This window comes from Lissotriton helveticus, chromosome 4_1, assembly GCF_964261635.1.
Source record: "Lissotriton helveticus chromosome 4_1, aLisHel1.1, whole genome shotgun sequence".
NCBI lineage: Eukaryota > Metazoa > Chordata > Amphibia > Caudata > Salamandridae > Lissotriton > Lissotriton helveticus.
The window spans coordinates 1,816,894,136-1,817,038,314 of record NC_136063.1 but is presented as its reverse complement, the minus strand read 5'-3'; the positions used below and the strand labels follow the sequence as shown (position 1 = coordinate 1,817,038,314).

At 44.9% G+C, this 144,179-nt stretch overlaps 1 protein-coding gene across 1 annotated transcript; it reads left to right on the top strand.

The window, feature by feature from the left end:
- The first annotated feature begins 22,647 nt into the window (after positions 1-22,647).
- Positions 22,648-70,659, top strand: APLN (apelin). The gene is made up of 3 exons (XM_078688438.1): positions 22,648-22,866; positions 63,864-64,035; positions 68,643-70,659. The coding sequence occupies exons 1-2, from the start codon at positions 22,800-22,802 to the stop codon at positions 64,028-64,030; spliced, it is 234 nt and encodes a 77-aa protein (XP_078544564.1). The 5' UTR covers positions 22,648-22,799; the 3' UTR covers positions 64,031-64,035; positions 68,643-70,659.
- The last annotated feature ends 73,520 nt before the right edge of the window (positions 70,660-144,179 follow it).

Below are 144,179 nucleotides of genomic sequence, written 5' to 3'. Positions count from 1 at the left end.
ATTAGGTCTCTCACTTGATTTCACCTGAAACATGGCAATTTCTTTCTGAAAATTATCTGTACTGGAAACCTGCACACTATCTTCCACATTACCTTCTTCTTCTGGGTCAATTTCAACATTCTCCTCTTTACTTGCAAAGTAACAAAACTCAATTTCTTCACAAATATTCTTCACATCTACTTCAGAACCATGCAAAAGAGCAGTGCATAATTGTTTAAGCATAATTGCTGGACTCTTAGCATAATACAACATTCTAACTAATTTCCTCACTTTATTATGATGCACTGCTAGCATCCTGAAATGATGAAAAACACTCTGGCATACTCTCCTGGAAAGACAAGCCAGTGAATGACCATGCAAACCTGTCACTTCTCTCACTCTGCAAGGATCTAATTCTTGCAACAACTTCATTTTCTGTTTTAAAGTTTTCTTATTAAATGTCCGTACAAAATCACAAAGCAAATTGATGGAATCCTGTCGCACACTGCAAATACTACTACACTTCCAGGTATACACTGGTCCCTTAGGACGTCTTCCTAAAACCTCATTACCTAACACCTCCTCTGCCTCTGTTGTCACAAGTTTTTCTTTTTCAATTGGACAACCATCTTTCACCTCATAAGCTCGACCATTGGTGTCAACTGCATGCACCAAATCATTATCCTGGAAATAACTCTCCTCATTAAAAAATGCCTCACAACTTGAACTATGCATCCATTCTCCTGAAAAAACTTCACAAAAATTACTACGATTAACTATTCTCTTTCATCTACTATTTGTTTTGAAATCATAAATTGCCTTGTTTAGTTTCCTAATTCTATTGATTATCAAAATAAATAACTTTCGCTTAATTTCGAATGCCTGATCAATAATTTTCTCAACTTTTTTTTTTCTCTTATAAAAAACCACTTTCTGTTCACCTTTCTTAATATTTTTTAACAAATTGCCAATTATCCTGTTGCGGAACATTCGTCTACGAATGTCCCTAAACTGATTTTTCCTTCTACTACCATGCACAGAGTTATCTCCTGCTCTAGCAGTAACATTTTTGATTGGCCTTTCCTTTCCGTTTAAATTGGCTCTCTTTTTCTGGACTAAAACATGTTCTGTAGTAATACTTTTTTTTTTACAAATGTTTCTTAGGAATGATTTCGTTCTCTTACCCGGAGCTTTCTTGGTGACTTGACGAGTTTTTATTGTAGAGGACTGCTGCAAGCATTTAGTAATCTGCTGTCTTTGACGTTTTGTAGCCTTTCGGTTTTGTTGTTTAGATGGCATGTTGTAATTTTGAAATGATCTGCAGTTGAATCTGTGGTAAAATATAATAAAAAATGTTATTAACCACTATTACCAAACAGTAAATCAATAACAGTCATCAAAAAATAACATACTAGTTGTCAATTGTACATACAATAATTTTTAGTGCATTGGCAAATGTAGTAGTCACAAATAGTAGCAAAGAAATAGAATGCTTCTACATTTGACCTTTGCTCTTTTATATGTGAATCTGAACTAATTTTTATCAGCATATTTCCCTATTTTATTAAAGACACTTCACACAAGCTGTTTTTGAAGATTTGTTTAATTTTAAATGAAAAGGTTAACATGTTTACTTTTCATTCCCAGTAACTTTTAAAAATAAATGTTTATAGTTCCATAGGCTCGAGCAGGTCAGCTTCCCACCCTATGTCATACAATTCTGACAAATCGGCATCCTCATCATGATCTTCATCATCCTCAGGATTTAAATCATCCAAGGGATCTACTTCCACTGACGTTTCAATCACAATTTCAATGATAATATCGAGATCAACAGATTGCTCATTATCACTCATGCTTGATGTTGTCGTTATCTTTAAAGAAAGAGAACAACAATGAGATGTTGCAGAGTAAGAGACAAATCTCAGAGACTATAATTGTAAAATTGTTTAACAAGAGTAACATTTTGCAGATATTATTTAACCATGTCCAGCGATGCTGAGGAGATGAGGCCTATGTCCAAGTTTTCAGTGAACAGGACTCATCTCTTCTTAACCTTGGATAAGCCTCACCAACTCTGTGTCCCCTGCTAATACTTAAATGTAAAGGGGCAGATTTATGTTAACTGGCACATCCCCAGAGATGCACCAGTTAACGTGCGCCGCTGCTCTGCCACCCATGATGTGCCGCATTTACAATGCAGAGCACCATTGAGCAAAAACAGCACAGATGCGTCACGCATCTGTTCCACAAAAATGGCGCATTGCACGAATCACGTCGTAAGCGCGACATGTCTACTGCAATGCACAGGGGCAAGCCACACATTGCATGGTGCATCACTCCTTATGCCTGTTTCAAACAGGCGTAAGGATTTGATTCAGCAATGCCATAAATGTGACTCAGTGAAATCTTCTTTAATTTTACTGTGTTAGTTTTACAGGGCTTTCATGCAAATGACTGGCCACCCTACAACAAAACGCTCACATGAAATCTGACGCAGGTTTCATGTGGCACAGGACTTTACAGCATGACACATCTGCCTAGATGCATCAAGTTGTAAATATGTCGCAACATAGCAAATCTTTTGCACCACCGCTGCGTCACAAAAGTGACACACAGCGGCGCAAAAGAGGCACACGGCTATCATAAATCTGTCCCTAACATTTTAAATGATTGATTCAGGATGACGATAAGGTGTGGCCTATCCAGAGGTTTGTTTGAGGTGAGGCCTACTCAGGGTTGCAGATGAAATTTAGGCTTGTTGAAGAGTACAGAGGAGATAATACATGTGCAGGCCTACCAATGAAGTGAGTCATGTCCACTTCACTCTTGAACAAAGGCCAGACCTCTTCTGTGTCCGTGGACAGACCTAAACCTCATCTGCACAATGTGATTCGTAAAGTTAGGAAACACAGGTGATGTAATTGAAAAATGTGGAATTTCTTTTCCTCATTTCACAATCACATCACCTGTGTTTCCTTTGCTTAGGTATCTCATTGTGCAGATGGAGTCTAGCATATCAAAGAGTACACAGAAGTTGAGCACTGTATACAACAATTTTGACATTTACAGAAGATTCAGCTTCTCCATGCCCCCTACACAGTCCTAAATGTTTACAGTTTAAACTGACGGTATCTTGTTGGAGATGAAGTGAGGCCTGTCTTGCAACATGGTGCATCTTTTGCATCACTGCTGCATCGGTTTCATGTGGCACAGGACTTTACAGCATGACACATCTGCCTAGATGCATCAAGTTGTAAATATGTCGCAACATAGCAAATCTTTTGCACCGCCGCTGCGTCACAAAAGTGACGCACAGTGGCGCAAAAGAGGCACAAGGCTATCATAAATCTGTCCCTAACATTTTAAATGATTGATTCAGGATGACGATAAGGTGTGGCCTATCCAGAGGTTTGTTTGAGGTGAGGCCTACTCAGGGTTGCAGATGAAATTTAGGCTTGTTGAAGAGTACAGAGGAGATAATACATGTGCAGGCCTACCAATGAAGTGAGTCATGTCCACTTCACTCTTGAACAAAGGCCAGACCTCTTCTGTGTCCGTGGACAGGCCTAAACCTCATCTGCACAATGTGATTCGTAAAGTTAGGAAACATAGGTGATGTAATTGAAAAATGTGGAATTTCTTTTCCTCATTTCACAATCACATCACCGGTGTTTCCTTTGCTTAGGTATCTCATTGTGCAGATGGAGTCTAGCATATCAAAGAGTACACAGAAGTTGAGCACTGTATACAACAATTTTGACATTTACAGAAGATTCAGCTTCTCCATGTCCACTACACACTCCTAAATGTTTACAGTTTAAACTGACGGTATCTTGTTGGAGATGAAGTGAGGCCTGTCTTGCAACATGGTGCATCTTTTGCATCACTGCTGCATCGGTTTCATGTGGCACAGGACTTTACAGAATGACACATCTGCCTAGATGCATCAAGTTGTAAATATGTCGCAACATAGCAAATCTTTTGCACCGCCGCTGCGTCACAAAAGTGACGCACCGTGGCGCACAAGAGGCACACGGCTATCATAAATCTGTCTCTAACATTTTAAATGATTGATTCAGGATGACGATAAGGTGTGGCCTATCCAGAGGTTTGTTTGAGGTGAGGCCTACTCAGGGTTGCAGATGAAATTTAGGCTTGTTGAAGAGTACAGAGGAGATAATACATGTTCAGGCCTACCAATGAAGTGAGTCATGTCCACTTCACTCTTGAACAAAGGCCAGACCTCTTCTGTGTCCGTGGACAGGTCTAAACCTCATCTGCACAATGTGATTCGTAAAGTTAGGAAACACAGGTGATGTAATTGAAAAATGTGGAATTTCTTTTCCTCATTTCACAATCACATCACCTGTGTTTCCTTTGCTTAGGTATCTCATTGTGCAGATGGAGTCTAGCATATCAAAGAGTACACAGAAGTTGAGTACTGTATACAACAATTTTGACATTTACAGAAGATTCAGCTTCTCCATGCCCCCTACACAGTCCTAAATGTTTATAGTTTAAACTGACGGTATCTTGTTGGAGATGAAGTGAGGCCTCTCTTGCAACATGGTGCATCTTTTGCATCACTGCTGCGTCGGTTTCATGTGGCACAGGACTTTACAGCATGACACATCTGCATAGATGCATCAAGTTGTAAATATGTCGCAACATAGCAAATCTTTTGCACCACCGCTACGTCACAAAAGTGACGCACAGTGGCGCAAAAGAGGCACACGGCTATCATAAATCTGTCCCTAACATTTTAAATGATTGATTCAGGATGACGATAAGGTGTGGCCTATCCAGAGGTTTGTTTGAGGTGAGGCCTACTCAGGGTTGCAGATGAAATTTAGGCTTGTTGAAGAGTACAGAGGAGATAATACATGTGCAGGCCTACCAATGAAGTGAGTCATGTCCACTTCACTCTTGAACAAAGGCCAGACCTCTTCTGTGTCCGTGGACAGGCCTAAACCTCATCTGCACAATGTGATTCGCAAAGTTAGGAAACACAGGTGATGTAATTGAAAAATGTGGAATTTCTTTTCCTCATTTCACAATCACATCACCTGTGTTTCCTTTGCTTAGGTATCTCATTGTGCAGATGGAGTCTAGCATATCAAAGAGTACACAGAAGTTGAGCACTGTATACAACAATTTTGACATTTACAGAAGATTCAGCTTCTCCATGCCCCCTACACAGTCCTAAATGTTTACAGTTTAAACTGACGGTATCTTGTTGGAGATGAAGTGAGGCCTGTCTTGCAACATGGTGCATCTTTTGCATCACTGCTGCATCGGTTTCATGTGGCACAGGACTTTACAGCATGACACATCTGCCTAGATGCATCAAGTTGTAAATATGTCGCAACATAGCAAATCTTTTGCACCGCCGCTGCGTCACAAAAGTGACGCACAGTGGCGCAAAAGAGGCACACAGCCATCATAAATCTGCCCCTAACATTTTAAATGATTTATTCAGGATGACGATAAGGTGTGGCCTATCCAGAGGTTTGTTTGAGGTGAGGCCTACTCAGGGTTGCAGATTAAATTTAGGCTTGTTGAAGAGTACAGAGGAGATAATACATGTGCATGCCTACCAATGAAGTGAGTCATGTCCACTTCACTCTTGAACAAAGGCCAGACCTCTTCTGTGTCCCTGGACAGATCTAAACCTCAACTGCACAATGTGATTCATAATGTTAGGAAACACAGGTGATGTAATTGAAAAATGTTGAATTTATTTTCCTCATTTCAGAATCACATAACCTGTGTTTCCTTTGCTTAGGTATCTCATTGTGCAGATGGAAACTAACATATCAAAGACTACGCAGAAGTTGAGCACTGTATGCAACAATTTTGACATTTACAGAAGATTCAGCTTCTCCATGCCCCCTACACAGTCCTAAATGTTTACAGTTTAAACTGCCGGTATCTTGTTGGAGATGAAGTGAGGCCTCTCTTGCAACATGGTGCATCTTTTGCATCACTGCTGCGTCGGTTTCATGTGGCACAGGACTTTACAGCATGACACATCTGCATAGATGCATCAAGTTGTAAATATGTCGCAACATAGCAAATCTTTTGCACCACCGCTACGTCACAAAAGTGACGCACAGTGGCGCAAAAGAGGCACACGGCTATCATAAATCTGTCCCTAACATTTTAAATGATTGATTCAGGATGACGATAAGGTGTGGCCTATCCAGAGGTTTGTTTGAGGTGAGGCCTACTCAGGGTTGCAGATGAAATTTAGGCTTGTTGAAGAGTACAGAGGAGATAATACATGTGCAGGCCTACCAATGAAGTGAGTCATGTCCACTTCACTCTTGAACAAAGGCCAGACCTCTTCTGTGTCCGTGGACAGGCCTAAACCTCATCTGCACAATGTGATTCGTAAAGTTAGGAAACACAGGTGATGTAATTGAAAAATGTGGAATTTCTTTTCCTCATTTCACAATCACATCACCTGTGTTTCCTTTGCTTAGGTATCTCATTGTGCAGATGGAGTCTAGCATATCAAAGAGTACACAGAAGTTGAGCACTGTATACAACAATTTTGACATTTACAGAAGATTCAGCTTCTCCATGCCCCCTACACAGTCCTAAATGTTTACAGTTTAAACTGACGGTATCTTGTTGGAGATGAAGTGAGGCCTGTCTTGCAACATGGTGCATCTTTTGCATCACTGCTGCATCAGTTTCATGTGGCACAGGACTTTACAGCATGACACATCTGCCTAGATGCATCAAGTTGTAAATATGTCGCAACATAGCAAATCTTTTGCACCGCCGCTGCGTCACAAAAGTGACGCACAGTGGCGCAAAAGAGGCACAAGGCTATCATAAATCTGTCCCTAACATTTTAAATGATTGATTCAGGATGACGATAAGGTGTGGCCTATCCAGAGGTTTGTTTGAGGTGAGGCCTACTCAGGGTTGCAGATGAAATTTAGGCTTGTTGAAGAGTACAGAGGAGATAATACATGTGCAGGCCTACCAATGAAGTGAGTCATGTCCACTTCACTCTTGAACAAAGGCCAGACCTCTTCTGTGTCCGTGGACAGGCCTAAACCTCATCTGCACAATGTTATTTGTAAAGTTAGGAAACACAGGTGATGTAATTGAAAAATGTGGAATTTCTTTTCCTCATTTCACAATCACATCACCTGTGTTTCCTTTGCTTAGGTATCTCATTGTGCAGATGGAGTCTAGCATATCAAAGAGTACACAGAAGTTGAGCACTGTATACAACAATTTTGACATTTACAGAAGATTCAGCTTCTCCATGCCCCCTACACACTCCTAAATGTTTACAGTTTAAACTGACGGTATCTTGTTGGAGATGAAGTGAGGCCTGTCTTGCAACATGGTGCATCTTTTGCATCACTGCTGCATCGGTTTCATGTGGCACAGGACTTTACAGCATGACACATCTGCCTAGATGCATCAAGTTGTAAATATGTCGCAACATAGCAAATCTTTTGCACCGCCGCTGCGTCACAAAAGTGACGCACCGTGGCGCACAAGAGGGACACGGCTATCATAAATCTGTCCCTAACATTTTAAATGATTGATTCAGGATGACTATAAGGTGTGGCCTATCCAGAGGTTTGTTTGAGGTGAGGCCTACTCAGGGTTGCAGATGAAATTTAGGCTTGTTGAAGAGTACAGAGGAGATAATACATGTTCAGGCCTACCAATGAAGTGAGTCATGTCCACTTCACTCTTGAACAAAGGCCAGACCTCGTCTGTGTCCGTGGACAGGTCTAAACCTCATCTGCACAATGTGATTCGTAAAGTTAGGAAACACAGGTGATGTAATTGAAAAATGTGGAATTTCTTTTCCTCATTTCACAATCACATCACCTGTGTTTCCTTTGCTTAGGTATCTCATTGTGCAGATGGAGTCTAGCATATCAAAGAGTACACAGAAGTTGAGCACTGTATACAACAATTTTGACATTTACAGAAGATTCAGCTTCTCCATGCCCCCTACACAGTCCTAAATGTTTACAGTTTAAACTGACGGTATCTTGTTGGAGATGAAGTGAGGCCTCTCTTGCAACATGGTGCATCTTTTGCATCACTGCTGCGTCGGTTTCATGTGGCACAGGACTTTACAGCATGACACATCTGCATAGATGCATCAAGTTGTAAATATGTCACAACATAGCAAATCTTTTGCACCACCGCTACGTCACAAAAGTGACGCACAGTGGCGCAAAAGAGGCACACGGCTATCATAAATCTGTCCCTAACATTTTAAATGATTGATTCAGGATGACGATAAGGTGTGGCCTATCCAGAGGTTTGTTTGAGGTGAGGCCTACTCAGGGTTGCAGATGAAATTTAGGCTTGTTGAAGAGTACAGAGGAGATAATACATGTGCAGGCCTACCAATGAAGTGAGTCATGTCCACTTCACTCTTGAACAAAGGCCAGACCTCTTCTGTGTCCGTGGACAGGCCTAAACCTCATCTGCACAATGTGATTCGTAAAGTTAGGAAACACAGGTGATGTAATTGAAAAATGTGGAATTTCTTTTCCTCATTTCACAATCACATCACCTGTGTTTCCTTTGCTTAGGTATCTCATTGTGCAGATGGAGTCTAGCATATCAAAGAGTACACAGAAGTTGAGCACTGTATACAACAATTTTGACATTTACAGAAGATTCAGCTTCTCCATGCCCCCTACACAGTCCTAAATGTTTACAGTTTAAACTGACGGTATCTTGTTGGAGATGAAGTGAGGCCTGTCTTGCAACATGGTGCATCTTTTGCATCACTGCTGCATCGGTTTCATGTGGCACAGGACTTTACAGCATGACACATCTGCCTAGATGCATCAAGTTGTAAATATGTCGCAACATAGCAAATCTTTTGCACCGCCGCTACGTCACAAAAGTGACGCACAGTGGCGCAAAAGAGGCACACGGCCATCATAAATCTGCCCCTAACATTTTAAATGATTTATTCAGGATGACGATAAGGTGTGGCCTATCCAGAGGTTTGTTTGAGGTGAGGCCTACTCAGGGTTGCAGATTAAATTTAGGCTTGTTGAAGAGTACAGAGGAGATAATACATGTGCAGGCCTACCAATGAAGTGAGTCATGTCCACTTCACTCTTGAACAAAGGCCAGACCTCTTCTGTGTCCCTGGACAGATCTAAACCTCAACTGCACAATGTGATTCATAATGTTAGGAAACACAGGTGATGTAATTGAAAAATGTTGAATTTATTTTCCTCATTTCAGAATCACATAATCTGTGTTTCCTTTGCTTAGGTATCTCATTGTGCAGATGGAAACTAACATATCAAAGACTACGCAGAAGTTGAGCACTGTATGCAACAATTTTGACATTTACAGAAGATTCAGCTTCTCCATGCCCCCTACACAGTCCTAAATGTTTACAGTTTAAACTGACGGTATCTTGTTGGAGATGAAGTGAGGCCTGTCTTGCAACATGGTGTATCTTTTGCATCACTGCTGCATCACAAAAGTGACGCCACAGCGGCACAAAAGAGGCGCACGGCCATCATAAATCTGCCCCTAACATTTTAAATGATTTATTCAGGATGATGATAAGGTGTGGCCTATCCAGAGGTTTGTTTGAGGTGCGGCCTACTCAGGGTTGCAGATGAAATTTAGGCTTGTTGAAGAGTACAGAGGAGATAATACATGTGCAGGCCTACCAATGAAGTGAGTCATGTCCACTTCACTCTTGAACAAAGGCCAGACCTCTTCTGTGTCCCTGGACAGGCCTAAACCTCAACTGCACAATGTGATTCATAATGTTAGGAAACACAGGTGATGTAATTGAAAAATATGGAATTTATTTTCCTCATTTCAGAATCACATAACCTGTGTTTCCTCAGCTTAGTTATCTCATTGAGCAGATTTAGTCTAGCATATCCAAGAGTACGCAGAGGATGAGGACTGTATCCAACAGAGCAATGTACATTACTCACCTCCTTTGACACTTACAGAAGCCTCAGTTTAATATTTCTCAGTTCAATATTTATTTAAAGAAGCACACAAAATATGACCTTCTCATAAATGTGAAAAGCGTTTTTTTTTTTTTTAAAGCGATTTTCTGGTCATAATTTAAAAACACAACACAGGTCCTATGTAGAAGCACATCCTATCAGTACTTAAATTAGCCAAGCACACATGGGGGCGTATTTACAAGGACCTTACACCACAGGGAAATAACTTAAATTAAAATGGGGAAAATAACATCAAAGGGACTCAAAGGCCTTTTAAATATGCCCCAAGCAGCCTATGAAACTCTAGCAGTACATATCAAGAAACTTAAATGACTTCAATAAACGTTTTTAAACACATCAAGTAAAGCAGTTATTCAACTACATTCATGGGGAAGTGACTTAAAATGCCCTAACACACATGAAAGCGTATTTTGAAGGCCCTTAAACCATTTGTGCATCACTTTTAACATGGCTATGTAACTCAAAGAAACAAAATCTAAATTTGCCAAGTACACATGGGGGCATATTTACAAGGACCTTGCACCACGGGGAAATGTCTTAAATTAAAATGGGAAAAATAATATCAAAGGGACTCAAAGGCCTTGTAAATATGCCCCAAGCAACCTATGAAACTCTAGCAGTACATATCAAGAAACTTAAATGACTTCAATAAACGTTTTTAAACACATCAAGTAAAGCATTTATTCAACTACATTCATGGGGAAGTGACTTAAAATGCCCTAACACACATGAAAGCGTATTTTGAAGGCCCTTAAACCATTTTTGCATCACTTTTAACATGGCTATGTAACTCAAAGAAACAAAATCTAAATTTGCCAAGCACACATGGGGGCGTATTTACAAGGACCTTGCACCACGGGAAATGTCTTAAATTAAAATGGGAAAAATAATATCAAAGGGACTCAAAGGCCTTGTAAATATGCCCCAAGCAACCTATGAAACAAAGCAACATTTTAAATACACAACTTTCTTCATAATTTTCTCCCTAAAGCATACTATTCTCTATCTAAATTAAATGAATCTTTTCTCACCTTAGCAAATATTTTTTGAGTTTCAAAACAGTCTCAGACACACACCAATTTGTCTTCAGCAGAGCAAAAGGTATGCACTCCAGAGGCTGCAAACAACAATGGCACAGAAATGCTGTAATTCATTACACATATCTCTCATGTCACCCAATCAAAACTCTTCCCTCACTTTTTTCAAATCAACACCCTTCCCCCTTCTGCCCTTTCTGCCTTTTTTCCATAGCAACCACCTCCTGAAAGACCTCTTGTGTTTGCAAGTTCACACAACAATGTTTCAATTGAACTCTGAACTCTCAGTACACCTGCGTATCCAGTGCAATCTTTCATAAAACGATTTTTTCTTGACCATTCAAATTACATCTTTCAAAGAACTCATCCATGCACCCTAACTTTCTGTTTTCAGCAATCAAAATCCACCAATCACTGCTACTTATTAATTACCACAGAAACTCCACAGTTTTTTTCATTACATACTCCTACTGTTCCAACTGCCATTTAATTACCACACTTCATCTGACTGCAGCAGAACCTCCTCTCACCATGTTTTCTGTGTGGATTGTTGGACATAGTTATATCCACTGGGCTCAAAGGTATGCTGATAACAGAAATTTACACAACCTCAATTTACAAAATGTGGAAATCAACGGGATTGGCCACAGAGGATTAAGATGTCACCAATTGATACCATTGGTGAAAACCTTTTTGCATTTGCCAAAACCTGACCTGTTAATTGTGCACTGTGGAGGAAATGACTTGGGCACTTTGACTGGGGTAGGTCTGGAAATGCTTTTAAAAGACACCTTTGACCAATTGATGGCACTTTTTCCTCAAACTGCCTTGGTATATTCAAATATATGCCAAAGACAGAAATGGAGGTGGTCCAACCAATTTTGTCGACAAATTGAGAAATCGAGGAAGCATGTAAATAAGTCTGTTTCAGCTTACATGAGAGACCATGGAATGGGCTCCATCTACAACAATAACTTGCGTTACTACATGCCAGATATCTACAGAGGAGATGGAGTTCACTTCTTAGATGAGGGGAACAGAATTTTCATCCTGAATTTAAGACTATGTATTGGTACCTACTTGTAGGTACCTAAATCAGCCACAGGACCCAAAAGCTCTTTTCAGAGCTACCCTACATCTGATCACTCACAATTATTATTTTACTCTAACTTTTTTCACTAATTTTCACCAAAGTACGCTCACCGGAGCGCTACCAGTACGCGCACCGGACGCTAACCGTGCAAAAATTTGGAAACAAATTGTTTTTTTTCGCACATATGGGCCTCCTCAGCCACCCTCAGAAAACCTAGGGGGTCAGGATACGTCTACCGTGCCCCCTTCTACCCATTCTCAACATTATTTGCCCTCCATCTTGTATCTCAAATCTACCGAAACACAAAATGGAGGACTCCCGTAACGCTGCCGGTTCGCGTACCGGGGCGCGCACCGGGAAGCGCTCGCTCAAAAAAGGTGGGAAAGTAATATACAGAAAAACCACTGGAGACACTTTCACCAAATATAGATTAGCTCATACTACATACCAATCCCTACCATTTTCACAAATTTGGTTGGAATTCCATTTAGCCATTTAGCCGGTAGACCTCTCTAAATACCCTGAGGTAAATTACTTCACAAAACACATCTGAAGTGTTGGAATTGACAACCAATTAAAATGTTACTTTCATTTTCTACTTTTTTTACCTGACATTTGATTGGTTATGTACCTGAATATATATAAAGAAAGAGAGAGAAACACAGCCATTTTGACTACTACTTCCTGAACTACATTGCAAGATCATTTTCACTGACAACTTAAACTTGTTTTTAAAAGGTAAGATGTTATTTTATAAATTTGAAAAAATTTTCAGATAGTTATATACTATCCCTCTGTAAGAGTTAGACATTGAGAAAGGCTTGTTTATTATAATTATGGATTGATTTAGGTTTCTGTGGTATAATTATGAATTTACTTAGGCTTTTTCACAGGCACTTTTTAATAGTACTACTTCACGCCTGAAAAGTACCTGTCTGAACTTAAACCCAACAGTGCCCTATCTCTACTGATATATTTATTTTTTATGCAAATTTCAGCACAAAAATGGAAGGAGAACAGAACGTTTCCTTTGAAATTGTCCTAGAGATGAACAATGAGGAAATCATTGAACCCATTGACTTGGAATTCATGGATGAATCACGAGACCATGAACTTCTACAATGTGTAGAATCTGTGGATTTCTTACTTCAATATGAGGACGGTCAAATGTGGGAAGTTATGTTCAGTCAAAAAGAAGACATATCAGACAGTCAAATGTTAGACGTTCTATTAAATTTTGAAAAAGAATCAGAAAAATAAATTTATATTTAATAATCAAAAATTGTTCGAATCTTTAATCATTTTTATATCTAATTCATAAACTAGTACCAAATTGATTATAATGTAAAGTGAGACTTATAGTATACTGTGCAACTTTATATTATCCCCAATGTGTATTTAACATCTCTTTATCATCTCCTGCCTCCATATTGTTTCTGCTCTCCTGACACACTATGGTATGAATTCCATATTCCACAATTACGAACAATCAAAAAACATACAATATTTAAAAAGTCTATCATTCTTTTTTCCTTATATTACGCTCCCCGGACCGCTTCCCGGTGCGCGTACCGGGCGCTCCCCACGCAAAAAAACCAATTTTTTTTTTCTTTTCCCCCGCAGGGCCCTTTTAAAGCCTCCACATCAAACCTAGGGGGTCAGGGAGGATCTGCTATGCCCCCTTATGGTCATTTACCCCTTTGTTTTGGCCTCCTTTTGTCTCTCGATCCTACCGAGAGACAAGATGGCGGCCACTCCGGACTGTTTAGAATGTTGACAGACACCGGAGAGCCAATCAGCTTCGCTTCGCGAAGTTCCGTTACGCGGCAAGTACGCGAACCGGGGCGCTGCCCGGAGCGCGCTTACAGATATATATATTTTTTTGAACGTTAATTTCTCAAAATCCACTGGAACACATATATTGAGACCTAGCAAAGGCACATCGGGCTACCAGTCCCTACAATTTTGCCAAGTTTCGTGAAAATCCATTCAGCCGTTCGAGCTAAAAGTGAGGCCAACCGCCCTATGGAAAATTGCATGGGAAAAACGTGTTTTGGGACCCCCCTTTTTTCTCGGCCCCCCCTTGAAGAAACCCCCCCCAAATTTTCAGGGGGTGCTCAGAAACAAAATGTTCCATTGTCCTGAACATTTCAGCCAATTCCGTCCTCAAACGCCAAAGTTATTCGACATAGAATTTTCAAAAATCCCATAGAGAAAAAATCCTAACTATATATACCTACTGGCGACCGCCAGTAGGTAATATATATATACCCGTACACCCAGTCCAACACCACGAGCTCCCAATCAGCTTGGAGCTCAAACACGGTAAGGAAAGAGGAGGCGACCCAGATTGCAGTGAGCAATTTAGAAGTTTATTTCGTGAAGCTCGCCCGCCAGCTCGCCCGCCAGCATAACGTTTCGGCCTGCCCATATATATATATGAGGATTCATCAATCAGGATCTATAAAGTGCAGCTAATCTCCCGTTATTGTATCCAGGTGCTTGGAGGTCCCGGAGGCTCATTCAAACAGCCGGGTTTTGAGGGTCATTAGGAATTCCGGAAGTGAGGTGATGGGCCGGAGTTGCATTGGGGAGTCTTTTACAGGTCTTTTCTGCGATGTGAAAGAAGGAGCATCCTCTTGTTCTGCTTCAGAAGATTCAGGGAGTGAGTATTGGCAAGAGAAACAGAGGTGGAGATTGGTTTTCTCAATGGTGGGTGGAAGTTCAGATGGTGGCTAATGTAGGTGGGTCCTTGGTTGTGTAGAGCCTTATGTACATGGGTCAGCAGCTTGAAGTGGCATCTCTTCTATATGGAAACCAGTTGAGTTGCCTGAGGTGGGGTGTGATGTGGGTTCATCTGGGAAGGTCGAGTAGGAGTCTGGCTGCGACGTTCTGTTTACTATGAAGTCTCTGTAGGAGGTGTGCGGCTATTTATATATATATATCACATTAGTTTAAAAATTAGAGCGTTCTGATTGGCCGAGGGGGATTTTTTTCACTGGGGTCATCTCAGTCCTGTGGGAGTGAGACGGCCAGTGGGAGAAAGAACTATAATTGGCTGGTTGCAGCAAAAAAAATGTGCTGCAGCCATTACAGGTATCCAGGGACTTTGTCCTCAGTCCTGAAATATTGAAACAAAATATATAAGGGGGCAGGTAGCCCTTGTAGGGTGAGAGGCACTCTGGAATCCCGCTGATGTCAAAATTGAAAACAATTTGGTTTTTTCCACTATCTCAGGGGACTGCCAAGGAATTACAGAAAAAAATTGGCGGCTGCCACTGCTTTTTTTTTAATAACATGACTCCAGGATGGGCCATGGCCCGAGTGTCAATATATAAAATTGTTTGGGGAGGGGGCCGTGCATGGGGGCTCCAATTACTGAGCACTACAGCGCACTACATACCCGTGAGGGTCTCAAGGTGCTAGTGGCGGAGCTGCTACTGTTCAAAGAGCCAGATCTTGAGAAGTTTTCTTAAGATCAGAAAATCTTCGATCTGCCATAGGCGGATGGGGAGGGTGTTCCATGTCTTGGCAGCGAGGTGGGAGAATGATCTGAAGCCGGGGGTCACTATTCGGATGCGGGGAATGGTGGCGAGGGCACCGTCTGCAGAGCGGAGCTGGCGGGTGGGGGTGTAGAGGCTGAGTCGGCTGTTAAGGTATGTTGGTCCGGTGTTGTTGAGTGCCTTGTGTGCAGAGGCGTTCTGGATGCTTTGGAGCCATCTCAAGAGTTTGGCCCAGGCTTCTGCGTAGAGGGAGTTCCTGTAGTCCAGTCTACTGCTGACGAGGGCCTGGGTGACCATCCTTGTTGTTTTGGTGGGGATCCACTTGAAGATCCTGCGGAGCATGCGGAGGGTGTTGAAGCAGGAGGAGGAGACTGCGTTGACCTGCTTCGTCATGGAGAGGGTAGAGTCGAGGCTGACCCCTAGGTTGCGTGCGTGGTCGGTGGGTGTTGGCGGTGTCCCTAGTGCCATCGGCCACCAGGAGTCAGCTGTTCCTCATCCAGTCGGTGACGGCCTTCATTCCTTCATGGAGGTTGGTTTTAGTGGTGTGGGGGTCCTTGGTGAAGGAGAGGATCAGCTGGGTGTCGTCGGCGTAGGAGACGATGTTGAGGTTGTGCCGTCGTGCGACGTAGGCGAGCAGTGCCATGTAGACGTTGAACAGTGTTGGACTGAGGGGTGAGCCTTGGGGTACGCCGCAGATGATCTCAGTGTCTTCGGAGCGGAAGGGGAAGAGGTGAACGCTCTGTGTTCTGCCGGAGAGGAAGGAGGATGTCCAGTCAAGGGCTTTCTCTTGGATTCCAGCGTCGTAGAGGTGTGTTCGTAGTGTGCGGTGACAGACCATGTTGAAGGCGACTGACAGGTGCAGGAGGAAGAGGGCGGCGGTTTCTCTGTTGTCTAGCAGGGTCCTGATGTCATCGGTGGCAGCGATGAGGGCAGTTTCGCTGCTGTGGTTGCTGCGGACACCGGACTGGGACGGGTCCAAGATGCTGTTCTCCTTGAGGAAGCAGGTCAGTTATTTGTTGACAGCCGTTTCGATGACCTTCACATGGAACGGGAGCAGGGAGATGGCCGGAAGTTCTTGAGGTCCTTGAGGTCCGCCTTGGGTTTCTAGAGTAAGGCGTTGATCTCTGTGTTCTTCCAGCTCTCTGGGAAGGTGGCTGTCTCGAAGGAGATGTTGATGGTTTTCCAGAGATGGGGTGCGATAGTGCTGCTGGCTTTGTTGAAGATGTGGTGTGGGCAATGGTCTGTTGGGGATCCTGAGTGGACGGTGTTCATGATCTTGATGGCGTCATCGTTGTTGATGTTAGTCGAGGAGAGTAGGCGGTTGGTGTGGGTGGTGTATGTGAGAGCGGGGATCTCAGTGGTTGTCGGGAAGGTCACAGTGCCGAAGCTGTCGTGGATGCCTGCGATCTTGTGATGGAAGAAGGTGGCCAGCGAGTGGCACAGGTCTTGTGAGGGTGAGATGTTGTTGGTGTTGGAGCTAGGGTTGGAGAGTTCCTTCACAATGCTGAAGAGATCTTTGCTGTTGTGTGTGTTGCTGTCTAGCCAGGTTTTTGAAGGAGGTTCTTTTGGCAGATCTGATGAGGTGGTGGTGTCTGCGAGTCGCGTTCTTGTGGGCTGTGTAGCTTTCCTGTGTTCGCGGGTCCAGTTTTTTTCGAGTTTTCAGCAGGTTTGCTTGGAGGCCTGGAGGTCTTCAGTGAACCAGCTGGCTTTCTTGCTGCTGTGGGTGTTGAAGGGCTTCTTGAGCGTGGCGAGGGTGTTGGCGCAGTCGTTAAGCCACTGTCTGAGGTTGAGAGCGGCAGTGTCAGGGTCGGTTGGGTCTGTGGGTGGGTTCCGGGCGAGGGTGGTGGAGAGCTGGTCTTCGGTGACTTTGCTGCAGCAGCGGCGCGGCATCTGTTGGGGGCGGTGGTGCGTGGTGGGTCTCCAGAAGGTGAAGTGGATGCAGTGATGGTCAGTCCAGTGGAGTTCGGTGGTGCGGTTGAAGGAGACATGGGAGATTGCTGAGAAGATGGGATCAAGCGTGTGGCCGCTGGAGTGGGTGGGTGTTGTGATGAGTTGTCTGAGTCCGAGGTTGGCGAGGTTGTCGATCAGGGTGGAGGAGTTGGGGTCGTTGTTGTTCTTGAGGTGGAAGTTCAGGTTGCCGAGGAGGATGTAGTCCGTGGAGGCGAGGGCATGTGTGCTGACGAAGTCGGTGATGGAGACGCTGAACTGTGGTCGGGGTCCGGGGGTCTGTAGATGAGGGTTCCTCTGAGGGTGGTGTTGGGGTGAGTGTGAATCTGGAAGTGCAGGTGTTCGGCGGTGCTGACAGTGTTGGCGATGTTCCTCGAGATCTTCAGAGTGTTCCTGTGGACGATGGCAATTCCTCCTCCTACTCCGTTGGTGCGGTCTTTGCAGGTGATCTTGTAGCATTCCGGGATGGCTATGGCGATGCTGGGTGCTGAGGAGGGGTTCAGCCAGGTCTCCGTCAGGAAGGTGACATCTGGGGCATTGGAGTAGAGTAGGTCCCAGAGTTCGACGGTGTGTTTGCGGGCGGAGCGGTGTTGAGCAGGATGCATCTGAGGTAGTTGGGTTCTTTGGTAGGTGGTTTGGTGGGAGGGATGCTGCTGAAGCTGCAGTCCCGGGAGGAGAAGGGACCATGGGTGCGTTTCTGGTGGCTAGGCAGCAGGTGCGTGATCGTCCGGCATTGTGTGCGTGGAGGGTGCTGGGGTCGTAGTGGATGCGGGTGTCGTGGCTCTTGCGGGGGCCAGGGGTCCTAGCGCTGGGCGCGGTCCAGGCACGGACGGGCGCAGATTGGCTTGCCTGCGCACCAGCAGCGCGGTCGCGCAGTGGCCGCCATATATGGGGAGGTGGGAGGGAGGAGCAGCTGGGAGGCGGGAGCGGGGAGGCCAATGGATGACGAGGGGGAGGGGACGCAGCGGAGGGAACCGGGAATGGGAAGAAGCGGCAAGGGGAAAACAGAAGGCAAAGGGGGAAATAGTGGGGGACAAAAACAATGCTACAATCACAGAGCAACAAAACCGGGCACAGTACAGTGACAGAGAGGCAAACACAGCACAATTATCACAAACTGAAAAAACGAGCAGCGCCTACGGCGGACTTTGAACCCAGTCAAAGTGGCAGCAGCTGGGCTGGGGGCACTGTCGCAGAGAGGTGGAGCTGCCGGTGTGAGGTGCGACCTGCCTGGCGGCAGGGTCAAGGGTCGCTTCTCACTGCCACGCAGCGGCCGCCATATGAGGGGAGGTGGGAGGGAGGAGCAGCTGGGAGGCGGGAGTAGGGAGGCCCATGGACGATGAGAGGGGTGGGGCCACAGGGGATGCAGAGGTGGGAACTCGGAATGGGAAGAAGCTGCGAGGGGAAAACAGAAGGCAAAGGGGGAAACAATGGGGACAAAAAAACACTACAATCACAGAGCAACAAAACCGGGCACAGTACAGTGACAGAGAGGCGAGGCAAACACAGCACAATTATCACAAACTAAAAGAGAGGCAAACACAGCACAATTATCACAAACTGAAACAAGCATTGGCATTGCCAATAGGTCTCGCTTGTGGGACCTTATAAGCACATCTTCCACCTCATTATTTTGCAGCCTAGGCACATGTTCCAATGCCGCCCAGCGAGTGGCGCTGTTTCCTCACATCAATCAATCAATCAATCAGGAGTTTGTTAAAGCGCGACTACTCACCCGTAAGGGTCTCAAGGCGCTAGGGGTGGGGGGGGAATTGGGGGGGTGCAGGTTCCATTCCATCAAGGAGGGGGTCTGTCGAAGAGCCAGGTTTTGAGGTTTCTTGCGAAGATGGGGAGCGATGTTGTCTGTCTGAGGTGGAGCGGAAGGGCGTTCCATGCCTTGGCCGCGAGGAAGGAGAAGGAGCGGCCTCCCGATCTGGTCTTTCTGGTGCGGGGGACCACAGCGTAGGAAAGCTGGGCTGATCGTAGGGTCCTTTGGGGTGCGTGGAATTTGAGTCGGCTGTTCAGGTATGCTGGTCCGGTTCCGTGGAGGGCCTTGTGTGCGTGGGTGAGCATCTTAAAGGTGATTCTCGCCTCCACGGGGAGCCAGTGGAGTGTGCGCAGGTGCTGGGAGATGTGGCAGTGTTTTGGCAGGTTGAGGACCAGTCTTGCGGCGGCGTTCTGGATGTTCTGTAGCTTGCGGATGAGGTTTTTGTTTATTCCGGCGTAGAGTGCGTTGCCGTAGTCGAGTCTGCTGGTGACCAGGGCGTGAGTGACTGTCTTTCGGTGTTCGAGGGGGATCCATTTGAAGGTCTTACGAAGGAGGCGGAGGATGTGGAAGCAGGAAGATGAGACAGAGTTGATCTGGCGGTCCATTTTGAGCTCGGAGTCCAGGATGATTCCCAGGTTGCGTGCGTGGTCTGTGGGGGTTGGCGGGTTTCCGAGGGTGGTGGGCCACCAGGTGTCACTCCAGGCGTCGGGGTTTGGGCCCATGATGAGTACTTCTGTTTTGTTGGTGTTTAGTTGTAGGCAGCTGTTTTTCATCCATTTGGCGACGGCTTCCATGCCTTCTCGAAAGTTGCGTCTGGCGGTGTTGGGCTCGTTGGATAGGGAGAGGATGAGCTGAGTGTCGTCTGCATATGACACGATGTTGAGTCCGTAGGTTCTGACGATGGGGGCAAGTGGAGCCATGTAGACGTTGAAGAGCGTCGGGCTGAGGGAGGAGCCCTGGGGGACTCCGCAGGTGATAGGTGTGGGGTCCGAGAGGAAAGGGGGGAGTCTGACCCGCTGCGTCCTGCTGGAGAGGAAGGAGCAGATCCAGTCGAGGGCCTTGTCCTGGATTCCTGCATCGTAGAGTCTGCGTATTAGGGTGCGGTGGGAGACTGTGTCGAACGCCGCTGATAGGTCGAGGAGGATGAGGGCTACTGTTTCTCCTTTGTCCAGTAAGGTGCGGATGTCGTCTGTTGCGGCGAGGAGGGAGGTTTCCGTACTGTGGTTTTTTCTGAAGTCGGATTGGGAGGAGTCGAGGATGTTGTGCTCTTCAATGAATGTGGCGAGTTGGCTGTTGATGGCTTTCTCGATGACTTTCGCTGGGAACGGGAGCAGGGAGATGGGTCTGTAGTTTTTGAGGTCGGTGGGGTCCGCTGAGGGTTTCTTTAGGAGGGGGTTGACCTCGGCGTGTTTCCAGTCGTCGGGGAATGAGGCGGTCGCCAGGGAGCGGTTGATGGTTTGGCGGAGCATGGGTGCGATGGTGTTGGCGGCTCTGTTGAAGATGTGGTGGGGGCAGGGGTCCGTGGGGGCCCCTGAGTGGATTGACTTCATTGTCTTCAGTGTGTCTTCGGTGGTGAGGGCTGTCCAGTCATCAATCGCTGGTTTCCGGGTGTCGGGGGTGGTTGGTGAGGGTTCAGTGTGTTGGTTGTCTTCGTCGAAGTTGTCGTAGATGCTCTTGATTTTGTGGTGGAAAAAGATGCTGAGTTCACATGAGGTAAAGAAGGAAGAGAAATGCACGGCCGTGAAAGTGGCTCTCGGGGGCGCATTCCTTTGAAGTGTCGGGTCTGATGCAATTATGCGAGGCAGGCTGGTTAGGAAGCAAATGGCAAGGGAGGGAGGCTGAAGCTTTGATGTGGGGAGTCACAAGTGAAGTGAATAATTAGGGGAGGAGAACTGGCAGGCTGATAGGCAGAAGGCTCAGGCAAGCTCCTGCACGAAGGAGCTTGCTGTCACGTGATTCACGTGAACTTAAAGAAAACTGCAGCGGAAGAAGCCCTTGGTTTCACGAGGATTTTGGCTACTTGAATTCTCGCTCCGCTCGATGCGCTTGCGCGCATCGATAGGTCGCGAGACCTAAAAATGAGCAGGGCCTACGGCGGGCTTTGAACCCAGGCACAGCGGCAGCAGCTGGGCTGGGGGCACTGGTGCAGACAGGTGGAGCTGTGCGGTGTTGGGAGCGACCTGCCTGGAGGCAGCATTTTAGCCCCAGGGACCCCAACCCCGGGGCCCACCATGTAAGATCAAGTGGAGGGTGCCCTTTCCACCCCTGCCTCCTCCGCCCCCGGACTTCGTAAGACCCTAAGGACCCCATCGCCAGGGGCCGACAAATGTTTTAGGAATTAATGCTAGGAAATTACCACCACAGAAAATTCTAAATCAGACACTATTTTTGTATCCAGCAGCCGTAAGAACTTGCAGTGATAATATCTGGTTGTATGTTTTGATCTGGTAGTGTGGACGAATGGAAAATGGAATATAATCACAGATTGTATGATTTCAGTGAATTACTTTGTCTTATCCATATATTAGCTGTATTGCATGCCAATGTTGGTGGCACTTTCAAAAAGTAAAACCCTCGAGTTAAGCGTTATATAAAAAAATGTATTGATCAACAATCATGAGTAACAAACCTGCATCTTTTCTATGTATCACATAAGCGATTCATCACTTATATAATCACAGTGTGTGTGAACTGTGCCTACAGGTAAGCGGCGAGGACTTTATAGCCCATTGCATGACAGCGCCAACCCCTGGCCGAAGTGTTAAGCTGCCCCACAAGATGAGGGTATGATGGCAATGAAAGTGTTGCACCAGTCTCCACACAGTACATCGGAGAGCAGCGGGGACTCTCAGACACGTGATATTAAAATGGAAAGACCTAGAGCTATAAATGAACAGCAATTTACGATCCTATCTATGATTTGGCAAAAGAAGACATCAGGAAAAACCTGTGTTGTTCTCAAATGTTTTTCTACAGATGTTGAGGAAATAAGACAAGAAACTGGTTAATGTCGGGGTTTCTTTTTCCCTCTCAAAATAAGTTTCCTGTGCAGGGACCCAAGTAGCTGGAAACCCTCTGGCGTGGATCCAAGCTGCATTGTAATGTGAGTGTTTGTCAAAGCCAAATGCTTTTGTTGCACTAACTCCCCCATTCGCCCGTTCAATTCATGGTGCGGGCGCTACGGGGGAGAGAGGGGGTGGGGGAGGTCCCCGGTGCCACCGCTCCACTGACCACATGACCAACTGGGCTCTCATCCAAAGCAGCCGGCTACAATACAAAACGCAGCCCCCATAGTGAGTGAGAGCATTCAGCGCAGCTCAGCCTGGCACAGCAGAGCCCCCACCGCCGGAGCCCGCCTTCCTTCTCCAGACTGAGAGGCTGCAGCGTGGATTCTGCTCACACAGAGCGCCGCTCTCTTCTGCCGCTGCCAGGCTCCCTCCCAGCCCAGGGGCACCAGACATGAATCTCAGCGTGTGGACCTTGGCGCTGCTCCTGCTCTTCCTCACCTTGACGTCGGTCAGCGGAGGTGAGTCTGCCATTGGTGCACAGCCTGGCGTAAGCGTGAGGGCCAGGGTGGCGTCCCGCGAGGCTGATGGCCTCGCGGAGGGGGGCTTACTTTAATTGCTCGCCTAGGGGTTATTATTCCCAGGGCTAATGATTAATAGCCAGGGTTGAATGGCCAGTCAAGTTTGTGCACTTTGACATTACGTTTTCTGTCGGAGTTTGAAAAACTGCACGTGTGTTTTTGAAGTTTGCAGCTTTGTCTGCGCGTGTTTCTATTTTAAATGTAAAGAATTGTACTTGATAGGCGAGCGATACTTAGTGCTTAATATACGATGGTACATCAAGGATGGCTCTATCAATTATGACAAGTTAGGAACATGTCTCGGGCAGGAGCATAATTGCATTTTAAATATAAATATGTAACACCGTAGGTTAGCAGTGTTCACTTCTGACTGGTATGCTCGTATGCTTTGGTTTGCTTGGCTGTACCTACACTCTTTGCCCTGGACGCATTTATAGTAGCCCACAATCAAGGGAAAATGCGAATTTCCGGCATTGTATTATCATGGCGATATTTTATTGTGTTTGGAAGAAAATATTTATTTTTCGGATAAAAAAAAGTATGGCAGTTGTTAACAATATACGTTGTCTAAGATCACACAAGTAAGTCGAGTAGGAAAAAAGAGATTAGAGTGCATGCCACATGGTTTTTACTAGTACATAGTTCAAAACCTCAACCTCCCCTCCTCCCTGGAGGGACTGTGATGGGGACTGGGTTTCTCAGTAAAAGGGCAGTGGTTGCAAGCTTTACATGTTCCCAGAAATGGAAGAGTGCAGAAGTACGGAGTTATTGAACGGTTGCCTTCCAGCTGCTTTCAGTGCTGAGAGTGTGTGTGCACTGTGCAGTCACGCTAGTGAGCCCTGATGGGAGTAGTTTGCATCAAATGATACTGAGCCTTAGGGAATGAGTGAAGGTGTTAATGTGGCGCCCTTAGTTAGCTTTTCGCTGAATATTAAAAATAACCCTGGGCGCAGGTCTGTGCAGGCTGCACGGAGTGTTGTCACCAGCCGAGGGGCCGTACCGTAGCTGCCTGCTCTGTGGCATCCCCACGTGTGTGCATAGCTGAGCACACACTGGTTCTGGCGTGTGTTCCATCTGTCTGCATGGCTTTGGCATGTGCGCACTTGTTGCTGAAGACTTATCTCCGACCCCTGCCTGCTGCTGTGCTTCAAAGGCCGGAGCCGAACACAGAGGGGTTGGGATGGCACCCTTGGACGTTACCTGCTTCTGTAACATGGTGGCCTCACCCCCTTCCTTCGCACACCTGGAAAGCTGGGGTCTCGCGGGGTGCGGGTGCCTGCATGTAACCGGCACAGAACAGACAGTCGTGTTTAACAAAACATCCTCCCCACATTCATTCAAATAGATGTGGAGTGAGGGCTTTGGGGGAGGGGCGCGCCACAGAGGTTGTGTCCACCTGGAGTCACCTGGCGGTGACGCCATTATTCCACAGGCTCACCCCCCTGTTGGCTGCGGTCTGAAGATCCGCCTAAGGCGGCCCCCGGGGAGGAAGAGCTCTTTGCTAACGAGGCTCCGAGCATCCTGACATCCTGCGAGGCTCGCCACCTCGCCCGCGAATGGGCTCCGTCTCAGCTCTGTTGCCAGGTCCCTCTCGCCCGAACCTGTTTCCAAGAGCCGCCTGCCAAGGGAAGGGGCAGGGCGTGATCGAGCCGCTTTATTTTCTGTCTGGCATTCGGCATGCCACTCTCGTGCCAGCCTGCCTCCTCGAAGGTCGAGGGCAGCGGAAGGCCGTGTTTCAACGGAGCTGACGAGACAGGGAGGGCGAAGGGACAGGGCGCAGAGACAAGGAGAAGCTGTAGAAAAGGGAAAAGGTGAGGGGGAGCGAAGTGGCCTTACAAGATATGTACACAAGGAGGGAGAAAGAGGAGAGTGAGGCGTGAGTAAAGAGGAGAGTGAGGCGTGAGTAAGAGGAGAATGAGGCGTGAGTAGAGGTTGCACAGACAGACAGACAGACAGGCAGGCAGGCAGGCAGGCAGATAACGCACCAGCCCAGCCTTTAGTGGTTATTGCATCTCAGTCGTATGCATGTTGTGCACGTGGGCTTCGCCATGCAGTGCTGACAGGAAGTGGGAATGCTTGTCAAGTGTTTGTCATGCGGTGCAACGAGCTGCATTTTGTATTACTATTCATTCTCTTAAAGTATCAGCGCGACAGAATGAAAGCGGTGGAAGTAAGAGGGCAGTGTTTCTGGGCAGTCCCCATTAAAGAGCAGCACACTGCGATGCCCCCGGTTTATATATCTGCGTGTTCCTCAGAAGGAGTTCCATGCGCTGTGCGTGCAATGCCTTTTACTGGGCCAACATAAATTATACAGCGGTACATTAGCTTTCAATGCCGCGCAAGGCTCGTATAAAGATGCCTCGCAGGAACGCATGGGGCCTCCAGTTTCTAGCAGGGTGGAAGCTACGCCCACCTGCCCGCAGAGAGGCAGGGTGCAGGCAGCAGCAGGGCAGGCGTGCAGGCAGGTTCGAGCTCAGGAGCTCCAGCCAGGGGTACCCGACCTGCCACAGGGCTACATACAACAGGCAGCTGCCTGAAGGAGGCAGTTTGTCATGTGCAACAGACCCAGGTCTTGGGTAAGTGGGGGCACATTAGGTTCTGCCTCTCTTGTCTTTGTGACACACAAGTTGAACTCCACTTGCATGAGCCCCATGTCTCCATGCGTTTCCAATGTGCATGCAACATAGAGCAGTCCGCAGGCCCAACATACAAAGACATGCCCGATTCGTGCAGTGTTGGGCCCATATGGAGAGACAGCTCCCCATATGCATTAAACAGAGACACTTATAAAGAGCAAACGTTCCTTTCAACAATCACTATGTGTGATTTATTTGTCCTAAATCAATGTCATTGTATTACTCCCACAGCAGTTGGAGCTGAGCCAGCAGTCAATAGCTCTTGGTCCCCCAGCCAGTGTTCAGAAAAACCACCAAACCATGGTGTAGTCAGAGGCCCGAACACATCCATGTAACTGGAATACCTACAATCCTATCAGTGTGTTCTTTTTGAGTCCATAGCGCTAAAAGCTGCCACTGAATCCATCAAGGAAAGCACAAAATGCAAGACTATAGGGCTAATCTTCAAAAGCATATTCAGCAAATACTTACAAATCTGCACAAGATACCTCTCAACTCATCCATTCAGGTCCTCACCACGTGAAACACCGACAACCCTGAAATTAAAACCTCAGCCCGCTGTAAATCGTTCACCCTAGCAATACACTAAATCCCAGAACATAGGAGCGCACATCACAACACCTGCAGTCCAGAACAGCCTGCAAACACACATCTTCTTCAACGCATCCCTATGGAAATAGCTCAAGCTGCCTACTTGTTCATCACCACACGCCCCAACTTCCACCCCCTCCATTGGAACAGTACCCAACCATGCAGCAATACAGGATTTTGTTGATATCATGTCACACAACTATGCTAAGGAATGTTTCCACACAAATCTAAAAGCGTAGACTAAGCAAACATTCCCTGCACATCCCAATTATATGACGAATACACTATGCTTAAAAATGGGGGAACAGCGTTTACAACGCAACTTTTACAACAAAGTACCTTTACGACGCAACCATTACAACGCAACTTTTACAATAACTTGCGCTGGGGGGCGCTCCAGGATAGGGAATAGTTTTAATTTACAATCCAACACCTTCCCTACTATCCACGGGGACTGGAGTTGGAATAGTAAATTAAACTATTCACTATCCAGCGCCCCCAACGCCAGTCGTTGTAACGACTTGCGTTGTAAAACTTGCGTCGTAAAGGCATGCGTTGTAAAAGCATACTTTGTAACGACGTACATCCTTAAAAATGACCCATCTCCATGTGAGTTTGCTAGTTTCACATCTGCCATGCTAGCGTAAGAGATACAGAGCTGAGAGCTGTGCTTGATTTGAGCAGGTGGTTCTACATGTTGCGCATCAGAACTGGGACTTTGGCCCAGAGTATGAGAGCAGCAGCAAATGGAGAAAGAAGACAAACAAGGGAGAAAGGAAAAAGAGTGATAAAGGGTGGCATCGGTTCTGACAAAGAATTTGCAAATGTGAGATAAATAAACAGAAAGTGTAAGGTGGTGGAAGAAAGATGCTTGAGGTGGAATGAAAACTAAGTAGACTTAGTATTTGGCAACGCTGCATTCAGTAGTTCCAGCGTCGGCTTCTATGAAACACTTTGGGTTTCTGCAGTTACTAGAAAAGAATATGGTAGAAGGACTCAGGGGGTGGATATTTGGAAGATGTACCACTGGGAAGCCACTGGTTGCACTAGGACATTATCACTCGAATACAAGACTTGCAGTGCAAAAGATGCATTTCATGTCATCACTCATCTGTCCAGGATGGTCTAACATCTTTAGAACGCATCAATTTGAACAGAGAAAATACACAGTGCGCTTGCTAACTGAATCCTATGAGATGCCAACACGTTGAGCGATATTTGTGATGTATGAAGGGGTTGGGAGTTTGTGATGTCTGTGGAAAGTTCGCTTCCCACCTTTATTTGCATGTTGTCCTGGTTCAGGTAAGCCTGTTCGTCTTATATTGATGAAGCAAGGTTTAAACATCCCAGATTATCAATAACATACATGTGTTAGGGCAATAAAAAGCTCTGGTTCTTTGAACCTTGCTTGATATAGGCTGGCATGGCAAGGTGACACTTTACAGATATTTTTAGCCTTTAATGCAAGTTTTCAGTCAAAGCCGAGCCATTATTTGCAGCTTTAGAAAGAACAACACAAGCACAAAAAATAAGGTGCCCAAATGGCCAAGCTGCTTCCAAAGAGGCATCCTGAAGCGTCTGCATGTCCACGGTACAAATGTGTCAAACAAAAGCTAAGAGAGTGTTCACCCAGGGTTGAAAGGGTTAATGAAAAGCAGACTTTTGCAAAGCAATGTAAAGAAGGCTCCATAGAATCCGGGCTCTGTGATTCCTGTGTGATAATCTATAGACACCTCTCACGCAGATGGGGGATGAAAGGCAGAGCGTGTGTGCCTTGAAGCCAAATGACTGCAGTGGAGCCAGACCGCTGCAGGTGCTCAGGCGGGAGAGGGGCAGGGCCGTGCCATTCAGTGGGCATGAGGGGAGCTCCTGCCTACCCTCATGCCGCCACTGCCCTGCTTCAGAGTAGAGTTTGTTGCCCCGCCCCTTCCTTTTGAGCTATAATCAAAGAAGGTGTGATAACAATTTAGTGCACTGCTCTTGATTAATGTGTCTGTCTAGGCAATCTGTCTTCTTTACAGCAGACTTCACCCTCTGTTCATACAGTTCACCTAATGTAAACAATCTCAAATCATCTTAAACCCTCCTCAATGCCAGCTGCTCTATTGGCCTCCACGCAGCTTTGAACTCTATGAAATCATACACATGCATAAAATGTTAATGAGAATTTCGGTCCTCATTGGGTAGAAAGCTCTAGTTTCAATTCTGTTCTTAAATTCTTTGCTGTACCGGACTTATTGTTTGAGTATCGCAGACTCCCTTGTTGGGGATGTCTCACAACATTTCAGGGCAATGATCTCAAAGCCAACCCTAGAACCCCAGGCTCGATTGCACAATGATCCTGTGGCACATAAAGGGGACAGTTGATTGACTTTTTACTTACATTGGTGTCTGCTGAGCAGCTGTTCTTGATGGCAGCAAACAAACTCCTTCTTTACTAAGAAATCCCACATTGTCAACTGAGACAGGTCTCCAAAAGTTCAATACAGCCCAAAACCTATCCTTGAAATACCTTCTCCAACCATGAACCTAATTAATAATTAAGAAAGTGTGTTATTGATGTCGATAGGATATGTAGGAAAATATAACGTCTGTCTTTGATCTCCAACTAACTGATCAAACTTGTGAAGTGTAGGCAACATGGGACTATTACACAGACTTTTTGCCCTAGCAATAAAAGCATTGGTGCACAAACAAGTAATCTTCATGAATCAATAATGAGACCTTGAATAACGGAATCGGGACCTGTGGATATTCATGCCAACAGATAGATCTATGTACAGTGGAACAGCCGCGTGCACATCATATTTTGTGTGGTGCAGGGTTAGATGGTAAAAAGGGGGTTTGGCAAGTGAGAGCGACCCTAGTAGACAGGCCTCCCGGCCTTTTCCTTCATAGGAATAATCCACCTGCCAAATATTCTGCCTCATAAACAAATGGGAATCATTTTTCATTGCTATATCCCCTTTCAGCTCTCTGTTCACTGCTCTCCAGCCAGGTTTGGGCTCCACAGATGCCATTTGACACATTGCTACATTTTGCACAAATATGGGATTCAGGCCAGGGCCATTCATTTTCTGGGAGGGACATGCCAGGTGTAAGAAACACTAACAGTTCTTGGCTGTGCAACTAGATTGAGGCTTTCCATCTGTAATACTCTCATTTGTATTCCTAGGTATGCTGTGTGGTGTGTTTTACTTCATTGTATCAATGTAAGTGCTGCTTCGACGCTCATGACGAGCCCAGCTCGTCATGGAGTTTCATTTGATTTCAATGGAAATTACATGGAAGCACTGCAAGTAGCTTAGCATCCAAGTGGTTAATAGCCTCTTTAAAGCATACCCCTATTACGTCATTTCTCATATTCCTCTGGTTTCTTCAAACTCATTTGTCCCTTTGGAAATCTATGGGCAAGGATTTGACTAGATCATACCCAGTGAAGAATAAAGACAGTTTAGTTGGGGACCAATCACCAGTCCATGCATCATCTCATAAGGAAGAAAGTTAACCCTGGCTTGGTATTGATTAACTCTTTGTTTTGAGGATTACCGGCTTTCACTGGCACATTCCCTGAACCCTCCAATGTCTGCGTCAGAAGCCATGACGACCAGTGCAAAATGCGTGGGGGAGGTTTTGAAATCACTTTGTAATTAACTGTGAGTGTTTGACAACTGTTCAGATTTCTTCACTCTCTCTGCCTACCAGGGCTGTTCTGCTCCTCACGTTCCTGAAAACCTCTGAATGGTTGAACCAGGACTGGTTCTATATCAACAGGTAACACTGGTGTAGGGTGGAGCTGTTTCAGTGACCCTTTACTGTTATGATCTGTGGTTTAAGGGTCGTTAAGCCCCTGTCTTAACAATATGCAACATACGAAAGATCTTGCAACAGCACCTCCCATCCACCCTCTTCTCCACAACAAATAAACAACAACCATTATCAATTCCACTATCCAGAGATAACCATTACGTTCTAAAGAGTTTCCATCAAGTCACAGTTATTGTATCCTACACAATCTCTTTTCGATATGGCTGTCCTATTCCTTGGGCTCTCAAAACAGTTCAATAGTTTGCAAGTGGTCACCATATTCACTGCTTTGCAATCACCATAGCTCGCCTCACAACTGCCCCGCCCTTGAGATTTATCGTTGAAGCGCTATATTACAAATGATTCTATTTGGTTGCGTCTCTGACAGGGCTGTCCACAAATCAAGGCTACCTCCTCACGGATGATGCTATACTGCACTACAATTTACAAAACAATCTTCTAATTGAATTCTCCAACATCTATGAAAACATTCCTGGAAAAGGACATCACTTGTAACTCAAGGGTTTCTACTTTCATACACTTTCCAAACAAACATCCACGAGATAACTGTTTCCCAGCTGACCCATCAGGTTCACAACTCACTTCTTCCACCAATCCTAAGTCAGGGGGCTCCTCACTCTTCTTCCTGTGCTGTTGGGACTGAGGTGGCCCAAACATGACTCACCGATAATCCTCCAAAACTACCCTCCATTGGACATATTTCAGTGCTGCACCATGCTGTCATGCTTCCAGCCTAACATACAACTGGTACCAATGCCACTCTGTGTACCAATGCCACTCTGGGTACCAATACCACTCTGTTTGTGAATGTGAAACTGCAAAGTGTGCCAGGTCTGGCGCTTAGTGGACTAATGAGTCCACTGTAGGGGCCTGTGTTTGACGGTTGTATGTCAATACAACGCGGTGTTTACACCGCACTACTATTACAACGCTGGTTTTACAACGCAAGCCGTTACCACGACTTGCGCTGTAGGGTGCTGGACTTAGGAATAGTAAGATTTACTATTCCAACACCAGCCTACGTACAGTAGGGAAGGTGTTGGAATAGTAAATCTACTATTCCTTAGCCTAGAGCGCCCTCCAGCGCAAGTCGTGGTAACGACTTGTGTTGTAAAGCCATCGTTGTAATGGTAGTGCGGTGTAAACAATCAATCAATCAGGTCATTTGTAGAGCGCACTACTCACCCGTAAGGTCTCAAGGCGCTGGGAGGGGGGGGGTGCCGCTACTGCTCGAACAGCCAGGTCTTGAGCTTCTTCCTGAAGGAGAGGTGGTCTTGGGTCAGGCGCAGATTGGTTGGAAGTGAGTTCCAGGTCTTGGCGGCCAGGTAGGAGAATGATCTTCCTCCTGTTGTCGCTCTTCGGATGCGGGGGACGGCGGCGAGGGCGTGGTTGGTTGATCTGAGGAGGCGCTTGGGAGTGTAGAAGTTGATCCGGTTGTTGAGGTAGCTCGGGCCTTGGTCGTGTAGGGCTTTGTGCGCGTGGGTGAGGAGCCGGAAGGTGATTCTCTTGTTGACCGGGAGCCAGTGCAGATCTCTCAGGTGTCCGGAGATGTGGCTGCGTCGGGGGATGTCGAGGATGAGTCTCGCCGAGGCGTTCTGGATCCGCTGGAGTCTCTTCTGGAGTTTGGCGGTGGTTCCGGCGTAGAGGGCGTTGCCGTAGTCCAGTCGGCTGGTGACGAGGGCTTGGGTGACCGTCTTCCTCGTCTCGGTGGGGATCCACCGGAAGATCTTACGTAGCATGCGCAGGATGTTGAAGCATGACGAGGAGACGGCGTTGACTTGTCTGGTCATGGAGAGGGAGGAGTCCAGGATGAAGCCCAGGTTGCGTGCATGGTCCGTCGGTTTGGGTGCGGTGCCCAGGGCGGGGGGCCACCAGGAGTCGTCCCAGGCGGAGGGCGTGGAGCCCAGGATGAGGACCTCCGTCTTGTCTGAGTTCAGTTTCAGGCGGCTGGTCGTCATCCATTCGGCTACGTCTCTCATCCCTTCGTGCAGGTTGGCTCTGGCGGTGTCGGGGTCGTTGGTCAGGGAGAGGATCAGCTGGGTGTCGTCAGCGTAGGAGATGATGTTGAGGTTGTGTTGGCGTGCGATGGTCGCGAGGGGGCTCATGTAGACGTTGAAGAGGGTGGGGCTCAGTGAGGATCCTTGAGGGACGCCGCAGATGACTTTGGTGGCCTCTGACTTGTACGGTGGTAGGCGGACTCTTTGTGTTCTTCCGTCGAGGAAGGAGGTGATCCATTCCAGTGCCTTCTCCTGGATTCCGATGTTGCTGAGGCGCTGTACTAGGGTGCGGTGGCAGACCGTGTCGAAAGCCGCGGAGAGGTCCAGGAGGATGAGGGCCGCTGTTTCTCCGTTGTCCATCAGGGTTCGAAGGTCGTCGGTGGCGGCGATGAGGGCGGTCTCGGTGCTGTGGTTCGCTCGGAAGCCGGACTGTGAGGGGTCGAGGGATCCATTCGTCTCGAGGAAGGCGGCCAGCTGTTTGTTGACGGTCTTCTCGATTACTTTGGCCGGGAACGGGAGGAGCGAGATGGGACGGTAGTTCTTGAGGTCGGTGGGGTTTGCTGTTGGTTTCTTGAGGAGAGCGCTGAGTTCGGCGTGCTTCCAGCTCTCAGGGAAGGTGGCGGAGTCGAAGGAGGTGTTGATGATGTCCCGCAGGTGGGGTGCGAGGACAGCGTCGGCCTTGTTGAAGATGTGGTGAGGGCAGGGGTCAGTCGGAGATCCGGAATGGATGGAGTTCATGGTGCGGATGGTGTCTTCGGTGCTGATCGGGGTCCAGGTGCGGAGGGTGGTGGTGGGTGGCGTCGTTGCGGTTGTGGCTTGCGTTGGTTGGTTGTTGAAGCTGTTGTGTATGTCCGTGATCTTGTTGTGGAAGTAGGACGCGAGGGAGTTGCAGAGGTCTTGCGATGGGGTGATGTCGTTGTTTCCGGCGCTGGGGTTGGAGAGCTCTTTCACGATGTTGAAGAGTTCCTTGCAGTTGTGTGCGTTGTTGTCCAGCCGGTCCTTGTATGCATTTTTCTTGGTGGCGCGGATCAGTTGGTGGTGTTTCCGGGTGGCGAGCTTGAGGGTGGTCATGTTGTCCGTCGTTGGTTCCCTTCTCCAGGCTTTCTCGAGGGCTCGACAGTTCTTCTTGGAGCTCTTGAGTTCGTCGGTGAACCATGGTGTTTTTCTGCTGCAGGATCTGCTGGGTGGGGTTCTCAGAGGGGCGAGTTCGTCCGCGCAGTCGTTGATCCATTTCGTGAGGTTGTCGGCGGCCTGGCTGGGGTTCGCTGAGTTGGCGGGAGGGTGCTGGCTCAGGGAGACGGTGAGCTGGTCGGCTGTGATCTTGTTCCAGCTTCTTCGAGCAACCTGTTGCTGGAGGTGGTGGATCGTCGTTCTTCTGAAGGTGAAGTGGACGCAGCTGTGGTCCGTCCAGTGGAGTCCTGTTGCGTGGCTGAAGGTGACGTCTTTGCTGGATGAGAAGACGGCGTCGAGAGTGTGTCCGGCGAGGTGGGTGGGGGTGGTCACCAGTTGCTTGAGTCCGAGGTTGTCGAGGTTGTCGAGCAGGGTGATGGTGTTGCGGTCGTTGTTGTTCTCCAGGTGGAAGTTGAGGTCCCCCAGGAGGATGTAGTCGGCGGAGGGGAGAGCGTGCGGGCTGACGAAGTCGGCGATGTCCTCGCTGAATCGTGTGCGTGGTCCCGGGGGTCGGTAGATCAGGGTGCCTCTGAGGGTGGTCTTCGGGTTGGTGTGGATCTGGAAGTGCAGGTGTTCGGCGGTGGTGAGGGTGTCATCGGTGTTGGTAGTGATGCGGATGGTGTCTCTGTGGATGATGGCGATGCCTCCTCCGGTCTGGTTGTCTCGGTCCCTCCGGACGATCTTGTAGCCTTCTGGGATGGCGATGGCGATGTCTGGGGCTGAGGAGGCGTTCATCCAGGTCTCGGTGATGAAGGCAACGTCGGGGGCGGTGGTGTCGAGCAGGTTCCAGAGTTCTACGGCGTGTCTGTGGACGGAGCGGGTGTTGAGCAGGATACACTTGAGGTGGGTGCTGCTGGAGTTCGGCTTGGCGGGTGCAGGGAAGGTCCGGATGCAGGTGAACTTGCAGGCGTGGCAGCTGAAAGGTCCGTGGGTGTGCTTCGGGGCGGCTCGGTGACATCCTGGGATGTGGCCGGTGTTGAGTGCGATGAGGTCGGCGGCGCTGTAGGTTCGTCGGGTCGGCTTCCGTCGGTGGGGGCCAGGGGTCCTGGCCCTGGGCGCGGTCCAGGCGCGGACGGGCGCAGACGGGCTTACCTTTGGCGCGCCTTCGGCGCACAATCGGCGCGCCCGCTGCGCGTGACCGCTGCGCGTTCGCACGGTCGCCATTTAAGGCCAAGTGCGCGGGTGGGCGGAGCAGCTGGGAGGCGGGAGCGGGGAGGGAAACAGAAGAGAAAAGGGGCGGGGCTCAAGGCGGTGGCGGGAAGCGGGGGCAAAGCGCGACGATAAACGGCAATTAACAAGCACAAATCTAAGTGAAAACAGGGGAAAAAGACAGCGACACACGATCTGGGGAAAACAAGCACAAATTCAGGCAAAAAGCGGGTGAAAAATACAGTGACACACGATCTGGGGAAGAAATAAAAACAAGCACAAATTCAGGCAAAACAAGCACAATTACAGGCAAAAACGGGGGAAACACCACGGAGATCGCTCAGGGCGGCAGCGAGGCCGGCGCTGAGACAGAGGCAGGCACTGGGGGCACACGCAGCAGCTGGTGGCCGTGCGGCGCGGGGGTGTCCCACAAGTGGGTCACACTCACCTGTGTCGCACGGTCGCCATTTAAGGCCAAGTGCGCGGGTGGGCGGAGCAGCTGGGAGGCGGGAGCGGGGAGGGAAACAGAAGAGAAAAGGGGCGGGGCTCAAGGCGGTGGCGGGAAGCGGGGGCAAAGCGCGACGATAAACGGCAATTAACAAGCACAAATCTAAGTGAAAACAGGGGAAAAAGACAGCGACACACGATCTGGGGAAAACAAGCACAAATTCAGGCAAAAAGCGGGTGAAAAATACAGCGTCGTAATGGATGTTCCCCGTGTTTGACCTCATGGTCACAGGTTCTAATGCTTCTGAGATCTATAAAATGAGTACTGTTGACTTGGGCAAAAATAAACATCTGTTATTCAGTGCCAAGATGCCCACAGGTGAACGTGCACTTTACAAATACACTTTATGTTCTTTGGAGATTTAGTTAGACCAGGAGGGTTTTGTAAAGCGGAAGAGCTACCAAGGATCAAAACTTCAAGATCTACAAGGAGAATCCTCTTCCCGAAACAAAAGTAAGCACCAGTCACGCAAGAACTGTAACCTGCACGCAGACTGCAATCTGGGATACAAATGTACAGATCATGAAGCTGTATTTTCCAGGCTACATTTGCACAAAAGAAGGAGAGCTCTTGTCTGTGGATTTCCTAATAGAATAAGTCTCTCGTGTTCTGAGCTGACATGGTGCTGGTGGGGATTCAGAGCTGGGTGTGCTGTTACACATATGGCAAGCAGACATTATGTTTCTGGAGTGCTTATTTTGGCAGCAATTATGCGCACTTGGGCCAGTGTTGCAGCCAATTAAAATGCAGCCAATTGAGGCCGCATAGTTTTCTAAACATTGTCACACATGTTGCGGCTGGCATCTTGTGTTGTTTGCTTTTGAAGACAATAGTAATCCTCATTCAGAGCGAGACTCTTTTCTTAGCCTTTTTTTCTTTAAGCCCCATACATTAACACCACATATTGGAATGATAATCTAAATCACTATTGATGTATATGTGTTCAAACAGCCTGTGGCTTATGCAGTGACCACAACAGCATAAATATCAGTAAAATGTTCGGCTGTTACATGTCTCTGATGCATGAAACTACATTTGACTATTTCCTCCCACAGTTTCATATTTAGTAAATGATCCTTGCCTTTTCTAGATTGGAATTTTAAGAGTGATTGATGGAAACAAAGCTCATATATTACTCAGTGCAAAGGACTGGCCATAAAATGTAGGAAGGGGCTGCGGCTTTGTTGTGATGAGCTCCCAGCAGTATGAATCCTTTCATGCAGAAGACAAGTGAAGAGGTCCCAGCTCTGCTCTTCCTAAAAGCAGGATGCTTTAAAGCCTCCCCAAGTGACCTCAAGTGACTGAGCATCCTATAATATATCCATGTGTTTTGTCTCTGACAGAGGGCCGTGGTTCTCTCCCTTTACCCCTAGCTGTTTAAACTGCTGTTAGGAGGAAGAACTTCCGTAGATCACAAGACTTCATAAACTTCTAGAAAGCATCTCCTGCAGTGCCTCGCTTTCAGGTCAATGCACAGTGTCAGGGAGACATGCATGATAGTAAATTATCCCACTCTCTCTCTGAAACCTTTCAACATGACGCCTTCAGGTTTCATCCCTTGTTCACGCTTGTCCAAATATAAATCATTGCCTCATAACCGAGCTTTGTCCTTGTGTGGACCTGTAGAGAGGGCTTGTGCTGTTTTGAAGAACTTCATACTACTTTTCGGCCCAGGCAAACACCATTGCTTTTGTTTGACAACTAGAAGTGTTGCCGGTGGCAAAGAGGAGATTGCGGTTCTATTTAATTATGTCATAAATCAATTGTGGTAAGGAAAAGTCCAGGCTCTCTTTCTTCAGTGGCCCTCCACTCCTTGGTGCTCCAATGGTCATCTCCTTCTGCAGATCTGTCTATGTACCCGACTGGATCTGATGCCCTTGGTTTCAAAGGATTTTAGGTATCAAACAGTTGTCTGTCCATTTGGAGGCCGCAGCTTCATCTTATTTATACTTCTGTGTGGTGGTTTAGCAGAAAGTTCGATGTCAAAAAGCTGTGCAGATTACATTACACAGAAGTGCAAGCAAACGTCCAATTTGTGGAATTGTGCAAATCTTGTAAATACTCCAAAACACATTCAATGTCATACAGAGATGTGTGTGCTTAAATAAGAAACTTTCTCTTAAGCATATTTGCAGAAGAGTTAGCAGAGTTCTATGGATGGTCTCACACTAAGTCAATGCAAACCTTTTTCACAGAAGGATGTGATGTCATTGCAGGTTCACACAGTCCCAATGCTAACACTGTCAATATGATGCCAGGGATAGTACAGCCACGCCCACCACACAGATGCTGCTGCTGTCAACCTCAATTTGGGCTCCACACATCTGGCATATGAATAGATCCAATATATGAAAGTGTCGAACTTCAAAAAGTGGGACAAATCAATACTTAGAAACTCTGAAATCTTTTTAAATCGCTTGCAACAGACCTACGATTACATTTTGAGGTTTGAAACGTTAAAAGGTGGCATTCATCCCTGCACTACCTGGTGTAGTGCAGACTTTTGATTATGCCGGATGCGGTGGCCTCACACCTACTCTACACTAATTAGCAGTGCTGTTGTGCAACCGTGTCTAATACATTTGTCCCCTCTCTGAAACTATATGATTACACTTTTTGAATCACGGATTTGTGCAAATCCTTGTGAATCAGGCCAGCCGTACATATGGTTGGATGCTTTTAAAGTATATGTTGACAAGTGGCAATTGATGGCCTCGTTGTACTCAACTTTCATCTTAGAAAGATCGATGATCAGTCCAATGTCTCTGAAGTATTTCAAGTACCTCACTGATTATATACAGAGTCCAGATTCGACCTTATACACATGAACTGTGGTAATTGATGTACTGTGCATTAACATATATCGTTGCTTATTGACAATTGTACTGTGTACTTTGAACCATGCAGACATCACATTTCACTGTTTAATAATAATGCTCCTTGTTGTAGTAGATTGAACTGACTCCGCTGGACTCTCCACTCTGAAACATGGCTACCAAATCCTTTCCACCACATTATAAACATTTACCTAAACATAGTAATTCTGACCTTCCTGGCTATGGTTCTGGCTAATATTGGTTATGAAGGATGCACATACAAAAAATGGCTTCAGTATAATAAGGGACCGTGTAGTTTTGGCCTAACTGGGGTAACTCTCTATTTTTTGAGTTCAGTAGAATAAGCCCTTTACATTGTGACGTAGCCATTCATGCCTCATATAGATCGTTTTTTCTTAGTCCATAGTAGTGGGTTTGTTGCCCTGCCAGGTCCCAGTACATTTCAGCCTCACTTATACACCCTCATGCAAGCCTTTCCCTGGAACCAACTGACACTCTCCACCTGTACCAACAGAAGTGGGTACAAAGCCCACCCATGCTAGCTGGGTGCCCCGCTGCTAAATCCCTCCATACTGATAATCTGCTTCCCCCCTTTTCGTAGCACATGAGCAATCATGTTATGACATGTGTGTAAATGCCAGACGGGCAAGTTCTGTAAAATAATCAATGATATTTTGCATCACAGTGAGCATGTGAAACGTTGAAATTGATTCAATGTAGTTACATACATGGTGGTGTAAATGATTAGCTGTGCACATCTTATACTTCTATTGGTACTCGCTAGTAGCTTCCCCCTAGCCGAGATTTGTCAATCCAACCAGATTTTAATAAGTGGCTTAAAGTAATCTCAGGGTGCTGCATTTATTATCATAAAAACTGGACTACATGTACCATAATGCATAGGAAAACAAACCAACAGGATAGGCTACTGATACCGCCGTGCATACCTTTGATATCAGCCTCGCACAAAATCATGATTTGTAGGTGTGTCTTAGTGTGTACTATAAAGAAATTTAAGGTGAGCATTTAGTGAGTTATGAATGGGCGGCTATATGTGTATACAAACCATGCAGACTGGCAGGGAGGCCTTGCTGATATGATATGTGTGTATGTGCACACGTGAACATGCTGCAGGAGAGGCACAAAGATCAGGGACACTTGTCTGTGAACTCCAAGAACCCGGAAGTGGCAGGGATAAAAGGAGCATGGTCATTGTTGACATTTGTTTACAGGAATTTGATGCAGTGTCTTTCCTTCCCCTACAGCACCAACAGAGCTCTTTTCATTCTGATAACAAATCCCATCCTGTTAGGACAACTCAAAGTGGAACACAGCTAAACAACAAGAGATAGCAGTGCCTCTCCAGCAGGTCAGGGGTCGGTCAGGGACACAGAAGAGGCCTGCCCTGCACACCCCAATGTGTGGCAGCACATACGGGTGCAAACTACATTTCTGACACACTTGTCACACTGTAAACAAGTCCCTGCAGTATACGGGGTTGTGTTAATTGTTTTTTCTCCATGTACACTTTATACATCATAAAAGCGACCAAGAATTGAGATTCTTTCTTTCCACGTCGCGAGTCATCCCGATGAAATGCAAAACATAGACTATACTAGGCAGTAATTTACAGTAGAGTTACACAGCTGTTTCCTTCTATGTCTGATTTAAAGTCGACACTCAGAAAACTGCGTTTATTTGCAAGCAGACCAGGGCCAGGTTAGTGGTACACAATAAGGTATGAATTTCGAACCTCCTGCTATTTTGTGTTAATCCCATCTTTAGCGGGGCTGTGCCCTCCCTGGTCACTCATCTCCTCATCTAGAGTCCACAGCCAAATGAAACAAGCATTGGAAATGCAATAGGTCTCGCAGCATTAGAGTTAGTGCTTTTAGAATTGTTTATGGGTTTTTTTGTAAATCTTTAGCATTTTTGTTTCCTGTAGCCAATGCTAAAGAATTAAAAAAAAAAAAACCATAAACATTTCTAAAAGCTCGAACTCAAATGCTCCGAGACCTATTCCACTGTGTGAGGGTGAGGGGTTGAGGGTGAGTGAGGGTGAGTGAGGGTGGGTGAGGGTGAGTGAGGGTGAGGGGTTGAGGGTGAGTGAGAGTGAGGGTGAGGGTGAGTGAGGGTGAGTAAGGGTGAGGGTGAGGGTGAGTGAGGGTGAGTGTGAGTGAGGGTGAGTGAGGGTGAGTGAGGGTGAGGGTGAGTGAGGGTGAGGGGTTGATGTTGAGGGTGAGGGGTTGAGGGTGAGTGAGGGTGAGTGAGGGGTTGAGGGTGAGTGAGGGTGAGGGTGAGTGAGGGTGAGGGGTTGAGGGTGAGTGAGGGGTTGAGGGTGAGTGAGGGTGAGGGTGAGGGGTTGAGGGTGAGTGAGGGTGAGGGGTTGAGGGTGAGTGAGGGTGAGGGTGAGTGAGGGTGAGTGAGGGTGATGGGTTGAGGGTGAGTGAGGGTGAGTGAGGGTGAGTGAGGGTGAGGGTGAGTGAGGGTGAGTGAGGGTGAGTGAGGGTGAGGGGTTGAGGGTGAGTGAGGGTGAGGGTGAGTGAGGGTGAGGGTGAGTGAGGGGTTGAGGGTGAGTGAGGGGTTGAGGGTGAGTGAGGGTGAGGGTGAGTGAGGGTGAGGGGTTGAGGGTGAGTGAGGGACCGCAAAGCTATGGGGGGCAGAAATACCACAGGAGGGGGCTATAGCATAAATACCACTGGGAGTTGATAGAGCGGGAAAACGGCCAGAGATTTGCAGGGCAGAGAGAGCACCACAGCGAGACAGCAAGGTGCGAACTGTGTGAGATATTGTGACCGGCGCACGGTGGGGCATTCCCAGGGTAGAAACGCACTGGGACAGTGGCAGGACAGAGAACCCGTGCGAAGCTGGAATGGCAAGAAGATCTCTGGGGTTGGTATGGGTTGAGTACCACTAAGGCTGGTAGGAGGGGTGTACCACGTGAGACTGGGGAGTGTGAAATAGGAGCAGCTTTGTGAAAAACGCCGGAGGGTGGTCCGTGGAGAATTTGGAGATTATTGAAAGCATGGCGGCGCCCCCAGATATTCTTGTTCTGCGTACAGTGTTGTGGACGCGCAAATAGCCGGAAATCCGTGAATTGCTCACGGCAGCAGCGGCGGTGTTGCAGGACTCCTGCATGGTGCTTGCCAGAACTTGGATAACTTCAGAGAATACGGATAAAGTACATTTCAATGCACGCAGGAGACTCCAGGAAAAGGTGCAAGGCGCACCGAAAATGGAACTGCCTGACAGGATGCAGATTTAGAAGGTCGCGTGCCAAATGCAAATAATTAAGACAGTGTTTGGCCTGTTCTTGTAGTCCTTCTTTAGTTTCCGTGGCTCGCATGCTGGCTGGTCGGCGGCTGCCCCGGAGCATGCTGGGATCGACATGGATGCCTTCGATCTGTTCCGAAAGCTCGGAGCCGGGGCTAAGTTTGACGTGCGACGCTTCAGTGGGGATGCGGAGCGGTTCAAGGTGAGGTCTGCTACGGTTAGGAGCGGAGCTAGAAGTTGGTATATGAATTTTCACTGGCAGTTTTCCGGTAGAGAACTTGGATTGTTTTGAAGGTCTACTCAGTGCACACAGGCGTGCACATCAATTATGTGGCACTGAGTGTGTGAGGGTGCAGTGTGTGTGAGGGTGTAGTATGTGTGAGGGTGCAGGGTGTGTGAGGGTGCAGAGTGTGTGGGCGTAGTGTGTGAGGCCTAAAGTAATTTGAGGCTGCAGTGTGTGTGTGGGCTAAAGTAGTGAGAGGGCGCAGTGTGTGTGTGGCCTAAAGTAGTGTGAGGGCGCAGTGTGTGTGGCCTAAAGTAGTGTGTGGGCTCAGTGTGTGTGTCATAAAGTAGTGTGAGGACGAGTGAGGACGAGTTCCAAGCCTGGTAGAGGAATGTTGGCTCGGTCATATTCCACAGGAGGCGCCCCAGCCAGGCTGGTGGTATGACACCAGCAGATGCAATATTTAGCAATCAGACAGTGTCAGAGAGGAAACGGACAGTCTGGCTGCGAGCAGAAGGCGTCAGAGGCATGGAGTGGGAAATCAACACTGGAGGAGACAGAAGCCCGTGAAGAAAGCACACATGAGATGGAGGAGCAGAAATCCGGAGGAAGAAAGCTTGAGAAAGTTGAAGGATGGAAGGATAGGGAGAAAGATGCAGATAAAGTCAGTGAGGAAGGAAAAAATGGGGAGAACGGAATGGACCTAGAGCAAGAAATACGGAGTTAAAAGGCATAGAGGAGGCTGAGAGCACGTGGCTAACTGAGAACATCTAAGCGGCCGAAAGGGGATAAAGGAGGTGCGAGTGCACGCCGAGGTGAAGGACTGTGCTAGAAGGGAGGGGGAAATGCCAATAGCAGAGGAGCCTGCAGGCTGTTTAAGGCAGATGGTGTCTGCGCGCAAAGTACTGGGCGAGAAGGGAGGGGGAAATTCCAGCAGCAGAGGAGCCTGCAGGCTGTTTACGGGAAATTGCATGAAAAGGGTGGTTCATAACATTCAGAAATCCGGAGGAAGAAAGCTTGAGAAAGTTGAAGGATGGAAGGATAGGGAGAAAGATGCAGATAAAGTCAGTGAGGAAGGAAAAAATGGGGAGAACGGAATGGACCTAGAGCAAGAAATACGGAGTTAAAAGGCATAGAGGAGGCTGAGAGCACGTGGCTAACTGAGAACATCTAAGCGGCCGAAAGGGGATAAAGGAGGTGCGAGTGCACGCCGAGGTGAAGGACTGTGCTAGAAGGGAGGGGGAAATGCCAATAGCAGAGGAGCCTGCAGGCTGTTTAAGGCAGATGGTGTCTGCGCGCAAAGTACTGGGCGAGAAGGGAGGGGGAAATTCCAGCAGCAGAGGAGCCTGCAGGCTGTTTACGGGAAATTGCATGAAAAGGGTGGTTCATAACATTCACATTAGAAGAACCACACCAGTCAGCAGAGTAAGACCATCTGCAGCGTCTAAAGACAGGAGTGTAGCCAGCAGCATCAGAGATCAGTTGCACTACTTAGTTGCGTTATGTATTTTAAACATGCACAATTTATATTGGTATGTATGTTAAACGTACACACACTTTAATTTCTTTTACAGCATGACTGCTCATGTGGCTCCACATGGCGCCATCCTTAAAAGTTACCGAACAGTGCGATGGTCGTTAGATGAGTGCCATGCTGAAAGCAAAATGTTTTTAAAAGTTACTGACAGTGCGGTGGCCTTGATATGGGTGCTAAGAGGGGCGGCTTGAGAAACAAGGCAGAGCGCACCATATGGAGAGGGAGGGGGGTGGCAGTGGGAGGGTGATTGATGGGCGGGGCAGTGCTGGGGAAGCCTTTGATGTGGCCTGGCGGCCGTGGAAGCCGGGCCTTTGAAGTGAAGCTAAGCTTCACTTCGAAGGTGTCGGAGGAATGCGGGCGGCTGTGCACGCGCTTTTAAGCTCAATGCGCATGCGCATTGAGCTTAAAAGTCACGGGCACTGCAAGGAATCGCCACGATTCCTTGCAGTGTGGATAAAGAGTGGATGAGCCCCTATAGGCTCGCTTGCTCCATGCGCATGCGCATCGACAGGCGAGACCTAAAAACTCCCTTTTACTAACAGCATTTGCATTGTGCATTCTGCATGTGTTTGCAGTCAATTTACTGATTGAACCAGCAATGGAGAATAACTGGTCTTTGCATCAATTTTACATGCACTTTCCCTGCACTATTTTTTTTTTTCTTATTGGTGCCACTTTTTAAGAAGGGGTGATAAGGGACAATGCAGATCTCCAAATAGTGCTTTTTGTGCTCAAGTACTAAAACAGGCACAAAGACTCTTATTGTGCATTTTGCCGCTAGTGTGAGAGCCCAACAGTGGCCCTCATTGTCTGCATCTTTAGCTCTAACCAGTAACAGCCCAAGCTTGATTGTCATCCCTCTAACCAATATACAGCCAATATAAAGGCATCCTTACTTAGGGAAATTATATGCTGCATGAATATAAGCAGTTTGAAATAACATGCATGAGATCCCTTAAATAAGCAGTGAAGGACATTGTGTCATTCTCATAACTTAGCTGTGTAAAATTTAAAAAAAGGAGTAGCTGTATTGACTCCCTTGTGTCCCGAGGTATAACACACCTTCCCCTGCCTGCATTTTGCTATGGTAGCAACTTTTGATATAATTAGGACTGACTCCACACATATGCCAGTGCTTGCCGAAAGCTTTCCACTGTCTGTCAGTCACTTGCCAATGTCGATTTAATGCATGGCTTAAAGTAATCTTGGAGTGCTGCATTTAGTTATTATCATAAATACTGGACTGCATGTACCAGAATGCATAGGAAACTAAAAAGATAAGACGAAAGACTCACAACCAACAAATGCCAATTTGATCTCATTGGGTGCTTGCGATATTATTGTACCATGTGGGATGTCTGACAAAAAGTAATATCTCTTCCATCTGCCAAACTTGCAATTCCCCCACTTTCTTCGGGAAAGCACTAGGGGCATATTACCAACAACTAGCGATAATTATCGCTAGGTTGGCTTAGCGGCAATAATTTTATCGCCGTGTAGCGACAATTTTTATTGCTTAGGAGCCTTGATATTATCAAGGTTTATCTCCTAACCGATAAAAATCGGCTGAAATGCATGAATATCGCTGAAAAGTCAGCGATATTCAGGCATTACCGTGCAAATGCTCTTAGCCATGTTATCCACCTCCCATTGGATAACATGGCTAAGAACTGCTCAGGGCAGGTGTTAGCTTTTGGAGATATTCGCGCTTAGCGCGAATATCTCCAAAAGTTGGTAATAGGAGATAGCGATATTAGCGACTGTTTCCAGTCGCTAACATGTTGGCACGCCCACTTTGCATGTCATTAGTGATAAATTTCTCTGATATGCAAAGCGGGGCCCAAGATGGTCGCTATCTCCTACTAGCTGTCGCTAACTGGTGTTAGCGACAGCTAGATAATAGGGAGATAATTTTATCTCCGCTTTCTTGGCTTTAAAGCCAAAAAAGCAGAGATAAATCCCTTGATAATATACCCCTAGATTTCCAATGGCAGAGTTTCTGTTGGCTCAACTGGCAGACACCTCTAATTGATGACCCATCTGCCTTAGGGCTATTGGTCAACGTATTGCAGTCGTCCAATCATATATTTTTCCTGTTTGCAAACACGAGGCTACGTTTGGCGGTCCTGAATAGGAAGCTAAAGAATTTACCTACATAGACTGGCAGACAATTTACATCACTACAGGGCCATTTATCCTTGTTTTTTAATAACAAACTTCCAGCTTGGAAGTTTGTTTTTGAAAAACAAAATACTTTGCTGAATGGGCGCTCTAAGCATGATGCGGTATCTGCAAAGTATCTGCAAAGCTTCCTTGCCTTCAGCTGAAGAGATCTCTAAATGAGGTGGGCAGCCTTTTCCAAGAGGAGTCGAGGGCATCCCTCTGCTGACCTGGAGGACCAGCAGTCTCTCCGCCATAGTCTAAATAAGCTACAAAGTCCCTTCGGCGAGACATTATACTCTGCCTAGGCCACAGGAAGTGGTGAACAGCAGGTTTTAAGCACTCCTTAGACTCTGAGGAGGTCTTCTTTGAGCCTAAGGATGTACCACACCCTATCCTAACTCAAGGAATGCAATGTGAAATGATACCTTTACAAAAGTATACCTTATCTAAACTCACAATTCATATAACAAAATGAGTTCAAGATACTGGAGAGAAATTTTTTTACAAAACGTCAATTGAGGGTAAGTTAAATGGACAAATAATGTGATATTTTGTGTAAAAAACAATTTTTCACTTCCTTACGAAGCCTTTGTCACCAATAAGAAACACCTTTCCTGACAGCAAAAATGCAAGAGAAACATATATGCAGAAGCAGATTTGCCCAAGACTAATTTGGCGCAGGCATCCTTAAATCCAACAGATCACTTCCCCAAAGCTTTGCCCAAGTTGCACATGGCATCCGTACCTAGGAGGGCACAGTGAGCGATGCTGAACAAACCAAGTTGGCCTTTTATTGACCACCACTTCCATAAAATAGTCCGGGCTCCCTAAATACCCCTTAATTATAGCCTGTTAAAATGAAGCCAGCCGCAGCTCCTGACTTTATGACTTTACTTCACATCGCTGTAAAACGCGGCTTTTCAGTTACTTTTAAGTTTCCAAAGTGACAGATGTCACAAAAGAAAAGATTGTGTGTGTTCATTAGGTTCTCCTTCCTTCAGTTGGGTGTTTTGTTACAACAATGGTCCTGCAGAAGGTGCTTTATGACATTCTTTGTCCTTGGGCACTGCATGCCTTAGCCCCCAGGGTAGCCAGGCGCTGAACACTCGTTGTTAAGTGCTGATAACAGAACCTTTGCACAGGGAGTCCTGAAATGGGCCTGGCTACTTATATTTAATAGAAAGACTTGATTTATTAGGAGTCAATCAAACCCCTAGGAGTGTGAGATTACATAGTGTTGATGCCGGCTATATAAATTCACTAATCCACACACATGAATTTTTTATATTCTATGGAAACATGTGGATTCATAGCAAGTGGTCTGAGCACTTTGGTCGGGGCCAGAAAGCATTTGACACCTTGAGGTAGAACATGTGCACAGCACCAGTGCTCAGGGCACCTGACATCTCCAAAGAGTTCTTCATGCAGACAGATGCATCAGAGCATGGCATTGGGGCTGTTCTCTCACAGCTGAACGAGAAGGGCTTCGACCAACCTGTGGCCTTCATCAGCAGGAAGCTCCTTCCCCAGGAACAGAGGTGGAGTGCAATAGAAAGGGAAGCCGTTGCAGTTGTACCTGGCCACCGAAGAAGGTGAGGCCATACATATATTGGGACTCACTTCTGGGTTTAAATAGATCACAAACCCCTCAGATGGCTAATGCAGATGAGGGATGGTACTCCCAAACTCTTGAGGTGGTCCATCTCCCTACAGGAGATTTTCAAGAGAGCATGTAATAGTTTATTTTACATGCCCTGGACATAATGTTGGCTGTGATTGCAGCAGCTTTAAATGTCGAACATAAATAGAATCACCTCGACTTACGTCACATGAAAGACATATAATTCAGAAAGTATGTGAAAGAACGATTCATATGTCATGCCCTGGGAAGAGAGCTCTGTTCAACCAGGGGGGCTTCAAGATGATATGAGACAGCGTACACCAAAGGGAGAATTATCGCAAACAATCTCCTTAGAGGTCCAGGTGCACGTGAGACACTTCCCCTGGGAGGTAGTCAGAGGCCTCTGGGTAAGATCATGTAAGCCATCAAGCAGTCAGGAAGATGGTTTGGGAGAGCAGGCCTTCTCCAGGTGGGAGAGCGTCATTAGCGCAATAACAGTTATTTATTAACTCTAGTAGCCTAGAGGCTTTCTGAACCAGACTCAAAACAAAAATACTGTACCTTTAAAGACCTAGGTGACCCCTCTGAGGGGCACAGAGTATTGTCATGGAACTCACAAAGTAACAATCATGCTTGTTTGTTTGTTTTTGGCACCTGTTTTCAGAGAAGGATGTTTTTTTCTATCAAGTTACCTACTTGCTAATCTTCTTGGTAATGAGCATTTCCTCCTCCAGGGTGAAAAGATCAGGTGTGAATAAAAGATACATTGCTTGTCCAGTACCAAGTTATTTAATGTAGAGGTGCAACACAGGCCCCTTCGGGTATCAGAGGACCGCCCCCACCTCCCAGGAGACTCCATCTCGACACAAAACCTCTCTGTAGGCGTTGTCAAGTCAAGAGCAGTTTTAAATATGATATTTCTACTTTTATACTTATTGATTTGAGTCAAGGTGGTGTGTTGGCATTTGGCTGGAATGTGGCTGCTGAAATTTTGCAGTAAATCGCCCTGGGCAGTGGAGGGTGTGTGTGTGCGTGTGTGTGTGTTTGGGGGGAGGGGGCGATGGGCGGAGGGGGTTGAGGGGAGGGCAGCCTGTGTACATTTTTGTCAAATCTGGAAGCGCAGTTACATCAGGTTCCGCAATACAATAGCAACGAGAAAGAGAATGGGCTGCTCTCTGAGAGGCAGAGGTGATAATAAACGAAGAAAAGCTCAGTCGAAACCAATCTTTTTTTAAACGACAATGAACTTCGAACCTGTAGAGTCCTAGCATGAACACGGTCTAGTGTTCAAGAGTGTTTGTATTACACTTTACACCCACCCACCACAGACGTCATGGTGTCACATGACGCTGGCAATAAAAGGGGCCGAGCGCACGTGCTCGTGGCCATTCCCACTACCCCTAACTGGTGTCTGTGTCCACATCATTGCTGCTATATACCATGCGGGCCTAGTGCCCTTCTCAACCCCTACAATGGCGACGAGGCCGGTAGTGCAGCCCATGCGTGCCACTACCCACAGCCAATATACAAGAAAAAGGGGAAGAGAGCTGCCCGCCTAGAGGGCATCCCCTGCAGCAGGGCGCAGCGTGCCGAGAAGCCGGTGGGCACGTCGGAGCCCCGCAGCGACCGGGAGCCCCACAGCAAGCCGACCGGAGCCCACCCGCGTCGACCGCCACCAACGAGTGCCACCAAGCAACAGCGGACCGCCCAGAGCCCACCTGCGACGGCCGCGAGGCTGAAAACCCCACCGGAGAGGTGCACGGGCCGGGCGGAGCCCACCCGCCGCGACCGCGACGGAGCATCTGGCCCGCCGGCCGAAGGTGAGCCCCAGGGGCGAAGTGCCCGCCATAAACTATGCCACTGATAAGCAGGACCGGCGGAGCCCACCCGCGGCCTGCCCGAGTCGTTCCCTGCCCCCGCCGCGTGTGTGCTTAGAAGCGGTGGGGCACAGAGACTAATGGCGGCGTGAGGAAGTGCGGCCGGACCCGCAACGACCGTCAACAACGAGGGGGAGGGAGCGGAGTAGCTAACCGCCTCCCGACCCCCCTCGCAACATGATCCGGGCCAGTGGCCCGCCAGTAGCGCCCCCCCCCCCAAAGGAAGACTCTGCAGCGCCAGCGGAGCCCACCCGCGGCCCGCCGGTGGCTCCCCAACAAAGACACTACAAGCCGTGCCAGCGGAGCCCACCCACAGCCGGCGGTACCCCCGACAAAGGACACGCACTGCAGAACCAACGGAGCCCACCCACGGCCTACAACAAGCAAGGCAGGTCTCCGCCGCGCAGCGTGTGCATAGTGAAGCTGCTGCGGCGGGAGACCAGAAAGTGGAGCCTGCAGGGCCGGATCATTACCGGCATTTAAATAGACAGAGCCGGCGGAGCTCACCCGCGGCCTGCCTCAAGTGCCCCCGCCCAGCGAGGAGTGAAGGGGGCGACGCGCTTCCCCTGCCTGTGGGGAACACCACCATTTCTCCTCCCCCGCCCGCGTGAGGACTGCCAGAGGCTGCCGCGAGCGGGGAGGGGGGAGAAGTCTGAAGCGCCTGCATGCGGCCAGGAGCCGCCGAGTCCATATGTGCCCTCACAGCGACAGGAAATGAAAGTGCCGGTGCACCCGGCACGAACCCCCCCCCCTTGGTGCAGATCACTTTAAGCACAACAGTGCCTTACACCGCAAACCTGCCCCAAAGAAAAGTGTGCAGAACACCTTAAACACAGCAGTGCATTCCACAGGAAATCTGCCCCAAAGAAAAGTGTGCAAAAGGAAAGAGACTCACTGTGCATCAGCAGCAGCTCCAGCCCCACGTTTGCACTGAGGGATGGACGATAGAGTGCAAGGACAGGGAAGAAGGTATTTAGCAAAGGAAGCTGCTGCCAAAGTGAAGTATACCGCCATCTAGTGGCCAGAGAGGAAAAGGGCACCTGCATCAATAGGCAAGACAACAAGCACTGCACACTACAAGTCCATTCCGCAAGAGCAAGGGGTAACAGACTAAGACTAAACAACGCCCCTAAGGAGAATTTACGACTGCGCAGCGAGTAAGGGCGCAACCATGCAGAAGACACCCACAAACACCAGCAAGGAGTCGGCAGCAGCCACTTCCAACGCGACGTGGGAAGAGGCACCAATGCCTCACTAGGCATCCAAGCACTCACAGGACGTCTGGAGGAAACGACTGCCAAGCGCTGGAAGAACGTCCAGGGAAAAGACTGCCGCGATCAAAGGACGGAGAGAGCAGCGATGCCTTGTGGCCACAGGCGCTCACCGCAGCATCAACTACTCCCGCCAACGGTCCAAAGCATCAAGTACCTGACAACAGCCAAGGCAGCAAGTACCCAACGTCACGCAACAGGCGTCCCAGAACCCTGAACAGTGCGCAAACAAAGCGCCACGTGGCGACGCACAGCCACCGCAAGCGAAAGAAGAGCGCAGGCAGCGCCATCGCGCAGAACAATCTTCGCGGACGACCCCACGACATGGCGCCTCCAAGGAGCCGATCCGCAAAACGATCGCCCATCAAGTGCCGACCCGCGACAGATCCATGGCGCCTCCCAGGAGCCGATCCGCAGAATGATCGCCCATCAAGTGCTGACCCACAACGGGTCCCTAGGAACTGTTGTAGCGCAAAGTCCGACAGGACGACCGAAAGCAACCTGCTAGGCATCGGCAGAAGTGGACCACCAACCGGTCCAGGACGTTCAACCATGAAAAGGTCTACGGACGTGGACCCCCGAACGTCACCAACAAGCATCAAGAAAGAAAGCATCCAGAAAAGAAGGTTCGCGACACCAACTCTGGCTGCTGAGGAAGAAGGAGAAAGTGTCCCCGACGGGGACAAGACCAGGGGTACACATGCAGAGTGCGCGCACTGCATGGAGGACCCAGGTCAGGAGAGAAGACACAAGATCGGTCCAAGTGATGTCGTGATGCAGGAGGAAGAAAAGGAGAGATCTGAGTGGCACGTCTGCCACTGCGAAAAGGAAGAAAGAAAAGAAGAGATCTGAGTGGCACGTCTGCCACTGCGAAAAGGAAGGAAGAAAAGGAGAGATCCGAGTGGCACGTCTGCCACCGTGAAAAGGAAGGAAGTATATCCATGTGGCCTGTTGCCACAGTTAAGAGTAGAAGGAGAAGTCAGTGCGAAGCAACGTCCCCACAGGGAACCAACTAAGGAAAGAGAGAGGAGTGCAGGAAGACCACTCACACTCCCGAAGAGAAGGGAGGCGACAAGTGCCAGGACAACGGTGCGAGGAACACGAGGCCGGAAGAACACCAGTGGCAAAGAAGACCAGCTGACAGACGATGTTTCCGCACACCCAAGATCTGCGGAGAGGAGCACGCGAGACCGTTTGTGACATCCACCTTTGGGGTCACACAGGACACTGGACACATGCCAGCCGTGGTGACTCAGGGGCAGAGGCCTCCGGGACGCAGTCCCCGCGACGAGAGACGGTCCTCCGACGCCCATCCGAAAGGTCCGGGGAGGGCGAAGACATCGCAAGCAAAGACAGAAACCAACAGCTACCTTGGGACGAGGCTGCGGAATCTGAGGTGAGGCACATGGTCTGCTACATACCCCCACTGACGGCGGCGCAGGAGCAACCTGATGTGGCACATCCAGCCCAGCGCAAATCCGAGAAAGAGGACCTCAAGGATATCCCGTGGCAGGGGAACACCGACGAGAGGGGTCATCCTAGTGAGAGGGATGCCTTGCAACGGATCTGCCTTTTGCCAAGTAGGACACAGACTACAAGTGAAGCTAAGGCCGAGACCGGAAATCGTGCATCATTCCCCGGCGAACGACAAGAACTCTAACTGCACCCGTCGCCATGGAAGTGAGCAAAAGAAGGACTGTGAGGACAATCTTGTCGCAGAGTCGTCGATAGACTGGTTCCATCGAGCACCCCCAAACCGGTGCCACTGTGAACTGACGTTCCCCGCAGCAGATTGAACATTATCTGTGATGCCAAGCAGCGGCGGATAAAAGGACTCAGCGGAAGTTGAATACTTTACTGCATCCTGATACAGTTTGTTTTCCCACAGGTTGATTTCTGTATGTGGGTTTTTGCGATTAAAAAATGGGAGGGATGTAGAGTCCTAGCAATGAACACGGTCTAGTGTTCAAGAGTGTTTGTATTACACTTTACACCCACCCACCACAGACGTCATGGTGTCACATGACTCTGGCAATAAAAGGGGCAGAGCGCACGTGCTCGTGGCCATTCCCACTACCCCTAACTGGTGTCTGTGTCCACATCATTGCTGCTATATACCATGCGGGCCTAGTGCCCTTCCCAACCCCTACAGAACCCACCAGCCGTGACAGCCCGAAAGCACCCGGAGGTGAGCGGCAGCGGGGCCAATGGCGCTTCCCTCCGTCGCTGGTAAAGCCCTGCGGTCCCCACAAAGGAGCCCGTGCTGCAGGCGGTAAAAGCCTCTTCGGGGTTCTGACAGGAGCCAGAAGCGCCCCCATTCTGACGCATGCTCCGTGCTGTCAGCGGATGCCCGCCGTGGCATTGTACAGGCCCGCTCGGAACAGCTGGGGAACCATTATCATGCGCACAATTCACGTCACTTAGAGCGCGCGCCGCTACGCAGCGGCTTCCTGCAGAGATGGCTGCAGTTAAACCTTACGTACACGGCCCAATTAAGTGTCAGTTTGACACTGAGCAGCCAATAGTTACCTTTGGGCGCCGGATGAGCAGCTTCCTATTTGCTCGACCCTGTGGGCTTCCTATAATTCAAGGAAAAACTGGGGTCTTTTCTTCTCTAAATAGTTTCTCTCACTAATTCCAGTTGCTCTTCTCCGCGCTCATCTTATCGTCATGTGTCACCTTACTCACTGCCTTCCTGCATAGATGGCGTTCTCTGTAACACCTTATTTTCTCTTTTTGAGGATAATCTTTGTCCTTTAGCTGATTGGGGACCCCTGAAGGGTCGGAGGACTCCTGAAAGGTTGGAGGGCCCCTGAAAGGTTGGGGCCCCCTGCGCCACAGGGGCTGCAGGGTCATGTGTTACACCCTTGTGTAATATGCTTTGCTGCTCCCAACGCTAGTATTCGCCATGAAGCATTGAATAAATAAAAACATATGCTTCCTCCTAACAAGAAGGTAACGCTATGTGATGAAAACTGTGATGTGGGCATCTTTGCCAATACCCTGGGGCACTACCAAGACATTTAAAATATCCCTCACTTTGAACCAACCCTCTGATGGTACAAAGCATGCAATGCAAGTAAGTCTGAACCTCCATAGAAGAGCTCCCTTGTCACTTCCACCGAAGCATCTATCCATCATCATTTCACCCTTCTTCTACCTGCTGATACTCACTATTCGGTTATCCATTCATTCTTTCATCCATCATTGAAACTTTCACCAGTCAATCCATCTATTAAACATTCCATCCATCTAGCTATCCTTTCACACATCCATCATCCATACATCCATCCAGCCATCCATTATTTGACTTACACATCCATCAATAAAGCCTTTCAACCATCAATTGTTCCTTTTGTCCAGCAATTCATCCTTCCACCATCCGTTCAACCTCTCAGACTTCCATGTACTATGCATCCATCCATTCATCCGCTCATATTTCTATTTACTATGCCATCCGTTCACCCACACATCATCCATCCTCTCAGACTTCCATTTACTTTGCATCCATCCATCCACTCATATTTCTATTTACTATGCCATCCGTTCACCCACACATCATCCATCCTCTCAGACTTCCATTTAGACAGCCATCCATCTCAGATTTCCATTTACTCTGCCATCCTTTCATGTGTGTGTGTAGTTGAGCTTATATAGCGCACAGCTACCCGCAGTGGGTTTCCCGGCGCTTGCTTAGGGAACCCTTCCTGGTATTCCCCTGTGAGATAGCAGGGTATCCACAAGGTGAAAGTCAGGCATCCCACCACGAGGGGCCGTTGTGGAGATTAAGCAAGCTATTGCCCAGAGTCGCAGAGTGTGAACCCGTGAGTCGAGAAGGCACCGGGGCGAGAATTATCAAGTCCGTGGAATTTTTAGCCCAAGACCCCGCCGAGGCGGGGAATTGAACCCTGGTCCAGGACCGATCTCAGCTTCCGGGTCTGCTGCCTCTAACCCCTGAGCCACACTTCTCCACTTTTCATCCGCCGATCTACACATACTTCCAGTCACTCATCCACCCACACAGCCACCCATCCTCTCACTCACTCAACCACACAATTTTCCACCTACTCAGCCACCCATCTTTTCACCCGCTTATCCATTCATCCTTTCACGCATCAATCCTTTCACACACACATTCATCAAATCCATCCATTCACACCCATCCTTTCACCAGCCCATCCCTCCCTTTACCCACTCATCCACCCTTTCACTCGCTCATCCACCCTTTCACTCGCTCATCCACCCTTTTACTCGCTCATCCAGCCTTTTACTCGCTCATCCAGGCTTTCAGCCACCCATACTTTTACCCACTCATCTTTTGACCCTCTATTGCATCCACTCGTTCATCTTTCTCTCCTTTTTCTAGAAACACACATTTCTTTCTTGCTTTTAGTTAACTATGAAACCTCCTCTGCCAAGTTTCAGGTAAGAGGCCCATAAAAAACCACCCAGCTGTAGCTGCAAAAGCAGGGGTGTTTGCTACGCCCATGATGTGGAGTCTGTCTCAGAGACCACGAGGGGTTAATTTCTTATGTATATAGCTCAACAGAAATATTACAAGATATCCATCAACAATCTGGATAGCTCCTCCCTTCCAGGGGCAGCTGGAACTCTATGGGGAGGTGGGTGTTTGACTAGTGATTCCTGATTACAATAAGGGCCTGCTTAGAAACCAGGAAACATTAAGAAAATCAGAAATACCTCATTCGATTACCCGGGTTAGTCCTCATTTCACACAGTATTTCTTCTAGAGATTTCACTACACACCCGTGCTGTTCCCATGGGACGGAGCCAGTAACCTCTGAGCAGGTATATCTACACAAAATAAAGATTGTGAGATAAAGGTGACAAATCCCCCAGGTTTCAGCTTGTTTCCGCGAGACAGAATGCACTGGTCTCTCTGATGGAACGCAGATTGAATTCCGCACTGGAGCCAGCTTTGAACACAGAGCCTGCACAAGGCCATGAACATTTTGAACTAGACACCTCAGCCGATTGTAAGCCAGGGGTGTCAGGCGCCCAGGAATTTCTGAATGTCGAGCATTACTTGTTGTTGTTCTACTTGTAAAAGTATCCCAAAGCCATCCAAATTAGACATGTTCAAGAATTCGGCACGCTTGGTGCTGTTCATTGTTTGGAGGGGTTAGTGGGTTTCTTCATTCAGCTTAATCTGGGGTGTGTTCTACTGGATATTGCCCCCTAGAAAACTGACCTAGAAGACCATTGTGGACGTAATATTGAGAGACAAACGTTAGGAGGCAAATACATCCAGAGAATCCTAGATTTACTATTTCTAACTCCACATCTACAAATTTCTGTAGGTTACATAAATTTGGACTCAGGTAGAGAAAGTCTATACTATCTTACTTATCGGTATTTTAGTTTCTATATTTCGCCCTAGCTATTCTGAGCCATCAATATTCTAGTTTTCATCTTCAGGGTGCACACCATGGTAAACGTTTGATACAAAAAAAAGCTTTTGTAAGAGAAGTATTTTGCAAAACGTTCTTCCACTAAAAGTGAGTGATTTGCTTAGTTGTTCTCCAGTTAACTTACATTTACCAGAAGTTTCCTCTCGCTGTTGGCTGTTTGTTCTTTTTAACTCTGCAAAGTTTGTAAAGTTTAGGAAGATTGCAAAGTTTTTAAAACAAGCTTTGCATGGTTGCAGTGCCAAATGATTCCATTTGCATGCCCCGAATCCACATACCCAATGTTCTGATGTAACTTACTAGGTTACTGATGCTACAATTTACACAATTTTCAAGTCAAACACATTTCTCTGATGGGCAGCTGACGGTCTCCTTCGGGAGATGTCCATGGGGCTTTCTGTGGGCCTTCATTGCCCAACTCAAAGTTCAAGAACAGAAACACTTCTGTTTTCAGTGACCCTGAAGCAAAGCTTCTCGTGCACACTATTATTCAGACTCAGAAGTGGCATTGTAACATCACAGGCCTCCCCAATCTAGGAATACTTTGAGTCCCCGCCCCAGAGATTCCACCAGGCATCACCCGGGGAAATGTGTTGGGGAACAGAGTGTGAACTTTGTAAACTAGCTGTAAGATTGATTGGAATCAGGACCGTAGTTTTATATTGAGACTCACTGGATGAAATACTTAATGAATGTCTCTGCATACCTCCTGGCTGCACAGGGAAAATGGGCAGTTATAATGAAATGAGCAATGAGGTGAAACATGCCGTGCTAGACCAGCATTAGTATGAAATAGCAGCACGCGCCTGAAAAATAAGGAGAAGCGCGTTAGGCCTGCTATTGGGGATTCGAGGCGCTACATGAAGAGTGACACAAAATAATGCAAGATCCATGCTCCCCAGTTCTCCTCCCCTGTCGAGACCAGCTGCACGTAGGCGAAGTAGCAGGAGTCCAGATGTGCGAGTGCTGCTCACATCTGTCCCCTGTGCGGGGGGCGGCGAAGTTCGCAAGAGTCCGAGCGCACCGCGCTGTAAATCAAGCCCCTTCCTGCCTTCCTTTCCCACCAGGAGCATGAGATGTGGACTCAGCTGACAGTCGGAAGCTCGGTCGGTAAACGCACATCCCTTCTTCCCAAACACAAGCCCAGCTGTTTAGGAAGATAAAATGAGGAGCCCCGCCCTGCCGTAATGGCATGACCCTGGTAGAGTAGATACAGAGAGCGTAGCACCCTGCCCAGCACCGCCGAGTGCTTTGTCACGGACATTGGGGGAAGCATACACGCAAACATGGGGTAATGAAGAGGTCAGTATTGCAGACTTTATGTTGTGTCGTGTGTGGAGGTTTTCTCCCCCGCCCCTGTCCTAGGTCCGGGCAGTGTCCGAGGGGCTTACCTCTGCTCGTGTCTCTTCATACAAATGCTAATTGGTCATTTTTTCACACTGGAGGGGATTAATTAAAGCACAATGCGCCCTAAGCCTACAGTGGCCGGCGCCCAGAACTGCTGACATTTCTCGAGAGATTAGCCCATATTTCCCCTCCTTAACCTCATTCCTGCCGCAAAGTGAGGTTTATGTCTGGGACACGCAAGTTAGGCAAAACCATTACTCTGGAAAACTGCAATCGTATGAACTAACTATGCTGCATCACTGGACATTTTTGTGTAAAAATGGAGAATGGAAACGATTTTCTCTCCTAGTAATAATATTAGTCATATACCTTCATACTCGAGTATTTGACCTCAGATAGAAAGAAAGATGAGTTAGTCTATCCCAATGCAGTCTCGTTCCCTGCACAAACGGATACCAACAGGGCCACTTAACATACGGAGCTCTTCTACTTTCCATGGTCCGTTACTTTTGAACAGACAGCGGTAAAGAGAGAAACAGAGTGGGCGCACAAGTGTAGGTGGTGTGAAAACAGTGAATGCAACAGTAAAAGTGAACCAGGTAAATGGGTCAGGCAGCAGGGGCATACTCACTGCAGGATATATCACACTCTGGAGAGGAGAGATGTCAAAGCAGCTGGCAATATAGATTTATGGAAAGGAGGTCCATGTTTAAGTGGACTAATGCAATAGACGCCTGTGTGCTGCCTTGTTGGAAACATAGGCTTGTAGCTGGTCCATGCATGTATGTAACACCTCAGATCCTACGTTTTGAGCACATTGAGTGACATAGGGAAACTATTGCTATGAAGAGGATGAAATAGTGCACAATTACTTGGTTCCAGGAGGGGGTATGTAAGAGAAAGAAACCAGTGTAGAGGCAGGAAGTGCCTGTTCAGTTTCACGAAACCTGCCCGCACATTGCAAGGAGCTGAGGAACATTTTCCCTGCATGGCCTAAGACAGAAACCAGCAGGCAACAATAAAGCCGCAGCGAGACTCGTCACAGGCTCAAAAAAACACTCGCATATCTCCCCGGACTTTAAATCACTGAACTGGCTACCTTTTGAAGCCAGAATACAACTAAAAATCGCATGCATGACGCACAAGGCTGTGCACCTGAATTCACCCGCCTACCTCACTCAAAAGCTGACAATTTCGGGTGGCTCCTGAACTACTAGAAGCACAAACAATCTTTTGCTGAAACCTCAAAGATTTCGGAAGGAAAAAACTTATAAACGCTCCTTTTCAGGAATGGCACGCAGGATCTGGAACTCTCTCCCTCCTGAAACAAGGCTCATCTCCTCCAACACAATCTTTAAGAAAGAAGTTAAAGCGATCCTCATGGCAAAATACACATGATCTACTATTCCGTATCACTCATGAATCTGCTCTGTAAGTCCTGCCCGACCCGTGGTCTACTGTACCACCCGTATTATCGAATTACTTAACTGTACACGTTCACTCTTTGTATTTGGTTATAATGTTTGATGCACCTGGTTGATTATGTGTATTGTTATATTGCTGACGCACCTGGTTGACTTTGCACACTTTACCCTCTCCACCTCAACGATCCCTACTTCCCTACTACTATCGCACCTGTGGGACTATACATCCTGCACACACCCACCTCAACTTTGCCCACCTTCAAACTCTAAGTATTCTAAACACGCTTAAGCAAGTATATGCTCCTTATTATTGTACTTTATACTATTGACGCAATTGTTTGTCTATACACAGTGTACCGACACTACCTCACCTGTGACCTACCTCATGTCATTTGACCTACCTATGTAACTAGCACCTTGTACCTAACTACCTCATATATTACTTTGTATATACGCTTTATTACCTTGTATTTTTATCCCCATGCCCTTGTAAAGCGCTCTGATATCTGCAAAGATCTTGTTCGCGCTATATAAAACTTTCAAAATAAAATAAATAAATAAATAAAGCATGGAAAGGTAGCAGACTTGCCAGCAAATATCCAGATAGTAACTTGTCTCGTGGCACACATAGGAGGTACCAAGGATCTCATTCCAGACATCTATCACTCCATCCATACAGCTTCTCTTTCCACCCCTTAGCTCCTGCAAATTGGGATGCATGCCAGTGCAGAGCATGTTGGGTCAGATGAGCACAGGTGCAGCATTGCTTTAGACGAGGCTGGGACTATCCCAGCATTGAGCGAGCAGGAGCGGTGTCTCCCACCCTTTGGGTCCTTGGTTATCCACTCCATCACACCCCATCTTCCTCTTTATTTTCTGCTGTTGTGCTTTCTTATTTCACACTGTCCAAAGAACGATGGAAAGGTCTGATCTACCTTAAATATGAAAAAAATAGGTTTGCTAGCTTCTCGCAGGAACCTTCCGACACATCCTGTTGACTCTACACTGGCCTCTTCATGTACTATATCCATCTCCATGCACTAGGTAGCTCTATGCAACGTCATCTTCACTGTCATAACCAATTACTCCCATAGAGTCTCATCATCTAACTTTGAAGCGCCAAAAAGTGATACTCCAATCCACTTCCAAATGACTAATTTCACTGATTTCAGAAATTTGAAAGGAAAAGGGGATCTGAATGGGTATGTTTCTGATTACACCCAGTCGCGTACTGTCCCTTTAAATTATGCACATTTCTGCAGGGAAAGGCCAGCGGTATCGCTGTGCATTAACTGGCAGTACTCTATAGATGCCCAACAGATTGCTGCTCATTAAACTACACTGAAAATAATGTCAACAGATTGATTGCTTCTTATTAAGCTACATTGAAAATAGTACCAGCAGATGGCCAATTATTAAACTAAACTTGAAATAATTAACCCTGTTTGATCTATATCTTGAATCTCTTGGCAAGATTTTAAGAAATCTGGACTCCGTTATCATCAATATGTGGTTGATACCAAAATCTACCTGAAGATGTCATCCCCTGAAGACATCTGTCATCTCTGCTCCAACCTTGAATAGGATCAGAAATGAATGTCTATCTACCATTTCAAACTTAATCCAATGAAAACTAAATTTCTATTAAACTCCCCCCAAGCCTGTAACTGCACTATCCAAGAGTGCCTTCTCTCCCCTGAACTGGAATCTGGCGACTGTGGAGAATGCCAAATTATTTGGCTTTATCCTTAGTAACAATCTGGACCTTCGGGGCAATTCTCAGCTACGTTCAAAAGCACAGGCCGCCATCTAAGACTACTCTGTGGCCTCAGGCAGTTCATTCATGAGCATGATTTGAAACCTGTGCTCCAGGCACTGGCTCTTTTCAGGATTGATAATAGTAACTCACTCCTCTCTGGTGTCCGTACGCCTATCTAGCTCCTCTGAGAGCAGTGCTGCACGCTGCTGCACGTGTTGTGATAGGTCACAGGAAATTCAACCACTTCGCTCCTATTCTCTGCTCTCTGCATGGCTACCCATTGATACAAGAGCCCAATTTAAGAATCCACACATTGCTCATAATTCCTCCACGACTCCACTATCTCCTACCTTGCTGGAAGTTGAACAACTGTCAAGCGCAACAAGGATTAGAAACGCTGAGGGGCATATTATCAAGGACCGGTGATAAAATTATCGCTGTTTTATCGGCAGGAAACTGCAGATAAAACGGCGATAATGGGCTTGATAATACGCCCTTGTTAATTCCCATAGAAGCCCAGGTTAACATCAGAACATGGGCTTCTATGGGAATTAACAAGGGCGTATTATCAAGCCCATTATCGCCGTTTTATCGGCAGTTTCCTGCCGATATAACGGCGATAATTTTAACACCGGTCCTTGATAATATACCCCTGAGCCCCTCCCCAAACCTTTCTGACTTCTAGGCAAGAATGCTGCACACGGCAGGCTTTCTCAAGTAGTGCAGCAAGGTTTGGGAACACCCTCCCATCAGGCCTTTGCACAACCCCTTGTCTGCTCACATTCATGAGGGAACTTAAAATCCTCCTATGTGGGAGACACTGTGGCTAAAGTAAGGATTGTTGCCCATCTCCAATGTTGACTTGACCGATCTGTCCTATTACGAAATATTTGTTCTCTCTGTTCTCGTGTTTTTTACCTGCTGATTTACCGAGATGGTTAGCTAAATACTTCTTATCTTGTGATATCCCTGATTGTATGACCCGTTTGTTCATTATTTTCCTTTTGCTAATTTTTTCTTTTTATGTTTGATAACCACAACGTACCTCATGCTGTCTTGTGAAGCTCTCTCATGCCCTTGGGCCAAGCCCGTGCTGTATAAAATATGCAATAAATAGAAACAAACTAGAAGCACAAGTAATTAAAATCTAATACTGCGCTATGGGGAAGGTGAGAAAGAGAGGAAGGAACACTTGTGTGTGCGGGAAGCAATTGTACAGTCCAATGGTTCCTGTTAGGAAAGTAGTTCGGAAATCTGGCAATCATTGTGGGCTCTTAACCATCCCATTCTTTTTTGTTTTTCCTGATTACAGCGCACAAATATTATAAGGCTCTCCAAGACACACTGGACTCGCATCGCACCATCAAATACTACTGTGCCTTTATAGACTGGTGTTTTACAGCTCACACTTAGGAGCAGGGCCACCGGAATTATGAGCCACGGGAGGGCCAAATTATGTGGCAGGGTTGAGTAAATTATTAAATTGTTAACAATGCCTGGGCATTAGTCGCACCTCATCAGTACCACTTTAACACCCAACTATAATAATAAGGTACAGAAAGGTGACCAATCGACCTTTGCAAATGGTCTTCCACTGCATGGCAACAAGTGTCAAGTCAATGCATTCTTAGTAACTGTTGAACTGTTAAAGCTAGAAACACGTTTTTTGTTAAAATTTGCAGGTTATGCAGCAGATGTTGGATTATGTGGCAAATGTAGCAAATCTATAATCAAGTGAAAATCGTCACGGCTGCACAATCGCATAACTCCAGTGGCCCATCTCAGGAAGCAGACCTTTGTGTGTAATGCAATAGAGAGAACAGCCTTCAGATACTTGTAAAATAATCCTTGCATAATGGCTCATTGTGTGCCAAAGTTATTAACTGAGGTTGTGCCTTTCTACGAATGGGGGAGCTCTTTACCCTACTGGCTGACGAGGGAGGTATCAGCTAATGGGACGCATTGCATGCAAGGCTCTGACAGACGGGGTGATAGAACTACTTCAGTGTTCATTATCCAGAGACCGCAGCCAATGGAGTTATGCAGCAAGGAATAACTACATGAAGAGGCAGGGTTGACTAAAGAAAATTAAATTAGGCAGAATAATATGGCAACATTCTGTGGCAGAATTATTCCGCTAATTTGAAATTTTAACTCAAATTAACCCTGGCTGGGCAAAAGTTTCACCTCAACAGGACTAGTTTAACAGTGCACTACATCAACCACCAACAAAATGGTGATCAATTAATTGTCGCAAACTGTATGACATAGCGGGGCACAACTTTAGTGCTTTTTTTCTAGTAGCCTGTGATGCATTGGTTCTACCAGCAAACTTCTTCTTTGTTGAAATCGATAATTATATACAACAGATGATTGATTTTGTGGCTTGTGTGGTAAATTCCATTTTACATGGAAAACGCCACACCTGCAGAGTAGCCGAATGCCAGTGGACCTTACTGCTGGGCATGACATTATTATTAGTATTGGTATGGGCGTGAGATGTGATCTGATAGCTCATCAATAAACTGGAGTCCAGTGGATAACCTTGACCTTCCTCGAGGTCCTATCCCACACTGCGATCCGCTGTGCCATCCCTGCAAGGTGGTCTAGATTTCAACTTGCACGACAAGCAGCACTGACACGTGTCATGATAATTTAATGATGTTAAAGAAGGTGTCACTTAATACTCACTAATAACTGAGAAATGGTCACTTGCCCAATCTCTAGAAGGATATCTGGTTGGCCACAGTGTGGCTGTTGCATCTGTCGAGGACTGGAGGGGCTAAACTTTGTGTTACTATCTCATCCCTGTGGAATGCACGAGCAGGCTTGTCTTTCACTGCAGGCAGAGCTGGAAAAGAACCGGGCAGGAGCCAGGGAGACAGGAGGCAACTCTGCTTGGCAGCGATGGGGAGAAATTGAGATGTTACTGGGTCACATCTGCTGTTTCAACATTCCGCCAAATGCCTTGTGGGTTCATGCACCCGTCAATTATTTAATATGAGCGAGGGAAAGGGAGTCGTATTGCCTCACGGGAGCATCAGACTTGCCGTAGCTATTCTTTAGGCCTGTTTACAGCATGTGTAAGTGAAAGTTAATGCGGATATTGCTGGCCGATATCCCCCATCCGGGTATTTCTGAAGTATATTGAGATGCAGAAATCGCAGGATGGACCAACCTTCCATTTTGCTTATGTGAAAATTGTCATGTTAAGTGACTTGCTATTTGGTTTGTGAATAAAGAGCTAGAGACGCTGCTTGTACTTGAGTTTCAAAGCAAGGATGTGTATGATGGCAACAAAAATGCTAGTCATTGACTAATAGCAAATGCTTTCTTTGCTGGCCTTGCAGAGGTGCGGAAGTGAAGATGGCCGTACCTGGACCTAAGGGGTAGTTAAATAAGAGGACTTAGGCACTGGCCTCGAAAATGATGATTACAATTCAGTTGTCAGCAGCCTGCATTCTTTGTACAATAAAGAAAAAATAAGCACAAAAGAATGCAGTTTATTGTGTATATGACAGGTAGTCTAAAGTCATCAAGCAACCAACAGAGAAGAAAAGTTCAAAGTTGAGTGTTGGTGAAAGATGACCAGAAACCGCAAATGAGGTGTATCTTATGGTGATTAGATCTGACATCCTGAGAGTGGAACTCATTAGGATGATAATACAAAGGGGATTAAAAAGTATTAGTTTTAGTACATTTGGAATATGTTCTGGATATCTCTAAATAATTTTATTGGAAATATGAAACACTATGAGTTTGGAGGTTCAGTGAAGTAAAACATCTGCTGCGAGATCTGTATGTGACCACAGGTTTAGAGGTTTGAATCCTGGTGGATCAACCCAATCTTACATTCTTCTGAGGTTTATAAAATGACTGCCATTGAGTTGTGTAACAGTATCTATCTGGTACCTGTCAAAAGCATCAAAATACCCACTGGGGCGAAAGTGCACTGTACAACTATATTATGTTACGTGAGGTGTAAATCTCAGATAGATCAGGCACCTTTTAATATGCTTCAGAGGAAATATGAGAGCAATGCAAATGTTGTTGAAAATTCAACATTAGCAAAGCCAGGCCCAATCTTTGATTTTCGGCTTTACCCTCAGTATTTTCATGAATGCACTTTGGCAAACGTTGAGGTTATGAGCCTATGTTCAGGTGCTGAAAAACACACAATATGGACAGAATGAATATATTTTTGTGGGGGTCACATATTTCAAAACCTTTCAAACAGAATGTTGGAGAAGTAGACCTCCTTGTCTCTTTGCACTAACACAGACTGTTCTATCCACAGCTCCACTGGCGGAAGCCTCCAATGGAAAGGAGCCAGAGGAAGATAATATTAGAAACCTGGTAAACCCAAAGGGAGTGCGAAATGGAATGCCACACCGGCAGGGAAACTGGAGGAAGTATCGTCGACAAAGACCACGCCTCTCCCACAAAGGGCCAATGCCTTTCTAATGCAGGTACTGCTTATACAATTTTTTAAACACCTCATCTGTTTCGTCATCCTTATAATTCACGATACCTAGCACCCCTCCTCGTCTCCAATGCTCTTTTCCCAAATCTAGAGCATCCCCTCAATGGTAGTTATGTATTTGTAGCTCTATAAGTATTTTTCCCATCTCACCAAAATGCGAATAGGAAAAAGCATATGGTATATTTTCCACATCTTTAGCAAGTCACAAACAATTGAGAAACATTCTATATATATATATATATATATATATATGGACGTATTTATTATTGTCTATTTTTAAACAGAACATACACTGACAAGGTTAGGCCAATAACGCCACAGCAGTGCCATTCCTAACCACATCATTAGCAGGTAAATTAAACAAAGGATCACAAAGATAATATTTTCAGCAATTGTACCTTCTTGATGTAGTCATAAGAAGAGAATGGCACCGAATATGAGAAAAGGCTGTGGAAATGTTTGTGAATATTCACAAAGTTATCATTTTGAAGTTATTCATCACTTTTGAAATGCTTCTTCTCATAAGAACTGCGTTGTAACATCTCTTTCCTCGCCCCCAGCTAAAGTTTACCATGCAGGAAAACCTGCACTTCTGGCAGATTTTGCCCATTGTAAACTCAATCAATCTGCAGAGATTATTGTGCAAATCATGATCTGATATTTCGGAAGCATATGCAAATTTGGCAGGATAACTTTAACTTACAAGCATAAAAAATTGTAAACAGTCTCCTCCAGTTGCATTTTGTTTAAAATAGAACTGTTTCATAGGCTACATCTTGGACCACCTGCTCAGAATTTGGTATGAAGCAGAGTTGAAATACTGTTCATTCATGTAGAAGTAAGATATGATAAATCGCCTCTTAACAGTGGTTCCGCTCCTTAAAAAAGCAGTGCACTCAAGATCTTTAAACAAAGGAAAGCAGGCCAGTCCCACAGAGAACAATAAAGAAGAACTGAGCACATAAGGTGACAGGCCCAAAGGGACAAAGAGGTAGGCTTTCCCATCAATCCTCAACACAGCTTTGAATCAGGTTATGAGAACCATGTGCTACTGTTCACCATGTCGAAGTAACCGCCATGCCCATGTGTGCAATAAGGTAATGGAGTGTTCCCCTATGACAGGAGCTCTAGTGAAGAAACCTATGTGTTGACTAGTTTTCGGCAGGCCTTGATGTCCGGAAAAGTGCACAAGTTGCATGAAGGCAAAAAGCAAAGAAAAAAAGAGACTTCGGATATCTCTCTAAATGGTAGACAAGAAAGAGGCTTCAGATATCTCCTTAGAGCACACACAGGGAACCACATGAGGGCAGAACATATCTATATGAAAGACCCTGTTTTTTCCCCCCGGTTTTAGGGAGGTTGCCAGGAGAACAATATTGTGGGAGGGTAGTATACAATATTGACAACTCTAGATTGTTAGGAACCATACCCCTTGGGATCTTAAACTCAAGGCAAAAGGATGCAGCACACGGGTACGCCCCGGCCTTGTTTTATGTTCTTGTCTGTGTGCTTTTGTGGAATGGCCGTAGCACCTGTTGATTAAAAGTAACACTATCTTCTTCAAGTCTTTATAAGGATCTTCATTCTACATGCTATTTTGTTTGTGAAACATATCCATTTCATTACTCCATATCTAACTGTAAAAGTTAATATATGCTATTAAATAAAAGCAAAATCTCTCTGCAAAAATCCAATTTCCTAAAACAGAACGCATTTTTTGCTGTTTATGGATTCAATGTCTGGTGTACAAAAGGATGGAATGCTGAACAATGCAAACAGTCACAAAGATCTGGGTTTAATCCATCGCTCTTTTGCTCACCACACCACCCAAGTTTGGACCCACCATATGCAAATCAGCCTTCATGGTAACAGCCCAGAACAAATTGCCGAGCCATGTCCTCTCTGGACATGAAACAAGCATCCTGACACCGGTCTCGGGGCATCACCCCACATCAGCCATGCTAGCTTGAATCCAGTGGCGCAGTGAGAACGGGACCCATGTCTGGGCACACCATTCCCACTTTGGGAGACAAAAGCAAAAGGAACAAATGATGGACGGGATGCTGAATAATGCAAACATTCACCGCCAGTCACAAAGATCTAGCTTTAATCCATCATTCTTTTGCTCACCCCATCCCCCCAGTTTGGACACAGACTTTTATCAATGTCTGATGAATACTCAAAGAAGACTATCCAGGAAATAATTAATGAAGTCAGTTTATGGATTCATCCCTGCAATGCAACAGAATATATCCTTTTTGAGAAAGAGTGCAGGATTCTCCTAGTCTTATCATAGAGGAGCATGCACTTCCCTTATCCACATGAGACTTTCTTCTCTGTTCACTATCAACTGAATGTCCCAGAAGCAGGGAGGGAAGACTCCTTCCATGCTGTCACTTTTGCTCCTGCGGGTGCTTTGTGAAGTGTTGGTATGTTGAGGTGCATTACAGAAGCCAATCGGAGGGTGCAGCTATTAACTCATTTGATTAGTATATGTGTAGGTATTCAGTTTCTCCTCGGTGAACAGCTCTGTGTCTTCCTATAGAGTGCATCGGTAGCCTGTGAAGAGCGAGGAGAGTCTTGGAGAAGTAATCTCCTGCGTTCAGATGATGCAAAGGTCTGGTTATGGACCTTGAACTCAGTGGAGTCTCTTAATTGGAATTTCAGATGCCAAAACAGTGCCTATTTAAATAGTTTAGGTCGTACAGTACCCTGGAAACTGTATCTTCAACTATTTGTGGGAAAGGCAAATAAGGGGGACACTTGTATTAAACCTTAGAATCAAAAATATGCTTTGATAGGATAGTTGATTTTGGGTTTGAGTGATAAATTTGAGTTTAACTATAACAGATTATTTTAAAAAGGAGTTAATTTGGATGAAGGCTAAGTAACCAAGTTAGTTGTGAAATAGTCAGCTCTGCATTAACTAGGAGAATTAGTTCTGTCTTCTTCACTTTTGAGCATGAGTTGGTTGTATAACACTGAGCACTCTAACTCTTAACTTTCTTCATGCGGATGGAGTCCTTGAGAGGATTTGTATTTATTCTGAGAGTGCATTCCATGTAATCCACGTAATTACAGAGGATAGCACAAATGACTGGACACCTTTTGATGTGTGTTGATGAAGAAGGGTATTAGTGTAGAGCTGTATGGAATTCAACAAGACAGCTTGCTGCATTCGATTGGACACATTGTTGTAAGACCTTTAGAGATCTTTTTGACAGGAGCAAGGATGTTCAGCCGCGGGACCGATTGTAGATTCCAGTGCTTTGAGGAAGTCAATTAGGATGGAGTTTTGTTTCCAGAGGAAATTAGTTAATGTTGGTCGTTTTGAGTGATCTGTGGGATAACCTTAACAGGGATAGACATTATAGTGCATTAGTAATATATTAGCGATCCATTGTTCAAATGAGTTAAGGTTTTGAGAAAGGGATGCCTTCTAGAGACTCTATCTGGATCACCTACTCCTCACCTAAGACTGATAATGGCATACCAATACATTTGCAAGAATTCCTAATCATCAGGAGTTGTTCTATTTTAGGTACTATTGAATAAGCCGATGCTGGAGATAATTGGTCCCGGGCATCACGCCAGCTGAGAACGAATATTGATTTGAACTGGTTGCACATCAGATTGAAATAGAATGTCTATCTCCTGTTGGTATCTGTTGGCCTAAGTACTACACTGCTTTTCGGGCATCCATATCTTGACATCCGAGAGAGGTTCCACTTGGACATGCAAATTAATCTGGGAGAAAAGCTACGCTGATAGAAGCTTCCTTGATGTGCAGCGCTATAGGACTTTGGAAAAAAATAAGTGACTATGGTGCTGTGGATGTTTTAATAGCATGGTAGCCCCAGGGCCAAGGATGCACCAACAGCATGAAGGTAGTGAGAGGATGGCTCTATAGGTTATGCACAATATTAATCCACTTGTTTCAACGATATCAGCCTATATGAACTCTAACAGTGACATAAAGGACTGGTCTAATGGTAGTAGGCAGGTCTCATCAAGCAGTGATAAGGAGCGACATAATTCTCTAGTAAAGACTTCAGGATTAGTAACCATCTAGATACATAGAACCGTGGTTACTACCTTGGTATCCCAGGTGGCATCATAGATAACTCAGGGTTCACTTTGTGCATCATCTGTTGTTGATAATGTGATTGAAGGCACTTTGGCAAAAGCAACTGCATTCTGGAAGATGTTCTTTCTAATGTGTGGTTTTCCTAGACAGACATATAATTTAGATTGATTATGTGGACGTCTCACTTTAGCTCATTAATGCGGAAAGGTTTTTTAGGACATCTACAGGGCATGCATTGCTCTTGTCATGTTTAATCAACCTAAACTAAATTTGAACTTTAGATGATCAAGTTTCCTTAGCTAAACCATACTCTTAATCTTAGTGAAGTAGCGAGACCGAGTTCTGCTATAATGAAACCTTACCTTTGCTCTTTGTTTCTTATATATTCACGCAATGCTTGTTGTTAAATACCAGCATGACTTTTCTAAACTTTGTTGAGATTTATTTAGATTTTATATTAATTGCAATGCACAGTACTAATGACATGCTTCTCCTCTTGTCTTCAGCTGCCCTGCAACAGAAGATATCCCAGTCATCTCCTGTGTCTGCTTGTCTGTATTGGAGCAGTGAGGAATCTTTGACTAGCTAAGAGAAATCGTAATTGCCTTGTACCAGCCGCTGATGAATCTTCTCTACAAGATATATACCAGACTTTTCTTCAAAGACCTTCCTCTGTCGTCATGAATTAAAGGACTGTTGCACCTTTTACAGTCGCTTTGATGGAGACAGTTTTGACTCTATGTGGACCTATGTGGACGAGCAACAAGTTCATTGTTTCCATGATTCTTTTTGGTTCACTTCTTGAAACGTCTGCTGGGAAAAGTTACTGCACTTTGTTCTTCTGTCAAGAACCCTGTCTAACTTATACTTCCTCTCGCCATCCCCTCATAACCTGCAAGTGTGGCAGGGCATTATATTGTATATAGTTCAATATTACCTAGAGGTTTCTTAGAGTATATGTAAGTACCATATCGGTGTGATTGATAAATGTACTCACCTGGGATGTCAATGAGGTGAGCTATTATCCATTTCTCAAATAATGTCCTCAAGACAACCCAGAAACTTTGCTATTCATCTGTTGGAGAATAGGTCCATAATGTCATATTTCTCTAAAGGTTTCTGCAGATCTGTTGGGGAAAATAGGAACTCCTAAATGATGATGATGAAATGTGTAATCTTGTATGTGTATGTATGTAGCAGACCTTCAACTAAGCAATCCATGCCTCCTTCTCCAAGAACAAACCCTTGATTGCATCAGTGAGGGAAAGAAGAACCGAGAGAGCATGATGATGTTTCCATTTTCTAAAATCACAAAGGAAGAGGTAAAACGTCAGAGCCATTCTCCATCTTGACCAAAAGGAGTTCTCATTTCCAAATCTACTGTATTATTTATACTGTTAGACATAAGCACAAAGCAGTTACAGTAGCTGCAGCAACAGTTGTCCAATTTCCCTGCAGAACTGTCCTTTATTTACTGGACAATATTGGAGACTGATAGTGGGAATCCTGAGCTTTAGATCTTCACACATGGGACAAAGTCATGCGAATTTTGTTAATGCTCAGCTTATGAGATTTTAATGAAGTATGGTGCTGTTTTCTTTATGAAAATAGAAAAATTGTTCCAAGGCAATAATGAGTGTAAAGTAGCCATCTTGCTTCTCCAAATATTCAGCAGCCATCTGGTAATTTCATATTGCAGATTGATGGCGTGCTCGTGTTGCGTGCCTGTGTATTCTGTACTGTGATACAATGGACTTGTGCAGTACCATGAAATATGTCATGAAGTGTGATGTTGCAAACAAAATAAAAGGAACAGTATTACATGGGAGGCAGGACATCCTCATGAGAGCAGTAGGAATACTCTCTATTAAATCCAACACATAGCACTTGACTATTAATGCCAGATGAACCGAGTGAACTGCACCCACTCTTAAAAAATAACAATGACATCTGTGCTGTGGTGTTAATCCAATAAAAAGCCTGCACATGTTCCATTTACTGCAGGCAGGGAAACAATTCCAACGTTGCACCAAACATGAAACTGCAGGGCCAGAAGTTGTGGCATGGAATTGGAAAGTTGGGAGGGGGCAGTGGTCTGTTAGTTGCCACACAACAGTATACTATAATACCCTACCTCAGAAATGAGGTTCAGTTCCTCACAGTCTGTACTCAAACTCTCATGTCCAGTTGGAGACCGAAACCCAAAGAGAGGACAACATGACTGAAACTATCCCAGTATCCGAGGACCTTTTCTGTTGTGCTCCTGCCCTACAGGAAAATGGTGATCTCCAGTTAGGTTCTGTTGGCTGTCCTGTGTGATTCAGTATTAATGAGTGGATACTTTTGAAAAGCACTTTAAGTCAAACGGAGGAATATACCTCCTCAGACATGTAACCTTCAAAATTCGAACCCTTAAAAGATATGTACAGCATTGTTATGACCTCCAACCGCACTCGTCCCCTTGATCGAACCATTGCATTATGTATGTATATACACTTGAAAATAAAATTATTTTTGTTAAAATTTTTAGCTCAATTTTATTTATTTTGGAGGGTTAACACCCCAAGGATTTGTAATCTTTAACCTTGTTTAGATAACTTGCTGTAACTATGGGAACGGCCTTCTGTTGCCTTTAATTCCCAACTGATAAAGTGAATGATTATGTCTTACCAGTTACATGAGATCAACAACCTGGTCCTCTTCTGGAGGGTTACAGGTGGGGCGGTACAGCGAGTTACAAAGCAAACATGGGTGGTAATCCTGCAACCTGCAGAGCGGTCCCTCTCAAGGATGAAAAAGGAATGAAAATACAGTTGAATATCTCTGTTATGTGATAGCTCATATAAAGAGCTTTTAGAAGAACTTCTCTCTTGTTTCCAAATAAACTGAAATTGTATTATCATATTTTGCTTGATTTTATGAAGATGTGGCATTCAGTGATGTTTTGTAGATGTTAATGTGTAGGTATTGTGGCCAATATGTTTACGGCCTTTAATATGAAGTCATAAATGCGCATGGGAACTTTGAAGACATTTTTCCCCATTGGTTTACAAGATGGCAGGGCTTTATAGCTGATATAGATATTCATGCAGAACAAATGCTCATTGGTGCTACAACTATAGAAGACCGGCACAGTTAATGTTGCCCAGGAATCAGCAAAATAGTTAAATCCTTTGGGGCGAACTCCTCAATACCACAACAACATGAAGAAACATTGGACTCTAATACCAGTATTCATTCTGGACTGATCAATTGCTCCAGGACCTGATTCTGCAACCAAGGAAGAGGTGGGAAAAGGGACGAGTTGGGGGGAGACTGCAGCCAAAATCAGACCAACCTGCAAACACCTCATCCACAAATAAAGAAGCACCTGAGGTTACCAGAAGCAGATATCCCAAGCAGAGCAGGCATGTTTGCTTTCGAGCCCATAAGTCTAGTACACATGCAGGTCCACAGCACCTCACTATGGAGTCACGTAATATTGCCCTTTTGTTCATCTGGATAAACAGGCATGAGATGAGGGGCAACTTAAAATAGATACCCCAGAAAGAAACAAAAGGGTTTGATTGCACTCAGTGAGCAGTGCAGGTTTAAAACTGTTCACAGGTCATAGTTGTTCCTTGGTATATCATATGTGGGAGACTTTGCGTCACCATCTAGCAATGCAGCAGTCTCATTTTATGCAAACGTGCTGTGATACCAACAAATGTGACAAGTGTGTGAACACAAAAAGATCAATCGATGGACAGAATGTTGAACAATGTCAAACATTCACCTGTGGCTCGCTTCCCAGCTACCGGAATGGGACATACAAGACCACCAGTAAAGCTCAGAGCAGTTCCAGAGGGAGTATATCCAGTCATGGGATTGTACAAGTTTGTCAACACTCGGTGGCTGTTTGTAAAACCAAAAGACTCTCAGCCCCACATTATGAGTGGCCCATAAATTCCGATAGGCCCAGTAATAACAGTAACTGGGCTGACCAGAATTACAAGAGTTTTTTTTTCACACAGAGAATTTTTTTGCTGAAATGTGTAATGTCCGTTATTTTTCTGTCCCTGTAATTCCTAGAATCTCCAGTAGCAGTACTTCCGGGGTCAGAAAATAATAGCCATCAATCCATGATACTCATGATCGGGGTCACGGAGTGCATTATATTCCTCAGAACGGTCATTGCAGGGAGCATATGTCCATTGCCTACCACAGAGGGTTTGATTAGCTTAGTCAGCGGGCGAATCCTAGCTGGAGGCAGGGCCGGCTTTAGGGCGGTAAGAATGGTACGGCTGCCCAGGGCACTGATCTGGAGGGGGAACCCTGACCTCAGGGGAGGAGCTGTGTTTAGCAATAACTTACAATTTAAAAGCACCTGCTGCAGAGTTCCTTGGGCATTCAGCTTTCAGGCATAAAGATATCAAGATAACTCTTGTGAATAATGTTCCGGCTAGAGAGAACGATTGGAGTTTTGTCTAGTGGCAGTTTTGACATAAAGTAGCGCAGATGCCTGCTGCAAAGAACAGATCTGTATTTTATGTGGCGTGCTGAGTGGATTCGTAAAGTCTGCCTTTACAAGTGCTTTAAAACCAATTAAATGTTTGGGAGAGAGGCGCTATGGAGAGATGAGGGGCACTTTTGCAGGGTGATAGTGAGGGAATCCGAAGAGGTCATGGTGGGTGCCAAAAAAAGATTGTTGCCCCAGCGCTAAACCGGGCCCTGATTGGAGGGACTGGACAGTGGCACCCCTGAAGGGTACGGAACCAGAAGATCACTGTCAAAATAATGTCTGATATAAATATTGTGCCCTAAATATTGTTTACAAAAATATCACCCAACCGGAGATAATGACTGAAAATCTACACGCGATGGAATGATATTTTTGTAAACAAAATATAGGACGCTATGGGGCATATGTACAAGCCCCTATCGCCATGGGAACGTTCCCATGGTGATAGGGGCCTTGTCTTATGTACAAGGCAGCGTCAAGCCACTTAACGTGGTTAACGCTGCCTTGTACATAAGGTACCCTTTCAGCTATTTTTAGCGTGAAAAGGGGAATGCAGTGGGTGTTGTGGTGGGTGTTCCACCTCAACACCCATTTTATTTGACGCTGTCCCCTATGTACATTGGTGGCATACATAGGAGGCAGCGCCAAAATTAAGACCAGGAAAACCCTGGTCTTAAGTTGGCAAAACATGGAGAAATACATTATTTCTCCTCGTTTTTGCTTTTTGCATGTGTGCTGCCTTGTGCAGCACACATGGAAAAAGCAAAATGCCATGGTTTGTTTATGTTCAGGAAGGTGCCCCTTCCTGTACATAAACAAACCTTTTTAAAAAATGCCATTTTGTAACTTTCAAGTGTGCTCCATGAAGCACAACACATGAAAGTTACAAAATGGCATGTTATGATTGTTTATGTGCAGGAAGGGACACCTTCCTACACATAAATAATCCTCCCCTGCACACAGACACCCTTGCACTCTGGTGCAAGGGTGCCTGCGCTGGCGCTAAGTTGTTCAACTTAGGGCCATCGCCGGGGGAATTGCAAGGCTACACCACATTCTTGTAAATATTGTGCAGCCTTACATTTCCGAATTGGCATAGTGTGTCGTTAAGCCAGGAGGCTAACGACATGCTCTATTGTACATATCCCCCTATGTATATGTCAAAATGATATTTATTGCATCAATATTCTGACATACAACTTCACCAATGAGCTTCAATTCTTGGTTGGGCCCAGGTATACCCAGCACATCACACACAGTGAGATCTGGAATTTAAGGAGCTTAGGGGCATATTACCAAGGGTGGCGATAGACAATTATCGCTGGTTTAGCGGCCGTTTTCGGCCCCTAAGCGGCGATAATTCTATTGCTCTATTAGCAAGCTGTCGCTAACTGATGTTAACGACAGCTTTTAGGCGATATCGTTGTAAAAAATATCGACTTTACTAAAAACAATGTTTAATTACATTAATATAAAAAATTAATTACTAAAATATAATTAACAATACTTAAAATAACTTTTAATAATTAAATATTTAATGAAAGTAAAAAAAAATATATTTTTAATCATATTTCTTAAAACATATATATATAGTAACAACATTTAATTAAATAATAGGCAATATTGTATATGTACCCCAAAAACCCAAAACTGACCCTGAACCCTAAAAATACCCCTTTACCCAAAAACTGAAAACTGACCCTGAACCCTAAAAATACCCCTTTACCCAAAAACTAAAAACTGACCCTGAACCCTAAAAATACCCCTTTACCCAAAAACTGAAAACTGACCCTGAACCCTAAAAATACCCCTTTACCCAAAAACTGAAAACTGACCCTGAACCCTAAAAATACCCCTTTACCAAAAAACTGAAAACTGACCCTGAACCCTAAAAATACCCCTTTCATTTAACATAATTAGCAATTAATCAATTAAATAAAATTAATTACCAATTACATTTTAATTAATTAACAAACATTTTTTAATTAACAATTAATTAAATATTACTACCAATTATTAAATTAACATGTTTAATTAATTATAATTAAATTACTTCCCACCCTATTCCCCTATAAACCCACAACCCGCTAGAGAAAATACATTATTTTAATTGACATAATTAGCAATTAATCAATTAAATAAAATTAATTACCAATTAAATTTTAAATAATTAACATATATTATTTAATTACCAATTAATTAATTATTACTACCAATTAATAAATTTACATATTTAATTAATTATAATTAAATTACTTCCCACCCTATTCCCCTATAAACCCACAACCCGCTACAGAATTAAATTACACAATAATTAAAAAAATAATTAATTAAAAAAAATAATAAAATAAATTGACACTTTTCACACATATTATAACATAAACACACTATAAATAATTAAATATTATTTAAAAAACTATATTTTTTACTATCTAGATTATATACTTGGATATTTTCACTGTCTATATTATTTACAGTCGATATTACTTCACTTACCTTAAAAACGATATTTTGGCTGTCGATATTCTGTCTAGTCGATATTTTCTCCAAACGATATTTAAAACTCGATATTCTGTCCAGACGATATTTTGGAGTCGATATTATGTCTGTGCACCATTTTGGATAGCAGGAAGGGCTATAGCAGAGATCCTACCAGAATTCTCAGTATATATTCGACTTCCATACATTATCAATTACTCCAATTCGGAAAAACACGGGGGCATATTATCAAGGGGGTTTATCTCCGCTTTTTTGGCTTTAAAAGCCAAGAAAGCGGAGATAAAATTATCTCCCTATTACCAAGCTGTCGCTAACACCAGTTAGTGACAGCTAATAGGAGATAGTGACCATCTTGGGCCCCGCTTTGCATGTCAGTGATATTTATCACTAATGACATGCAAAGTGGGCGTGCCAAGATGTTAGCGACTGGAAATAGTCGCTAACATCGCTATCTCCTATTACCAACTTTTGGAGATATTCGCGCTAAGCGCGAATATCTCCAAAAGCTAACACCTGCCCTGAGCAGTTCTTCACCATGTTATCCAATGGGAGGTGGATAACATGGCTAAGAGCATTTGCTTGATAATGCATGAATATCGCTGACTTTTCAGCGATATTCATGCATTGCGGCCGTTTTTTATCGCATTTGCGATAAACCTTGCTAATAGCAAGGTTTATCTGCGATAAAAATCGCCGATGTGCGGCGATAATTTTTGTCTCTAAACAAGTTAGAGACAAAAATTATCGCTAGTTGTTGGTAATATGCCCCACGGTTTTCTCTTTAAACGTGACATCTACTTGCGGCCCCTGCCAGTCATGACACAGCATCAGGTCTGGAAAATGTAATCCATATGTGCCTTTTGCTTTACTTTTGCATTTAAGACTTCCATTTGATTCATTTTATACGCTAAAATGACCACGCAGCATTTGAAATGTATACGTTTTCACGATAAGACATTTCACCAACATTGCCTTTCTTTCACTTATTTTATTTTGGCAAATTAAGATCTCAAGGCATCTCCCTGTTCTGATGTGGACTCAAGCCCCCACTGACTGACTGTGCTGGTGAGACACGTCTGTATTCCTCCACTATTTAGCATGTAAGCGGTCTTTCAACAATAGTACCTTGTGTAAGGAAGAGATTGTGCACATCAACCAAATCCACTTTCTCGGGATTATAATGTTACAATCTTTTCATTCTGCCGGTTGATTGTTCAGAGATACAAAGGTTTGCCTGGAATTGGAGTGAAAAGTTTAGTTTGTGCTTCACGGTCTGGCAACCATCTCGTTCTGCACGGGGGACGCTTTTAAGACCACACTGACTGCTAACGTGGGGCAAAGAGTCTCTCTCCGGTTAACTTTGTTTGGCCGAGAGAAAGCACCGGATGGACGGTGGGTCGGGGGGAATCAGGACCCCCACATAAACCATAATAGAAATATAGCTGATGCCTATATAAATATTAAAGTTGTTTTATAATTCTTATAAAATTCTAAATTATATGAATGGAAGAGTTTAGGCGTAAAGATACACTTTCCATCGTTTTCTGCTCTGTAGAACCTGTACTGTGTAAAAACATATTTATAATAAAGAGACGAAATTAAAAGAGACACTTATTTCTGGAAGTAAATATTTATTCACCTCTCACTTTGCTGACACTTGTGCCCCTACTTTTCTAAAAAAAAATGTGAACTATTCGCTCTGCGGTCCTCTCAGAGGCGCCAGAGGCAGGCTACAGAGCTCTGTTATCTACTGGAGCAAATCCAGTCAACACCAAGGCCTCTTCAGACTTGTGACCCACTTCTAGGGTTTTCTGGAGAGGGGTGCGGCTGTATGGGGCAAACAGAGACTGGCACGTGCAGTGCAAGTTTTTACCTTCCTCGGTTTGTATGGCAGTGTGTGTGTATTGGTGAGACTGGCACCATTACTTAATGTCTGGTGTAAATTGGGCCCCTGCCTTCATTTGTTCACGGAAGACATATGATTGCTATCCCAAGCCACTGGTGAATGTGAGCAGTGGTGTACCTCAAAATAATGCCACCCTCAAGGATGTGGTGAGGGGCCCTCAAGTCTCCCATATTTCACAGATATTCATTAATCTTTGGCTGAATGTGGCCCCCATGAAAGTCTGGGGCCCCAGGCCGCACCCCTGACCCATATAAGACCTCACTTGGCCTAACTTCCTGTACAAATCCCATTGTGTTAGGATTGATGTGCTTCACTGCAACTGGGTCCCTCTTCCAAATGCCCATAGCTACTAGGTTGAGCGCAACTCGTCCCTCTCAGTTACCTTCACACATACGTCACATGCTTGCAATCAGGGTGTGGCTGTGTCAAGTCTCTTCTCTTGACAGTCTCTTTTATAGTGTCCCACCTTGTAGCACATTAAACAAGTTACCACTTTGAACATAGAAGGGCTTCCGTGCCTTCCCTTCTCATGATGCTTCTTCCCAGACACACCATTACCATTCTCATGTTTCTTGGATCCTTCTTGAGTCCCATGAGCATTACCCAGGACCTTACCCTCTGGTTTGGAACCAGTCTGTGGAGAGTTACTTCCCCCCTTTGGCATAGAACCATGCTGCTCCAGCACTTTGTGAACTCCCTTAGCTAACCAAATATCAGCTAATACTGCACGTTTTGTTGCATCCCTCTCTGTCAGACCATACAGGTATTGCCCTAAGTGGGGTAAAGCACTCCTCCTTGAGTCGCTCTGTCAACATCAACTGGTTAAGGGACTGAAAATCCTTGGTCTTCATCCCTCTTTCCCACTCATTCCAATCATGCAATACTCCATGAATCCAAGTCTTAAATGGAATACCATTCGCTATCTTGCAGTCATGGAATCTCTGCAGGATTGAGCAGGTTTCTGCCCAGACAGCCTAATGAGAGCTTCCTTCATTTGCTCATGAACCGTCTGGTGTGCCACAGGCATTCTTCCAATGACGACTGTCACTTCCAATAGCATGCGCCCCCTTAAGGCAGCTGCCTTAAAGACTTCCTGTCTTTATGTAGTTACCCTACCCATGCCCATCTAACTCTTCAACTTATTGTTTTCTCCTTTTCCCTCCTTTTACCAATTGGCTGATTGGCTGCCAACACTTCAAACCAGAAAGTGTTGGCAGCCATCTTGTAACTCGGTTGGGGACAGGCTGAACACATGCCACAAGGATGGTGGCCTTCGACCGGAGGGAGGTCCCACAAGGTGCCGACTGGTCTAACTTGTTTGCTCCTTGGTCTTGTATGTACAAGTTTATCCCTTAAATTTTGTCCTCTCTTGAAAGCAAAGAGGGGCATAGGTAAACTGTCTCCACCGTGTTCAGGATTGACCAATGTTTCTGGACAATTTTCTGAACCTGGTTTGATTTGGTGTTAAACGTGTTCACAAAAGTGATTCTGGAGGATTTCTCTTTATGTGGTGTTTGTTTGAGGAGTGCTTCACGGTTATTGTTCGAAGCGCACTTCTTTGATTGGCGTATGATTTTGTTAACTTGATTTTGTAACTGGTCCTCGAGTTTGAGAGAATGTACCTCAAATGCTTCTTTACTGGAGCAATTTCTCTGAACCTTCAAAACTGACCAAACGGTAAGTTATTTCTAAGGGAACGAGGATGACAACTTTCATAGCTCAAGAGTGCATTACGAGCCATGGGCTTTCTATAAAGTTCAGATCCCAATCCACTAGGTGTTGCTAAGATCATTAGATCTAGAAATGCCAGATGTGTTTTGCTGTATTCCACTGTGAATTTTAGATAGGCATTGCGTGTATTAAGCCATTGGTGGAATTCAAGGAGGTCCTTCGACTGTCACGCGCCAGACGACGAAAATATCGTCTATGTACGCTTCCATGTACGAAGCGATGATAGGAAGGGATTGGTCGGTGTCAAGACATCTACCTGCTCAAAATAATGTACATACAGGTTCGCGAGACTAGGAGCGAAGACACTACCCATACTGGTCCCAGATGTTTGAAGGTAGGTAGTGTCTTCGAACCTGAAATAATTCTCTTTCATCGCTATCTCAGTAAGACTCATAATGAAAGGGACAGGTGTTATAGACTGCAGGTCCCTATGTTCCAACAGATTCCCTACTACCTCGAGAGTTTCGGTTTGTGGTATCGAGGTGTACAAAGATTCCACGTCGAAAGACACAAGGATATCAGTGGATGTGTCAAACTCTATATCAGGGAGCAACCTCAGGACATCTTTTGTGTCCTGAAGGAATGTGGGCATTTCTTTAACCATCGGATTCAAGAAATGATCCACAAAGGTGGACAAGGGTTCTAAAATCGAACCGATCCCTGAAATTATAGGCCGTCCCGGTGGTGGTCTTTGGGGTTTGTGAACTTTTGGGAGGATATAAAAGTATGGAATCGTTGGGTGTGGAGTTTGAAGGTACTGACCCTCCTGCGACGTAATCCACCCTTCAGTTGTTGCTTCGTCAACCAAATGGCCAATGGTGTTTTGCAGCCGTTCAGTTGGGTCCTCCAGAAGTGGAAGGTATGATTTATGGTCTTGCAACTGCCTCAGACACTCACTACGATATGTCGTGGTGTCAAGTATAACAATAGCCCCGCCTTTATCGGCCGGTTTTATTGTTATATTTTCATTCGATGTTAAGGCTTCTTGCTCCTTCTTAGGTAAATTGATGAAGGGTTTCACCTGAGTCTGAAAGAGTTTTTTTTACATCGTTCTCAACAGCTTGTTCGATGGTGAGAACCTTTGCTGGCAAGCTGGCTGTGGGTGGGTTGAAGGTGGAGGGTTTCTTTAGCCCAGTGTTCTTATCCACTGTGTCCCTTTCTTTATTTGTCTGTTTGGCAAAGTGAAAGTGCAGTCTAATTTTTCTAAAAAACGTACCCATCTCGATTTGTGCCACGAATGGATCTCCAGTCTGAGTGGCCACAAAACCTAAGCCTCTATTTAGGAGACTCTCCTCGTCCTCTGTAAGGATTTGTGAGCTTAGATTAATTATGAGATTGTCCCATTGCTCGGTCCTGCTGTCTCTTGCGGTACCTTTTTCCCACTCCTTAGGTCCATCGTTGGTTGTGGCGTCGGTCCCCAATGTACTTCTTGGACCGGTCCTTGTCTTCTTTTGCCCCTTGTTCTCCTCGGGCCAAACCCTAAAAAAGGTTGCATGCCGGGACCTGGTTGCATTTGTGGGGGACAGAATGGTCCCATTTGCTGGGGAAAGGTGGGACCCCCGTACATCCAGGGGTTGGGCTGCCACCATTGTGGGAACTGATTTTGATTTTGGAAATTGCTCTTCCAGCTTCTTCTATTACCTCGTCCTCTGTTCTTATTTGTAGTATTTTCACTCAGTGAGGAATCTGAGTCGCTTGACACGTCTCCAGAGCTTGAGGTGGCATAAGTAGAACCCCCTTGACGTACATTTTGATTGAATATCGGTGGAACATATGCATCACTCGTATAGGGGTCCATTTTCTCAGTGGAAAATTTCGCTACCGCCTGTCTCTTCCCTTATCCTCCCTTTCTTACCTCCCCTGCGCCCTCCACTACTTTTCTCTCTCCTTTCTCTCCTCTCCTAATTGTATTACCTATTTTTTTTTATTTATTGTGTAATTGTTGAACTTTTTCTGTTACATTGCTGATTCTCATGTAAAGCGCTCTGATACCTCCGGGTCTAGCCAGCGCTATATAAAACTCTTTAAATAAATAAATAAATAGATGCTGGAGAAAGAAAGGGAGAGACAGGAGAAAGAGAAGGATAGGGAATTGGAGAAAGAGCGGATAGCCCTAGAGAAAGAGAAGCTCAAGTTAGCAGATGATAGAGGGCTTAGCTCTGTGGATGGTGCATCCACTTCAAAGTCCCAGGGAAAGGAAAATACCACCAAGGTACCAAAAGAATTGATACACATGTATGTCCCTGGCACTGATATTCTCAGTTGGACGCGTGCCTTTCATTTAGCATGTAAGGCTCAAGGTCTTAATGGTCAGTCCAAAGCAGCGACTTTACTGAGTCGCCTCCCTCGGGAAGGGACTGAAGTGATTGAAAGAATGCCTGAGAAAGACAGTCTGACATATGAGTGCATGAAGGATGCTTTGATTAGACGGTTTGGGTTGAAACCAGTCCAGTACTTGCAGAGGTTCCATGAGAACAAGAAGGCAGAGGGGGTTCCTTTTGAGAATTGGGTCCATGACATAGTGAGAGACTGGAATGAGTGGGTGAGAGGGATGGAAGCAAATGATTACCAGTCCCTAAATCAGGTGATGATTGCAGAGCGTCTCCAGGAGGAGTGCTCTGTCCCACTCAGACAGTATTTGTCTGACCTTCCTGAGGGGGATCCTGAGAAACGTGCAGTGATGGCAGATAAGTGGCTTGCCAACAGAGTGAACAGGGGGCAGGGGCAACCCCTTTCCAAACCCAAGGGGGAGAAGAACTCCCAGCAGGCCTGCCCTAAACCAGAGGGGAAGGGCCAGAACGGTTCCCAAGACTCTCAGTCAGGACAAGAGTCTAAGGGGAACGGGGTCTCTAGTCAGTACCAGAAGGGGAAAGGAGGAAAGGGTCCTTTCACTCCGAAGGGGAATAAATGCTATAAGTGCCACCGAGAGGGACACTTAAAGCCCGGCTGCCCAGTGAAGGATGTGGTGCCAGTGGCTCCCGTGATAGCAAGTGTGCTTTCAGTGGGGGCAGACATGAAGGGAGGCCCAAGTGAGTTTAACTTAGTCACCAGGGACATCTGGGAACTTGACCCAGAAGCCCTTAAGCATATTCACCCTAACTCAACGGGGTATATGAGTGTGGCAAGTATCAATGGAAGGAAGGTTCCTGCCATGAGGGATACTGGTGCCCACAGGACTATGGTTGAACGCAAATATCTCAAACCCGAAGAGATCATTCCTGGTTCCAAGGGGTATGGACTTGTAGCTAGTGGTGATGACATGGAGTACCCTCTTGCTAGAGTGGAGGTAGAGGTGAATGGCAGGAAGGCCATGGTCAATGTCGGGGTGCGAGAGAAGCAGGGTGCTGGGTGCTTTCTGGGGAATGATCTTGTTGAACCCGGGTTAGTACCAGGCCCTGAGGCCTATATGGCCTGGATTTCATCAGCTGTGCTCACTAGGGCACAGAAGGTAAAACTACTTCCTAGTGAAGTGGGGACAACTCTAGCGGAAGAGACACTAGAGGGGAACAGGCCAGAACAAGGACCAAGGGCAGATTCTGAGAAGGCACCTGTCCTGGTGTTGGCACCTCCTGCTCCAGTGGGAGAGGAGGTTGAGCATCCTGAGGCGGAAAAGGTGTTGGAGTCTGGGTCCCTGCCAGAGCTGCAGGAGCTGCTTGCGGCAGGAGGACCGTCCCGTGAGGAGTTTTGTAAGGCACAGGCTGAGTGTCCTACACTTGTTGGCCTGCGGACGACTGCTCAGGAGCAGGTCTCCACTGGAGTAGTTGGAAAGCACAAGGTGGCTTGGGAAGATGGACTCCTTTACAGTGAGCCTCCTGACCCAGAGCCAGGAACCAGCAAAAGGTTGGTGGTTCCTCAGGTGCACAGGAATTTCCTGCTGCAGCTAGCCCATGATGTACCCCTAGCTGGTCACCTGGGCATCAAAAAGACAAAGGACAGGTTAGCACCTCTGTTCTACTGGCCAGGAGTTGGTCAGGAGGTGGAGAAGTTTTGCCATACCTGCCTGGTCTGTCAGGCCAGCCGCATGTCTGGTGGCCCGATGAAGGCACCCTTGGTTCCCCTACCAGTCGTGGAGGTACACTTAGAGAGGGTGGTGTGTCTTCCCAGGAATGACACGGTTTCTTTACTTGCAATGGCTAAAGAGTCAGGAGAGGAGAGTGAGCCCCTCCCTGACTTATTGCAAGGTGATGAGAAGGATGGTTCAGTTGAGGGAGTTAAGCTTGCCTCTGAACTGACACCTGAACAGCAGGTGGAGTGTAAAGAGCTGCTGGGGAGATTGTCCCGTCTCTTTTCACTTACCCCTGGGCTGACGCCTGTCTGTTCACTTGACACAGACACAGGGGACACCCTGCCTGCTAAGAAGCAGCCAAGGAAGGTGATCTTGACTGAAGAGTGTCAGAAGGCATTTGATGAATTGAAGACTGCACTATGCAATGCACCTGTGTTGAAGGCCCCTGATTACAGTCAGACCTTCATTGTGCAGACAGATGCTTCAGACAAGGGAGTTGGGGCAGTTCTTGCCCAGCTCAATGAAAAGGGAAGGGAGCATCCGGTGGCCTTCATCAGCCGCCGACTACTCCCCAGGGAGCAGAACTGGTCTGGAGTTGAAAAAGAATGCTTTGCCATAGTGTGGACCCTTCGAAGATTCAGGCCTTACTTGTTTGGTGCAAAGTTTATGGTTCAGACAGATCACAAGCCCCTCAAGTGGCTTATGGCAATGAAAGGTGAGAATCCAAAGTTGCTCAGGTGGTCCATATCTCTGCAGGGACTAGATTTTACAGTGGAACATAAAGCAGGCTTACAGCACGGTAATGCAGATGGACTTTCCCGCCGGTTTATCCAATCAGATGATCGGTCTTCTCCCACTGGGAAGTAAGTACCGGCCATTCTGATCTGGGGAGGGCATATGTTGGGACGGGAAGTCTCCTGCATGTCTCTGGAGAGAGTGCTTCCCCTGCCTTATGCTAATCTCCAGGCAAGTCACTCAAAAGCTACTGTATAGTTTGTAGATCCCTACCTCAGTGAGCATGAAAATCATACATGTCCACTTAGGGTCTCCCTGTTTACATGGATTGAGACCCTAGAGCTTGGCTCTGAGGTCGAGGGGGCATGCCTAGTGCACCCCTATTTTTCAGAGAGTGTCTACTGCCCTCTCTATTATGGCTGTGGTAGACTGACAGTGGTGGCAGCAATAAATCTATAGTCAGGAGGGGTGAGTCCCTAGGCACCCTCCTGACCAAGTCTGTGCAGTTTGCCATGCCTGTGGGCCTGTTGCCTTTGTCTGACTGATGTTTGTTTGAGAGCCCGTGGGTGTACAGGGGAAGAATGGTGATTTGAGCCAGTGTGAGGAATGCGAGCTGTTCTGCTGGACATCCCAGCTCCCCCCGTGCCCCTCCCTATTTCCTTTGAAAGGCCTGGTGGGCTGGGGTAGACACTCTGCTCTTATCTGGGTTTAGCTGCACTAACTTTGTGGAGAGAATCCTCCCCCACTGGTCAGGGCCTCCTGGGCTGGAGTTAATTAAAATTCCTCTCTAGAGGGTTGCACAGCCTGATACCAGAACAGGACCTGCTACATGCTTTACCCATGCATTGAACACGCGGTGAATGGTCTGTGATTGGAGGTGTATTCAGAATGCAAAGAGTAGCAGACCCTCTGATTGGATGAGCCTATCAATCAGAGGTGATAAAAGTCTGAACTGAGTGGTCAGCTGTTGTTCAAGACTGGTCTATGACTGACGAGTGGCCACACCAGAGCCCTCTGACAGTAACCAGCCGCGACCCCGCGGTGTGAAGACAGGAGATAAGACTGTTCACTGCGGTCTGGAAGAAAGGCATCATTAAGGACCAGCTGTTTGTGAGGCTTGGAGGAGCATTCGCTTTGGACCAAGGAAATTACAGACAGCTGCCCAAGGTGTGGGAAGGAAGCTTGCGGCACATCACCCAGTGTGGAGAGGGAGCTTATAGTACATCACAGAGGCTGGTGGAAAGAAGCTTGCAGCACATGACGAGAGCCAGAGAGGAGGATGCTTGATGCTAGTCCTTGAAGGTGAGATCAAATCTCCTCTAGGCTCCTCCCTTGCGCTGTGGGAGCCTGTACAAGCAGTAACTGGGAAGAGAGGCCAGTGAAGCAGACCCCCACCTTTCTTTTTGTGATCTCTGAGGGTATCAGGGTGAACTGGCACTCTGTCCAGCCACTACCCTTCTTCAGCTAGCCAGTGGCTACTGGACTAGTGGGACTCCAGTAAACTGTGCCAAGACATCCGGCACCTTTGATCAGATCCCTGACACCACTAGAGCGGTGTCCTCACTCACAATGGGAGGGCACTTCTGTTGCTTTGGGTGGGGGGTTATGGGGCTGATCATGAACATTTGACTTCACATCATATGCTGAAACTATATCCTTTCAATACAAAGTTTGGTATCAAGGCTCTAGTGAATGAGAACAGCCCTGTGTAACATGATCTGTAATATGCAATGCTTACTGTGTGTTTTCATGTTAACTGTGTTTTTATAGTGCTGGCGTCTAGGCGCTATAATGCTGTTTGGGGTCAGAACTCTGTCCCAGAGGGTTGTAGAGACTTCTGGTTCTCACTGTTTATCCTAGTTTTATGTGTAGAATAATTATCTTATGTGTATTAAAGTACTTTTCTTTTATAAAAAGTAAAGCACTGATTGGACATTGAGTTTATCAGCTGGTGGTACGGTTTACACTGTATTCTGAATGTCTAACCCCACCTCACCTCCTTGAGTAAGCCTTGGACTGCTCTGTCTCGCTACCCAAAGAGAGTCAAGTGCTGGAGAGGAGTACTTGGTTATCCAGTTTTGGGTCCCTTAGTCCTGAGGCCCCAGGACACCAGTGAGGGAACACTCCAGTTGATGCGATTGGAGCGCAGTTACCCCTGAGTGCCCTGGTGCCCAGGAAGCCGGGTCTAACAGGCTTAGAAGATTTTTTGACCTCCTTCCACTGGCAGCCAGGAAGACGGTGGCGGTGGCACTCATAACATCCCGTCTGGACTACTGCAACGGCCTATATGCAGGATCAAATAGATCAGTCCTGCATCGGCTGCAGATGGTCCAGAATGCCACCACCCGTCTTGTCCTGAGATGGCCAAGGAAGTCATCTGCTTCATTAGCACTGGGTCCTTGCACTGGCTACCTATCCACAAACGTGTGTTGTTTAAAATCTTAGTCATCACATTTAGGGCATACCATCAGCAAGGACCCAAGTACTTTCTCAATCGGTTCAGGAGATATGTGCCGCCTCGTAACCTTAGGTCCTCTAACATGAACCTGCTGCTGATCCCCAAGTTCAGGTTATCCACGAAGGGAGGAAGATCCCTTGAAGTGCTGGGCTCTAGGGCCTGGAACAAGCTTCCGCTTCACCTGCGTCAAACCCCTATGGAGAACCTTTTTAGAAAGTCCCTGAAGACCTGGGTTTTCAATCTCACAGACAAAGCATGTATAGCTCTGGTATAACTATAACGATATAGGTAAGAGTGGACTGATGTTTTATTAGCTCTCCGGCCTATCTCCATCCTAGGCGATGGGTATTAGTGCCAAGATGCTCCTTGGAGTGAAAGTTGCGCTCTATAAGAATTAAATTACATTACATTACAAAAGAACGGTATTGAGACTGATCCCTAGTCGGGCGTCTTTCGCATTACAACAGACCCGCAGGCTCAGCTGCACCAAAACTACAAAACACAACAGTTAGAAAGAGGGTCCAAGGGCAGGATTAATGACCAACATCTAGACACATGCCCCAAACAATAATACTAATAAAAAACAATGACTAGGGGTCAAAAGGAAAGGAACTCAATTGTGTGAGCCATCCGAGACACAACTAATTACTAACAAAGTGGAAAAAACCAATAAGTGTATGTATGTGTGACAAATCAATAGAAGAGTCTCAAGGGTATGGGAAAAATATTCCCATCAGTTGCCACTCGGTACAGCCCTTTTACATCATATGGGTTCTCCTTACCCAGGAGAAAATGTCCACAGCCTAAAGATGTTGTTGTGGCTGGAACTTAACCATTGATGAGTATGTGTACAAATGGATGATACAAGAAAGTTGTATTGTGAGTAGGTAACTGAATAGCAGTGCAAAGTGAAGGTGAAAAGTATTAAAATTGGATGGGACTGAGTAGCGGATGAATTTTAATAATTTCTCTCAGTTCGTCCAAATTTAAAAAAATGTGTGACATACCAATAGATTTAACATAATATCCGTTTGCAATAGGGGTCGACATGTTTCGGCATGCGTGACAATTATGCCACTGCCTTCATCAGGACCAGAATGTTTGCTACTGCACAGATTGTGAGAATAAAAAATATATTTATATCACCTGTTGATTCCAGGTTGTTCTAATTTAATTAATCCACCACATCACTGTTGGAACGTTGTATCAAGGACAGGAAACAAGGAGTACAAAAAAAGAAGGAAAATTAACAAGAGTAAAGACAAAACAATACAATAATGTCAAAACGCATAGTACACCATGTATATTTTTGCCAAGGTGGAGTATGTATAATTTTCATTACACAATAACAGTTGGCCACTTACCAAATAGGTATGGGGATAACGCATTACCCCACCTGGCTGCAGCTCAGGTAAGACTAATTTCTCACCTGCATCAAATGCTATCAGGAAAAGCATTAAGAATCATTTGGAAACAATCAAAGCAGGCCAACTAAATTTAGAGCGCCCCTTATTTGCTTTAAAAAAATCTAAAAACATATGAGACCATCTGATAAGCGCAGCGTTGCCCACCTCAGAACCCAAAGGAACCCTGAATGAAGTGTGGGTGCTCCCACATCTAACAGGACATGTCAAGTGTGGGGAATGTATTGTTTGTGACACTACTGTGGAAGGAAAAGACTTTATATACGAACAAATAAAGTTTGAGAGAAAACAATTCACAAACGGGAACACCGCAAATGTTATTTATGCAATCTTTTTCACCCTGCAACAGAATATATGTAGTACAGATGACAAAGAAAGCATGTATCCGGATCTACCAACATCGGAGTAGGATTCGGTGCAAAACCCCAAACGCACCTCTGGTGGATCATTTCATCGAGACCGGCCACACAGAAATGGATTTTAAATGGACAATTATCACAGTGATCAAAATCCTCCCAAGAGGTGCAGATGTCCATCAGCTTCTGAATAAGGAAGAACTCAAATGGATATTAAAAACCCGGAGCATAGACAATGGCCTTAACCGTCTTGAGGACTGGACCTCTTTGCTTTAAATTGACTTGGTTTGTCTGAACTTAATGTGCGTAACAATTTGCATATGGTAAAGCTACACCAATCTGGTCTGTTCTCTCAATGCACTTTTTCCAATGGTTGTTCTGTAATTGTACATACTTTCTTACTTTATAACTGTTATCAATATTGGTTATCAGCAATGTGAAAAAGTATTGTTCTCCAAGGTTAATTGGCCGGAAACACGCAATTCCCTGTACCTTCCATGCTTCATAACCCTTCAACTCTTCCATATCACACCCTCACAAGATGGCCACCATTTTAGACTCACTCGCCCATTCCCTAGTTGCCCTCAGCTATTGGCTGATGCAGGGCCACGTGATCAGTCTCACATGATCCTCCGATGCACTTAGTGGCTCCTTTCACATTGATCGCAATCACATCAAGCATGAGCATTGTCTCAACCCGGTGCGAGGACCCCATCTCCTGTTCCTACCCGCCTAGTGCTCTGCAAGTTTTTGAGTAGCTAGTGTTGCTAAAAAGGCTTGCCTACCACTTTGCCCTAATCTTCACTTCCTTGTTAACAAGTTGGAAGCAGCCGCCGCTCTTATCTTGAGCCTTGCAATTGTCGCGTTTTTGGTAAGCTTAGTACTACATTGATTTTCCACCCACACGGCCCGTGCAGAACCCGTCCCCTGTAACGGTTCCTTCTCCCTTTCAGAGTCCAATGTCGACTCCAGCGCGGAACTATCGCGGAACTTTTCACTCGGTGTTGCGCCTACCATGTAGGCGTTTTGTCATAATACCACAAGTAAAGACCAGCCACGGCCATACTTTACGAAATCACTTCCGACCCTTCCGAACCGCGCAATTTTATTCACACAGGCATAACTTATTTAATTCTGATTGCCAACCATCACTGCATCTGTCTCCCGCCAAGTGTACCAGGCAATACCACTCGTAATTGTTCCAAACACTGAACTCTTCACTAGTGTTAATTTTTCACACTGCTCCTTATTCACAATAATTGTCTTCCCAATTTGAGCACTCCGCGCCCATTCTGCAAGGAGATACTCATCCTACCTCGCCTGCCTTCACCTTCACCACTGTTTCGCTTGTATGTCTTTATGTAGTTACCCTACCCATGCCCATCTAACTCTTCAACTTATTGTTTTCTCCTTTTCCCTCTTTTTACCATCCATGGTTTGCGCTGTATGTATTATTTCTACTCAAAGTTGTGGGACAGAATTAATTGTTCTGTCCTTAAAATGCAATGTTTACAGGCATGAATACAACGTCCTGAAAATGATCCCTTTATTCCCTCATAGGGATCGAAACACAGACGACAAAATATACACTATATGCTTCTAATTACATTGTATAATTTTCTGAAATAGTGTACTCTTGTTATATTAGTCTGCTGTATTATATGGCTCGCAGACCGGTTTTCCCTTGCCTGAACCCTTTTCCTTTATGTTATTGTGTCCAAATGTGGTAGTAGGACCCAGGTTGTGTCCCACTTGAATTTATATAAACTCGCTGCTACTTTTCTTATTGAATAATAAATTCTGTCTGGCTGGACAAAGAATATAGAAACTATTCAGTCTATATTTACTCTGCAACTTATTCGGAACTGTCTAAGGACCACTTTCTTTAGAAATCATTTTGCTTTGAGAACTTAGCAATCCTGATGTGTGGGACATACCGGAGGTAATAGGAGGGGTAGTTGGCCCCCAAGGACGTCCTTGGGGGCCACCTACCCCTCCTGTTACCTCCAGTAAGTCCCACACAGAGGTATTGCTAAGAGGTCTTCGGAGGTCATGCCCCCCTTTTGCCACCACTCTGCAACTGCGTCTCCTGGCATACTACTGGTTGGGGGATGAAGTCCACTTTACTGCTGAGGGACTTTGGGGGCCAAGAAGCCCTCCTGGTACATTCTGTAAGTGCTGTGTAGCAGAATTCCTGAGCGTTGTTTGGAGGCCTCGCCCCCTTTCTCCACCACTCTGTAAACGTGACTACGATTTGAAGAAGCATTTGAAATGTGACAGGCCTTGCATTTGAGAAAAGTAGGGCTGCTGGCGTAAATGTAGATGTTTTTTAATAATGTTTTTTGGAGTGGAGTTGATTTACGTTGTGTGTAGTGGAATTATGTGGTATGTTGTGCAGTGAAATTATGTGGATAGAAAGTATGTGGTATTTAGTGTATAGATTTATGTAGAGTGGGATTATGTGTTATGGAGAGTAATTATGTGGTATGGTAGTCGGTGGAGTGGTAACCTCAGGTTTACTTTTCCTCTTTTCCATAGAAGCTAAACTATAAACTCAATGAGACAAAAAAAGAAGGAACGATTGAGGAGCACTTCGGGACCTAGTCAGGCGTATGAGAGGGCCACTGGAATTATGCAACTGTTCGGCTGCACCAATTTTTGCATAATTAGACATTTTCTGCATTTGCCACGTAATCCATTATTTGCTGCATAATCTGCAGATTTGAACAAAAAAAACTTGTTTCTATCTCAAACGGCTCAAACGTTACCAAAAATGCAGCGACAAGTCCCTTTGCAAACTTGGAATGATCACCTGTTACATATTGCTAAATGTGGGTGTTAAATTAGTACTAATGGTACACAAACCATTCTTGCTTCTTTCTGGGCCTCTATTTCCTCTTTCTGCATTTCTCTAGCTTCTTTTTGCATGTTCTTCCTTTTTCTGAACTTCTCTTGTCTCTTTCTGCACATCTCTTCTGCTTTCTGCACCTCCCTTCTTTCTGCACATCTCTTGCCACTTTCTGCACCGCTGTTGCTTATCTCTGCACTTCTCTTACCTCTTTTGGCACCATATTTCCTCTTTCTGTATGTCTCATGCCTCTTTCTGCACCTCTCTTGCCTCTTTGTGCACTTCTGTTGCCATTTTCTGTACCTCACTAGCTTCTTTCTGCACATCTCTTGCTTCTTTCTGCACTTCTCTTGCTTTTTTCTTCACCCCAGTTCTCATTTTCTGCACCTCTTTTTCCTGTTTCTGCAACTCTCCTGCCTCTTTATGCACTTCTCTTGCCTCTTAATGTACCTCTATTTGTTCTCCCTGCACTTCTCTTGCCTCTTTCTGCACCCACCACTGTTACTTTTTTCTGCACTTCTCTTGTTTCTTTTTGTACCTCTCTTGCTTCTTTCTGTACCTCTCTTGCATCTTTCTGCTCCCTTCTTCCATCTTCCGCCACCTCTTTTGCCTGTTTGTGTATCTCTCTTGCCTATTTATGCACCTCTCTTGCCTCTTTCTGCACCCCTGTACCCTCTTTCTACACTTCTTTTGCCTGTTTCTGCGACTCTCTTGCCTCTTTCTTTATTTCTCTTGCCTCCTGTTGTACTTCTCTTAACATCTTTCTGCATCTCTGATGCTTCTTTCTGCACATTTCTTGCTCATTCCTGCACTTCTCGGGCCTCTTTCTGCACCTCTCTTACCTCTTTCTGCACCTCTCTTGCTTCTTTCTGCACTTCTCTTGTTTCTTTCTGCACCTCTCTTGCTTCTTTCTGCACCCCTCTTTCTGCACCCCTCTTGCCTCTTTCTGCACCCCTGTTCCCACTTTCTGCACCTCTTTTGTCTATTTCTGCAAATCTCTGGCCTCTTTCTGTACTTCTCTTGCCTCTTTCTGCACCTCTGTTGGTTCTTTCTGCACTGCTCTTGTTTCTTTCTGCACCTCTCTTGCAAATGTCTGCACCCTCTTGCCTCTTTCTGCACCCTTCTTGCCTCCTTCTGCACCTCTGTTGGTTCTCTCTGCACTGCTCTTGCTTCTTTCTGCACCTCTTCTGGCTGTTTCTGCAACTCTCTTGCCTCTTTCTGCACTTTTCTTTCATCCTTTTGTACCTCCGTTGCTCCTTTCTGCACTTCTCTTGCCATTTTCTGCACCCTCTTTTCTCTTTTTGCAGCTCCGTTGCTTCTTTCTGCAGCTCTCTTGCAAATTTCTGTGCCCCTCTTGCCTCTTTCTGCATCCTTTTGCCTCCTCCTTCTGTACCTCTGTTTGTTCTTTATGCACTGCTCTTGCTTCTTTCTGCAACTCTTTTGTCTGTTTCTGCAACTCTCTTGCCTCTTTCTGTACTTCTCTTGCTTGTTTCTGCACCCCTCTTCCCTTTTCTACATCTCCCTTGCCTCTTTCTGTTCTTCTCTTGCCTCTTTCTACACTTCTCTTGCCTCTCTGTAATGTTCTTGCCTCTTTCTGCACATTCTTACTCTTTCTGCACCTCTCTTGTTTTTTTCTGCAATTATCTTGCTTCTTTCTGTACTTCTCCTATCTCTTTCTGTATTCAAGTGCAAGCTGTCAAGTTTAAAGATATGTGTGCTCTCATGACTGAGGTATGTTTCTACTTGTACATGTATTCTCACATGTGTTATGCATTTGAAAATAGTAGCTTAAAAAGTGGGTAACTTCTCCTATAGGTGGTCAAATCTTCTTAGTACTGCTCTGTCATTCGGTTGCACTGGCAGACATGTCTTATGTATATAGGTGTTATGGAGCCCCTCAAATAAACTATTGAATACCCATGTGCCCTGTATTATAAGTAGAAAGAAATGTGTACACCTTTTTGTACACACGTTTACAGAGTATTCTGTTTGAAACACAGGTATTCAAGTATTTGTATGTTTATTTTTATGTGACGTGTCATTAGGTAAAAGCAGAGTCATGCATAAGTACCTTCACAAACTTGATCAGACTTACAACAGTGATATGCTTAGGATTGCTGTTTTATATTTGATAGGCCTAACATTCTGAGCAGTCGATTAATAGTGAACAGTCAAGGAATTAGTGAGGTTTAAGACAACTTGGGAGAAGGATAAGGGATTAGGCTACTTTGTAGGAGTCTGTTGTAGGATACATTTCAAGTAGGCCTTTTTCTGCATCTCTGTTGGTTCTTTCTGCACATCTCTTGCTTCTTTCTGCACCGTTCTTCCTCTTTCTCGACTTCTGTTGCCCTTTTCTGCACTTCTCTTGCTTCTTTCTGTACCTTTCTTCTTCTTTCTGCACATGCTCTACATATGTAGGTATAGTTAGAAATTAGCATTTAAAAAAACATTATAAATTCACTGAAAAAAACAGAGGTTTCAGGGACGTTATAGTCAATATTAACATTTAAAATAAGAAATTTAGTGAAAAAAACAGAAGTTTCAGGAACGGTATAGTTAGGAATTAGCATTTAAAAAATCTTGAAAATTAACTTAAAAAACAAGGTTTTAAGGACGTTATAGTTAGGCTAAAATTTCACTCATGCAAAACCAGAGAAATGTGGCCATTATAGTTAGCTGAGCTAACTACAACTCACACTCCACAATGCACTGCTGATGAAGTCACATATTACATCACTCATGACATGGTCAGTGACATCACTCATGACATGGTCAGTGACATCACTCATGACATCACTGATGGCATCATCCACTTCATATCTGATGCACCTCCTCACACCTTAATATAACCTTTCATACAACCACTTCAAAATACACACTACCATTATCGAAACCATAGACACACCTATACCAGTTAGTACATACCCTATCACAGTTTCATAGGTCTACAAACCCATCTACTCACCCATACAGTCACTCATTCACGCATTCACTCATTAATACAGCCACTGATATATGCACTCATACACCCATACAGACACACACACACACTGGCACTCACCCGTAGAGTTACTCACATACCTTGTCTGTCACCCAAAGAATCAATCACACTACCATTTACTCATCTATACAGTTATCCACACACACCACCTCACTCATTCATATAGATAGTAACACATAATTATTCTATTTTACAATCAGACACAAGCACACACTTACCCATATAGCCACTCTCACACTCACACATGCACATACAGTCACTTATATACACCAACACTCACATATACTGCCTTTCCCATAGACAGTTACTCATCCATATACCACTGAGACATCCATACACTCACTGACACAGCCATACGCACACTCACTCAACCATACCATCCCTCACAGATGTACTCATGAACCCATACGCCCAGGGATTCATTCACTCATACATACATGCAGGGAGTCACACAGCCCCTCACCCACCCACACAGACACTCAGGCACCCATACAGGTACTCAGAGAACTAATCAATAACCCATATAGACACTCATCTACCTACTCACCAACCCATGCAGCCAGTTCCACACAAAGTGACAGACTGATGCATACATTTACACAGATTAGTCATTCACCCATACATTCACTCACTCATACAGTCACACACACAAGAAATCATCCATACAGACATTCATACACTCACTCATTCTTTGAATACATCTTGGCGTGTGTATATATATATATATATATATATATACATATATATATATATATATATATATATATATGTATATATATATATATATATATATATATATATATATTCCAACAGTTGGGTTCGAGTCGGAGAATGATGGCGCTCTTGTGGTGGCGCTGGGCTCTTCGGCAGAACCAAGCCGATAATTATAATAACTTTTCCCCCTCCACTGGAAAGGAACTTTTGAGCCGCACACAGAGCTTTCAATTTGCCGATTTATTCAAGAGTTCAAAACAGCATGTGGCAATGTCCTGACGCGTTTCGTTCGCTGTGGAACTTTTTCAAAGGTTTGCCATTCACCTGGTCATGCCGTCTCCACCTACAAGCTCGATGTTATTCAAATCCATTATATATATATATATGGAAAACCAGAGTCCCGGTAAATAACCAGTCACGCTCGCGGGTGGGTCGGAGTAGGGCTCCCGGTCACCCACTATATCAATAAAAGCACTCCATTCATCCGAATAGACGTCTCCGACACTCAGAAATTGCTGTGCACGTAATTTTAATCAGCAGGAAAACAACGCGTTTCGCTTTGCAGCTTGATCACGTTTACGATCAAGCTGCAAAGCGAAACGCGTTGTTTTCCTGCTGATTAAAATTACGTGCACAGCAATTTCTGAGGGTCGGGGACGTCTATTCGGATGAATGGAGTGCTTTTGTGGATATATATATATATATATATATATATCTATATATATATATATATATGTATATATATATATATAGATATATATATAGATATATATCTATACATATATATACATATATATATATATAGAGATATATATCTATATATATATATATATATTACCTACTGGCGGTCGCCAGTAGGTATATATAGTTAGGATTTTTGAAAATTCTATGTCTAATAACTTTGGCGTTTGTGGACGGAATTGGCTGAAATTTTCAGGAAAATGGAACATTTTGTTTCTGAGCAGCCCCTGAAAATTTGGGGGGGTTTCGTCAAGGGGGGGCCGAGAAAAAAGGGGGGTCCCAAAACGTGTTTTTAACATTGAGTTTCCCATAGGGCGGTTGGCCTCACTTTTAGCCCGAACGGCTGAATGGATTTGCACGAAACTTGGCAAAATTGTAGGGACTGGTAGCCCGATGTGCCTTTGCTAGGTCTCAATATATGTGCTTCAGTGGATTTTGAGAAATTAACGTTAAAAAAAAGATATATATCTGTAACAGCGGACCGGGCAGCGCTCCGGTTCGCGGACTTTTCGCGGTACGGAGCTTTGTGAAGCGAAGCTGATTGGTTCTCCGGCGTCTGTGAACATTCCAAACAGTCCGTAGCGGCCGCCATCTTGTCTCTCGGTAGGATCGAGAGACAAGAGGAGGCCAAAGCGAAGGGGCAAATGACCATAAGGGGGCATAGTAGATCCTCGCTGACCCCCTAGGTTTGATGTGGAGGTTTTAAAAGGGCCCCGCGGGGCAAAAAAAAAAAATAATAATAATAATCGAACGGCTGAATGGATTTGCACGAAACTTGGCAAAATATTAGGGACTGGTAGCCCGATGTGCCTTTGCTAGGTCTCAATATATGTGCTCCAGTGGATTTTGAGAAATTAACGTTCAAAAAAAGATATATATCTGTAACAGCGCTCCGCTTCGCGTACTTTTCGCGTTACGGAGCTTTGCGAAGCTGATTGGTTCTCCGGCGTCTGTAAACATTCCAAACAGTCCGTAGCGGCCGCCATCTTGTCTCTCGGTAGGATCGAGAGACAAGAGGAGGCCAAAGCGAAGGGGCAAATGACCATAAGGGGGCATAGTAGATCCTTCCTGACCTCTTAGGTTTGATGTACCATTTTGCCAAGTTTGGTGTAATTCCGTTCAGCCATTCAGGCTGTAGACGTATGTAAATGTCCTATGGAAAATTGCATGGGGAAAACACATTTGAAAGTGTTGAAATTTAGAACCAATTAAAATGTTACTTTGGTTTTGTATTTGTGTGTGATGAAAGTTAATTGGTTATGTATATATCTCAAATGAGAGGAAACCACAGCCATTTTGTGATACTACTGTCTGAGGTACATTTGTGAGGAATTTTTGGTGGTGAATTTCTGGTGTTTGATTTACACAGTACTAACACTTCTCCTACTTTTAAAAAGGTGAGTTTTTAATTTGTAAGGGGAACTATGTTGTACACTTGAAGATAATTTGAAAAATGTTTTCTGTTATTTATTTGCAGTCATTCTGTTATACTAAATACTTGATAAAGTTAGTTTTATATTATGTATTACTAAAAACGATAAATGAAAGTGATTATTTTTTTCTGCAATTTACAGCAAGCAATTTCAAAATAAAATGGCTCACAATGAAGAGACCGTGGCAATTTCTTTTGAATTGTCCACTACATTGATTGAAATTGACAGCAGCAATAATGAAATATTGTCACAAGGAGGCGATGACTTGAATGATTCCACTACATTGATTGAAATTGACAGCACCAATAATGAAATATTGTCACAAGGAGGAGATGACTTGAATGATTTTTTTGATCAATCTGTTGATGGCGAATTTATCGAATGTTTGGAGACCATAGAGTTACAAGAATCATCATTGCAGACTTTTAATGAGGAGATTCCTGATGAGATGATTGAAGAGGAAATTCCTGATGAGGACATGTTACTAGTTCTTTCAAATTTAGAAAATTCAGAAGAATAAATTTATATTTAGAAATCAAAAATTGTTTGAGACATTATTCATTTTTATTTTTAATTTATGAGGTTGTAGCAAAGTGATTGTAGTATAAAATGAGACTTATAGTATAGAGTGCAACATTTTTATGTTACATGGTAAGTTTACTCATATTTACTTCCCTTCTCCCACTATATTATCTCCAATGTGTATTTGACATCTCTTCTTCATCTCCGGCCTCCTTTCTCTCACTGTCTGTCTCTGATGCATCTTATCGCTGCCATTTTGTGTAATTACAGAAGAGAGTAAAATAAAATAGTTCGGAACGTGAAAAGGGGGCAAAGTAGAGTACCCCTCACCCCCTAGGCCTTCTCAGGCGGTCCCAAAAGGATCAGTTTCTGCTTTCCTGAGAGATTATGGTATGAGTTCCATATACCACAATAATTTGCATTACAACATGCAAGATATATATCTCCTATTACCAACTTTTGGAGATATTCGCGCTAAGCGCGAATATCTCCAAAAACTAACACCTGCCCTGAGCAGTTCTTAGCCATGTTATCCAATGGGAGGTGGATAACATGGCTAAGAGCATTAGCTCGGTAATGCATGAATATCGCTGAGTTTTCAGCGATATTAATGCATTGCGGTCGTTTTTTATCGCATTTGCGATAAACCTTGATAATAGCAAGGTTTATCTTCGATAATTTCTGACGATGCTTAGCGGTAAAAAATTCGTTGGTAAGCATCGTTAGCGATATATATCGCTTAACTTTGGTAATATGCACCAACGTCTGTTAACGTTCGATTCGAAGGAAATGAGGAAGTGTTGAAAAACATTGTTTGCGCCATCTTGCCTTTTTTGAAATGCAACACTTTTGTCGCGCTGTCGATTCGTAGCATGGCTCCCCCTCGCAAGCATCTTCCCCAGGCACTGCTCACCCCCGCTCTCTGTGTTATGCATGGGCAATAAACCTCTCCCCATCTGCGCTGCTCTTCCCTGAGAATCACACCCTGTGCCCGCCCGACACCTCCCTTTCGCCCTATTCACTACCGCACCCTCTGACACTCCTCTTCCTCTGTGTCCGATTGTCCAGGCTATCAGCTAGCCCTGCAGATGTAGTTTATGGCCCCAGCTGTAAAGAATCACCCCTCTTCAAAGGAGTTATAGTAGATCAAGGCCCACACCCGATGAGATCCGTCACACCACACGTGTTCCTACTATCTGAAAACCATCCTGTATTGTGATTGGGGAGGGGACCGAGCCTGAAGCGGAAGATTCCAGGGATGACTCTTTGTACATCAAAGTTTTTACATTTATGTGTCACATTAAAAATATATAGCACTCCAACAAAGTAGTAGGATTATAAAACTTTAATAACTTATAAATATATACAACAAAACAAAAACAGTAAAAACATTTAAACAACGAAGAGACCGTGGCAATTTCTTTTGAATTATCCAATACATTTATTGAAATTGACAGCACCAATAACGAAATATTCTCACAAGGAGGAGATGATTTGAATGATTTTTTTGATCAATCTCTTGATGGCGAATTTATCGAATGTTTGGAGACCATAGAGTTACAAGAATCATCATTGCAGACTTTTCATGAGGAAATTCCTGATGAGGACATGTTACTAGTTCTTTCAAATTATGAAAATTCAGAAGATGTTGCCTGGGGGTGGGTCGTCAGTAGCAGTCTGTTGTGGGAATAGTTCAAAGGCAGCAGAACGCGCTGAAATCTAGATGGCACGAAGGTGATGTCTAGTAAGTTGCCGCCCAGCAAATAACGGCGTGGGGCGCCGCGGGGGTGAGTGAGTCCAGTAGGCACCACAGCTATTCTTACCGGCATTGCAGAATTACTGCTGGGGACAATGCCTGTGCTGTAGCAGGGTCACAGCAGAAACAAAAAGGATTCTGTTGAAGATGTTGTTGGTTTTCAATTTGAAAACAGTTCTGGTGTCAACTACTATGCTAATGTAGTGGTTAATGTTTTGTTTTCTCTAGAAAATGTAAAAGAGGGGGAGGCAGTCCAAAGTTCTGGTAAAAGGGCAAAGGAAAGGATCGGTGGTTTGAACTATCAGTCAAAAAGGGGAGGGGGTGCAACAATTTTTCCTACCGGGTCACAGTGTGCTTTCACCGGAACTGAGGTTTGCAGGATTCTAGTAATTCAAAGTGAGGCTGGCGCCAGCATGGAGCGCCGACGTCCCGCGGATACAGTTTCGTCACTCCACGGGCGATCATGGCAGTCATTCCCCATCGGGGGTGTCTGCGGGGGTCGGAGACTCCCGCGGCTCCTCTAGAATCTTCAAGGTCGTGGAGGACTACGGTGGTGGAGTCAACCAGTGACCGGGCCATTTCTTTATGCTGGGCCCGCTCTTGCCAGGTCGATCGCCATTTTGAGAGTTCGGTAGCTACTGGCGATCGCGGGGTCAAATGAGCGGATGGCTCCACCCTGCCGGGCGAGACGTTGCAGCATCGCCACAGTGGAAGAACCCTTTTCCGGGCGCCTGGAGCGCTGAGGGTGCAGATGGGAAGCCTCCACTGGGGAGGCGGGAGAGGCCTGTTCGCACCGTCTCTCCCTCCCAGTGCACCCCACGGCGTCTCGCTTGAGATTTGTTATGGCCGGACCAGGCGATGTGGACGAGGGGGGGGGGGTCGGAGGCATGTGCAAGACATCCCCCCCAGTGTTGTCAAAGCCATTATTGAAGAAAGAAGAAATGTCCCGTCCGTCTTCGGGCCGGGCTTCCGGTGGATGTCGGCCGGACGCCCCTTGCTCTGGCCCCATGAACGGGTTCCTTGGTTTATCGGCTGCAGCCTGATCCCATCGGCCCCGGCCGTTGGTGGCCGGACCGGTAGAGAATGTGGCGGGACTACCTGCAACTGTCAAGGGCCACCGCGGCCGGACTGGGAGAGAGAGGGGAGGGTCGAGGACACGGACTTTTCCCCCCCCTGCAACTCTCCAGCGTTGTCAATCCCCCTGGCCAGGTCCCGCTGGCCTTGGCCTCTCCTCCGGCTACACCCTACGTGATGATCTCCTGGCCGAGGCGTGGCAGCAGGACCCGCCTTATATGTGTTGCTTCCGGCTGGGCGTAGCCGAAAACCTGTTGCCCTTTGGAAGTTTCTAGAATGGGGCGGATGTCTGATGACTTCTATCTTTCCCAGTTTGCCGTTATTTGGCCGTGGCAGGTGGTGGGACAGACACGTTTTGGGGCAGTGAGGGGCGATGTTTTCAGGTTTCTTATTACGGGCTTACTTCTAACGTTTCTTGTTTCTAGGACAATAATAGGTTTTATCATTACGTATTGTTATCGTTTCTTTGTTTGTTATTTAATAAAAAGTTCATCAGTGGCCTACTGATTTTCGTTTTCCTATTCTTTTCTTTCCAGGTTGTTTCATGCTAAAGTTTCTGTTAACAGGATACAGTGATCACTTCGTTATTATTGCATATGTCCTTTTCACTAGGGGTGCTCTCTTGTTGGGCCAGATGACCTATCTCTAGTAAATGGTCCGGGTGAAACAGGTGCATCAATCAGTGGGGAGTAGATAGGCATGACAGATTACAACGGGGGAGAAAGGTCCGCATTACCTACACTTTCACTACTTGCAAAGATTTTCCTACGTTTATTTGCAAACAGGGAATACCTGCAAAAAGAACTAATTCCCAAACAGTCAATGTTCGGACAATCAATCAATCAATGAGGAATGAAATAGGTACGACGTGTTAAAGGCTTGCGTTACCTACCCTTCACTATCTGCAAAGGGAGAGAGAATATTCCTATTCTTCCTCGTTTGCAGGCAGAGAAGATCCTTAAGAGAACCAACTTCGAACAATTCAATGCTCGATTCAAACAATCAACAAGGGGTACTGTGAACACAAATGAACGCCGCTTATGTACATACACATTGCTATTTTCAACAGGTTGTTCCTAATGTTTCTATTTTAGCGAGGTCAAAAAGAGATCCCATTAGTGGCCTACTGATTTTGCTCGATTCCTTTTGTTTTTTTACACGATTTTTCGCTATCTGCAAAGACTAAACAGAGTATTGCGACTCTGTGCTTGTTTGTAAATAGAGAATGAAGCAAAGAGAATTACAACGGGGGCAAAGGCCTGCGTTAACTACCCTTCACTATCTGCAAAGAGAGAGTACTCCTAATAGAAATGAGGGGTGGGGGGCAGCATTCAAAGCAGATCAGTGTGCATAAACACGAAAATGTTTTTACTTACCACGTACTTGACATTCGACAGCTTATGATATTTGCTATTAAAAAACCATTGAAATTCACTGAAAAAACCATAGGTTATAGACCATATATAGTTAGGAATTAGCATTTACAAAACCTTGAAAATTCACTGAAAAAACCATAGGTTAGAGACCATATATAGTTAGCTGGACATTTTATTGACATAAAACCAATGAAATTCCATATATAGTTAGTTGCACTAACTATATATCGCGCACCCGCAATCCACTGCTGATGATGTCACATATTACATCATTCATGACATGGTCAGTGACATCACTGATGACATCACTGATGACATCTCATTTGACATCAATGACCACATCACTGATGATATCATTCATGTGACAATACAATGCATCTCCTCACATTTTAATATAACCTCTGTTTCACCCAGTGTTAAATACAGAGTATAATTTTTGAAACCATTGACACACCAATACTAGTTACTACATACGCACTCACTGATTCCTACGTCTACACACACCTTCACTCATTCACCCATACAATCATTCATACATACAATCACTCATCTTTACAACACTATCATATGCACTCATACACCTATACAGACACTCACAGTCTGCCACTCATCCATGGAGTTACTCACACACCTAGTCAGTCCTGTAAAGAATCAATGACACTTCCATTTTCTTGTCTATACAGTTAAACATAGAGCACCTTACATTTTCAAACATATACTAACACATACTTACCTTCTTATACAATCATTGATACAAGTACACATTGATCTGCACAGAGTCACACACCTCCCAGCCAGCCACACACACACTCAGTCTCTCATACAAATACTTGGGCAATCAATCAATAACCCATATAGTTACTCATATAGCTACTGATCAACACATGCAGCAGTTTACAGAACAACAGACATAATGATGCACAAATTAAGACAGTTTAGTCACTAACCCATGCACTCAGTGAGACACATTTAATCACTCACTCATACAGTCAGTCATGCACCTACTAAATCCTTCGTCCAGACACTTACACATCCACTCATTCTTCAATATGTAAGACATATTTAAACTTTACAGAAACAAAAAATCACTGGATGTTGTTATCAGTCATGTCATCAGTGATGTCATTTGAGATGTCATCAGTGATGTCATCAGTGATGTCACTGACCATGTCATGAATGATGTAATATGTGACATCATCAGCAGTGGATTGCGGGTGCGCGATATATAGTTAGTGCAACTAACTATGTATGGAATTTCATTGGTTTTATGTCAATAAAATGTCCAGCTAACTATATATGGTCTCTAACCTATGGTTTTTTCAGTGAATTTTCAAGGTTTTGTAAATGCTAATTCCTAACTATATATGGTCTATAACCTATGGTTTTTTCAGTGAATTTCAATGGTTTTTTAATAGCAAATATCATAAGCTGTCGAATGTCAAGTACGTGGTAAGTAAAAACATTTTCGTGTTTATGCACACTGATCTGCTATAATAATAATCGAACGGCTGAATGGATTTCCACAAAACTTGGCAAAATTGTAGGGACTGGTAGCCCGATGTGCCTTTGCTATGTGGAAGATATATGCTCCAGTGGTTTTTTACGAAAATTAACTTTGAAAAATATATATTGGGCTACATTGGGCTATATATATGTTAGAGCCCAAATGTAGCCCAATGTAGCCCAATGTAGCCCAATGTAGCCCAAAGATGGGCACCAGAGACAAAAAAAAACCAAATGTAGCCCAAATATCAGCCAGATGTAGCCCAACTATAGCCCATATATATATACAATTCACCTCCCAAACCCCCTCTTTTTATTTTCATTTCCCCACAAATCTCCACAAACCACCTGTTTTTTAAACCCCTTACCCACCTTTACCCCTTGAATCCTAAAACACCCTTACCTCTCTTTACCTACCCCAGAATCCTAAAAAACCCTGATCTCTCTTTACCTCCACTTGGTACTGCACCCTAAAAAACCTTACCTTTCGTTATCTACCCCAGAATCCTAAAATAAACCTTATCTCACTTTACCTCTAATGCATCTAAACCCTAAATATCTCTTATTTTCTTTTACCACTTCCTGTCCCTGAATTTAACAAAAAAGAAACTTGCATTCCTTTACTGCTACCCTCCCCTAGACCCTAAAAATCCCTTATCTCCCTTTACTACTACCCAACTCTAACCCCTAAAAACGTCTTACCCACCTTTTCCTCTACCTTCACATACCCATCCCTATACCCTTAAATATATATTTTTTAAAATATTATAATAATTTAAACTATGTAACTTAGAAAAAATGCTTACCTGTGTGGTAAAGTACCCAGGGTAAAGTACCAAAAAGAAGCATGCCTAGTACATACCTGCATGGTACTCACCTCTGGGGTAATGTTTGTGGTTTAAATATGTTTCTCTTAGGGTCACTGGGTGCACATGTGTCAGTGGAGCATCGAACGATATGCCTCATGGGAGCACCTGCAGAGATGTGCAGTGAGGAAGTACTGGAAGACATGGCTCTTAAGAAGAGGGTGTTCAGGATAAGGACAAGTTCAGAGGCAAAGGGTTCTGTGAATTAGGATGGTACATGGTGATGTTCAGCTAGGGCCACAGATTGGCATACAGTGGGAGCGCATCACAAGTACAGTTTAGTAAACCTGTCGATGTGTCCCAGTGCGTGTTTTTCATCTTCTTAACTGAAATTGTCTCGCCAGTGACATTTTGCAAGAAGGTTAAATATCCTCCAAGTCTATTCTTCAGGTTACACAAATTATATACATCCAGTGTAGCAAGCAACCACCAGCGGCCGGGAAGAGAGAGGGAGTATGTAGAAGCAACAAACTGCTGCATAGATATTTTGAAATCAGTCTCATTTTTGCAAGCCTCAAGGGATTTTTAATGAAAGAAAATGGAAGCTTCAAAAAACAACGAGCACTTGTAAATGCAGTGGTTTACAAAGGACAGACTGCTTGATGTGTGGGGCCGTGTTATAAATGAAACTATGGTGGTGGAGTACATTTCTGTCTGTGCTACATTTTCATTGGGAAGGAGGATTGAATGTACAAACGTTCAAGGCAGTCGTTGACACATACTAGTGACAACGGGGGGGGGTGAGACTTCTTTCAAATAAAGGCATCATACCAGAACAGGACAATGAAAGCCCTCATTGCAGAGTACAAGAGTGGCCGTAAACCTAGCAATTTAAGAACTGAATTGGTGTCATTTTCAGTCACTTTGGGAACTTTTGCGTTTGTTTAACAATATTTCCCCAAAAATCATATGGTTAGGAAGAACAAACTGTCTTTTTCATCCGTTGGCTTGACACACCTCCTGAATCATGTCTATTTCTGGAGAATACAAGCATTTGCAATGCAATAGGTCTCGCATTCACACGATTTTAAGCTATTGGCATTGTAAATGACAATGCCTTCTATTAATATTTTGGGGTTTAATACATAAATACAAGACATTGTTATTCGCAATAGTCAAGTCAAGTCAAAGATCTTTATTCGGATATGAAAAAAACATCCATAAAAGAACATACACATCACAACAATTTATCAATAAAACAATTATTTAAAAAATGGAATAAAATTGCTAGTGCAAATGTACAATATGTAAACTATTGAACAATAGTACAAACTGAAAAGATATAACAGTAATTCCTTTTATCAGACCATGTTCATTGAAGCACGGGAGCGAATTGCAGACTGAAGAAAACAACTTACTCTAAGGATTACATCATCAGAGCCTAGCATCAATAGATCTCTAAATGCTAAGTTAAAATCCATCAGAGCATGTTCTCTGAAATACGGGATTAAATAATGTTTGGTATATTTTGCATAAAAACCACAAAAAAACATAAAGTGTAAAAGGCTTTGTTTACAACCTAAATTACAAGGACAGTGCAAATTCCCCAGATTTTTGTTAAAGCCTAATGGAAAGCAGAGTAGATGTTTAATGCTTCCGTCCCTAAAACGAAACAGCAGGCTCCTATTCCATCTGCCCAGTTTTTTCCGAAGATAACCCTGAGGCATGTTATTGGGCCTGCCACATGGTTCCAGTAGGGGCATATATTTTATAATAGATGGCTTAAGATGCTCAGTCTTTTCTCTATCTTTTCGGTATAGGTCATACAGAGCCCTTTTTACTGAGTTCTTGTGGGTACATTCGATGGTTAAGGGCAAAGAAAATAAATATCCCTTTTCCATGCTTGCTAAACTTCTCTCTACTGCCCTAAACCAGGGTATATGGTTAGCCCGCTCACATTTTAAACAGTCCGTGATGATTTCTCGGGTCAAAGAGGCCGCAGGGTTCCGCCATATTTTCAGCCAAAATAGGGCGGGCCTGGATCTTATGAAATCCTCTGTATATGGAAGGTTCAATTCCCTATGACAAATGTAGGTTGGGGCTGAAATAACCGCCCCCAGAACCTTCCTGCAAAATCTGTTCTCTTCGGTCTGTATATTAGTACTATTTGAGTATCCCCAAACCTCTGCGCCATAAGTTCCAGTTGGCAAACATTGAGTTCTATAGATTTGTAACAGTGGCATTATTACCTCGGCGCGTTTGGGTTGACGAAGACTAATTATAGAATTAATGGCTTTACCCATTTTATTCCTTCCCTGGGCCACATGGGGCTGCCAAGATCCAGAATCAGAGAACAACAAATCTAAATAAGGAAAAGTGCTGGTGCTTTTTAAAACATTATTGCCTGACACAATTTGATGGATGTTATGCTTTTTGGGACCACAAGACATTATGAAGGATTTATTTAAATTAGTACACAACCCCAAGTCAGCCATATATAAATCAAAACCTGTTATTAAAATACGCAGTGCATTGGGTGTGCGGCCCATAAGGGCCGCATCGTCCGCGTAAAGGAGTGCGGGAAGTAATTTACCATTGATATTGGGGACATCACCTGTTGATTTACATAAGGAATTTCTTAATTCATTTATATACAAGATAAAAAGCGGGGGGGCCAAGACACAGCCTTGTCTGACCCCCCTGCCAATTAAGATGTCCTCTGAGACTTCACCGTCATTATTTATTCTCACACGGGCTTTCAAGTCCCTGTGTAAGTGGGCCAAAAAGTAAACAAGTGACTTGTCTAACCCATATTTTAACAAAACTGTCCATGAACGGGAACGATTAACGAAATCAAAAGCAGAACTTAAATCCATAAACCCCAAATACAATAGGGCTTTTTTGGCAATGGTGTATTTGGCCAATATTAAATTTAGATTCAAGCATTGCTCCACAGTTCCCACATTGCTTCTAAAACCAAGCTGGCACGGATGTAAGATCATATTTTCCTCTGCCCAGATCCTGATCTTGTTAAAAATGACTCTTCCTAGGATCTTCAGAGTGTTATCTATTAAAGATATAGGACGATAACAGCTAGGTTGGAGTCTATCGCCTTTCTTAAAGATTGGCACAATTATACTATTAGACCAGGTGACTGGGGCCGGCGTGTGGGATAAATTATTAAAAACGTTGCACAATAAAGGTGACCAGAAATCAGGCTCAGATTTAATTTGGTAGATGGATAGTCCATCGGGACCTGGAGCTTTATTGCCCACACTTTGGGAGATTGCATCTTCCACCTCCGTTATTGAGATCTTAATTGCCATAGAGGGGTACGAAGTCTCAGTTGTTAAATGCGGCGCAGCATAAATATTTGAAAAATGGTTCACCCACATATCCCCTGTTATATTACAGTTTATAGGGGTAATGTTGGATCCTATTGATCTCAAATTTTTTATTTCGCCCCAGAACCGGGCAACATCTCCCAATGCAGCCGTGCGCGCAAGGGATTCCCACAGATCTTTTAATAACTCTTCTGTTCGTGTTTTTAGGGTGCGTTTGTAACTTAACCTCAGTCTCTTAACCAGAGACTGGTCCCGTGGTTCCGCTACAAGAGCAGCCCGTAGTTCACGGTTTGCTTTGGAGCAGAAAGTGTCGAACCATCTGGGGTTTTTATTGTTGTGGCCTAAGGGTGGTTTAGAAATTTCCTTTTTAATGGCCAAACATAACCCTGTAAAATCCTCGATAATGTCGTGTCCAGAGTTGTCACTAGACAGACAGGTGGACACAAACGAAGGGTTCATTTTAATGGCACGTGCTAAAACCCCCTTATTATCTATCCCCTTCCAGACTACCTTAAGGTTGTCTGTTGACACCACCAGGTTTTTTGCCCCAATTTCTTTCCGGTTAGCTGATTTTCTAATAAATTTGAAAGTGGACAGGATTGGATTGTGGTCACTGTATATGGTACTAACCACGTCGGCCTCTAATAAACAATCCCCAAGCAAGGAGGATATAAATACATAATCTATTGTGGTGGAACATCCACGCCCAACATAGGTGGCCAATGGTCCTTTGTCCGTTGAGATGTTTGCCTTCTCCATGACATTGACTAAATCCTGTGTAGCTAAATGATCGAGCAATTCTTCCCCTCTTTTACAGGGCGGTGTTCTGGAATAAATGTGAGCATTAAAATCACCTCCTAAACAAATACCATCAAGTTTACCATACTTTTGACCATCCATAATTCCATCAATAAAATCAAACGATCTTATAAAATTTGTATTTGGATGTGATGTGAAGTCATTGTTATAAAAATCAATTAAACATAGCTTTAACCTGCTAGTGTAAATTAAGGCCTGGAAATTCATATAGTTGGTCTTCAGGGTTTCAATTTTGGTTCCTGCAGCGATCTTTACCCAGATAGATAAACCCCCACTCGGTCGACCCGCAGCTGGGATAGGTACAATGTGATTTTCACAACTATAACCATCGAGGAGCAGAGAGCTAATACACCATGTTTCCTGGAACATTAGGATATCAAAGTTACTGACCCAATCGGTCCAGTCCCTGGATTCCATTTTTGTTTTTAAACCAGCAATGTTCCAGCTCAAGATTGTTAGTTTATCAGATGATATGTGGGTGGCGGTTGCATAAACAGTTATCTTAGGGTCAGGTCGCAGTACTGCCTCAGTGTTAACAATCAACACCTCTTTAAGGGGACCAGTTATCAATGCTCCCAAAGGATCATTATTTATTTAATGTTCAGGTAATCACTATCTGCAGTATCCGAAAGGATGGCTGATGGTCAGCCCTGGCTCTCCAGCTCGGATAGTGCGCTGTACCTAAAATACAGCGTGTAGGGTGGGGGGGGCAGACCTAAATGGTCTGTGTGGGGGCCTGTAGAAGTATCCCAACGATAATGGGGTTACAACAGTTGAGGGACTGAAATGGCTGTTGTTACTATTTAGTACAAATTTTACAGTTGAGGGGTGCCTAAAGTTAATTACAATGCAATCTCCATTGATATTCTTAAAAGAGGGACCAACCCAACTCACTCGACGTACTGTCAGTATTTCACTCGAAATTTTTGATCCAACCCCTTTGTGCTTGGTCAGTCAATCAATACACTTGTTATTCAGCTGTACCCAGGACTCACCCTGTCCCTCCTTAAGTGGTGGTACACCTGCTAAAATTAAAACATAAGGACAGGCCCTAACTGTTTTTTAGGCCTTGTGGCAGCAGCTTGACCGTTCTCTGAACCAGTATTAACTGGTTTCCCTAGCTTCATGGTGGCTGTGCCAGGACCACCATCTGATGGGCCCACATTCACAGTGGTGGGACAGGGCGGTCCAGCTGCTACAGGCAGAGTAGGCTGCAACGTTGTAACAGGTTGGGTATTTCCTGCGATAACATCCTTAGGTGCAACGTTGGTTCCTGATGTACTACTAATAATATTTGGCCTGCCCCCCATAATACACTTATTAGCAGCCTCCATATCTTTCAAGAGTCGTTCTCCCCTCAACTGGTCAAGGCTAATCACCCCTTTCCTTTTTACATCTTCCTTTTTTATCAGATTTTCCAGTCTATCTAGTCTTTTAAAAATTAAATTAAACTGTTTATCCATTTGACTTTTTACTTGTTTAAAAATTGTGTCAACAATAGTCTCAATAAAATTCCCATTCCGCTTGTCCTGAGTGACGCTCTTAGTTATGGGCTCAGTCTGTGTACAAGCCGAGTTTTGTCCTTCTTTAGGGGGGACTATAACAATGTTACCCTCAGCTAAATGCAAAGACTCATTATCAGTTCCACCTCCAGATGATGTTTTCCCTCTAGTCCACATGCTCTGAGGAGTGGGTTGACCCTTATTGCGTGGGGGTTGTTTCCTCTTGTTTAATATTTGTTTCAAGGGGCCTCTTTTCCTTTTCTCTCCAGCGGTCTTGTTACTCAAGGTCGAAGTAGGGGTAGCAGCTAGAACAACGGAATCTTGCTGTGAATCAATGATGATAATAGAGCTACTGCCCCCAGATTGAACTACAGGTAAATTGGCCAACGAAGTGGGTTTTATAATTGTCACCACAGGGGAAAGCGGAAAGGCATTGTTTAGCGTAACTTGCTCGGGCTCTAAGTGCGAGCTCGTAAGACCCATTGACATTCTCCTTTCGGTATTGGCGATTTCAGTAGTAACCAGATTGAAGGCATTTTCCAACATACTTTCAAAGGTGGGCGGGAGGATAGTAGGACCTTCAGAGGCCTGAGTAATAGTGCTAATATTTTGTTTCCCCATAATGTATTTTGGGCTCACCTTACTGACAGCTGCAGTTTAGAGGGGTGGCCCGCCCGACCACTGTTGACCACGGAGGACCACAGAGGGCCCGCCCTTTGCCCGGGCTTCGCCCGGCGCACGCCCGCGCGCGACCAGCGACGCAGACGAAGCCTTCTCCCTTTGAAGCGCCTCCGGGCGCGCTGGCAGGCGGAAGTGCTCGCCGAGCACTCTGGGAGCTGTAGTCTCCCCGCGGCATCCACAGACTACACTGGACCACTACGGCGGGAGAGAACTGCAGCGTGGGGTCCCCAGAGGCGGCGAGTTGCTGGTGGAGATGTCCGCTGGCCCCGAAGTAGGTATGGAGCTCTCGCTCCTGCTCCGGCTCCTTTAGAAATGCCCCCGCTCCTCTGATGGAGCCTTCTCCCTTTGAAGCGCCTCCGGGCGCGCTGGCAGGCAGAAGTGCTGGCCGAGCACTCTGGGAGCTGTAGTCTCCCCGCGGCGTCCACAGGCTACACTGGACCACTGCGGCGGGAGAGAACTGCAGCGTGGGGTCCCCAGAGGCGGCGAGTTGCTGGTGGAGATGTCCGCTGGCCCCGAGGTAGATATGGAGCTCTCGCTCCTGCTCCGGCTCCTTTAGAAATGTTTATTCCCAATACTAATAGCTTAAAATCGTCCGGTTTGAAAACTGTGATGCCAACTACCTGAGTGTATGCATTTAATTTGTATTCATTTATTGCCCAGGATAGCAAATACCATTGCCGGAGGAGAAGTTGGGGCTGGCACTAAAGGCGGGCCCAACCCCCCAGAAGCTCCGGGACCATCTGCTTCCCAGGATTTGGAAGCAGCAGAACAGAGCACGGAGTGGCCTAGTTTAGTCCTCCAAGTCAGAACACTCCTGTGACTGCATAAAGAGAGTGAGAGTGTGTGTTTAATTGAGTCACTCGTGCCCGATTCCACCTTGGCTCTGCCTGCAGTGAGAGCCACTGGCATACCTTTTTCACGGAGGCCGCCTCCAGCTAACAATACAGACTTTGTCTCAAGTGAATTAAAAGGAGCACAGTGAGGTGCGCTGCCAGGGCAGCTGGTTTTGAGACTGAAGGGTGTTCAACACTGCATTCCACACTGCAGACAATGTAGCGCCCATCTGCAGTTTACACTGCAGGTAATACCCGTAAACACGGCTCACTCTGCAGACAGGCATGAACTAATCACTGGTGGCATAAGTACTGCTCTAAAGTCAACTGCTACGCACAATACAAATAAGTGAAGGGGAGCACACCAGGTGGGAAGCAGGAGACACGCTGCCACGTGACAAAAACCCCAAGTGCTGGCATGCCAGGCACCAGGCCCAAGTTTCGTCCTGTTAGACCTGGCCTGCTTCAGTTTACTGCAAGCCCTTCCCCCAGCAGTGAAACACTCTGGAGTAATTCAGTAGCAGAGTCTGCACCACATGCATAAGATATTCTGGCCAACAAAGGCTTCAAACCCCAGCGCCTCCTCCCATGTCGCCCATAGTGGGGTCCCGCTCAAACAACACCCCCGGGGCGAGCCATTCACATCAGCGGTCCTTTGTCCTCTCCCTGGCGGAAGGTTCCCTGGAAACATCTTATCAAGGTGAGCCGGCGAGTCACTTGCTAGGATGTGGTGAGATCAAAGACACAAGAGGCCATCACTGGAAGGGTCTGCGGCAACAGTTGTTATTGTTAATTAGCTCCTGTTTAAGTGCACAGTTTGCAGTTTTATTGGATGTAGCATTCTATATGTGCTGTGTCTGAACAGGTGTCTGGAATGTTGAGAGCGAATGGTGAAACAGAATGGCGGGGTGAACTGGAAGGCAGGGGCTATGGACAGTTGGAACGAGACTGGAGGTCTAACAGGACCAACCTACTTTTGCTGGACCCTGGGGCCTAACATGAAACTTACATCCTACCTAAGTGGCTGCAGACTCTTTCAAGATGGCCATGCCCTCCAACTACAACATTTTAGCAATCACTTAATAAAGGGAACTGCGTGACAATGCAGGTGGACTCGGGTGGAGTTGGAAGCCATTTCTATCAGAAGAGAGGAGGATTAGTGGCAATGGAGGATTAGTTTGGGGCTGCCCACCATCAAATCCACCAGCAAGTGGAGTCAGCTCAAGCTGCTGGCCAGGAGGGGCATAGTCAGGAGGGTGGGCAGGATCTAGCAGGATAAGATTGCAGCTGTGGTGAGCTATACACCAAAGGCGATATGCTCCAGTGGACACTTTAAACCTAAAGGACTATGCTCTGGAGACGATGCTATAAGGACAACACCGTGGACACAGTGTAAGAAGATGGAAATCTCCTTTACAGTGAGCACAGCTCTGAAATGACCCATGGCGCTTCAGGCAACAATACATTTAGCCATGACAGTGATATAAGGAACATCATGAGTCAGTACGCAGAAGATCGCTGTAACACTGGAGCGTCTGAGACTTCAGACAGGGCTGTCTGCACAGGGGGTGCCAGTATACTGCGAGGGTCACACACAGAGCGGCGCAACTAGAGCCACATTTCGGGAGGGGCTACTAAAAATTTCAGGGGAGGATAATTCTTCCAGCGATAGTCAGAGTAGATGCAGGGGTGAAAAAACAACAAAGCCTTGTTAGCAAGGAAATGGTCTTTTAAAGACCTGTGAAGTACTCGGCGCAGCTTTGTGTATGACCGGGAAGCTGTCTGAGCTCTGGCTGCCACACACAACACGGGGCGCCGGGGCTGAAGCCCTTTCACCCCAATGGGCGTTGCACGCCTGGTCATAAATAACTTAATTGAATTCCAGTTTCATGTCTGCTGGGCTCACACGTCACTCGCTCGCTGGCTGTATTGGTAGGAGGGTGAGTGCTGCGTGACAAGTAGGTAGCGTGGTGAGCGCATGGAGCCCTCAGTTTGGGGAAGTAAGTGAGTGGTCTGTAAGAGCACTGGCTGGAGGCGTTCCACGTATGCTATAGCGCCCAGCGTCGAGTAACCGGAGGAGATGGCGCGAGCGCTGTGGTCAAGGTGATGGAGAAGGTCTTATGACATTTCACAAAACCAGCTAAATGGGGACAGTCCTTTCCAGCACATCACGGACACTACCAGCAATGAGAGAATACGATCATGCTGACACCAGAGGAAGGTGTCGAGATTATGTTCTCATGTATCTGACCTGCAGTCCCTCGCTGCCTTATGCAGCATGCAAGGTGGTGGAAGATGGCGCTGTGGGTCAGTGACACAGGAGTACCCATATCCACCTCGTCGGTGGGAGCAGGGCTGTCTCTGATGGCCTTGCCTCACAGCTCTATCTGGGTGTGAGAAGAGGTGGGGGAGGCGAGAGGTGCCAGTGCTGGCCCTGGCCTGTGGTGAAGCTCTCCCGTGGGGAGGGGGCGTTCGGAGAGGCTCACCTTGCACTCAGCATTACCACAAAACAGCGGCCGTGCCTGCATTATCTGCACATAATGAAGCACGGCCTCACTCAGCGCTAGCCAGTAACCCCCAGAGCCACGGGCCCCCATGTGCACTGAACAGTGAGTGCCCATAGGCTGCCTGCACCAGATAAACAGGCTCAGGACCCTGTCAGGGTGGGTTAGGCGGGCGTGCGTGAGGACATGGCACAAGTCCAAGTGCCCTGCAGGACACGAGGCCGGAGCTCAGGGGAACCCCATCGAAGGGAACTTTGACGCTCGTCCTGTGGGAACGCGAGGACAGCAGCCCCGGTGGGACGACGAAACTGCACCACGCCAACTTCCAACGGGGACCACGTGAAGAATATGTAAATATGACGATAATTAGAAAGTATTTCTAACTGCACCTATATCAATGAAGTTGTCAAAACAATTAACATAGCTCCAGAAAGCGCCACATCCCTCAGCTCGAGCGGACTTGCGGAGGAACATCAATCACTCAAAGAACGTCTTTCCTCAAACCGGCTCACGTCTCTCCACCCATCTTCCTCTCCGAACGCACAGCCTTGCATAACTCTCGCACCTAAGGACCACCAGTAAAACAAGCGCTTGGCAGCCACTTGTTTATATTTGCAGCCACTCGCATTTAATTTAAGAAGCCCGGGGGAGGTGGTAGTCCCAGGGGCTGCGGGGGCTCCATGGGCCCTCGCAACATAATTTATGAGTGCCCCCGGGAGCCCGTGCTTCATTTTATTTTTATTTTCAGGCCAGATTCGCGAACCTAGTGCAAATTCAGCCGATTTCTTTAAAAAAAATGCTTTTTTGGGGCCTGGCGGTCCTTGTGGGACCCCCTGAGCAGGCCTAGGGGGTCAGGGTGTTTGTACCCTGCCCCCTTTTCTTGTTTTTCATGCTTAATTCTCTGTTTTCTTGTGACTCGGTTCTACTGAGTCACAAGATGGCTGCCAACACTTCCTGGTTTGGAGTGTTGACAGCCAATTAGAATAAAGCTTGTGATCGGAAGGGTTCGCAAATCCTCCTCGGTCATAGTTATCAAAACTTTTATTTTTTAATTTTCTCAGCAACTGCTGAACAGATTTACACCATTTAAAAAAAGGTCGCTTTCTGAACCAAGCACTACCTTTTTGCCAAATTTGGGGTAATTCCGTTCAGCAATACGGGCTGTAGCCTTGCCTAAATTTTCCTATGGGAAATTGATTTTTTGACTCTTATTTTTTTAATTTCTCAGCAACTACTTAACGGATTTACACCATTTAAAAATGGGTAGCTTTCTGAACCAAGTACTACCTTTTTGCCAAATTTGGGGTAATTCCGTTCAGCAGTTCAGGCTGTAGCCTGTCTCAAAATTTCCTACGGAAATTAACACATGAAAAACACATTTTGGGACCCCCCTTTTTTCTCAGCCCCCGCTTGATGAATCACCCTCAAACTTTCAAGATAGGAGCTGACCTGGATAGACGTTTTTTTGGGAGAATTTCGCGAACATTCATCAAACTACGCCAAAGTTATTAGCAAATCAAAAAATGCGTTTCCTATGGAAACTAGGTTCTAACTATAACTACCTACTGGCAACCGCCAGAATGTAATATATACTAAGGTTGATTCATGCATAATAAGAATTCCCGAGAACAGTTGAAAGACACACCCCTAAAGAGCAGTGGGCTATTTACCTAAAGAGGATCTAGAGAATGTCGAAACCAGTGGGGTGAAAGAAGTGAACTGATTGCTAGGGCCACCCTGGTCACTCGCGACCACCTCTCAGACTTCCATGCAAATGAAGAGTCAGTCAGACAGTAGAGAATACAAACCAAGTATATTTTATTCAGGTACACTTGAGCGGAGTCCAGACTGACCAGCCTCCTATGATTGCTGCAGGGGGACTGACTTCAGCAAGCATGGCGATACATTATATACAATTCAGTACCAATAAAGACACGTCCTGACTGGAATTTTTCAGTTAGTAACTGGTGAACAGAGGAGATACAGAAGGATGACTTTCAATCCTGAGACCGAGCACATGCTATCTCAGGGCCAAGGTCACACTGCCTGTGCCCGCTGCTGCGTGGGAGCAGGCCTATCTAGTGGGAAAGGTATGCACAAACAAGAACAGTTTATTCATTAGTATGGCAAGGCTCAACCTTGGAGAAACGAAAACTATCTCAGAGGCTTTCAGATGGGGCAGAGAGACAGAAGTTAGTTTAGATCATGGCTCAAAATGGCGCCTAAATATAAAATGGTGCTGCAAATGATAACTTAAGACGTACAATGCATGAACAACTCAGCTAAAACATTTTTATTCCAACAGTGGTGAACTCTGGAGGTTCTTAACCAATCATTGGAAGTTGTGGGCCTAGAGATAATCTTCCCTTACCTCATCCCTGACCCCCAACTTATGGGGAGGAAAGTACACAGAACCAGTGAGGGAGAAATGTGTAACAATGAGACAGACCTCTAAGCAGATTCTCAGAAGATGGCACACTGATGCTGTATCAGAAGCTAGCATCCTTGTACGACAACCTATGTCCCGGTCTGCTAGCAACAGCACAATAATGAGAAAACCCCAATCTGCAGGATCACAGATCACTACGTTATCAAATACCGAACATCACATTACAACACACGTGTCTTCTTAAACATGGTAACAGCCGAGAAGCATCGGCATCACTCAAGTTACCACATACCTGTCACTATACACTATCACAACACTGAAACATAACTTTCTTAACAACAAAGCATGAAGACTCATATAACAATAACCCGTCAACAACGGTAAACCTACACCAGGATAGCAGTTTATAATCCATCCACAAAAACAAAACACCACATACACAAGCGACACAAGGTTCCCTCTCATCCAGACAAACTGGACAACACAAAACATTTTCGCCAGAGAACAACACAACCTCTACAATCCAACTTTGTATCTTGAAATCAACACAGCTTCCTTACAACAAGCACAGGACACAGCAGATGCACAGTCAGATTTCCTTCCAACTGGACAGTGGTAGAACAAACAAAACTCCCTTTCCAGTAAGACGCCAAGACGATGAAAAGTAACTCGTGTTCCAATCAGTACATCCTATTACACCAAACTTCTTAGATTATTAAAGTTGCTATAAAAATGCATCTCTCTGTCTTTTAAACCATATATGATAATAATAGATTATCCCATTCTGCAGTGAGGTGACTGTACTGCTTTTGGTAATAGTGTCCATTTTCGGAGCTGGTCTTTACACCTGACATGAATAAAGCGATTGACAGTGCGATTGTAGTAACACAGTCTCAGAACATGAACTCTACACATAGAATGCAGTTCCACACATGGGCCTGACACATACTAAGCTGAAGCTATTGTGTTTAAAAGCAGTTGGAACGGGTTGAGGACAAAAGACACATTTTGTTGACAAAACATTAAAAGAAGAGAAAAACTGAGCAAAACTACTTTCTGACTTGCACCGAAGAAGAGAGACACGTTTGTCAATGTTCTACTCTCTCCCCACACATATGGAATTAATTAACCCTTTTCAATTCACAAAACGGATGTATTCGAAGTATCTTCCGACTCTCTCTTGCTCTCAAGTCCAAACTTAAATATTCGGGAGACAAAGGAAGGTTGAAATAATACCGGAAAACGTTTTCCAGGAACCCGCTGGTTGATGAATTTTGAAATCCCTAAACTGCCTGGCGCAGACTGTGAGGTATGTTTGCTCGTGTACTTTTGTTATCCGGTGATGAGCTCGGTTGCCCGGGTGTCCGGACACTTACAAGCATCAGTTCTCCTCAATCACCCTGACCTCAGCGTCCGCACATGCAAACTGACCCCGGACACTGCCGCCATTCCGGTCAGAGCGGCCCTTCTCCCTGTTCCTGTACCTAGCGTATTTGTCTTGGGGAAGGTCAGGGGGTCATCTTTGGAAAGACAGTTAGTTTGTTCAATGCAGTCCTGTGAGACATATCCTCTCAAATAGAAAGGGGCACAAGGAGGTCAAGGAACCAAGAATCGTCGGAGACTGCTCGAAGTGATTATCCCCCAACCACTATGTAGGGTTTCAAGTGCTTACCAGTGCATTTCTCTGCCTGTGGCTTTCGAGCAGGCCTGCTTAAAGCTGACAGAAAGCAGTAGTACGCATATGTTGGTTGCTGTTGACTAAAATATCAGACTGGCTGAATGTTTCCCGATCACGTAGGGAGTCCTGGAAGCAGCTATAAGTTTAGTGCTAGAGAGAAGATTTAAGTGCCAAGAAAATGCTTTTATTTATGGGGCAGACTTAGAACAGCCAGACACGATGACTCAGCAAGTGGGTGCGTAGAGAAATGTGAGAAATAGGATTGTTGGTTGAGGGGATTTGAACCCTACTCAAGCTACAGCGACAATCTATGTCAGGATGAACCACAAAAAGTCACTAAATTAAGCTGTGCTTAACCCTCAGGTAGCTTGGCACAAAAGCAGTCAGGCTTAATTTTGAGACAATGTGGAAAGTATTTATTCACAACACCAGCAGTAGAAAAGTGAAACCACAACACAAGAATAATCCCACAGAACTTTAGAAAAATAGAGTAAAATGTAATAAATAATTTAATACAGAAAGGACTACAATTCAATTTGTAGTGCCGGAGATTTGCAATTTTAAAGATTTAGAAAAAAATTGCATTTAGAAGCAAGAAGTGCCAATAGAGGTCATCTAGTCATGGTGAATTGAGCTAAGCCAGCTTTTAAAAGTACCTTATGTCCTGATGCATTGAGATGGAAGTCCTTGAGTTGGCCTGCCCAGTGCACGGGTCAAGGAGCCATCAACGGGAGCTAGGATGAGAGGTCCTGTATCTGGATGCATTGCATTTAGGCAAGGTCGATGGAACCACCAATCAGAACCTGTGATAAGTGGCCCTGCATCGATGATCATTGAGATGCATTGTGCTGAGCCAGTAGTAAGCATCGAGATGCATTGCGCTGGGACGGTGATTGTGAGGCTGCCAAATTGGAGCTGTGATACTTGAGCTTGTGTAGAGATGTATCGAGTTGCCTCAGCGCATAGGAGCTTGTTATGACCCTGTAGCTCAGAACAGGAGGCCAGCTAACTAGTTCTTCGAAACACTCCGGTGGTCCTTGATGCAAGTGTAGATTCAGTCATTTTTCTCAGAGCAGTAGGGAAGCCCAGCAACTGGGCAGTACTTTTTGCAGTAGAGCAGCACGGTAGTAGAGTAGTGGGTCAGCTGGACAGTTCTTGCAGTAGAGGAGCTGGGCATCACAGCAGTCCTTCTTTAGAATTTTTCACATGTCCATGTGTGATCTTAATAGTTATTCCTACTGCCAGCTTCAAAGTGGGAAAACATTCTGAAGTTTCACCCTACAGAGGTACCTGAAATTTCCTGCCTCCCTGCCCTGGTTCCAGTCTGTCTGGAGTCAAAATAGGCTAGTGTGAAGTCCTATATGTGTATGCGTTTGAAGTACAAAGGTGGTGCATGACAGCCCCGTCCCCCACAAAGGCAGAGAAGGCCCATCCTGTCAACATCCAAACCCTCCTTGTGGTTTTGTCTAAAAGGAATACACAAAGACCATCTATCAACTAGACCTAGTCACAGGATCCAGAAACAGACTGGAGGCACCAAATAGCTAGGAGAAGAAAGTGTCAACTTCCTAAAAGTGGCATTTTCAGAATTAAGACTTAAAATCCGACTTTTCAATTAAAGAAGCTTTTCAATTACAATTCCTCAGACACCAGACATGAGTTTTGCACCTGCTCCAAATCAAAAGCTATCACTTATTAAATTAAATAAGGCAACACATTTTTATCCCCTGTGAGAAGTAGACTTTGCAGCAATGAAAAAGCATTTAAGAGTTTTCAACCACCAGGATATGTTCAACTTTTTAAATACACTGCACCCTGCCCTATGGGCTGTTTAGGGCCTCCCATAGGAGTGATAATTTATATTTAAAAAAGGAACGCTTAGGCATGGTAATAGGTTTATTTTGCCAGGTTGAACTATCAGTATAAAACTACACATATAGGCTGCAATGGCAGGCCTGAAACATGTTTTAAAGACTACTTAAGGGGGTGGTTCAATTAGTGCTGCAGACCCTCTAGCTGACACGATTCTTTCTTGCTCTCTGGTGTGTCTATTCTTTTGATACTCAATTAACTTTGTACAATCTTTTTTTTTTATTTTTTTTTTTAAACCTTTATTGTGCACTGATGGTTTACAGCTACGGGCCCACAACCAATCTGGCCGGCCTCGAAAATCAAAGCATTGCACGTAAAACAACCATAAGAAGCTCAGCAGACCCCAAAAAGCAAAAACAGCAATATTCGAAATCTCACATAAGGGGGAAACGACCACTGAGTTCAGGAGTAAATAAGGTTCATTTTCTAAAAAATAAGATAAGAAGGATCAGAGACCATGCAGTCCATCAAAAAGAAGAAAAACAGAGTGGGCAATGTACACAGCAGGATGTCGACAAAGCAAAGGAGTCACAATCGGGAAGCGACCCAACATTGTACTGGTCAGGAGAAAAGAACGTACACACAAAGGTCGTACCCAACATTACCCACCACACACACGTAGAACCACCTCAAGAATCAGAATGCGGACACCTAAAAGAAAAACGGCAAGTGGCATAACACCCAGTCTCTACACTGACCCAAGATAAGGAAGAAAAAGGAAGAAAAGCGGAAAAAAGGAGAAAGAAAAAAAGGCCCATAGAAACCGAAACTGACAAAAACAAAACCCCTCCCCCCAACCCCCCACCCTGCACGCATGTAGAGGCTACGGCCTACCCCCCCCGACAGTGTGCCTGTCGCCCAAAAACAAGTACCCGAAATATAGAGAGAGAGAAGAAAAGAGAAGAAAGGAAAAAGAGTATTTATAACAAACAGGAGGAGGGCTGATCACACACGCAGGCTCCCGGTCTCCCCGGCCATGTATATATCGTCTACCCCACAAGCCACAGTAAACAACAGTAATTGAATAATACGGTAAGTAATGGGGAGAATCATCATGTACAGCTCCAAAAAGTATAAAACAGGAACGCGCAAAACCGCTCCTCCGCCAGCCAAACAAAAGTCAATCGATAAAGAAATTTACCTAGCCCTGGCCCGATCTTATAAGCCCCTCGAGGTTTGCTCGCCGAATAAATCCCATCGCAGACGATCTAGGAGAGCAGAATGTCCACACCTGATAAAAGAGCAACATGGTAACAAAAAATGGACGTAGCCGATCAACGACAGAGTCATCTTCACTTACAGCCCTCTCCCCCAGGTCCGACTCAGAACCCGTAGCCCACAGCAAGCATACAAGGGCGAGGAAGAAGGAAGCAGACATAGGAGTCAACAGTGATGGGAACAATGTCTGAGTCAATAATGGCATTACGATAGGCGAGGTCACCATCCCCTGCCGGGAAAGGAATCCTTCAGGATAGTAGAGGTGGACAGACATCTGTTCACGAGCACCAACAAAGTCTTGGGTCTTCCGATCTCCATCGCACCCATGCGCAGGCAAAGTACTCCCCTCAAAAACAATAAAGGGCCATCCCTCACGCACCGGAGCACCATCCGACCAGAATCGCCCCGGTATGGGCGTAATATCGTCAAGCATCCTCGCCAACGCCTGGGAACCAACCTGCAAAACGAAATGTAAGTCATCGAGAGCAGCCAGAAGATCAGTGTGATAGAACGTGGGCTGTGTTTCCCTCAGCATAGCACCACTCGGCAACTCGCAGTCCCAAGCCTAGTGTGATTCAAGAGGCAGGGTAATGTGCTGCATCTCGTTCCGACCGCCATTAAACAGGTCCATCTTGTGGGGAGAGTGAAGGCAGGACAAAGACGGGTACGGCTCGGACACACAGCAATCCGACACCCGGGGGGGCCGCGAAACTCACATCTAGGGAGCGGTACACAGTAACGGCAGTCCCCACTCCGAATCAGCGCCAGCGGCAAAACCGGGAGGGTCCCAGAAACACCGGGCAGAATCGAAGCCAGAGCGGAGACAACGTACCCACAGCGCACCTCAAGCAAACGGCAGGTCCAACGAGCCCCCACCTCGAGGAAGCAGTCCGGTAGCGTCTTCTTCGAAAACCAGAGCTCATGCCAGAAATCTGCCCCCTCGGTGATCACAGCGTCCGGCGGACCGGCTCCGCCGAGGCTCGGCCGGCCGTTGTTGACACGCTAACACCCGGCCATATTGCTCGGCCGAGGTCGCGGTTTCAGGATCGCTGGGGCCGCAAATCAGTCTTGCGGATATCTCCGGGTAGAAGGCCGGCAGAGGCTGCGGGATTGCGCGAGCGATGTCTACGCAAATTCACCGTCACCCCGCTACCTTGCAATATCAGGATCATGAACAGGATGTCCGTGCGGGGTGCGGAGGCTCGAGGAGCCGGGAGCCTACACTTCCAGTCCGGTCGCCATCTTGGCTCCTCCTCAACTTTGTACAATCTTTATTTTTCATTTTGGTCTCTTTTGGGCCCTACAGTTTCAACTTTATATAGAATGTGCACTACCAACTGAATCACCGGATTACTGACTAAGCAGCAATCCTTCCTCTTTTGGGTGTTCCTCTATCATTCTGTCTTGATGATGCCCAGTTGAATCATGAATGGTCGAAAACTCATCAACATTATACTGGCTGTAAAATATTTGGACTATTACATACATATACAGTAATGAAATTGAAATAAATCCATTATTCCAGAGACATTGTTGAAATTGTTATATCTTTTTGCCTTTCACTCCTTTTTTCCTGTTTAACATTTTGCACCACCTGCACAATTCTGTGCATGTTTATGCACATTTCACTTAAAACTTTTTTAATGCTGCTGGAATCTTAAAAGTCATTAATTATTTAAATTAATATTTCTGACAAATCCTGGTCTTTTCTCGTTTCCTTATGTGTTTTGATAATGTAATATAATTTATCAAATATGATATTAAGAGAATTATTGTTTGTTTGAATGATACCTTTATGAAATTGTTTTCTTGTTACAAGTTATTCCCAGAGCCTTTTTAGATTTACGAGTGACTCCTGTTGCATACATCGCAGGCCCACTAGTAGCATTTAATTTACAGGACTTGGGTACATGTAGTACTACTTTACTAGGGACTTGCAAGTAAATTGAAAAAGCTGGGTGTAAGCCGGAAACAGTTGAAGGCCTGGCTCTTTCAGCAGTAGTAGCACCTAGCATAGTATGTTGCACCGGAGGCGCCAAGACACCCGAGGGTATTCGTGCGCTGTACAAATTTTATTAACATAACATAACATAAGTCAATTCACAATTTTTAAGGGAGAGAGTCCAAGTACTTTAGCACTGGCTATCAGTGATAGCGTGCACAAAGTCCTAGAAGCCAACATACACGGGTTCTGAAAACAGGAGGGTGAGGTAAAAAAATGGGAATGACGCCGCAAAGAGGGCTAAGTCCAACAAGAACCTACAAGAGAGAATGAGGCATGTAAATATTTGAGTGATGGAGACTAGACACAATATCGAAGAAAAAAATATCGGCTGGACAGAATATCGAGTTTTTAATATAGAATGGACAGAATATCGAATTGCAAAAATATAGTGGTGCAGAATATCGAAATTCAGGTAAGACATATCGATTTTCATAATACTGAAGTTAGTAATATCGACAGGCATAATATAGTTGTTAAAAATATCGATTTTTAATAGTATTTTAAGTATTAGTATATGTGTTAAAAGTATGTAATATTTTTGTAATGTATGTTTGAATTTTTTAAAGTAATGAATTTTATGTTATTTAATTTTTGCTTAATTTAATTCTGAAGTAGGTTCTGGGTTTATAGGGGAAAAGGGTGGGAAGTAATATAATTATAGTAAATTAAATATTAATATTTAGGAATGATTAATTATTTTTAATTTAATTTTACGTTTAAGTTCTGTAGCGGGTTGTGGGTTTATAGGGGAATAGGGTGGAAAGTAATTTAATTGTAATTAAGTAATTATTTATATTTATTTATTGGAATTGATAAATAATTTATTGTTAATTAATTATTAATTGGTAATTAATTTTTAATAATTGGTAATACATTTTTATTAATTGATTAATTGATAATTATATTAATAGTATCAATTTATTATTCGGAGTGGGATGTGTGTTTATAGGGGAATAGGGTGGGAAGTAATTTATTTATAATTAAGTAATTATTGAAAATATTTTTGTGTAGTTATAATTAATGTACTGTAAATTCTATATCAATTGGTAGGTTTTTATTACTTATTAATTTTTGGTATTGAAAATTAATGTTTTCTAATTAATTATTAATAGGTAATTAATTTTTTATAAATAATATTTATTGGTATTTATAATTCATCAATTATTAAATATTTTGTAATTGGTAATTAATTTTAATTATTTTGTATTGGTACTGATAATTAATTTATTTGTATTTAAATATTAAATCATTACTTTCCCTACTGTTGCACTCACTGGAGTGTGAATAGTAATTTTTGCCCCTACGCTATCCAACACTTTCCCTACTGTTGCACTCTCTGGAGTGGGAATAGTAATTTTTACCCCTACGCTATCCAACACTTTCCCTACTGTTGCACTCAAATCAAATAAACTTTAATTGATTTTCAGATTAAAAAATCATAAAAGTCACACATTATAAAATTTACAGTCTATTTTATACATCACTAAAATCTTAAAATCATATCTGCAGTTAGTTATCGTAACAGGTATTCTATACATTAGTCAGCCTCATGTTGGGTTTCCCATGATATACTTTTTCTTTTTTTCAATATGGACTTCAAAATTCCAGTCATAGCTCCCACACAATAAACATTGTCCAATTTCTGTAGATAAAGGTAGGCAGGGCGGCATTGCCTCCAGCCCCCGCCCTTCAGCATTGGCAAAATCCATCTTAATCTTTTTCTCTGTAAAATGTAAAAAATAAAATCATGTGGATTGTCTTCTGAAGGGACATTTCATCGCAAGGGCACCTACAATGTTCACTAGTCACTAGTCATTTTGTGTAGGGAAGCTGACTAGTCGATGAAAACTATCAAATCTGAGTCTTGTGAGAAGAAACCTATCATAACTTCCTATACAGAGTCTGAAGTCACCGTCACAACGTGGGCCTCAAAAGCCATCGCTGACAAGATATTCTCCACAAAAGACCACTTCGAAACATGGGGAATCTTGTTTGTACGAAACAAACGCCCAAGATATCCATTTCCGTTACAAAAAACACCCACAACGAATCATAGGGCAACGGAAAAAAACGTCCCCCGTTCTCCTGTCTACTAGGAGCACATGCTACCTCACCAGCCGCTGCAAGTTCAGCGGACGGGGTAATCTCGATAGATTCCAACCAACCAACCAGGCAGCACGGCCGGGACAAAACGGACTGGTCCTGGGTTCCCACGTTTCTGTGTAAAAAGGGACCCTAACACGGAGAAACATTTTTCATCGTCTCCATGTAGGAGGGAGGAAACGCAGAGTGCCAAAATAATCTCTACAAATATCTCAGTATGCGCATGGAATGTACATGGATTCCAAGAAATGGAGCTGGACTACGATACACAATCCTTTTTTTCCAACCAAGACATAATCCTGATTCAGGAGTCATGGAAAATAGCACCAACTGTAATACCAGGCTTTAAGGCCCACCACATCCCGGCAGAAAGACACTCAAACTTTGGGCACCCCCGGGGAGGTCTATCAACTCACATAACTCAAAAATTTAACTGGTCATCAGAAGCACTGGATGTAGGCCTCAATTGGGTACAAGTGACCAGAATCACTGAATCCATGTCAGCTGGGCATAAACAGTGGCAAATCATAATCCTCAATGTTTATATCCACCCGGATCAGAAGTTACACCAAGAAAAACAAATTAGCCTGACGTTGCTCATTAAAATGATGCAAAAAACCCATTTAGGATGTCCACTATTAATCTCTGGGGACTTCAACTGCGACCTAATCGGTAAACATAGGGCAAAAGGAATCACGCGACAGCCCAAAGGAGGCCTCAGGCTAGCCTCCGATCTAAGAGACCTGGGTCTGACGATCTTGAACGGCAACACGACGGGGGATAGGCCGGCAGGTATTACGTACCTGAGTGGAAGGGTCCACTAAACAATAGATTACACAATAGTAAGTGACGACCTAATTCCAGGCATTGAGACCTTCAAAATTGTCCAACGGCCAGAAAGTGACCACTTCCCCCAAATAACTTCCCTAAATACTGCGCCCAACGTGGCACAGAGAATATCAAGTTTACTTCACCAAGCTTCTAAATTCAATTTAAAGAAACTAAAATGGCAAGGAGAAACGATGGAAAAAATCCAGCTCGCCGCAACAGCTCGAAAACTCGAGTTAGGGCTGCAAAAAAAGGAGGACCTGGTAAAAAATTGGGAGCAATTGGTCCTGGACCTTCTCCACAAATTTCCAGCAACTTCAGGTGTACAGAGCAAGTCTACCCTTAAAAAGGAGCCCTGGTTTTCCAACGAACTAAGAACAAAAAAAAGGAGGGTAGCGAATGAGGTCCGACTTCTAGCTCGGCAAAAAAGACTGGGGTTACAAACAAACAAGGGGGACCTGATAGAAGCCAGAAGCGCTTATAGGAAGTCACTAAACATCGCAAAATCTGCCTATAAGGAGAAGCTATGGAATAAACTGCTAAGTGCAGGAAAACACCCCAACAGTCGAGAATTTTGGGGCATCATTAACGAACTAAATAAAGGACCAAAACTCCACCAGGAAGCGGGAGTAGGAGCCGACTCTTGGTCCCAACATGTGCAATCCCTTTACAGCACAACAACAGCAGGCCTCTCGAACAATACACGGGTAACAAATCCAGTCGAGAATGGCCAGTTGGGAATTTACAACATAGGTACAGTAGGGCCAGGGATAAAGGATTGTTCAAAAGAGGAGACGATAGTCCCAGAACTAACCACCAGAGGGGAACTCTGTAAAATCATCACAAGGCTAAAGGCTGAAGGAGCACCAGGCCCGAATGGGCTGCCCAACGCCATCTTTAAACACGACCCGGAATTCTGGGCAGAAACCCTAACGCCACTTTTTAATCAAATCTATCATGACACACAGGTACCTGCATCTTGGAAGGGCAACGTGATTCATCCAATATTTAAACATGGCGACCATGGCAACCCAATAAATTACAGACTTATATTGCTGATAGATGTAGAAGCAAAGCTCTACGCCTCTTGTATCCTCCTAAAGCTGCAAGACTGGATCGAAGAATCTCACAGAATCCCCTGGTTCCAGACAGGCTTCAGGTGGAAAATGGGAACAATTACCAACTTAACTTGCCTGTCACTATTAATGGACAGAACAGCAGCAAAGGGCGCACGATTGTATGCCTGTTTTGTAGATATTAAATCTGCCTTTGACAGAGTTAACCGAGAGCGTCTATGGGGTAACTGCAGCATTGGGGGACGCCAACAAAACTAATACAGGCAATAAAAGTTTTATATGAAGACACATGGGCAAAGGTTAAATTGGGAAATGGAGCTTATACAACGAGGAACATACCAACGCACCAGGGCCTAAAACAAGGTTGTGTTTTAGCACCCACCCTTTTTAACCGTTTCCTTTCCGATCTCGCAACAGTGCTGGACACAGTTGAAGTGCACCCACCTTCATTGGCAAACCTGCGAATTCCTTGCCTGCAATACGCAGATGACATAGTCCTGCTGAGCAAAACCCCAGATGGTCTACAAAGAGCTTTAAACATACTAGCAGCGTATTTAAAACAAGAAGGTCTGGATCTAAATAAAGAAAAAACCAAAGTGGTCCGTCTAGTAGACCCAAAAAAACTTAGATACACATGGACGTTCAACGGGACGAAGGTGAACGAACAAGGTTCGTATAAATACCTCGGAGTTACAATATCCCAGGGAGCAAAACAAACGGAGCACATAACTGCAATACGTGCAAAAGCCCAAAGCCTAATTTTTGCTTACCGGTTGCTAAAAACAAAAATGGACTGTCCGAACTACAATCACCTCTTGAAGGTCATGTCGGCACAAACTTTACCATCCTTGTCTTACGGTCTCGTCACCTTGTGTGGCAAGGAAATAGACCTACTAAATGAGCTCCAAACCAAAATCTATAAAGCAGTTTTTAACCTTCCAAAGTGTGCTTCAGCCCCGCAAGTCAGGCTGGAATTTGGTCTGCAAAACCAGAAATATAGGAGCATGAGCGGCTTCATAAAACTGTGTTATAAGCTAAGATCAGCAGATCCGGATTCAATGGATTGGTTAAACTGAGAAGTTATAAAAATCAAGGAGTGAAGGGAACCCCATGCCCTTGGGGAAAACATCTGAAAATCTGCGTAAAAGAGCTGGGGTTGGAAGCCGCATGGGAGTCCGTGACGGATAAAGCAACCATAAGTAGATTAGCCAATAAGGCAGCAAGGACGAAATCTTTCCAAGATGACAAAGCGTCACTTCTTAAACGGCGACATGGTTGGACCATAATCAACTCCTTCAAAGCTGGATTACCGCATGCTTACTTATCCTCTCACTTCAATGTGCACATAAATAGAGCCTTTACAGACTATATGATGGGTATGCACATCTCGAAGGATCTAGCGCCATCCTGGAAAGGCAACTACCAGACCGAGAGTTGTAGACTATGTGGCTACAAAACAGAATCACTAGCTCACTTTTTGTGTGTCTGTCCGGCCCTCCGGGCACAACGTCGTTGATTATTAAAACAGATCTGCAACGAGCTAAATATCCGCACCTGCAGACAAGCGGTAACTTGTTGGCTGGGAGGGAGCTCAATCATTATGGCTTGTCGGGGAACAAAATTCTTGGCAGAAGTGAAAAAACGCCTGAGTCTCGTGGAACAAGGACAGGGTTAAGAAGCGGGTCACCAACGCTGCCTTGATCCTAATGACTGGTAAACCTTGCACAAACATGTAAAATCATTTTGACCTTCTAAGCCAGTGGGAGTATCCCCGGAAGAAATGTTTTACACTGTGTTACATCATTTTAACAAAGGAGGAGTCTAATCTTTTCAGTAAACGTATTGACTTTTTGTACCATAAAATTATCATGTGGAAATTGTAATGATTTTAATTAATTATGCAATAAATCTTTTTGACCTTTGACCATAACTTCCTATACACCATTCCAAATAAGGTTGAATGGTGGGTGATACAAGGGTTAACCGATGTGGGATGACCGTGCTTTTCTGCATTTCTGAGGCCGCCCTTAAAAACTCTAGGTGATCTTGACAAAAAACTCTAAAATACTTCCTAGAAATTGTAATCAATGTACCGGTATTACTATAAAAATCAGGTTTACCCATATCTGTTAAAAAATCTTCTAATGTACGTTAGCCAGGGGATCTTATTTGCATGGGTTAAACTCATGACATCTCTAATAATGTCTCTGTTTAGCTCTGAGTTATTGGCCGTCCAGACTCTATGCCATAACATCAGGGACTGTATCTTAATCAAATCGGAGATATAAGAAATCCCCAATTCGCTGTGACAAATATAAACTGATGTGCTCTGTAGTACTGCTAGTATATAGCGTAAAAAATTATTTTCCTCTTTTTATAGTGAAACCACATCCTGGTATCCCCAGACACCAGCCCCATACATCGCTACACTCAAGCATTTTGCTTTATAAATCTTAAGGAGGATCCCCGGTGTTCTTTTGCCCAGTTTGTTAGAGAAATTCATCAGTGCCCCGATTGACCTTTTAAAAAGGAGAGTTCTGCTTTTACCCGTTGGAATCCATGACCCAGAATGGTCTAGTAAGACACCCAAATACGAGAATGTATTAGTTGCATCAATCCTGACCTTCCCCAGCGGCAAACTTTTACAGCTGTTTTTCCCCTTCCCACATGTCATCACATATGTCTTCTTGGCATTGAGTCTTAGTACCCGACTATCCATGAAGGCAGTGTATGTTTTAAGAGCACTCTGTAGACCCAGCTGAGTTCTGCCCATAAGCACCGCGACGTCCGCGTTGAGGGGTGATACTATGGGCTTGTTGTTATATTGAGGAGGGTCTTTTGTCCTGGCCGTTAGTTCCTCTTCTAAAGCGTTGGTATAAAGAGAGAAGAGAAACGGAGCCAGGACACATCCCCGCCTCACACCCTTCTCCACCACGAACAATGCAGTGCATTCGCCCCCTATACCAAGTCTCACTTTTGCTGAGGCCCCAGTATACAGATGCCTCAAGAACTGGACTAAAATGGGGTCTACCTTTAAGTCCCGCAAGATATCCCAAAGTCTATTATGGTTAACACAGTCAAAAGCGGACGTAAGTTCCACAAACTCTACGTACATTTCCCTGTTATCATTATAAAATTCCCTAGCCCCTGTCTAAAACCATATTGCACTTTACATAAAATTTCATTATCCTCGGCCCAAGCTTGATGTCTATTCAGGACTATTCTACCCACTACCTTAACGAGGGAGTCCAAGAGTGAGATCAGACAATAACACGCGGGGTTATCGCGCTCTCCAATTGGTATGATCACTGGTTCTGATCATGTTTTAATAAAACCCTTCTCGCAGCAGGCCTTCAATACCTGTGTCAGCAGTGGGGACAAAAGTGCAGGAAGGTTCTTAAATAAATCCATGGGCACGCCGTCTGGCCCAGGCGCTTTACCTCCTTTGCTATCATTGATAGCTGCCATGACTTCGTCTAGTGTGGCATTTAACTCTATAGGCACAAAACTACCCACCCCACCTTGTAACTGTGGATCAAATTCAGTAATTGATTCTTCGGTCCCTCTACTGCTATATACACCTGCGAAAAAATTAATCCAAGACTCCTCGTCGAAGGCAACTTCAATTCTAGGTCCCTCATTGTTTGCAAAGAAGGGGGCATCAACGCGGCGCAATGCCTTATTTTTGAAGCCTCATAGAGTAAAACCCAGGCTTTCTCTTTTAGTTCTTTTTTCCTAGTTTTTCTAAGCAAATTATAATTCTTTCTACATGTGCTAATTTCCTACTGTTGCACTCACTGGAGTGGGAATAGTAATTTCTACCCCTATGTTATCTAACACTTTCCCTACTGTTACACTCTCTGGAGTGGGAATACTAATTTTTACCCCTACGCTATCCAACAATTTCCATACTGTTGCACTCTCTGGAGTGGGAATAGTAATTTGTACCCCTATGCTATCCAACACTTTCCCTACTGTTGTACTCTCTGGAGTGGGAATAGTGATTTTTACCCCTGTGCTATCCAACAGTTTCCCTACTGTTGCACTCACTGGAGTGGGAATAGTAATTTTTATCCCTACGCTATCCAACACTTTCGCTACTGTTGCACTCTCTGGAGTGGGAGCAGTAATTTTTACCCCTACGCTATCCAACACTTTCAATACTGTTGCACTCTCTGGAGTGGGAATAATAATTTTTACCCTCCCGTTATCCAACACTTTCTCTACTGTTACATTTGGTGGAGTGGGAATATGAAATTATTCCTACCCGCTATCCAATACTTTCCCTACTGTTGCACTCACTGGAGTGGGAATAGTAATTTTTACCCCTACGCTATTCAACAATGTCCCTACTGTTGCACTCACTGGAGAGGGAATAGTAATTTTTACCCTCCCGCTATCTAACGCTTTCCCTACTGTTGCACTCACTGAAGTGGGAATAGTAATTTTTACCCTCCCACTATCCAACGCTTTTGCTACTGTTGCACTCAGTGGAGTGGGAATAGTAAATGTTACCCTCCCGCTATCCTACGCTAAACATAGTGAATATTTTTTTGTATTAATAAGTTAATATATATATGTATTTCAAAATAAAAATGCAAGTTTTCTTTTAATTACATGAATTATTTATTAATTTTAAGGTTATTTAACTATTTTTAAGTATGTTTTACTTAATTATATCTATTATTTCAATAATTTTACATTACTTTTAAGATATAAAAAAAATTAGAGATTTTTACAACTTTATTATGTACAACAATATTTTGGATTCGATATTTTTGTACTTACATGTTTGTAGATAGGAATTCGATATTCTGGTAGTCGATATTTTGTCATCGATATATTTGTAGGTCGATATTTAGCTCCTCGATATTCTGTCAGTGATTCGTGAGTGACAAAATGTGGATGAGTATCTGAACACATATAACTGTAATCTTGATAGCACCAATCTATTTAACATACATTTTGATTCCTTTACCAAAGATGTTAGCAACAGTCCATTTTACAGTCTGATTTAGACTTTGGCTGGCAGAATTAACGTCTACCAGTGTGGTAAATGTATGTCCTTTGGCCCGCTGACCGGGGATATTCAGCTGCATTTCGAGTTCTCTGTTAAGTCACTTATTTGGCCGACTCTACCATGAAAGGAGCCACTTTGATGTTCAAAAATGTTCTGCAAATTCCAGGAGCTGATGGTGAAATTTCTGCCAACAAGAGCTGGCATCGGAAGTACTCTTAAAGTGATGATAATTTGCCATGACCCAAATATCTCGTTTGAATGTTATGCTGAGGATAACAAGGTAACAGGGAGTTGAATAATTTTATGAAACTGCACTTATGTTTTGCTGGACATTTGCCACGCACTCCGAAACCTTTCCTGAACTTAACTCGGTTAGCCTTGTATATTTATTTTATAAGTCATTTGGAATTTTGTTGACAAAGGAATATGTGAAGAAATGCGTCCTGGATTGTGTGTTTTTAAGCATGTATGAAAGTGCACCATTTTTCGTTTTAATGATCCTTGAAATAAAAGCCTTCAGAAGAAAATGTTGCAATTATTTCAATAAAACAATGCCGGTGGTGTGGGTGCACAGCTGTATTGCTTTTCAAAAAAATATTTTCTTACCTCACAGCCTGTGAGCGCTGCATTCCTTTACAAAAGAGAACTGTCTGCTTTACTGTATATAGGAGATACGGCCAGATGTACTAACATTAGGAATATCATTTTCCTAGGGTAGTCCTAGTTGGCCACTAAGAGACCTACCTCATGTATATTAATGAGGTACATCATTAATTTGTGATCCATTAGGAATTGGAGCCAACACAGGGATGGTGGCCTGGTGAGGTCAGCAGAGCACTGTCAGTGGTTGCTTTTTAATAAATCTTTTTTCTTTTTTTTTTAAGTGCAGCCCGTTTTCCTTGAAGGAAAATGGGATATGTTTAAAAATTAAAAAAAAAACTTTGCAGCTTCATTGGTTAAGAGCAGGCAGTGGTCTTATATTTTGTTTTCCATTTTCAAAGGGTAAGGGGTCCTTCGAGACCTCTTAACATTTGCGAATGGGTTACCACCTCCTTCAAGGATTTGATAAAATATAAATGTTTTACAAGCGTAAGTCTGTCGCAAAACATTCATACATACTATTCAGATTCAGTATTTGGAAGGAACGTCCTAAACACTCTCCTTCAAAATACTGAATCGCAAACACAAATTGTGATTTGGTAACGTTACTGAATCTTAATTTGTGTTTTGTACATATGTGAATGCATTTTTGTGGCCGGAAACAGCCCGATCAGAGGGTCAAACATGTCGTCACAGACTCTCCTGTACAGGGAGAGGGTGGACCCACCCAATGAGAGAACTGATCAGACATCCCAGACATCAGAAAAGAGTACGGGGCATATTATCAAGAACAGGCGATAAAATTATCGCCGCTTTATCGGCAGGAAGCTGCCGCTAAAGCAGCGATAATGGGCTTGATAATATGTCCTTGTGAATTCCCATAGCAACCCAGGTTCTGGTGTTAACCTGGGCTGCTATGGGAATCGACATGGGCATATTATCAAGCCCATTATCGCCACTTTAGCTGCAGTTTCCTGTCGATAAAGCGGCGATAATTTTATCGCCTGTTCTTGATAATACGCACCGAAGAATTTCAAGAGAGCAAGAGAGAGGCGACGGGTCCACATAAGGAGGAGGAAGCAAGAGAAAACAGGAACACCGCTGAGGAGGTCCAAAGGGGAACCTTCCTGCCGCAGGAGATGGAAGAAGCAGAGAAACTGGAGAACAGAACCCAGGACAAGGATAGCGATGTTGGGGAAGATACTCTTGAGGACTGGGGAGAAGAGTGGTGGTCGCCCCCAGGAGAAGACTGTTTGCCGCCGCAACTCAGGACAGTTGCGGCACTGGCAGTGATTGACCAGGTAGGGCAAAGGGGACATTGGGGACTGCAAAATAAAAAGGGGGTAGAACCCTTCTAAAGGCGGTCGTGCCCTTTATTATAACGGTGGTAGTGTGAGGAAGAAAAGGGGGGGAGCCCCAACAAATATACTGACTGTGGGATTTGTTTTTCTAAAGGTGCACACCATATGACCAGGATATATAAAACAGGGTCACAAGATAATCCCTAGGGGCTAAGTGTGCCTGAACTTCTCCGAAGAATGCGAAGAATAAGATGACTTTATGCTGACAAAATATGGTCATCAGTTTGTTGTTTAGGAATGTGGTCAAAATAACAGTCATTATTGTTTTGTTCGTGTTTTCCTATGGGTTCTCTGAAAGGGCTTTGAATTCCCCTCCTGAATGAGTGTCTTTCCCTCCCACTCTGGGAATGAGGAGAGTAGAAAAACAGAGGGAGCTGTCCCTTGCGATTCTGTTTTTTTTGCTTGGCTGTCATCTTGCATTTTTAAAGGACTTTCAGTCACTTTACTCGCACTTTGCACTTTTGAGCTCCGATATCGGGCTCAGCTGGGGGTAATAACTTCCGGACCGGTTAGCGGTCTAGTGCTCTCCTCAGGCTGGCCTACTTAGCAGGCACGCTGACGGGCCCGTTCCCCTGGCTGTTTTGCACTAAACAGATGGCATTATACAAGTAAGGAGTTGCATAAACTCAATCCTGGAGAAAGGTTACCTCAATGTCCTAGGTTGTCTATGGACAACTCCCATCACAATACAATATGTTCTCTGTGTAGTGGTTGTTGGATACCTCATCCGGTCATATTGAATCTGCCAATTAATGGCCATAGATCTGCTCTGGATAACATCAGAGTTCAGGACGATGGAGGGCCCTTGAATTGTATTTTATTTAATGCTAGATCGTTAGTGAAGCACAGTATGGAATGTGCCCTCCTACTGGTGGAGAATAATGTAAAACTGGCTTTTGTCACGGAGACGTGGACAGACAGTACTTCTGGCCCGGACCTGATTAAGGCAACACCGCAGGGTTTTCACTGCTTCACACTCAACCAGCCACGAAAAAAAGGAGGAGGGCTTGCTATTATCTATCACGAGTCACTCATCCCCAACTTTGTCCCAGTCTCTAATCAGATGTGTGAGGCTTTCGTTTTTAACATATACTCTGCAACTTATAAACCCTTCAAAGGTACATTAATCTATCGGCCACCTGGTTCTAAAGGTGGGTTCCTAGACTCCCTGGCTTCATTGTTAGAAGAAGGGCTGTGCCTAGATTTCTTTACGATGCTGGGAGACTTTAATTTCCATCTGGAAAACTTTAGTGATCCTGATACATCCCGACTTGAACAGATCATGGGTATAAGAGTCCTCAAACAACTGGTGATGCCTCCCACACACGAAAAAGTTTATATCTTAGATGGTATATATTCTAACAACGACTTAGTTGGTGTCACAATCTTCCCGATCTCGTGGTCTGATCATTGTGTGATTAAGTTTGAAGTGAATAGCTTTCAGGCTAATTCATCTGGTCTGAGAGAAACCAAGGAGTTCATAACCAGAGCATGGGGCAAACTGAATGTTAAAGGTTTTGAAAACGCCCTTAAAAATACAATGCATCAGTTGCCGCTGGATGTGGAGAAGGCAACGACTCTTCATAATAAATGACTTTCTAACGCCTGTGATCAGTAAGTTCCTAAAAAAAAAAATGGACACCCAAACGGGCTTCTCCCACTGCTCTCTGGTATTCAGAAAATCTTAAGGGTATGAAATTGGTATGTAAATATGCTGAAAGGAAATGGCGCAAATATTATGAAGAACTCGTCAAAGAAAAGTATAAAACCTGTATTTCTAGCTATAAGCAGTCTCTTTTTGAAGCAAAGAAAGAGTACTTTTCACTACAAATAATGAAGGCTGAATCTAAATCTAAAGAACTTTTTAAAACCATTACTAAACTGTCCAGTCCTAACACTCCCAAGAAACAGGGTGATCCAGAATTCTGTAACAAAATTGCAGAATTCTTTAAAATGAAAATTGAAACCATATTTTCATCTCTGATTGGTCTGATTAAAAGTAATCAGTCTAATTCCAACATAAAGGAAGTGGTAAGACCACGTCCCTTGTGGTGCCACTGGAACATTTTACCCCCTTGGAGAGGTCAGATACAATTAAACTGCTGAACTGTATTAAAACGGGTGATCCTAGTGACCCTTGTCCAGCCTGGATTATCAAGCAAATTCCTAATACAATTAGCATTGCACTTACTCCCCTGCTTAACGCTGTTTTAGCTTCCAGAATTTTTCTGAAAATATGGAAAAAAGCTTCAGTTCTTCTATTATTAAAGAAACAGTCTCAGGATCCCAAGGACCCTAACAACTATTGACCGATCTCTAGGCTTCCTCTGCCAGCTAAATTACTGGAAAAAGAAATGAATAGCCAACTCAGTGATATTCTTTTGAGTTAATAACTTTTTGGATCCATCGCAATATGGGTTCAGAGCCTTGCACAGCACTGAGTTGGCGCTATTAAAATCTACCGAGGAAATCAGAGAGGCCGTGGATAGGGGAGGTAATGCATTTCTAATCCTATTGGACCACTCAGTTCTGCTTAACCGGCTATCTGAAATAGGTGTAAGGGGTTCGGCCTGGAAACCTTTACAATCGCTCCTGTCGGACAGGTCCCAAAGTGTAGACCTTGACGGTAACATATCAGAACCTTTTTTACTTGCCTGTGGGGTGCCACAGGGCTCGGCTCTTAGACCTATGCAATTGAATATCTATGTGGCACCCCTGGCCGGCATCATTAGGGCCCACATGCATCATAGTAGATTGCATTCGCAATCGGTATTTTTCTTAGAAATCGTCCGTTTGCGAATGCAATCTACTAGACTGAGATGCATCATTCTTTTTTGTTTTTTTCGGTAATTAGGAATTCGTATTCAAAAGTGCGATTTCTAAAATGAATCGCAATGGATGCGATTCGTTTCTTTTTTGGAAAAGTCCCTATGCATCACAGTTTGGAAGATGCGAATGCTGTAGGAATCGGTGTTAGCATTTCTTAAAATAAGAACAACTCTGACATGGTGTTATTTATTCGCTGCCATAGGCAATCTTGTGCCGTGGGCGTTTGGGAAGTTGTGAAAGCAATTCAAAGTGACAGATTGCATTTCTCAGTCGAGTAAATGATGTCACATGTCATATCAAGGGCTGATCTATTGCGACCTCTGACCTTTTGTGGAAATGATGGGACAAATGTTGTTTTCCCCAAATAAATCATCATTTGCACACATATATGTGAATATTGAAATGTATGCAGGTGCAAGCTGGACACATTCATATTTGGATTTTTGTTGATGTTAGAGAAATCATTTTTATTTCTGTAAGTGTGTTGTTATCATTTTCAAAGATGTTGTTTTTCCACATAACATTGTTTAATAATTTAGGACTCCCATATCAGCCTGCACTATTTTTTACTACAGACCAGATGATGTGAAGGCCTTCCTGATTGCCAGCTCCACTATATAAGGCAGGGTTTGGCTGCCTCCACTGTTGCTGTTTTTTAGAGAGCAAACAGGAGCCTTTCACAATGGCAGCACTTTTCTTCCTTGCGCGCCGCCATAGATTGAGAATAGGTGCAGGTTTGAGGGGAAGGCAGATAGAAGAGAGAATTTTTAGAGTTAGGATTACCTTGCTTGGTCAAACCGAAGATAAAATTTATGATAGGTACCGGCTTACTGGTAACTTAATAATTGATTTAATTAATGATTTGGATCCCATGTTGCAAAGGGAGACTCGCAGGACAAATGCTATCCCTACTCATGTTCAAGTCCTGTGTTGTCTACACCTGTTAGCGTCTGGTTCTTTTCAGGGGGTGGTAGCTATTGCTGGTGGTGTATCCCAGAGCTCACTGTCCAGATTTTTCAATTCTTTTTTGGATGCAATGTTAATTAGAATTAATCATTACATAAAGTTTCCATATTCTCAACATGATTTACAGAGAACTAAAGTGGATTTTTATAGTATGGCACAATTTCCACATGTGATTGGATGTGTGGATGGGACTCATGTACCTATTTGTCCTCCCTCAGAAAATGAGTACATATACCGTAATAGGAAAAGTTATCATTCACTGAATATTCAAGTGATATGTAACTCCAAGACCATTATAACTGACATAGTGGCTAGTTACCCAGGCAGTGCCCATGATTCTTACATTTTCAAACATAGTGCAATACATGCCAGACTTCTAGCAGGACAGTTTGGAGATGGCTATTTGCTTGGTAACTGTTTTATTTTTTTACTTTTAAAATTACAACATTCCCATCTATCACAATTAGCAAGTAATACATATCTAAAGTAAGTGTCCTTTTCTTTTGGTTATAGGTGATAGTGCCTATGGAGTTAGGTCATACATATTGACTCCATACCTGAACCCAGCAACTAGAAAGGAACAACATTACAACCAATCGCATAAATCAACGCGTAATGTAATTGAGAGAACTTTTGGTGTGCTTAAATCAAGGTTTCGCATACTACATAAGACTGGTGGTAGTTTGCAGTATAATCCAAAAACATGCTGTAAAATTGTTGCAGTCTGCGCTATGCTACACAACATGGCAACAGAGAGAGGCATACCTTTGGAAGAAGAAGACATTTTACCACCAAATGACAATGATCCACAGCAACCTCCAGCAAGACAACATGGACCAGAGGCAGCAGAAGGACGGATAAGGAGAGCAGAAATTACACAGAATTATTTCTGAGAAGGTACCATGCTTTATTTGTATTTCTCCATACATAATGATATTCTGTTGAATGTAACCAAAAACAAGTGAGGATGTTTCAAAGTACATGTCTTTCATTATTCAAAAAATGTACCAGACCTCTGTCTCAAAAAATGTTCTTGCTCTCAGTAAATGATTAAATGAAAACATTTTTACTGGGAAAGCTCCATTGAGAAATAACTTGCTTTCATACTATTTTTTACGGCCACGCACACCCAAAGCCTTTGAACCTTTGTTTCCTTCATCCATCAACATCTGGCACCCTTCCTTAACAAATCTAATACTCCGTCTTGACCCAGCAATGGTCCCATCTGGTGGATTTACATTTTTCCCACCCATAGCACTGTCATCCTCTGGTAAAGTAATTGCAGGTATATTACCACTGTTAGAAGCATGCTCTAAGGAAATCTCTCTCACCATTCCCCTTGTTATTGCAACAAAAGATGCATTAATTTTTTCATGTATTTCTGCATTTTTCTTGCACATTTTGGATGCAGAATTTGAAATTCTTGATAATAGTCTGTTCTGAGCATGTAAGCTTGTCTGTTGCCTAAGGTGCCTATGAACACTTTGCTTATGTTGCAATTTCATGACTGTGCACATTGATTCCAGAGACTTTGCTATACTGTCCAGTTTTCCTACAGTAGCCTCTTGGCTATGTTTGAAATCATCTGCCATCTTATTCATAGTGCTGTGCATGCCTGCAATGTCTTTGCACATAGACATCATTTTTCCTTTCATAATTCTAATATCTTTTCCTTGCAGACGCTGTATCTTTAATATTTTGTCCTCTACAAGACTTCCAGTGGTGGACCCCTCCTCTAAGATGGACCCTGTTGAGGTTCTTGGACGCCTTCTATAAAATTGACTTTGCCTCCTTCGCCTACTAGGCCTGGCATTGGTGGCTGTTGGTGTGGGGTCTGGTCTTGAAACTGCATTTGTTTGAGTATTTTCCTCCTCTGATTCACTTTGCAGTAATTGGCGAACTCTTTGCCTTTCATGTAATGTCACATTTGCTGAAGATGTACTTGGAATGTTGGCATCCTCATTTACTTGAATGTCTAAGTTACTGAAATCTCTTAAATCTTGCTCAATTAATTCTTGAAGCAATTCTGTTTGAAAAGTGGAAACAGATATTTAGTGTGGAAAATGTTTCGCTGTGAATTACAAATAAAATGATTTTGTTTGATGGTTATTGTCTAAATAAATTTTGATTATTTACTTACATATCTGTGTTTCTGTTTTTAATTTTAAAAAAAGAATCTTTTTCCTTTCATAAAATGTCAACGAAGAACTACATTACCCATGATGCATTGCTCTAAGCATGCTAAGTTCCCTTTAATGAGGCAAGTAGTGCTCTAAATGTAATGTACCTGCTTTTTTATGTTGGAAGAAGCTTCCATCTCATGCCTTGACTATGTTACATGAAAACCATGTTATTAATAAACCCTCTTGCATTTCCAAACACATGTTAACTTACCTTCAGAGGGAGTGATGAGATCAGACGTGTCTATGTTCATGACACCAACAACTGCCTCAGTCAAAAGTGTCCCTTCTACAAGGTCTTCCAAAGGGGTTGTTGGTATGTCCTTGGGGGGACCACCTCCAGTTTTGTTGGCAGATTTCACTCTTGACGCAATCTTCTCCTTAGCGCGACTACGCAAGTCATACCACCTCTTCTGTAAATTGCTGAGTTCCCGGTGAGCCACACCAACTGCATTCACCTTGGACTGAATGTTGAGCCACACATTCCTTTTCACAGCATCAGGCACTTTATGAGACAGCTTTCCAAATAACTGATCATGCCTGTCAGTCACCTCTTCAATGAGAATTTCAAGCTCTTTTTCAGAAAATTTCACTTTCCTTTTCCTGGAGGGCCCCTCTGCCTCTTGGTTTTCCATCTCCTTCCTTGTGAAAAGCACAGACTGCAGCAAAAGCAACCTTCCTCAACAGGCTCTGAGATCAACTGCCTGAGCTACATTCAAAAGAATCCTCAGGTGTACCTGATTGCCTTCTTTGGCTTTCCAGTAATCAGAGTGCCTCAATTCATCAACTGTGCTTTTTTCGCATTTTGCGAAATCGCAAAATGCGAATTCGCGTTATGCAAATTCGCAAAATGTAGAAAAAAGCGCGATTCGCATTAAATTGCGATTTTTTGCGAATCGCAAAAAAAATGCGAAAAAAATCATGCATACCATTTTGCGATTTCTTATTTGCGATTCCTTAAAAATCGCAAATAAGAAATCGCATTCTCACACTTTGATGCATGTGGGCGTAGGTCCTTTGGCTTCCAGCTCACCTGCTACGCTGACAGAGGGAGTGGAAAAGGAGGCAGGCAATCGCTTCCATGACTGTATGGAATCCATCTCAGCCTGGATGTCCGCTAACTGTCTTAAACTAAACTCGGCTAAGACCGAGGTTTTAAAATTTGTCAATAATCCACGGGGGTGGTGGTGGCCGGAGGAGATGGGTCTGGGTCCAGTACTTTAAGGAAAGCCAAGAATTTGGTTTTGTGGTGGATAATAAACACACCATGGGAGACCAAGTAAGCATGGTGACTTCAGCATGCTTCATGGTACTCAGAATAATCAAGAAAATTAGGTTCTTCTTGTCTGAGAGTAGTCTGAGGATTGTGGTTACGGCACTCATATTGTCGAGTCTGGACTATTGCAACAGTTTATATCTCAGTGTTAAAAAACAACATCTGAACAGGCTGCACGTGGTCCAAAACGCGGCAGCTAGATTGCTGACCGGAACACCTAGGTCCGTTTCAGTCAAGGGAGAGCTCAAGAAATTGTATTGGCTTCCAGTACTGCTTAGCTCACGCTTCAAAGCACTTTGAGAGAACTCTAAGATCAATCGGGTCCAAACTAGTGCTAACACCCCCTTTTAAGAAAACAAATTGGGGAGGCAGAAGTTTGGTTCACTGTGCCTCTAAGGCAAGGAATGAACTTCCCTTCCAACTTAGAAACACCCCCAGATCTTATTTCTTTCCGGAAGGGTTTGAAGACATGAGTTTTTTCTCACCACTAGGCCTCATGCTTTTCAGGTAACCAGTGCTTAGCGCCAGGACACCCTGGGGTAAGCATTAATAACATAATATAACATATTTTCTCATCACCAATTTCCATTACTCAAAAAAAAGAACACAGTGAGACAGTCCGTTCATATTTTCCTCTGGGTGTGGTGAAGGATTCTATACGTATTCAGAGCAAGGAATCTCAAATACTTACTGCCATTTTCTCCTCTCTTTGATCCTCCTGCGCGATTTCCAACTTGCCAAGACCATCCTATAAAAGAAGAAGAAGTCATCACTGTGCTGAAGGAGAACTGAATCTCAATATTATTACAATCCATCTAAAAGTCAAGATAAAAATTGAGAAACATATACGGCTTCCTAGATCTGATTCTGTCCATCCCTCCCACAAGTGATGTCAGAAGTGGGATACGAGAAAATGGAGGCTGTCATGCACAAAAAATATGTCAGCGGAGAGGATCCGGGCTTCTTCTTTTCAAATTTCGAGAGAATGACCGGAGCTGCTGCTTGGCCTATCGATAAGTGGGAACAGTACCTGCGCCCTCTTCTTTCTGTAGACCTCCAAGTCGTATATCAAGCAGCAAACCCGCTTAAGATGACACCACATGAAGACTTCAGAAGAGCGTTCTGGAACGGATTGGACTGGATGACGAAACATACAGAATCCGACTCCGACAGATCCAAGAAGGGCCCCAAGAGCCCTGTATTATCGGCCATGGGATATGATAGACTGTTGCTAAAGCCATTGACCTCTACAAAAGAAGAAATCATAGAGAAAGTGTACCTAGAGCAGTACTTGTTTTCCTTACACACCCCCATACAAAAATGCATTCGACAACACACTCAGCTCAACTTGGAGTGAACAGTGGAGATCACTAGTGCCTAAAATAGAGCGCAAGAAATACAAAAAGGACAAGAAGAAACCCATTGGAGATCTGTAGGAGGGACAGTTTCGAGACCACTCAAAACCCTTTCCATGAGGAAAACTGAGAATGTAACATTACTACCAGGACCCCTACCCGCACCAGTCCACGCCCTACCTAATCAGAAGCCTCAATGTTTCCACTGCGGTTTGTTTTGACACATTGCACACATGTCCTCAAAAAAGGACCTCGTGGAAGTAGGACTAGCCAGATCTTTCCTTTGCATTCCATCGGGACCTAACCCACCCCGTTATCATCAACAAGTGTCAGATAATGGAGATTATAGGAAGGCCTTGGTGGACACTGGGTGCCTTCAGATTGTCATGCAGCCCCAGGCTATCCCTGGAAGAGTTCAAAATACCACAGGAATCGTAAACATTGAATGTGTGCATGGAGACCATAAACAATATCCGACGACTAAGGTGTGTGTACTACACGAACCATCTGTAGAGCCGATAACCCTCAAAGTAGGATTGATTCCAAAATTACCTGAACCCCTTGTCTTGGAAAATGACTATCTGAATATGAATGAACTCATAAAAGAGACCTGGATTGAGGGGGATGAATAGACGGAACGGTCCAGTTTTCACAGCTAGCTGATAGGGAATTGCCCTCAGGAAGAGACAGGAAGAGTAAATGACAGGAAAAGAAAAGAGAAACAAAACTGGACCCAAGTTGCGTTAACTCAACCCACTTCATCCAGTGTCCGAGAGCGTGATTGGGAATGTCCTATTACTTACCGGTAATCTTCATTACTCCTGGTCCCGTTGACCTCGTCCCATTCCTTAAAATATGGAGATGACCATCTCCACGACAGAAAAAAGAAAAGGAGCATGCTGGGATACCCTACCTGCTCCCTCCCACTGGGAGTACTTAAGCGGTACCAACCCAGCATGCAGCCTGAAAACACCAAGCCAACAACAGGAAGTCCGGCCGCAAGGGAGGGAGAGAGGGAAGTAAGGAATGGGACGAGGTCAACGGGACCAGGAGTAATGAAGATTACCGGTAAGTAATAGGACATTACCCCCAGGTCCCTCCTGACCTCGTCCCATTCCTTAAAATATGGAGAATACCAAAGCAGAGAAGCCGGCCTTCCGGAACCCCACCAACAACAAGGGCACCAGACCAGAAAACAGAACTCCACAGACCCGAACTAAGACCCCCAAAGGCCAGAAGGGGACTGCCACGAAAACAAGAACCACCAACCCGGCAAGCCGGAAGGGAGGCACAGAAGCAGAGCCAAGCCCCCAAGGGAGCAAGCAGAGGGGCCAAAACCAAGGACCCCCCCCCCACGACCAAAGGAAGGCCAGGAGAAGCGCGCGCGACCCAATTGAGAAAGGAGCCAGGAAAGGGCAACCAACCCGCGAGAAACCCCCAAGGGCGAAGCCCCCGGAACCAGGCCCCACCAGGCCGCCAAACAACCAGAGACCAACAGGCCAACCCAGCCCAAAGGACAAGGGCAGAAAGAACAGCCCGCACAGGGCGGAGAAGCCGAAGGACCAGGAAGGAACAAAGCAGAAGGACGACCCCCACACAGCAGGGGAAGCCCCCAGCAGAACCGAAAGAGGGCAGCAACAAGGAACCACAAAGGAACCAGGCCACAGGGCAGGGCCGACCAAAGGCCAACCGCAGCAACAAAGGTCCACACTGAACCAGGGAAACCAAAACCCCAGAACCGAAAAAGGAGGGACCGACCCCATGAGGAAAAAGGGGGACACCACGGAACCACAGAAGGCGAAACCCCAAAAGCAGAGGACCAACAACAAGGCCCACAGCCCAACCCCAAGAAACCAGCCGCAGAAGAGGCAGGCCAGCCAGCCAGGAGGCACACAACAGCGGACCACCAGGACCCAGAAGGAGAGCCAAAAAGGAACCTCCAACCAGGAAGGAGCCCAGGAAAGCACAACAGCCAACCAGAGCCAGACCGCTCCAGAAAGCAGAACCAGAGGGAGGGAGCCCAGAGCCCACAAAACGGACCCAGCGCCAAAGCCAACCGAAGGGAGCGGACCCGGAAAGAACTGAAGACCAACCCAGGACCGCGACAAAGCCCAAGAGAAGGAGCAGCCAGGAAAGGACCCCAGCAGGGACCAAAAAGGACCCCAAGCAAAGAAGGGCCACACAGCACAAAGCTCAACACCACCAAGGGAGAGC

Bases quoted from the DNA above. Each gene is read 5' to 3' on its own strand.
- APLN (XM_078688438.1), top strand. From the start codon at position 22,800: ATGAATCTCAGCGTGTGGACCTTGGCGCTGCTCCTGCTCTTCCTCACC. The intron at 22,867-63,863 runs GTGAGTCTGCCA...TTCTATCCACAG, and splicing joins CTTGACGTCGGTCAGCGGAG to CTCCACTGGCGGAAGCCTCC.